This window comes from Ostrea edulis, chromosome 1 (genome assembly GCF_947568905.1).
Source record: "Ostrea edulis chromosome 1, xbOstEdul1.1, whole genome shotgun sequence".
NCBI lineage: Eukaryota > Metazoa > Mollusca > Bivalvia > Ostreida > Ostreidae > Ostrea > Ostrea edulis.
In genome coordinates, this window is record NC_079164.1 from 100353433 (window position 1) to 100472135 (window position 118703).

The following is a 118703-nucleotide window of genomic DNA, read 5'->3' on the forward strand; positions in this document are numbered from 1 at the left end:
GTTTTCTGTCCTTGTCTTTTAAATCATTGTCATGTATTCCTCATATTCGATTTCTTCTTCTTCTATAATTTCCTCAACATGTTTGTTATCTTTGGTGTAGGTCGACACGACTTTATGCAACTTTCGTTTCTTGAGGACTTTCTTTTGTCCCTCAGTAGACTGATTTTAAGTCTGACTACTAGAAGACTTGTATGTCTTCCCAAAACTGAAATTATGTATGGATGATGTGCATGTCCCGCTTTTTTGGGTTGACACCACTGGTGTTGTTCTCTTTGGTGTGAACACTGGAGCTGGTTCAGTGCCCTTCCGTACAACTCTACCCTTTTCCAAAGGACTACTGTTTCCCTGTTTTGTTTGGTGTCTCTCTTTCTCATTATCAGTTTTATCTTCATTTGGTACGATTTGAGACTTCTGCATTTTGATTTCTTCTGGCTTTCCTTCATATGTCTCATCTTCTTCATCTCTGGAACTTTCACCTGAGCTGGATACCTGTCCAATTAAATTCCCTGGATCCTGTTTAACCCACTCTTCGTCGCTCTCCACACCATTTTGATTCGTTGATTCTTTCTCATAGAACTTCTTCTCGTGTCTGACCAGATATTCCTTCTTCTTGAATAAATTTCCACATGTTCCACATGGAAACTTTCCACCCGTGCAACTCATTAAATGTTAAAGGCCGGGAGTAACCTAGAAAATTTTACACCCCTACAGCAATTAAGCATATATGGAAGAGGGCAGGGCTTAGCAGTGTTATCAGAATAAGCAGCAATCTGATGCTTGACTCTACACGTGCTCTGTAGCAGACGATATTTTGAACAGGGAGACTGGCATGATTTATCAAAATAAACTAAAGTTTTCCCGCATTTTTCTACCACTCTGCTCGATCTGTGAGGCACTGAAAGGCTATGTTTTTACTTTAACAAAACTTCACCCTAGGAACTACAAAATGAATTCATCATTGTTTTATCCATGTCTTTTAAAACATGTAGTTTTTTTTATAATATACACAAATATTGGTATATATGATATACTAATACTTATGATTTTCCTCTTGGTACCTTTCAATTATGAGAAGAATTTGGGGGGAAATTGTAGCTGTGCAATGGAGGACATGTGCATTGAAGGGTTATTAAGAAACATTTTGTCCATTATGATATTTGGAGACCTACTATCTGTGATTGTCTCTTTTGACATTGTAATGTTCACATGTAAGAGTCCAGATTGAGAGTAATTTTAGAGTGATGGTTGATCAATTGGACATTTGTCATCATTGGTGAGAGACAATTAATGGGAGTTACACAACTGACCTAGGAGATTGTTGCTTAATCAGACAAACATCATGCTTGACATTATTCGAGAAAAGGTACCAGCAATCCTCCAAAACTCTGAAACAGTGATCAGACTGAACAGTCCTAATGAGTTATTTTCATAAAGTTAACCAATTTTTTTAATGGAATGTGATTATATATAATTAAAAAATAAAATTTGGATTTACCAATGATATATGAGTAAGTACTTTTTTCCACGTTATACAGTGATTTGATTACATGTTGCCTTTGGTGCAATCCCTCTTATCTAGAACTAGACAAGCATGTTCCTGCAATATGTGAGTCAACATCCGGTGTAAACAATAACAAAAGATAATCACACCCACAAACTGCCAATCTCTAGTTTGAAATACAAATTTAGCCCTGCTTCAGATTTTTGAGGCCAAAATTAAAACTTCATGAGAATTTATATCTAAAATAGATATGCACAGTTATGAGGGGAACAAGCATACCTATTTTAAAATTTCAGTACAACAGCTTAATCTTTATTTTTGCAAAATAAGTGCTGCAATCTGAATGTGACCAGAAAATTCATATATTCCACCATTTTCACCGATTGGCTGCTTTTATACCCAATTGCCGGCCTTTAAGGTCTATGATTATTCTGCACTTCTCCATCACACAATGGACATTGATTTCTTAGTTTGGCTTTAGTTACTTTCAGGTTTGGCATTTTCTACAAAATAAGATAAAACAATCTGCTGTTGTTAACTTTTTTTTGGTAAAGTTTCATACATTTCTAATAGGACTCATAGTCCTCTAACCACTTTGGTGGACCACATTTTCGTCTTGGTTTGGTAGACTTAACAAGTTCATCGACACTCTCAACAATTCTATCAGGTTCTTGCTCTATTTCATCTGCTTCAATGTCACTGTCTAACAACTCGGTTATCATACCGGAATCTTCCCCTCGGAGGATTTGGTTCCTCTTTTTTCGCATTCGATCGCAATGTATTATCTGCTTTTCACCTTTTCTTCCACAGTTAACAGCATAGAGCACTTCTGACCCCTTTTCAAAGACTTCGAAAGGCCCATGCCAAAACGAAGTGAGCTTCGGAGAACAACCTATTTTCTTTTATGGAAAGTAAATAAAAACTTGATCACCTGGTTTAAATTTCTCCCAGGACATCTTTATATCATGATAGTTTTTCTGTCTACTCATGGCAGCATCTGTGTAATTGCGAACAAAACTGTGGGCTCTCTCTATCCTTTCTCTAAGAATCCAAGCCCATTCATTTGAACTCCTACCTTTAAGAGGCTCTGGCATCTCATACTGCAAATCTAATAGCAAAGATGTTTCTCTTCCAAGCATTAGCATGTTCGGCGTGAAACCTGTCGACTCATGCTCTGTTGACCTATATGCCATCATAATATAGGGAATATAAGTGTCCAATCTTTTTTATTCTCCTGTACCTATGCACTTAGCATACATGTTAAGGTTCGGTTAAATCTCTCTACCACCCCATCAGACTGGGGATGGTAGACCGTGGTCCTTGTTTTCTGAATGTTCAAAAGTTTACACACTTCACGGAAAAGCTCACATTCAAATTATCTGCTTTGGTCAGAATGTATTATCTTAGGCGTTCTAAGTCATAATAAATTCTTCTTAAATCAACTTAGCCACGGTCTTAGCCTCCATATTTGGCATAGGAAAAGCCTCCGTCCAGTTTGTGAAGTAGCCTGAGACCACTAAAATAAATCTATTGCCATTTTCCGTAATTGGTAGTTTGCTCAGAATATCAGCCGCTTTGCGTTCCAAATGCATCCCTGATGGAACAATCTGCATCAGTGCTATCTTTTTCTTATTTGGGTTCTTTCACTTCGTACAAATGTCACAGCCTGTGACATATTGTCTTACATCTTGATGTAAGCCAGGCCAGTAGAACCTTTGTCTCACTCGCGCCAAAGTTTTATGTACTCCTAGATGTCCTGAGGTTCTGTCATCATGGCATTGTCTTAAGATTGTTCTTCTGTCAGAGAGAGGAATAACTTTCTGAAGTATTTCGTCATTCGTTTCCAACACTGTCCATCGTCTCCATACAATTCCGTTTGTCAATTTCAGTCTCTTCCATTGACTCCATAGTGATCTAAGAAAATATCCTGTACTTCTTATATCTTCAAACGATGGTCTCTCATTTGATTCTAGCCAAGACTTGACCAAAGCTATGTCTTTATCTGCTTCTTGACTTTCTTGCATCGACATGCTGTCTGTATCCTTTTCTTCAAAGACTGATCTAAGTTGCCCTTTGCTTATCGGGCTTTTGCCATTGCAGTTATCATAACCACATTGTCTACATGGGATGCGGCTCAAAGCGTCTGCATTGGTGTGCATTTTCCCTGGTCTATGTTGAATTTGGAATTCATATCTAGAAAGTTTTCTATCCATCTTGCAAGCTGGCCTTCAGAATATCTCTTGTTCAATAACCATCGTAATGAACTGTGATCTGTTCTGATTAAGAATGGCTTCCCATACAAATAATGTCTGAAATATTTCACAAAATGGACGATGACCAGCAGTTCTTTACGTGTGACACAATACTTTCGTTCCGTTTTGCTTAAACAGCGACATGCATAGCAAATTACTTTTTCTTCCCCATCTTGTTTTTGTTACAACCCATGGCCATATCGCTGGCATCAGTGTCTAAAATAAATGGTATTGTGAAATCCGGGTGTGCCAGAATGGGTGCACTGATTAATCTATTTCGCAAAGTATCAAATGACTCCTGACAATCGCCAGACTAGATGAATTTCATTCCCTTTTGTGTTAACACATGTAATGGTTTCACTAAAACTGCAAAGTTTGGTACGAATTTACGGTAATAGCTACAAAATCCAATGAAGGATCTTAGCTCTGTTACATTACAAGGTTGTGGCCATTTCTTGATAACCTCAGTCTTCTTCAGACACAACATGTCCCAAGTAGACAACACTACGTGAAAATAGGATGCTCTTTTTCGCTTTCAATTTTAGTCCACCTTTTGCAAGTTTGTCAAAGACCTTGGACAAATTAGTTTTAATTTCATTAAAGGTTCTGGCATGTACAATGCTATCATCTAAATAGATAGAACAAATGTCCCACTGCAAACCCTGTAGAGTGAACTCCATCAACCTCTCGAACGTAGCTGGGGCATTACATAGCCCAAAGGGTATGACATTGAATTGATATAGCCCATTTCGAGTTACGAATGCTGTTTTGGCTTTGTCTTTTGAGTCCATTTCAATCTGCCAATGTCCAGAGTGTAAATTGAGGGTTGAAAACCATTTGCAGCCAGTCAGTTGGTCCAGGGTCTTATCAATGCGTGGAATTGGATAGACGTCTTTCTCAGTTATTGCATTCAATCGCATATAGTCCACACAAAACCGTACAGACCCATCCTTCTTTTTCACCAATACTACTTTAGAAGACCAAGGGCTATTTGAAGGTTCTATAACCTTGTTCTTAATCATTTCCTTCACGTGCTTTTCTACTTCTGCATTCATGTGTTCTGGGAGTCGTCTTGGAACGTCCTTGATTGGTTTGTGATATCCGGTGTCGATGCTACATGTATGTTTAGCAAGTCATGTTCCTCCCATGCCACTATCAGACTTTGTAAAGAGTTGAGTATATTTCAACAGAAAAGTTTCAACTGCATTTGCTTCTGTCTTACTCATCTTCAGGCAAGTCCTCATATACAGCTCATTTAAGCGCTTAGGCAATTTGTCATCACCAGTTTTAGGTTTGCAATCATCTAGTATACACTCTATGGGTGATAGTTGTCCAACTGTTGTTCCTGTAGAGACCTCACCAGGTTTAGGTGAAGTTCAACCAATTTTGACCTGCACGTGACGCTTACGACCTTATCAATGATGGTTCTAACTACGTCCTTATCAATGAGGGTTCTCTAACTACGACCTTAGCAATGAGGGTTCTAACTACGTCCTTATCAATGAGGGTTCTAACTACGACCTTAGCAATGAGGGTTTTCTAACTAAGTCCTTATCAATGATGGTTCTAACTACGTCCTTATCAATGAGGGTTCTCTGACTACGACCTTAGCAATGAGGGTTCTAACTACGTCCTTATCAATGAGGGTTCTCTGACTACGACTTTAGCAATGAGGGTTTTCTAACTACGTCCTTATCAATGAGGGTTCTCTAACTACGACCTTAACAATGAGGGTTCTAACTACGTCCTTATCAATGAGGGTTCTCTGACTACGACCTTAGCAATGAGGGTTCTAACTACGTCCTTATCAATGAGGGTTCTCTAACTACGACCTTAGCAATGAGGGTTCTAACTACGACCTTAGCAATGAGGGTTCTCTGACTACGACCTTAGCAATGAGGGTTCTAACTACGTCCTTATCAATGAGGGTTCTCTAACTACGACCTTAGCAATGAGGGTTCTAACTACGTCCTTATCAATGAGGGTTTTCTAACTACGTCCTTATCAATGAGGGTTTTCTAACTACGACCTTAGCAATGAGGGTTCTAACTACGTCCTTATCAATGAGGGTTCTCTAACTACGACCTTAGCAATGAGGGTTCTAACTACGTCCTTATCAATGAGGGTTCTCTGACTACGACCTTAGCAATGAGGGTTCTAACTACGTCCTTATCAATGAGGGTTTTCTAACTACGACCTTAGCAATGAGGGTTCTAACTACGTCCTTATCAATGAGGGTTCTCTAACTACGACCTTAGCAATGAGGGTTCTAACTACCACCTTAGCAATGAGGGTTCTAACTACCACCTTAGCAATGAGGGTTCTAACTACCACCTTATCAATGAGGTTTCTAACTATGTCCTTATCAATGAGGGTTCTAACTATGTCCTTAGCAATGAGGGTTCTTATAACTACCACCTTAGTAATGAGGGTTATAACTATCACCTTAGCAATGAGGGTTCTAACTACGACCTTATCAATGAGGGTTCTAACTACCACCTTAGTAATGACTGTTCTCTAACTACGACCTTAGCAATGAGGGCTCTAAATTTAGTCGCTAAAAAATTTGTAGAAGAAAATAGTTTTGAGTCATGATTTTCCAAACAGTCAGTTGAATCAGTAGAAAATGAAAGAGAAGAACGTGCTGAAAGAGAGTAGAGACAGAAAGACAATTTGAGCGAGAAAAAATGCAAGTGGAGACTGGAAGAGCAGAGAGAGAAAGTTTAAGACAGAAATCTGAAGACGTACCTGTCAGAAGTGAATTCGATGCAGCTAAAAATATCAGGTTAGTTCCGAAATTTCGGGAAAAATCAGTTGATAAATATATTCCCCAATTTGAAAAAGTTGCAGAAAATTTGAAATGGATTTGGATTTTTTATTTATACTGGGAACTGTTTGGATTTATTGTTCAACTACCGTAAGTTAGTATTTTGTTATTGTTACAATTTTCTTTCAATTATTAATTGTAAATAAATATTATTAATTGTTGAATTGTCTTTTGTTAGTAAATTCTGCTGTGCTATATTAAGGGTTAGTTGTGACTTAAAACAGATTAGAAAAGAAAAAGTCTTGGTTGTTAAGGGAGTGTGTCCCCACACCAAGTTACATTTATACAATATAAACGAATTTGTTTCAGCGTGCTCAGCTAATCAAATAGCGTGTTACAAGTAATATCAAATTATTAGATCTTTAAAACAGATATTTAAGAATCGTGGTTACAGTAAAGCCGATACATGAATTTCATAAGGATCTCAATCTTATGCTTCATATCAAAACATGTCGAAGTTTTACGTACAAGCATCTGGTATGTATATCTGTATCTCTATCATCAAAGTTTTTTTTTTTTTTTAAAGTGGCACGTTCGCAAAGGGTGGCCATCAGAGCTCTGAGATACTTCGATTCAAATTTCAAATTCAATTATTTATTGCAGTTAGGAAATACATCGATCTAGTACAGCGAACTCATAACCCGAAATATGTGATTTTTTTCGTCTAAAAATATTATGAATGGCGGACCGTAGGAGTAGGGAGTTTACTTGGGCTCGTGAGACATTGCTTCCAGTGCCCCTGTCTTACTTCGGAATCATATTGCCGGTCTCACCCCTAATACGAATGTTTTTAGTATCTTGTCTTCTCAATGATGGAAAGTTGTGTTTGTTCTGGAAATAGGATCAATTATGTCCCATTGGAGAATTTTTCATTCAAAGAGACAGTTTCATCAGCTTTAGGCGATGTGTCACGTGGTGTTCAGGGTGGTAAGGATCCTTGTTGCTCTAACGTCTACCCAATCGGATCACGCGCTCGTCTTTTTCCGTAACCGGTTACGGAAATAACCTAGTAGTTACGATTGACGTCTACCGTGACAAGGAACTTCCGTTTTTGAGATCATACCCAGCAAAAGACCTGTGGCGTTTACTTTTTATACCGGGGGCGCTGGGCGAAGAAATAATATTACGATCGATGGTAAACGTCTTAAGTTTGACGCGGCTGACGGGAACGAACCCAGGCCTCCCACTGAACTACCGGGACCGGTGTCTGGTTGATTCTTGTTTGTTGTACATATTGTAATTTTAATTAAACGAGGCAAGCAGAGGGGAATTTCGATATTGATAGGTATAGATAGTGAGGTTTCGATATGGATCGGTATATATAGTTTAATTGTCGAAGGTAGATATTGCAAGATAGCGATATATGTGTTATTGTGTCAGTTGTATATACATGTATTAGTGGTGTAATTTTCGTTTCATTTGAACTTCAAATCATTTGAAATAAATTTGAAACCAAATGCATTTCATTGGTTATCGATTTACTATATCGACAATAAATCCAATCTTTTTATGCCATCTTTTTACGAGCTTACTAAATTTTCGAAATGATATATGAATAAAAGGAAAGCTGAACTTTGATTATAAAACACAATTATCATGTAAATTTATCGTGAAAATACATAAATAAAGAAAAGCAATATTACAATAGTGGAGTGTGAAAATCTTCCTCATACCTGCTTCATTGTCTCTATAAAGTGGACGAAATAATTCTGCGCGCACTTTGTCCACTCCACAGAGACAATGCAGGAATGCATAACTCATTGATTTCCCCCTAAATTCTCTACATAAGTAGAGAGTACATACTACAACATACTACAACTCCCAACAGTCAATGTATTACCAAGTAATTCAATGAGTTATGCATTCTCCGACACGAGACAATCGCACTTCATTTTTATATAAAATACATGTAGCACATAGTCCGATTTTCTGACCTTGCTTTATATCTTTTGTTTATTTATGTTCATAAAAAACCCTGAGTGTCTTGTTCTAATTACTGAGTTTTTACAGATTTTTATGAAGGGGACGGGGTGGGTCTATGTGTGCATGCATTTGTTTAATACAAATACAATAGCGGAAACTTAGTTATTACAGTATCAATTTGAAATATCAATTAAAAATTTAAGAAAGTGAAACAAAGACACGTGTTTTTGTAATAAAGAATTGTTGATTTTTCATTCGAATTAAAAGGTTACAATTACAAATTAATTGATATTATAATAGGGTTTCCTTTGGAATTCATTCTTACTGCATTCCGCACAAATCTGGATCTTGAATTTAAAACTTGGAACACCTCCCAATAGATTTCCACGAAATCCATAGATTTTGTGAAAACACTGCAATAAAAATCACAGGAGTTACACGAGCAACAATGTTCACCTAAATTACACTGTAATTCACCAGAAGATTTTCACCCTCTATATTCTCTCGAAACATTATTATTTTAGTCCCATATCATGACCCTAGCCCCACGGGGTCATTATGTAATCCACACAAGATAGGAATTGATATGTAGCAATATTGCTAATATGTTCTTGCTATTGTGTTCTTGAGAAGCTTTTCAAAAAGATATTTTTCGTTTATGTTCATGTAAAATTTAATCCATGAATCCAGGGTCCTTACATAAAAAAAAAAAAAAAAGAAGAAAAAGAAAAAGAAATAATCCAAAAAACACTCACACACACAAACCAAGAGGCCCATGGGCCACAACATTCATTTACGTCATCTACAGTAGGGGGACGAAAGTGTTGAGGGGAAAACATGGCGTCACGTATCCAACACAAGAGAGGCAACTCGTACGAAAATCCGTCTTGACAGCTGATTTACTAGAATAAAGAAACAATGACTTACCTCAGTATTTAGTTAGGTGACCCTTCAATCGGATGACTTACTGGATTCTCCGGGGAACCGAATTATAAAGGTTTCTGACAAAATTTAAGTTAATGTCCTGCCATATCCTAGCGTGTGTTGAAAAAGTTCGTCGGCGGAAATCATACTATGCATCTGTGATTGAAGTTTTATTTTAATACATAACCAAACATTTTCAATGATATTTAAGTCCGGAGACTGTGCAGGCCAGCTCATATTTTTTTCTCCAATTTCTGGCAATGAATTCCTGTGTCAAACGAGATCGATGTTCTGGGACATTTTCATTTTTGAAAAGGTAACTTCCGTTTAGAAAATGATGCACAATAACTGGCCAAAGGTTTGCATCTAAGATATCAATGTATTTTGCTGAATTTATATTCCCTTCAACTCGACTCCAACTCCGTTAAAACACAAACATCCCCAAACCATAATGCTGAACATTCGGCCATTTTGTCACGGTATTAAATCGGGCCTCCAACCCTCCCAGGCCTTCTTCCACACATAAACACGGTTGTTTTCATCCACACATATCTGAGATTCGTCACTAAAATCACTTTAGACCACTGATTTTGTACGTCCCATCACTCTACTCTCTACATCATGACAAGCGTTTCTTCCTGTTGACATTTTTCACTACAACTTTCACAGGCTCTAACAGAATGATTAGTGTCCCTTCTTGGGTTATCCTTCATGATGAAAGGTGAAGATAACGAACAGTGATCAATTTCATAACGCCTATAATGTAAAACTTATACGGTACCAATCTTGATGCACCAGATGCGCATTTCGACAAATAATGTCTCTTCAGTGATGCTTAACCGAAATGTTTGAAATCCGAAATAACAATGAAGTTTTAGATCTACAATCTCATAACTCCTATAAGAAATACAAAAAAGAGTTGGGCAAACACGGACCTCTGGACATACCAGAGGTGAGTTTACGGGCCTGGGAGCAGTAAACATCCCTTGTCGACCTGTCAAACTCGCCATGAGCTCTATGACCAATTGATATGCTACATTACATTTACATATCAAACATATGGCATATGTACAGTCGTCAAATAATTAACTTTTCTATAGAAATGAAATTTTTATACCCAGGATAACCATTTTCCATTAAGATATATCTTTTATGATTCCTTTTCAGATCTCATGTGCTCGATCTCAAAATGTTCTGTAAAATCGTAAAGCTTGTGATGTATTGATCAATAGAAATTCATTTTCTAGTAATCTCAGCCGACGTAGTTTCTGTACCAAAACTCTTGAAAATTCTAACGTATGTGCTATTAAGTGCAACCTATCTAGCTAATTTTATGTGGGAGAAACAAAGGTTTCATCTCTGGTATATCCAGGTGTCCGTGTTTGCCCAACTCTCTGTTTTGTATTGCTTATAGGAGTTATGAGATTGATCACACTGACAGCTGGGCAAACACGGATCCTTGGATATATCAGAGGTGGGATCAGGTGCCTAGGAAGAGTAAGCACCCCCTGTCGACCGGTCACACCCGCCGTGAGTCCTATATCTTGATCAGGTAAACGGAGTTATCCGTAGTCAAAATCAGTGTGCAAAGAACGGTCCAACAATCGGTATGAAATACGTCAGACAGCATTTGACCCAATGATAGGTTGTATTGGCAAACTAGATCGTTATAGCGACCATAGAATTTGCGATATGCTGACTTTAAACGAGACTGTTGGAAGCCCTGCACCATCAACTTGTTTGTCAGTAGCTCGCTTCGATTTTAAAACTGACCATTAGCAGAACAAGCTCTTGCTTATCGTATCAGTTGAGAGATATAAACACCACATGCAGGTGATAATGGAATATTGCTACTTAAATATGGGAAGTTGACGATGGAGAAGCTGAAATCATCTCGTTTGTCATAAAGTTGAGTTGCTGGTTTGCCGTTAATATCTACTTTCAATAAAAGATCTAAGTATGAAGCAGAAGCGGACGATTCTGTAGTGTCTTTTATTTCGTGCTCACTGGGATATATCAATCGACATATGAACGAAAAGTATTATAGTTAATAGATGATACGTCGTCGATATATCTAATAGTCGAATTTAAGACCATAGCAAGAGATTATTTCTTTTCACGTAGAAGTTTTTTGAATAAATTCGGCTTCATATGAATATAAAAACAAGACAGCTAGCAAAGGAGCACAATTCGTACTCATGGAAATTCCAACAGACTGTTGTAAGACCTGATCACCAAAGACCACGAATATGTTGTCAATGAGGAACTCCATATATTTTATTTCAACTTCAGAGTACTTGTGCGTGGAATCGGAGTGGTGTTTAACAAAGTAATTTTTGATTGACTGACATAAGATTATTTGCATTTTCCATTTTTGTTGACAAAAAGTCTTGTCTTTAATTTATGGCGAGGAATGGTAGTGTGAAATTATACGTTTTGATGTTGTTGATTTGAGAAACGTTTTACGATTTCAAGTTTACTAAAAGTTCTTTAGAATGTTTTTGAATCCCATTTGATTTACACCACTTCTGGCATATGTAGTCGCACAGTACGTTAGAAGTTTCTCCTTTACAGCTGTTAATAGTTTCATGAGGAGCAAAGATAGGGGATCGGTAGAACATTTACTGGATCCAGCAATGTATCTTTGTTTGTAAGGGTTTTTATGAAGTTTAGGAATCCAGCATAGGTACGGTAACCCATATTCATGCGACCCATAGGATATTAAATGTGTGTAAAACTGAAACATGGTTTTGAAGAAATTCGTCTTTTGAAAAGGGATTGGAGTATCAGTACGATTACGAAATGTGAAATTAATGTCAAGTTGTTAGAACATACAGATGTAACAATGAGCCTTACAAACAAAGACAATGTTGTTACAAGCTTTGTCAGCTGGAACTAAAACATATTCCTCCTGTAACCTATCTAAATTTTTTTTATCACTTCTGGTTTACTATACACAGAAGGATAGATGGTACGTAGATTTTATATGTTTAATGCGGGATTTTGATATTCCTCTTCTACTTTTAATCCGTTTTGACAATGCATTAAGTTCTTGTTTTTCATATTTAGCTCATCGTCCGGGATAATCCTCGAAAGAATTCATAATAGAGATGAAGTTCTGTCGCCAATGAAAGACCGAGGTTCTCTGTATTTAAGACCTTTTAGAATAAGTGATTTGAGGTCTTCATTTTCAACTATATCAATATCACCAGTAATGATAAGTTGAAAGAATATGAAGAACAAGAACACGAAGGTGGATTAACTATAAGATGGTCTAGGCACTGCAAATATTTTTATAAAAAGTTTGGATGCAATAGTAGAAGTATATTTGTAGGAAATACTGGGTGTAGACTTGAACTTGAAATAAGTTGGAACACACGAGTGAACTATTTTATGACGAAGAATGTACATTTGTTTATGTTGACGGCATCTATTCCTTTATTTGTAAATTTGAGCTTAAGGATCTGAAAGTAAATATCATCCATGACCCGTGGTGGTTTAAAGAGCCTGTGATTGGCAATATCCATAATAATAGAGTTTAGGTGTTGAAAAATCCAAGTGGCGTCTTAAAATAACGTATGTAAAGTTCTAAATGAAACAGACTAAAGTTTTATAAATCACACGTGACATCATTTATATTTGGTCTTTTATATGAAAGATGTCCATGACTGACATGACAGAAACCAATTTGAAGATTAAAAATATATATGAGAATATTTTAAGCACATGATGAATGACTCATTTGAAATATGGTATATTCCTTACCGGTACACAATAAATCCTACTAATAATCAGGTAGTTCATTATCTAGACCTGTACTAAGAAAAATAGCATCTTTGTTTCTTCTCATGATCAGTTTAATATTTATTCTTTTTTTTTAATGACACAGCATGCTAGAATTATATAGCTTTTCAATATGGATAGGTCACAGACTTTAATGAAAAGGTGAAGACAATGATCTTTCTCATAATTCCTATAAGGTATACAAATTAAGAGTTGAACAAACACGGACCCCAGGATATCAATATGGGTACGAGTTTCATGTTCCTTTTAATTATATCATGAGAAAACAAATTGCTCATTTACAAAGCATTATCTATATATAATTCAATTTTGGGAACTGCATTTTTAAACTTTCTTTGGGTTTGATAAACTCTCTATGAACTGGTTTATCTTGTTTTACCATTACTGAATTATTATCTCAAAATGAATCACCATTAGGGATTGCTCATTCAGGAAGTTACTGATTTAAGGTCACCTTAGCTAAGCCTTTCTTAATCCACGCCATCGTTTATCAGTACTTTCAGTACTTTGATATGAAAATAATCTTGAAAATGGATTGTTTACAATGAATAATGTAGATAAATAAATAGTGAAACATGGTTTAATACTGTATAAAGGGAATTATTATACCTTCATGTAAAATACATCGAATCTGATTGGTCGAGAAGCATTTGAAAAAACATATTGTTACCCTCTGAGAACAGAAAGCACGCCCTCCAGGGTGATAATATCTAGCAATGGGTAACAGTACTTGACAACGGGTGATATTATAAAAAAATTATCACATGCGTCAAATTTATGCGCGTACGGTTCGCCGTAGATTTTTGGACGACGTCGTTTGAGCGTTTGCAATAAACACGAATACCCGCATCGATATACGAAAAATCGCACGACAGTGATTGATCAAATGTCAACAGACGTAAGTCTTTCTGCTTTGTTGTTTATATAACATTCAGTATAATAAAACAAATATTGCATGAAGTTGAGGGTAACATTGAAAATTTTCACCCCTCGAAAAACCATTGTCAACTTCGGCTACGCCTCGGTTGACAATGGTTTTCTCGGGGTGAAAATTTTCAATGTTACCCTCAACTACATGCAATATTTATATATTATTATACCTCAGTATGAGAATTCTATGCAACACGTAATCTGATTGGTCTAGACGGTCACATGCCAGGGATAACAAAACTTCATATCTCCCTCTCAAACATCATATCTCCCTATCATAGCGAGCGCAGCGAGCCAGCGCGGAGCGCTGGCTCGTACTGCGAGCTCTAATGACTAGAGCGCGGGAAATAATCCGAGCTAAATCTCAACCTCTAACAAGAATTTTTTTTGACACCAATCCCAGAAGTCCCTCGTACAAAATGGCGGATGGTTCGATTCGTAAAATAATAAAAAAAAAAAATCTTTGAAGTATTACAAACCTTTCTTATTTGAAAGGAAAGGATGACAATCATATTCTTCCCCCTTTCTTTTTCTTTTTAAAATATTGTCTAAAGAAATGTAAACAGTCACGTCACAACTACCAGACTACGTCACAACACGCTCGTTGCATTTCCCGCTAAACTGGTTCCTACATTGGCGAGAAGAGCAAGACAGTAATCCTACGTATTGACAGTGAACCAGATCAGTTTTCCTTGTTTTCAATATAAATTTTTTGAAAATGTATTCAGATATGCTGCGCTCGCCCCAACGGTCACACCGTAATCATATTATTTACCGCTTGGGCAGCCTCGTGCGTTTTCCATAAATTTAACGTCAAAGTAGACGAAGTGTATTATGACGTCACAATAAGTCCGAGTCATTCTACTTTCATAGTTCGTAAGGCACAAAATATACGGGTCTCTGATATACAGTTTTAAAATTGACTGATTTTGGTTGATATAAAAACATGCAAGTAAATCAGCATTCAAGGAGAATGGAAATACAAAAACTGGTTATCACATCACTGTGTTTCGCTGTTTGTACCCTCTAATTCGTTGAGGCGCGGTGTTACCGTTAGGGCAATCTCAGCTACATACATGTACAATGTATAGTTGAGCGGACTCCAATTTGAAATGCAATTTTGTGGTCTTGCTTTGTTTCGGTATAATAAACAATTTATTGCATGAATGTTCGGGAGATATGAAGATTTACTCACCCAAGAAAAATCATATTCCCCTCGGGCGTTGCCCTCGGGGAATATGATTTTTCTTGGGTGAATAAATCTTCATATCTCCCTCACTATCATGCAATAAATGTATAATATTCGGTCCAGTTTTATTTTCGTCACTTTTGCCCTCGTTGTCACTGGGCGAAACTGTTTTCTCTCATATTTCTCTGTTAACACAACTATGTCTGGGTGAATTTAAAACGGGTCGAAAATGTCCGAAGGCGAAAATAACACGGGGCGAAAATAACCCTGTATACAGTATAACAATACACAATCATAATATTTATATTTGTGCATTTATTACAGCAGTACTATGTACTATTCATTTGTTTAATGACAGCTGGGTATTACTGCATGTGTACTCACATCAGCGTATTTGTAATTTGGCATTGACGGAGCTGATGATAGGTAAAGACAATGAACAGGGATTAATTTCATAACTCCTATAAGCAATACAAAATAGAGAGTTGGACAAAGACGGACCCCTGGATATACCAGAGGTGGGATCAGATGCCTAGGAGGAATAAGCGACGATAATGATAATGTTGACCGGTCACACCCGCCGTGAGCCCTATATCTTGATCAGGTAAATCGAGTAATCCGTAGTCAAATTCAGTGTGCCAAGAACAGCCTAACAATCGGTATGAAACACTTCAGACAGCATTTGACCCATTAACATAATCACAATGAATCAATATAGAATTTCATATCTAAACACAACCATGAATTAGTCTTCTTGCTTCACTACCAAATTCGCTAAAATTCAAATTCCGCTATAAAAAGTACACGTGCAGTATAATTGGAACAGGTACTTAAATGTTTTCAATAAAGGTTTTTAACATATATTGGTCATATAACATGGAAAGGCAAAATGAATACGGCGAAGTACATATAATTGTAGTATGTTACAATAATTTGTAGGCACATGGGTTCGTGAATGAAAGGTGAAGATAACGAACAGCAATCAATCTCATAACTCCTATAAGCAATACAAAATAGAGTTGGGCAAACATGGACTCTTGGACACACCAGAGGTGGGATCAGGTGACTAGAAGGAGTAGGCATCCCCTGTTGACCGGTCACACCCGCCGTGAGCCCTATATCCTGATCAGGTAAACGGAGTTATCCACAGTCAAAATCAGTGTGCCAAGACCGGCTTAATAATCGGTATGAAACATATACATAATACAATTAAATCCAATTTGAAATTTACTGTTTACATGTACACAAATGTGAAATTGCAGAAAAGAAGCTGCATCTCGGCCTACTAGATACCGCTCTAATAACACGAAAGGCTCTTTCTGTTTCCCCTTTTCTCTGATGGGAAAGCGGAATCTTTTGAGGCTTTCATTCAGATAGGAATATATAAAATGCTTCACAATAAATCTCGAAAGTAAAGGTCTTTGAAGATAACTTAAATACGGGGTACAGTAATTGTAATGAATTAAAGTATAAAGATGTAGATGTATTTGTTTTTATACATATACGACATGCACTTGTCGTTTTCAGGTATTTGGATTGGTGTACCCCATGTCAGTGCTTGTCTATTTCGTAGGTCGTATCATCATCTTAATACTCTTCAGTGAGAAGAATTTCTTTTTCCAGTTCTTCCATACTACGTACTTCGCACCACTTTTCTCCGAGTCTGTATACTGACCATTAGGATTGGTGTGGAAACAAGCTTTAAACCACCAGGCGGATTTCCAGAAGGCGGCACAGTGTCCATTGCTACTGTCGTTATCCCGATCTTTTGTTGAAAATACCATTCCATTGCAGTACGCCATACTATCCCCTGCAAGTATTGTGTAAACAATTAAAGGGACCAAACCGCCATTTAGCGGAAAACACCCTCTGAATCAAACTTGTTATACAGTGACCATTTTAACAAAAAATCTTACGAGAAAAATATTTTTTGTCTGCCTTATACTCAATTGAGTGCAACTGCTCTGAGAAAGAATGTCAGTTTTCATCTATGTATATACTTACAATGTAGGTTTTGTTCATTCACAAATATATGCGTGAAGAATTGTAAAAGATTGTCAGTGTTTTGAAATTTTCATCTTAATCGTAAGATTTTTTGTGCAAAGGGTCACTGGATTTTTGAAAGTATAAGATATGTAGCATTTCATCTCAATCAATTATTTCATTACATCGAGAATGTTTCGATGCAATCAAAATAAACTTAATGTCAAAAGTATGATGCATAAAATGAGATAAATGAGGTAAAAGTTTAAATGTAAAGATATTTAAACATTTTTGATATGATTCGAAAAAGCAGGCTCTTAAATGAAAGAAAGTAAAGCCTATCTAGAGATATCAAGCTAGACACTGTGTTATTAATCTGTAATTGGATATATTTACCCCCCCCCCCCCATTTTTTAGTATTATTTTATGCCTTTTTCTATGTACATGTATTTATTATTCTTTGTTTTAATCTATTTTTAATGTTTTACATGGAAATCTCTTTAGGTTAATTGTCTTAATTATATAAAGCGCTATATAAATGTATAAAAGTAATATAATAATGATATTGGTAATGATAATAATGATTAAATCCTGTGAGCGGAAGTTTGTGTCGGACATGCACCACTTCTTCTCTCTCACCCTCTCTTTCTTCCTCTCTCTTCAACCCTACTTCTTTCTTACTCTCTCATCATTCAATTTCTCTTTAACTTTTCTTCTCTCCCTTATTGTCCCTCTTTCCCCTCTCCTTCCCATCACCCACATTTGTATCTTAGCTTAATTGAATAGAAAATGATTATCGTAAAGGACACATCGCATGTTTTCAAAGTATAGAACATTACTTGCATTTTGTCTTCCTTATGCTTGTAGTAATTAATTCTAATAGTTCGTTTGCCAAAACATTGCAACAATTAACAATAATACGGAAAGGCGAAGATAACGAACAGTGATCAATTTCATAACTCCTATAAGCAATACAAAATAGATTTGGACAAACACGGACCCCTGGATATACTAGAGGTGGGATCAGGTGCCTAGGAGGAGTAAGCTTCCCCTGTCGACCGGTCACACCCGCCGTGAGCCCTATATCTTGATCAGGTAAACGGAGTTATCCATAGTCAAAATCAGTGTGCCAAGAACGGTCTAACAATTGGCATGAAACACGGACTTAAATCTAAGCCCCGATTTCAAAAAGTCTAGTTAATTTGTTGGGTAGTCACGCGGTACAGTGACGTCATATGCGACCTTCGTCGATCAACTCATTGTGAAAGTTGTGTTAGATTTAAAAAAAAAAAAAAAAAAAAATTGGGCTTTAGGGGCCTAATTTATTCACCATGGACATAATTAATTTCGATGTTGACAAATTTCCCCGAGTCTTAAATGTTTTAGCCACCAGTGCATACCAATAGCGACCCAAATACAGCGAGGAAAGTGAGTAATTGAAGAGTAAATAATGTTTACATGGGGTCGTTGTCTAAATACTACTTGGTAATATTTCTTTAAATATCTGTAATTAGCCTGTTTATAAATATATATATATATATATATATATATATATATATATATATATATAAGTACTGAAAAGGCCACGACACTGTTGGTTATTTAAAACTCAAATTTTCGACGCAACCCGCGTCTTTATCAAGAGACATGTATTACATAAACAAATAACACGCAAAAACGACAAGTATCGATAAACTACATTGGTGAGAAGAGTGATACACTATTGTACTGAGTGATAAAAATGGTGGTGGTTACGTTGTAAAGCGTGTTTACTGACTATGGTTTAGAGAGTTTGTACCATGGTCGGGTCGGGATGAAAATAAAATTATTCTTGAAAAATTACAGAAATCAGAAAAATTTAGAGGGAAAACTTACAAAACAATGTGATTATGGAATAAAATGGTGGGAAGATAATGATATGGAGTGATTAAGTTCAAAACAATATTAGGTAGTCCGTACCATTGATGATTCGGATATGGTGAACAGCGAAAAATAATGATTGCCAGAAGAACACGATTAAACAACAAACAAAGTCAATCAAAGGACACTGATCTAGCATTAAAATCAACAATCGAATAGGTGAATGCGAGAGAAGTCTAAGGAAAAAGATTATATATATAAAGGATATAGGGAAGTCGTTGTGGCCGAGTGGACTTACGCACTGGTTTGACAATGTTGCTAGGCGGTGGGTGCCGTACGTCGCTGGTTCGACCCCGGGCTGGGGCGAAAATTTTCAGTGCCTAGTTGTGATTATTTAGTGCTTTATATATATATATATATAAACAGTGCAATTATAATTAGATTTATTTTTCGATTAGATAAATTATGATACGATATATACCACTGACAATTAGGCCTACTGTCACGGAAGCAATTTAAAAAAATAAATAATTTAAAATAAAAATGATCAAAGAACAAGAGCCACGAATACCCAAATACGGCCCTGTAATTTTGAGTAAAATAAAGTATCTTCATTCCAAAATGTCTTCATGGTATGAAATAGCTTAGACCTTCTTCTTTATAAATATAGCGTGTTTTTTCCACGAAAATTCACGCATATAGAAATCATAACATACAGAACCCATAATAGTTGTGTTAATTTCGTAAAAGTTGATGATATCCAACAATATGCACCAAAAATTTGTATAACCCTCAGGCCTCGATCCAATAAATATTAATGAATTATAAATTAGTATATTACATACTGCATAGAAGTTAAGAGGGGTTGTTTTTTTTTTTGGATGGAGGCCTGGGGGATAAGTGAATTTCTACTTTTGATGTTCTGCAAATAACCGGAATTTCACATTCCATGCACGAAATCCGAATACTTTTCCAAACAACTACTGGTTTAATACAAATCGTAATATTTAAATATTATAGTTGGGGATTGTTCCATTGTCTTTTTACGAAACCAGTAATTATTCAAAATTAATAAAATATGAGTATTTCAAACAATATTATTGGAAAAAAAAACCGGATCCGCGCCATCGTCGGAATCGGGCGACGTACATCAATCGATTTTGCCCCCAAAATTTCAAATAGATTATATGCTCAATTTATGAACTTGAATATATATGTAACCATGTTAGAGATAGTTGCAAAAACCTTGCACTAGTTAACAGTTTTAGTTATTTGATCAAACAATTACGAAGATCTAAATCCTCCAATCCACTCCAGATACAATCGAGATCCACCCATCGTCTGCGCCGCGCCTTTACTTCCACACATTTTCTTTATACGTTATCACACTATATATATTTTAATTATCTGAAGGCCGTTAAATTTGATAAATATCTGGCTTCACATGTTTCATCTCCGTGCATTCAGTTTTCTTGGCACTGATGAGCATGTTGATATCGCTGTCACAGTACATAAAAAGACTTGGCGGGCCGAGGGGTGCCTAACTCGATAGGCTACTTAGATACAAAGATATATTGGCCTATCCCGTATTGTTTAATGATTTCTAAAGTTATAGTACAATATATGGGTACCAGACAAAAATTAGGCGTCCACATAACAATACAAAGGATAGACTGTAGGCTACAAGTCTCTGAGCTATCTACAACATTCGTTCGGTTGTTTACGTGTCAACTGATTTGGACATACGTCATCGGGTACCGTTATACTTCGACACACAGCTATTCCGTTCCATTGCATATTTCATCCGTCAGAAATCAATATATAGAAATACCTACAAATATGAATACGAAAAATATATCTAGCAGTATAGATCTGTTTTGCTTTTAAATGAAATTCATTGACAAACAGAATTACATTTGATCTAATTAGCAAAAAATATAAGGCAGTTAATAAAAAGGAATAATAATAATGAATAATTCGAAAATGAAAAAAAAAAATAATGTAAAAAGAATGTTAACGAAAATAGTGTATACACTGTATTTCATTGTTTCAATTATATTTATCAATTAAAATTCAGTCTCAACAGCAAATATTCCAAACCACAAATCTTATATCAAAATAAAAAAAGACAAATGGAAAAAATAAGAAGATATCATTAATACTGATTAAAATAGAGGTGAACATATGAATGACACTCGTTCCTGAAGTAAAAGTTGATGTATTTATTTTTTTAAATATATTATCCTACATAATTTAGTAAAATATTACTAAGCATTATAGAAGGAAGAACTGAACACATTATTAAACCACACTTTCCTACTTAATTTAGTTTGAGTGTTTGTAACATGGAGAAAGTGTCTAATAACGGAAAAAGGTTTCCCTCATGCATTTTATGTAATATAAGAACTAAACCTTATGACAGGAAGAAATGTGAAAGTGTTAAAATAAGCAAATTTTATGGTGGATGCCAAACTACAGATGTGTTAATTCACCATGGAGTTAACCCCTTGATTGATAAAATTCTTGTTTCTATTTATGTGAAAATAACATCCGTATTTAAGTAAAGAGGTACTGGATTAATATTACTTTAAAACTGTTGAATTGTTGCATATAAATAAAGATAAAAAAAAATATAAAGAGAGGGAATGAGAAAAACAGAGAGAGGAGAAAGAGATGTACGAGTATACTATTGTAACCTGTAATGTGGGTTCAAACCACGGATAATAATTTTTCGTAAACGTTTTCTACGTTCTAAATGATTGCATTAAACTATAGTTCTAAACAATGATAAATCAATTTGAATCAAACACTATGAATATTTCCTTATTGATTTATCATATGATTTTCCTCTAACTATTCCTTGCCTAGTTTAATCACTCGTGTTTCAGCCTCTGGTCTGAAACCACTGTTTCAAAGGCTGTTTAAAACTACAAGTCTAAACCCTTTATTTATTTGAGCATTTGCTCCTGGGCTATCTTCTGAAGGAATAATGTCTCAAATGGTCCACCCGCAGTAATTTGAGGTCCCGCATATGAGACAATAAACCTTACCAAATTCTGGATGTGAGATCCGATCTTCTCTCTTCTCCGTCTACCAGCAAACTAACTTAGAAGCGCAGAAGCGCCTTCTATTTATACCTCCGCTCAATTCTGCTGACTCATATACTAGTCTCCAAAACGTTTGAGACAATGTACAACACACAAGGAATAGCTAATCATTGACAATACTTTGAATGACCCTGATTGCCTCATTTACATGATCAAAGAAATTTTCATTACATTACCAACGCCTCCGAAACATATGCGACCCTGCATATGGAGCAAAGAAACAAACATTTTTAAATCATTATTATTATAGTTATCTTTAAGTAAACTACAAAGTTTCAATCGTAAACGGTTTTCTGTCTGTGTCTTTTTTTAAATGATTGTCATTTATTCCTCATATTCTAATTCATTTTCTTCAATAATTTCCTCAACATGTTTGTTATCTTTGGTGTAGGTCGACATGACTTTGTGTAACTTTCGTCTCTTGAGGACTTTCTTTTGTCCTCAGTAGACTGATTCTCAGTCTGAGTACTAGAAGACTTGTATGTCTTCCCAAAGCTGAAATTCTGTATGGATGCTGTGCATGTCTCGCTGTTTTGGGTTGACACCACTGGTGTTGTTCTCTTTGGTGTGAACACTGGAGCTGGTTCAGTGCCCTTCCGCACAACTCTACCCTTTTCCAAAGGACTACTGTTTCCCGGTTTTGTTTGGTGTCTCACTTTCTCATTATCAGTTTTATCTTCATTTGGTACGGATTGAGACTTCTGCATTTTGATTTCTTCTGGCCTTCCTTCACATGTCTCATCTTCTTCATCACTGGAACTTTCACCTGAGCTAGATACCTGTCCAATTAAATTCCCTGGATCCTGTCTAACCCACTCTTCGTCGCTCTCCACACCATTGTGATTCGTTGATTCTTTCTCATGGAACTTCTTCTCGTGTCTGACCAGATATTCCTTCTTCTTGAATAATTTTCCACATGTTCCACATTGAAACTTTCCACCCGTGCAACTCATTAAATGTTCAGGCCAGTGATTATTCTGCACTTCTCCATCACACAATGGACATTGATTTCTTACTTTGGCTTAGGTACTTTCAGCATTTTCTACAAAATAAGATAACACAATCTGCTGTAGTTAACATTTTTTGGGGGTAAAGTTCCATGCATCTCTAATAGGATTCATAGTCCTCTAACCACTTTGGTGGACCACATCTTCGTCTTGGTTTGGTAGACTTAACAAGTTCATCGACAATCTCAACAATTCTATCAGGTTCTTGCTCTATTTCATTTGCCTCGATGTCACTGTCTAACAACTCGGTTATCATACCGGAGGATTTGGTCCTTCTTTTTCGCATTCGATCGCAATGTATTATCTGCCTTTCACCTTTTCTTCCACAGTTAACAGCATAGAGAACTTCTGACCACTTTTCAAGGACTTCGAAAGGCCCACGCCAAAACGAAGAGAGCATCGGAGAACAACCTATCTTCTTTTGTGGAAAGTAAAAAACTTGATCACCTGGTTTAAATTTCTCCCAGGACATCTTCATATCATGATAGTTTTTCTGTCTACTCATGGCAGCATCTGTGTAATTGCGAACAAACTGTGGGCTCTCTCTATCCTTTCTTTAAGAATCCAAGCCCATTCATTTGGACTCCTACCTTTAAGAGGCTCTGGCATCTCATACTGCAAATCTAATGGCAAAGATGTTTCTCTTCCAAGCATCAGCATGTTCGGCGTAAAACCTGTCGACTCATGCTCTGCTGACCTATATGCCATCATGATATAGGGAATATGAGTGTCCCAATCTTTTTGATTCTCCCGTACATATGCGCTTAGCATACTTGTTAAGGTTCGGTTAAATCTCTCTACCATCCCATCAGACTGAGGATGGTAGGCCATGGTCCTTGTTTTCTGAATGTTCAAAAGTTTACATACTTCACGGAAAAGCTCACATTCAAATTGTCTGCCTTGGTCAGAATGTATTATCTTAGGCGTTCCAAGTCTTACAATAAATTCTTCTACAATCAACTTAGCCACGGTCTTAGCCTCCATATTTTGCACAGGAAAAGCCTCAGTCCACTTGGTGAAGTAGTCTGAGACCACTAAAATATATCTCCATTTCCCGTAATTGGTAGTTCGCCCAGAATATCAGCCGTTATGCGTTCCAACGGCATCCCTGCTGGAACAATCTGCATCGGCGCTACCTTTTTCTTATTTGGGTTCTTTCGCTTCGTACAAATGTCACAGCCTGTGACATATTGTCTTACATCTTGATGTAAGCCAGGCCAGTAGAACCTTTGTCTCATTCGCGCCAAAGTGTTATGTACTCCAAGATGTCCTTAGGTTCTGTCATCATGGCATTGTCTTAAGATTGTTCTTCTGTCAGAGAGAGGAACAACTTTCTGAAGTATTTCGTCATTTGGTTCCAACACTGTCTATCGTATGCATACAATTCCGTTTGTCAATTTCAGTCTCTTCCATTGACTCCATAGTGATCTAAGAAAATATCCTGTACTTCTTATATCTTCAAACTATGGTCTCTCATTTGTTTCTAGCCAAGACTTGACCAAAGTTATGTCTTTATCTGCTTCTTGACTTTCTTGCACCGACATGCTGTCTGTATCCTTTTCTTCAAAGACTGATCTAAGTTGACCTTTGCTTATCAGGCTTTTGTCATTGCAGTTATCATAACCACATTGTCTAAATGGGATGCGGCTTAAAGCGTCTGCATTGGTGTGCATTTTCCCTGGTCTATGTTGAATTTGGAATTCATATGTAGAAAGTGTTTCTATCCATCTTGCAAGCTGGCCTTCAGAATCTCTCTTGTTCAATAACCATCGTAATGAACTGTGATCTGTTCTGATTAAGAATGGCTTCCCATACAAATAATGTCTGAAATACTTCACAAAATGGACGATGGCCAGTATTTCTTTACGTGTGACACAATACTTTCGTTCCGTTTTGCTTAAACAGCGACTTGCATAGCAAATTACTTTTTCTTCCCCGTCTTGTATTTGTGACAACACGGCGCCCATGGCCATATCGCTGGCATCAGTGTCTAAAATAAATGGTATTGTGAATTCCGGGTGTGCCAGAATGGGTGCACTGATTAATCTATTTCGCAAAGTATCAAATGACTCCTGACAATCGCCAGACCAGATGAATTTCATTCCCTTTTGTGTTAACACATGTAATGGTTTCGCCCAAACTGCAAAGTTTGGTACGAATAGCTACAAAATCCAATGAAGGATCTTAGATCTGTTACATTACAAGGTTGTGGCCATTTCTTGATAACCTCAGTCTTCTTTGTGTCTGTGGAAATGCCTTCTTCAGACACAAAATATCCCAAGTAGTCAACACTACGTGAAAATAGGGTGCACTTTTTCGCTTTCAATTTTTAATCCAGTTTTTGCAAGTTTGTCAAAGACCTTGGACAAATTAGTTTCCATTTCATTAAAGGTTCTGGCATATACAATGATATCATCTGAATAGATAAGATAAGACAAATGTCCCACTGCAAACCCTGTAGAGTTAACTCCATTAACCTCTCGAACGTAGCTGGGGCATTACATAGCCCAAAGGACATGACATTGAATTGATATAGCCCATTTGAGTTACGAATGCTGTTTTGGCTTTGTCTTTTGAGTCCATTTCAATCTGTCAATAACCAGAGTGTAAATCGAGGGTTGAAAACCATTTGCAGCCAGCCAGTTGGTCCAGGGTCTCATCAATGCGTGGAATTGGATAGGCGTCTTTCTCAGTTATTGCATTCAATCGCATGTAGTCCACACAAAACCGTACAGACCCATCCTTCTTTTCCCCCAATGCTACTCTAGAAGACCAAGGGCTATTTGAAGGTTCTATAACCTTGTTCTTAATCATTTCCTTCACGTGCTTTTCTACTTCTGCATTCATGTGTTCTGGGAGTCGTCTTGGAACGTCCTTGATTGGTTTGTGATCCCCGGTGTCGATGCTATATTTAGCAAGTCCTGTTCTTCCCATGTCACTATCAGACTTTGTAAAGAGTTGAGCATATTTCAACAGAAGAGTTTTAACTGCATTCGCTTCTGTCTTACTCATCTTCAGGCAAGTCCTCATATACAGCTCATTTAAGTGCTCAGGCAATTTGTCATCAGCAGTTCTAGGTTTGTAATCATCTTCTATTATACACTATATGGGTGATAGTTGTCCAACTGTTGTTCCTGTGTGAATTATTACATTGTCGCCAGATGGATTAAAAAGTCTTACTGGGACGGTAGAACTACCTCTCACTACTGTCCTTCCAACCAGTCCTCTGCCAGAATTCAAAAACATTTCTACAGGCTCCACCACTCCAACATCTAAATGTATCTCATTGTTATCTGGAACTACAACTTTTCCCGTTGTGACAATTTCCGTATTTGATGGTATAGACACCGTTTCTAATGCCACAATTCTAAAACACCCTATTCTTTCCTCAAATTCTAGAGAATGAGTTTCATCTCCTAACTGCAGCGTTCTTTCGTGTAAATTAATTATGCCTTTGTTAGCTTTTAAACAATCAAGGGCCAGAACAGCATCAACAGTCATGTCAGCAACCAGTATTGTCTGATACAATATTTTCTTGCCAAACGTACATTTGACGAGTGCCTTTCCGTATATTTGAAGAGGCGTTCCTGACGCTGATAATATACTCTGATTCGTTTCAGTCAATTCCAGGTTGCACTTTTTATTTATCTCTTCCAACTTCTTCCGAGATACCAGTGTAACTGTAGCCCCTGTATCAACCAATGCCAGGACAGGAATATCATTTATGTTTTCTCTAATATACATTCCTGGCTCATTAGCATTTCTTTGAACTCCAATGCTTCCTGATACTCATGTCTAAGTCTTCTCCCACTATGGGTGGTCTTTTTGAAATGTCCAGAACTGTCGGGCTTGCTTTTGCCAGTCTTGTCAATTATGTTTGTGTTCGGTGGTGGAAACTTCTGATCAACTCTTCTGTTTGACTGGGCAAGTCTGCAGTCTATCTTTAAATGACCAGGTTTGCCACAATTGTAACACTTCTTCGGAATCCCTACTTTAGAACCCTTCTCGAACACCTTTGGCACATTATCGGTTTTAGAAGTTCTCCTCTTTTCATATTTTATATCATTTACTCCTTTCTGCAACCTGACCAGTATCTCCTTCTTAGAGCTAACTGTTTCTTCTAAACTTTCACGCTTAGTTTCACGTTTATTATCATCTCCAACTTCTCGAAGAAAACCAGATTCTTCATACTTTTTGCGTTCCGCTCCTACAAAAGCGTCAAACTTAACTGCATGCCGGATAGCTTCGTTGAGGTCCTGTGGTCTAGATTGTTTTATCCTCAGACGCATATATGCGCTTATGAGAGCATCAATAACATACTCTTTAGCAAGAATCTCACAAACATCTGCTGGAGCAGTAGGATAGGCTAGGCGTGTTAATCGTCTGACATCTTGTCCAAGCTGTGGTATGGTTTCGCTAGCCCTTTGTCTTCTCTCTCTTAGCTGAGCTCTATATAATTCCATTTGGTTAGCTGGAGAAAATCTATCTTCTAGGGCCTTTGAGAGTGCCTTGAAATTCGGTTGCAGTGTTTCAATTAGGTTTCCAAGCACTCCCTGAGCCTGGTCTCTGAGGGAAACAGCAAGGTACATTCCCTTTTCAGCCTCAGACCAATGTTTCAAACAGGCACAAGCATTAAAATGTGATTTATAATCTAACCACGATGTTGAACCATCATATGTTGCTGGTTTAAGCTTGTCAGACTTATCTGTATTTTCTTCAGCACCTTCATTATTTAGTGTTTGTAACATGTCCTTTTTTCTACGTGTTGTAACAATTCTTGGCATATTGTCTGGCGTTTCTAAATACATCGGTGTTGTTTCCGACCGAGACCTGTCTTTTCTTTTATAAAGTCCATATGAGTCTTCTGTCTGAGCATTAAGCTTAGTTTTAGGTTTTGCTCCTTTTGCCTCATACTTTTCCTCTGCATCATGTTCTATCTTACGCCCAGACTCTCCAATGCCCGAGTCTCTTACAGTCTCAGGTGTTGACTGCACCCTATGTTCCTTAATTCTCATGCTTTTATTAGAAAGTTCCTTAATTTTTTCTTCTAGAAAACTTATTTCTACGTCATTATTGTCCATGGCTTCCTATAATCTAAATGCAAACGTCTTGTTTCAGACAGTGAAAGTAAATATGAAACAGCAAAATATAATATTTTAAGTAGAACTACAATAGTTCGAATGTTACACTACTATTCAAACAAAAACAGACTATGATTTTAGGAATGGGTTGATTTAGATTATCCCACCGCTGCCACCAAAATTTTGTAACGTGTAATGTGGGTTCAAACCACGGATAATAATTTTTCTTAAACGTTTCCTACGTTCTAAATGATTGCATTAAACTATAGTTCTAAACAATGATAAATCAATTTGAATCAAACACTATGATTATTTCCTTATTGATTTATTATATGATTTTCCTCTAACTATTCCTTGCCTAGTCTAATCACTCGTGTTTCAGCCTCTGGTCTGAAACCAGTTTCAGACGCTGCTTCAAAACTACAAGTCCAAACCCTTTATTTATTTCAGCTTTTGCTCCCGGGCTATCTTCTGAAGGAATAATGTCTCAAATGGTCCACCCGCAGTAATTTGAGGTCCCGCATATGAAACAATAAACCTTACCTAAATTCTGGATGTGAGATTCGATCTTCTCTCTTCTCCGTCTACCAGCAAACTAACAGATACACAGAAGCGCCTTCTATTTATACCTCCACTCAATTCTGCTGAATCATATACTAGTCTCCAAAACGTTTGAGACAATGTACAACACACAAGGAATAGCTAATCATTGACAAGACTTTGAATGACCCTGATTGCCTCATTTACATAATCAAAGGCATATATATAATATATACATGTATATACAATATAATATGATATTTGGCTCCTACCGTTTAGAAGCAACCCTGTCAAGGTCTTACCCTTCGCATCGTCATGGTGAACTGGAAATGAAGTCCATTTATCGGCTATAATCAACCGTCAAATCTCAAATGCGAAAAATCCCCAATACGAGGACTTTAATCGTCTTGATGATGAAATAATAATGTTAAAATTTGTTGTTTCTTTTCGATAAATTGCATAAGACTACTTAACTTAAATTATTTAAATTACACGACATGTACATCAAAATAATAATTGAATTATAAATCTATTCAATTATGAATATGTTTCAACAACTGAAGTATTTTTAAACAAGAGGCCCATGGGCTACATCGCTCACCCGAGTCACCTTGGTCCATATCAGAAGATTTTCCATATCTATTTGCATGTAAAACCGTAGTCCCTATTATGTCCCCAAACCTACCCCTGGAAGCCATGGTTTTTGCAAACTTGAATCTACACTATGTCAGAAAGCTTTCATGTAAATGTGAACTTCTTTGGTCCAATGGTTCTTGAGAAGAAGATTTTTAAAGATTTTCCCTATATATTTGTATGTAAAACTTTGATCCCCTATTGTGGCCCCATCCTACCCCCGGGGGCCATGATTTTAACAAACCTGAATATGCACTATATCAGAAAGCTTTCATATAAATCTCAGCTTTTCTGGCTTAGTGGTTCTGGGAAGAAGATTTTTAAAGATTTTTTCCTATATATTTGTATGTAAATCTTTGACCTCCTATTGTGGCCCCATCCGACCCCAGGGGCCATGATCCTAACAATTTAGAATCTGCACTATATCAGGAAGCTTTCATATAAATCTCAGCTTTTCTGGTTCAGTGGTTCTTGGGAAGATTTTTAAAGATTTTTCCTATATATTTGTATGTAAAACTTTGATCCCCTATTGTGGCCCCATCCATTACGCAATCCGCTATAAATAAAACATCCAATGAAATCACTACATCTTGTTATAGTGTACATGGTTACAAATGACGCGATCTCATACTGCTGTATTGATAAACACGCGCAATTGTCATTTTTACACTACTAATTACGTTTATTGATAGTAGACCGAGTTTGGAAACATTTTTGCTTAAGACAATATTGCTTAAACGATTGGACTAGCCATAACTGTAGGTATCAATCCACGTTCTCTCGCTTCGCGTTATTAAAAATAGAACCGCATTCTCATTGGTTCCCTCTCTTTTGTGGAACCAATCAGAACGAGCCCAATTGTTTGATAGCCATTGATGTCAAGGGTTAGTGCGAGGTAAGGAATGAATATAACCCTTGATTTGAGAAAATGGAAAGAAAGAAGAAAAAAGAGAATCAAATCTAGCACACTTGTTTTAAAATCTAGTACATCTCAACGAGAATGGTTTGTCAAAACAATTTCACAAAGTCCCGAGAACCTTGATAGCTGTTATATAGATTTTTAACATTTATGTTATTAAATATTTTTTATATTCACTAAGCGCACGGTACTGGTGTCACTTTACGTTACACTTATAACGTCATAAATTGTGGCAAAATATAATCACGAAAGCAACGTCACATTTTAAACAAATTCATTATCTCCAAGCTGTAATATCATAACTAAAGCACATGCATAATTTAATGTTTAAAAATTGAAAATAAATCTTTGTACGTGTATAGTGTACATTCATAAAAATTATGAATTCTTACAAATACTCCAAAGTATACGTACTGTATTTATTTCACCGTGCCTACAACAGTAGGCATGTTGTATGAAATAAGGGTACCCGTTTCGGTAGGTTTCGTTTTGCTTCGGTAGATTTCGTTTCCTTTCGATTTCGTTTCGCATTTTACAGGTAACCATCCCATGAAATAAGGCTTGCAATTCTTATGAATATGACCTCTGAGAAATTTGAACACAGTAACAAAAATCAGTTTTGGTTTTTTCTAGGATATATATAGACTTGCTCAAGTCTCTATGTTTAATAATCATTGCTCTCTTTAATACTTTTTATTAATACCAAACACGGAAGGGGGAGGGGGGGGGGGTTTAAAAACTCCCGTACGTTTCTGTCATCGATCTACATCGATCACGCTCTGAAGATAGTGGGGAAAAAAAAACCAACAACCAGCGCATAGAAAGTATATGTAGTTTTGCGCTTTATAAATGAATAATAATAACCACGGTGAGTTGAAGTGAGAGTTAAAAACTTCCAAATAATATTACATTTTAACGTTTTAATGTTCACTTTCATTTGTGAATAAACAGTAGAAAAGGTATACAGAGTGTTATTTATACTCGTATGTTTTACTTGCGAATCGGTTAGTTTCAATATATATCATATTTAGTTTTGAAGGGGTGGTCTCGTGAAAACCGTGTGACTTTAGATTTTTTTGTCAGATGTTGAACTTTTGATCTAATGATATTGTTATTCATATGCGGAAATCTTGATTTGTATTCGATAATCTTGATATCTATATGCGGACGGAAATTTTGATTTATATGTGAGAAATCTTGATATTCATATGCGAATTTTTTTTTATTTTACTCTACGAGAGAGAGAGAGAGAGAGAGAGAGAGAGAGAGAGGGGGGGGCTTCCTCTACTCTTCTGGAGTACCAACGCATGTGGGCGAAATATTCCAGGGGCAATCGCTCACACCCGCCAGAGATCACCTGGGTCCTAAATACAACAGTGAGGTTGTTCAACACGTCACTGATACTCTAACAAGATTTTGACATTCAATTCATTTAATATGTGACTTATGTATATATCTTTCATTCATTGGAAGGGGGGGGGGGGGTACATAAGATCTAACACGCTATATATATCCACCGTTCTGGTGCCTGTGCTCACATCCACCTCCTAGGGAATGCTACAGGCTGGTGCATGTTGGAAACTGTAGGAGGGTCCACAGTTTGCTCTGTACTTGCTCTTTAAACCAGGTAGCACGCAGGAGACAGATGAGATGCGCAGAGATCTCTTCCCCCTTAGAACGTGACCACCCGTTCAGGTCCAGGCACCTATGTCCACATAGGGCCCCCTGTGTTGCCCCTACGTTGGTAGTCAAACTGACCGCCTCCCCAGTTCCCCACAAAAAATTGCACGCGACCCTTTCCGCCATATATGTAAATTTGCACCCTGTTTCTGATTACGATTAATAAATATTCAAATTTGTATCACTCTTGTTAATCCAGCTAGCTAAGCTGCCTATGGGGGTTTACAGGGCAGCCACCCAAGTTTCGACATAGCTACTGGGTTTATTCAGCATATTAGGGCAAGGTCAACTATTCAATTCAGGCCAAATGTCTCACGGCTGGTAGTGCTGTATATTTATTAAAGTTTAATTTTAGCAGAGTAGCTCCTCTAGTTAAATTTAAGACATCCGAGGTCAGGTCATGGTCAATGAAGCTAATTCTTTTATCAATTTTTGAAATTATGCATTTCACCTACAATCAATAATGACTAAATCCATGCGTACATCTAGCATGTGTACATCAACATTATCAAATACGAATCAAATATTATGGAATATAAATCGAGATTTATATAATTATCGAATATAAATAACAAGGTTACCAAATGTAAATAAATAACAAGATTATCGAATATAAATCAAAATTTTCGCATATAAATATTAAGATTATCGAATATAATTAAAATTTTCTCATATATGAATAACAAGATTATCGAATATGATTAAAGAGTTTCGTATATAAATCAAGATTTGTATAATATTGCAACGTTTTACACACCGTAAGTGTATCTGTTCAATGCTGAATTTTTATATGCATACATACAGTACATCGTCGCAAACCACGGGTTATTGTTTCATTCTATTTCACAAACGTTTGTGAAATAGAATGAAACAATAACCCGTGGTTTGCGACGATGACATACAGTAGTACATGCAACAAAATGTAGTCTGTACAATTGTCATTTGATAAAGTCAATTAAAGTATATGTACCAGATCTAGAGCAAAATATATCTATGAGATACACATGCTATAGCTTAAATACCTTGTATACTATTTTTAAAAATCATTTTAATTTAGATCATTTAAAAATAATAAAAGCAACATTTTACGTTTTAGCTAGACGTAGGTTGTGTACATTGACGTTGCGTCATTGCGCGACAAAATCACATGGGACATTTATTTGGACATTAAGTATCTTTTCGTTTTCCTAAATGGACGCGGGATAAAATGAAATGTTGTATATTCTATATAGTAAATTTTATGTACTTTCTGTAAGTTATATTCATTAAAATATTCGCGTTGGAATAATGCTTAGAAATAAGACATAAAATGGTAGAATTGTTTAAAAAGCGCGGTTTTTGTAGAATAAGGACATTTCACTGGACACCGATAAAATCAATCTACTTCATGGATATACTCAGAATTTTATAATACTGGTATACATTGTGCTCTACGATACATGTACATTATAAATGTAACAAGGATAGTCAACTTCCCCCTGTATTAGGCGTGCTACTGGTCATGATGATTTGCATTTGCAGTCTATCTACAAACACGGGACACCACTGACAGGCACTGTCTTTGCCATTTTTAAGGTCGCTATATCAATTCTATGAACTAAATGTTTAAAGTAATTGGTTTATGGTTTTTAGATAAGGACGTCACAATCATCCACCAATTCTTACGTTATTTGGGACAAAATCAATCATTTTATTAATCTGTGGATAAAGTGTATGCGTATTTCATGTAACGCGGGACAACGAAAAATGACGACATCTGCGTGTATTTATTGCTAATGAAATGCGTGTAAATTATATTTTATATAAGCTATTATCATTATTTATATATTTTCCTTGCCATTGATGTATAAGACTTTAATAATCCACAAAATATACAACTGTGTAAACATAGCGGAAACATTTTCTAATGCACGTATGAAAGTAACACCAGTACCGTGCGCAACGTCACTATTATTTTTATGTAAAATAAAGTGTGTTTTTGTTGAAAATGTTGGATTGAAAAGATTTTTTGTACTACATGTATTCAAACATTTTAATTATTAATAAATGAAAGATCATGCAACTAGATAATTTGTGTGGTGTTTTAGATATTTTTATACATCATAGCTACTCTTTCTTCACCCAGAGCGACTCTGCCTGGCCGATTGCGTGTACTACAAATAATATATAGGATGATACAATAAACTGCGCATATAAATGCACCATATATGCAATCGCGATTTATTTAAGTTACCTTAGATATCTAGAACTCATTTTAATTCAATTTTGTCTTTGTAAATAATGCTAAGTCGCATAATCAGTGTTTCATGTTTCGGGCATAAGAGTATTTATAACGGCATTTATAAAACGTACTAGATTTACCGCTTTTTTGTAGCTGAAAACTAAGGTTCAGTACCCCCGTAATACAATTCCATGAAAAAGTTATATGATTTTTGTTTAATGGGCCACAAACAGTTATCAAAAAAGTTTGATGCAATTAGATCTACAATTTTAAAAGAGAGAAAGTCAAAAATCGCTATTCGGGCCTTTGGGTTTCGGCTTTCAGCCGTACTACATTTACCGCTTGCCCTTCCTGGTAACCTGTTTGCATGTAAACATAACATGGCATCATTGCACGATCCCGGCGAGGTATGAAGCTTTATCTATATAGTTAAACGTCATTTTATCATTAAACGGGAAATACTTATGACCCTTCAGCTCAGTCGATCGATACACCAGAAAGACCATGTGACGTATGCAATAAATGCATGCAACCTGAGACGTAAAATACCCTAGTCTGGTCCCCGCCCCCGCCACTCCTTGATCACTCGTTTTGATTGATTTGATTTTCGAGTGATCAAGGAGTGATGGGGGCGGGGACCAGACTACAAATACCCGTGATTTACCGAAACACCCTTACAAAACACCGCCCTAACTTACCGAAATACCCGATTTTTTTATTTCATAGTATTGTAATTTAATTACTTGTATAAGAAGTTTTTATAAAACCAAATATTTTGGGTGTTATCATCGATATCAGGGCCGTAAATTACATGGAGGCGGAGGAGGCAGCTGCCTCCTCGATCCTCCAACTTTTGAGCCAAAAAAAATTAAAATTTAAAGTTCATTAGAATTTATGTTGTTTCCAATAACTAAGAACATGATACCTCCCTTAAAAAGCATTCCAAATCTTTCTTTTAGAATGAGTTAGTCAAGTAACATCATGCCAAGAAATTCTTAGCAAAATCTCCGGTATAGAAAAACCGTTATAAATCAGTGACCGCAATTAAGAGATAAGCGACGGCTACTATTAATCAGCATGTAATATGACCCTATTGAAGCCAACGAATTCAGACCGGACGGGGTTTCTTGGCATGGTCATGATTTTTGTGTATTCAACTAAAAACACTCAAATAACCCCATACAAGCTTATTTGGTCAGTTTTGAAAATTATTTTTGCACATTAATGACAAAAATTACAAATTGTGACCCCCCCCCCCCCTTGCACTTCATCACATATTTTGAATGAATCGTTAGAGAACGTTGTAATTTATCACTTGTTTAAATTGATGCCAATAACGCGCTAATGCCGAATAACGCTGTTGGAAATGCTCATTGTTACCCGTCTCGTCTGCCGACACCGCAAAAACAACATCCTACGCAGAATTTTCGAAAGCTTTTACCCGCAAACAAGACTACACTCAAATTCACATGTTTTTCACATGTGTGTAAACAGCCTGAGTGCACCTCAGGAAGTAGCCTCAGCTACCAACATCAAATACATGTAGTTCCTTTGTATACAACTGATTATTTCCGAAAATTACACAAAATTTTCTAATCAGGGGTACAAAAATTAAGAGAAAAGAAGAAGAGGAAATGAGAAGAATCGCGCAGGGGAAAAAAATCATTCTTTTAAATATATGGAACTACCATTGAATAAGTTCATTTTGATTGTACAATTACCGGTGTGATACCTTTACACATTAGACGAACGATCCCGATGCCGGCATATTTTGTAGAATATTGAATATACCTTTCTGTCTGCAGAATGTGTATTGATACAGTAGTTCATATTTTTTAAATTATTTTTACTACTCCCCCCCCCCACCCTTTCAAATTTTCCGTTCCAAACTCGGCTATACCGTACTCGTTTACCATGCCAAGAAATTCTTAGCAAAATCTCCGGTATAGAAAAACCGTTATAAATCAGTGACCGCAATTAAGAGATAAGCGACGGCTACTATTAATCAGCATGTAATATGGCCCTATTGAAGCCAACGAATTCAGACCGGACGGGATTTCTTGGCATGTCTTAGAAGGCCCTAGAATCAAGGATTTTGCACGAAACGTGTTCAGTGTGCACAAAATGTGCTCAGCGTCTGGGGGCCTGGGCGGCCCCCAGACCTCCGCCTAATTTCCTGCCTCCTCCAAATTGAAGGTTAATTTACGGCCCTGGATATTATGTGAAAAATGTCATGTCTTTCCATGGTATGCCATAGCGTCGCTTCCAAAACCTCGGAAGTCGAAATATGCGTAAAATGCGTCTCTTCCCACTTTAGAATTAACAATGCAATGACCGTATACCCTGAAGGTATCGTACGTCTACGCCATATTAGAATTCTAAAAATTCCACATGTGACGAAACCTCGTAAATGAATTCGTGACGCGATTTATTGCGTATTTCAAAAACAATTATTGAAGGCAGTTTTTTATTGATTAGAAGATTTTTCAAAGATTTAAAAATTGAGACACGATGATTCAAATATAGATTCTGAATGAAATGTATCAGACTTAAGACAATTTGAAATCAGTTACTTTTTTTTTCGTTTAATGAAATAATAATAATAATAATAAAAAATAATGTCATAAAAAGCATACAATATTAATGGTTCCAATATAATCATTGAAATTAGATCCTTTAATCCGCTCATCTACTATCGCTTTGTGTAGCGATAGCAAATGAGCGGATCAAAGGTTCTAATTTCAATTAGATTGTAATGGTTCATAATTATATTTGACATTTTGTCAGTAGATTTATGTTTGGTTTGGAGTCCTATATGCACTTTTCTTAAATACGTTAGCTATAACTAATTAGAATTTTTAATGGTGAACTTTTTTGTCAAATTTTGTATTGCAAATATATCAGATTCAGAGGAATAGCCCCAGTTGAATGTTATAAATATCATTGTTTTCTTGTTAACTCGCAATGTATTTATACTCATACGATCAATAGAGTCTCCTGTTACATTTTATACTTTAAATGTTGAATTTTAAAAAACCAAACTAAATACAATATTTGAGGTAAAAAATGTGTACAAAGAAAAAATGTAGTGCACAAATGTAATTCAGATCTTACCGTACGCGTACTCAATCTGGCCAGAAAAATAATCAAACACACTGATGCAAGTAGGTCAATGTTTATGATCAGCTGTTTTTTAATCACCGGTGTCCGCCATCTCTATTCGAATTCCTCCTTGACACAGTTCACTGATCCTGCCTGGTATCAGGAGAACTCGTACCCGGGTACGACTTCTGCAGGAGAACAAGTCGTACCCATCAATATCTGGGTACGAGTTTTCCTGGAGAAAAACTTTGTCATTTCAACAAATAGAAATGTGGGTACGAGTTGTCCTAGAGAAAAACTTGTCAACTGTATTATAAAAATCTAAAAATCTGGGTACGAGTTCTCCCAGAGAAAAAACTTTGTCATTTTATCGGATAAATCTGGGTACGAGTTCTCCTGGAGAAAAACTTTGTAATTTCTGTCATAAAAATCTGGGTACGAGTTCTCCCGGAGAAAAAAAAACTTGATCATTTTATTAAATAGATTCTCATGGAGGAAAACTATGTCTTTATTGTCATATAAATTCTGGTAAGAATTCTCCTGGAGAAAAAGTTTGTCATTATATTATAGTAATCAAAATTTTGATGCGAGTTTATCTCATTAAGAATTGTACCATTTTAGGTATTGGAATCTGGGTACAATTTCTTCTTGAAAAAATCGAGGATTTCATACATTATGTATACATAATTTACTCAATCTAATTAAAATTAAATGATACACGTTACATGTATGCGAGTACGCGAGCGGATCTAACATCTAATTTTAATTACGCGAGCGGATCTAACATCTAATTTTAATTACGCGAGCGGATCTAACATCTAATTTTAATTACGCGAACGGATCTAACATCTAATTTTAATTAGATTGTAATTTACTCTGAACATGCCTTTCAATTGAATAAAAAAAGTACATACAATGATCATACTTGTGTGTAGTTTTTTCATTTGAATTGCTGTTTGGCTTGAGACGATAATTAGTATAATTACTGCAAGTAAACACCAATTTTAAACCTGCAACATTGCCTTTTTATAGCGTACCTCTATTCTCCGGCACATGGAGAACTCGTACCCTGATTTTTATGATAAAATGACAATTATTTTCTCCAGGAGAACTCGTACCCAGATATTGATGGGTACGACTTCTCCAGGAGAACTCGTACCCAAATTTCTGGGTACGAGTTCTCCTGGGTACGGGTTCTCCTGAGTACGAGTTCTCCAGAAGTCTTGACTGAGGTATCAGGAGAACTCGTACCCAGGAGAACTCGTACCCAGAACTGAGTGATGTTACGCCAGTTCCATGCGTTGTTGATAATTGCAGAGTCCCAACGTGGGCGCCAAAATGTAACAGGAGACAGAAGTAAATGAACTCCAACTCCAAGTCCTGTTTCTCGAGTCCGAGTCTTGTATTTAAAATGATGTAATACTGTACATAATATGAACCTTGAAATATTCAATAAGTGATGGCAATATTTCATAATAAATCAATGACAGTCATATAGACAATCAATAGTGTAAAATATACTCACAGATCCTCTTCTGACTAGGTCCCCAGTGAGATCCTCTTCTGTCAGCTCCTTGTTCATTCTTTGTTTTACTTGGTTTTGTCCGGTCAGGTTTATCTCTTGTTTATAGTCAAATTATGTCTAATCTCAGGGCCGTAAATTAACCTTCAATTTGGAGGAGGCAGGAAATTAGGCGGGGGTCTGGGGGCCGCCCAGGCCCCCAGACGCTGAGCACATTTTGTGCACACTGAACACGTTTCGTGCAAAATCCTTGATTCTAGGGCCTTCTAAGATGTTACTTGACTAACTCATTCTAAAAGAAAAATTTGGAATGCTTTTTAAGGGAGGTATCATGTTCTTAGTTATTGGAAACAACATAAATTCTAATGAACTTTAAATTTTAATTTTTTTTGGCTCAAAAGTTGGAGGAGGCAGCTGCCTCCTCCGCCTCCATGTAATTTACGGCCCTGAATCTTGATCTATCCTTGTATAACTTTAGATTGTGCCCTCGTGTGCTGGAGTCTTCACGGAAAGGTATAAAATTGGCAACTTCTTCATCATATTTTCCAGTCAAGATTTTGTACATTTCGATCATATCGCCTCTAGATCGTCTGTAGGCAAGTGATGGTAATTTTAGTTTCTTTAAACGGTGCTCATATGATAGGGTTGATAGTCCCGGCACTTGTTTGGTGGCTCTTCGCTGTACGTTTTCGATGGATTCAATATGTTTCTTGAGATGTGGACACCATTATTATACACATTACATCTATAAGAGTTATCTCCCTTATATCAATGAACTGGTACATATTGTAGCATTATTTGATATCGTATAGAATTTACAGTATAATATGTAATAGCAAGTAACAATACGATAAACATACTTTATAACACACAACACAATGTACCCGATTCAGTCTGATCAAAATGGTCGGTGTTATACTCGTACAAATGTAGTAGGGGTAAATGCCTGTTAATTAATAATACATTTATATACCACAGGTACTACAGAATTCTTTTCTACAAAATATACTATATACAACTTTGATTTATAATATACTCTCTCACTTATCACTTTTACTATTGTTAGGGTTTCCATTGAAATGCAGACAATTATAGAAATTACGTTAATGAAATAGGAATGTTAAAATGAATAGGTAATGGTAAAAGAAACTTACGGTAGTATGTGGTGCAGTCTCAAGTCTTTGAATATCAAGAAAATACCAAATGTCTATAAGAGGTGGCTGACGCACGTAGTACATGTACCTTCTATGTCTTTCTTTAAAATTCTCCTTTCACACCTCATTACCCGCAATTTAACACGGACACCCGGGACAATTCTTGACCAATCAACGGGCGAAATTAAATACAGAACTGACCAAAACTATTTCTAATTTTTGAACAGATAAAAACAAGTTCAAATGTATTCAAATTGGTTCATTTTAAGTTCCCAAATTTTCCGGCTGAAATAAAAGCATAATAAAAATCCAACTCAACCACAGTCATATTAGTGTTGAGGCATTTGTATGTTATGTGAATCCATTTTTAGTTATGCTGTGATCCCATAGGGCTAGGTTAGGGCCGTAATGTGGGTTCAACATTTTTCATGCCAGTCCAAGATGACTCAGGTGAGCGATGAAGCCCATGGGCCTCTTGTCTTACTTGTGATAGTTGAGAAAAGTACAAAACTTTGGCTTAATATTTGATCTTCATTCACTGATTCCATTTTCATTACAGCTTTTGAGACAGAATAGCAGATCCCATGATGAATGATGATCTGCAATGCAATGGATTTTGGTTCTTTTTGGGTGGATTTCGGTTCTTTTTGGGTGGATTTCGGTTCTTTTTGGGCGGATTTTGGTTCTTTTTGGGTGGATTTTAGTTCTTTTGGGGTGAATTTTGGTTCTTTTTGGGTGGATTTTGAGTATATGTTGCCAGTCAGCTGTAGTTACCTCTCCTACAAACATAAACATTTTAAAAATCTTTTATGATTTGAGTTATATGGGGTTTTTTTCCATTGAAATCTAACCCAATTCGATAATGGTTAAAAAAAGGCCACTTATTTGATTGGACAAGTGTTGGTCCGAATACAAAATGAACTGGAAACGGACAAAAGCAAATGTTGAGCACAGCAGGTCTCCTAAAAATTTTGTTACCATGATTTTGCTAAAAGGTAGAACCTAGCATACATACAAGTTCATGTAGGATTTGTTTTTAATTTAACAGGCCAACAGTGTGACAGTCACTATATCTCACCTTTTATTAAATGAACAAGCAGCTGTGCTGAACAATGACAATGTCAAAGAGTTGTTTGTGGCCTACAACTTTTTGGGCATTGAGCCAGCAGAACTGGAAACTCCATTCTCCCTGCCAAAACCTAAGGCTAATAACCCAGTCACTTACAACTACACAAAAAGTATGTTCAATATATTTCATTTTGTTCAGGTATGAAAAAATGGCTTAATTATAGCAATAAAAAAATTGCAACATGCCACATTATTTAAGCATGGATACATTCATGTACAGGGTATACGTATATATACATACTGATGTACATAAAGACAGACAATATACCGTAAATAGCGGGGGTTTTCCGTGGATGTAAAGTTTAGTAATTTTCTAGCAGGTACTGCAAAGGACGAAACATTCGCTTGGGTTTTATTTTTGCTACAGTGTATATTCGTGATTATATTAACGATTCTGAAAATAAAATTATTGCAAAGTGCTGTTCTAAGTATTTGGGGGTATGAATTCATACACGAGAAGGGGGATTATCCGAAAATTAAACCATCATGAAATGCCGAACGATAAAAATCGAGAAATTTTAGCTCCGCGAAATTAAAGCCTTTACAGTATACAGATATTTTCTTCAGAATATATTTTAGCGTTTATGGAGTCCAAACTTAAGAATTGATAAGCAGTGTAGGGTTGATTACTTGTCTGTAAAACGTTCTACTATCGTCAGAAACAACCGCCATAGGAAAACTACCCACTGCCATACCCAAGCTATCTTTCTGTGAAAATACATATGATGATTGCAGACGCATTTGGGTGTAATACCAAAATCGCTAAAATTAGCCAAACATATCACCTGCAGAAAAAAATCCCGCTATACGGTATGATATTAGCTACCAAATTGATAGCTCATTAAAACTATACATAAGATTTGACGGTAGATAAATTCCTCTTTAAAACTCCTATTGTAAAACTAAGTTCATTTTTAACCGCTGATTTCACTTGCAGCTTTCCAGGTGGACATGCAAGAAAACTATGAGAGGAGGCAGTACCTGGCTAGTATGTTGTTACCTGATGACCCAGAGCAGGGCAGGTATGGGGAGGACCTTTGATTCAAATAACCTTGAAACTGTGTTACATTTTTTGTAATTATATATCATAACAAAAATCTATGGATAGTAAAAACTTTGTTTTATCTGTCGGTGAAAACATGACATCCAAGAAGATTTGATATTTTTTTTATATCACTGCGTACTTCGTGGTATTGCAATCTCATGGATTTACGTGTAAACATGTTCACAAATAAATTTTAACAGGTACTGTAATTCACTAGATAGGTTGCATAGTACTGTATCATTTTTCTTACGTTGGGGCTTGCTTGAGTGATATTGATGTTCTGGTAGTGTAGTGGTTAACAAACTCGTTTCTCACAGCTGCGACCCGAGTTCGATCCCTATGATCGACAGTGGTTGTATGTGAGAGGGTTTGGTGATCACCCACTTGGACACGTGGGTTTTCTCCCACAGAATTATACCCCCAGCACCAACATCCATGCAGGGCAGGAAATAGCTAGGCTATAACTAATGTTCATCGTCCGACTTTAGAAATAAAGATTCTTATTACTATTACAGAATCCGTTTTACAGTCGTGAGTGATCCCACCGATGATGATGAATTAGGTGTTGAGTGTGAAGACATTGGTGTAGCCTTCGTCAGTGTCAAAGAGATCCTCATGACCAAGAAAGATGTTGAGGATCAAAATGTCGAAAGTAAGTATTCAAAATTATCAGGAAGTTATGTCGGTAAAGGGACCAAAAGGGTGTCCGGGCAGCATAGGGGGTAATGAACTTGCTTTTAATACTGCCACCCAAGTTTAATCATTGTGATTGGCTGTGATCGTATGGGAGAGGGTATGATGGTCATCCATTCTGACATGTGGTATCCTCTGGGTATTCCGGTTTCCTCTCACGCCAATATCTGAAAACAAACATTAATACAAGATGTAGATCTTGTCTGTTAATCTTGTAACATGGATAAAATGTAAGCTTTGAAAAGGTGGATTGAAGAAAAAAATTTATTTAGCTCTTAGTTAGGATATGATGCAAATTTAGTATGGACAATTGAATTGTGTAATAATTTTAGCTCATCTGAGCTGAAAGCTCAAGTGAGCTTTTCTGATCACCTGTTGTCGGTCTCTCTGTCTGTAATTTTTCAGATTTTCGACCTCTTCTCCAGAAGCAAACCAAACTTGGCACAAAGCATTCTTGGAGCAAGGGGATTCAATTTTGATCAAATGAAGGGCCATGCTCTTCTCCAAGGGGAGATAATTACAAAATAGTGAAAATACTTTTACAACTTTTAAAAATCTTTTTCTCCAGAACCACTGGGAAAATTTCAACCAAACTTAGCACAAAAAATCCAAGGGGATTGAAGTTTGTTAAAATGAAGGGTCACACGTACACCCTTCTCCGAGGGGATATAATAGCAAAATAGTGAAAATAGAATTATAACCACTTTTAAAAATCTTCTTCTCCAAAACCACTGGGCCAATTTCAACCAAACATGCCACAAAACATTATTGGGTGAAGATGATTCAAGTTTGTTCAGATGAAAAGCCACGCCCCTTTCCAAAGGGAGATAATAGTGAAATAGTGAATACATATTGACAACTTTTAAAAATCTTCTTCTCAAGAGCCATTGGGCCAAAGAATTTTACATTTACTTGAAAGCTTCCTGACATAGTGCAGATTCAAGTTTGTAAAAATCATTGCCCCCGGAAGTAGGTTTGGGCCACAATAGGGATCAAAGTTGCACATGCGAATATATAAGGAAAATCTTGAAATATGGACCAAGATAACTCAGGTGAGCGATGTGGTCTTTGGGCCTCTTGTTTAAGGTATCTGTTTCATTAACACATGTATATGAAAGTGCCAAAGTAATTATACATATACCAGGGTCATTAAAAAAATAAGTAGACTTTTGCCATAACTTTTTTTTCTGAACGTCATATTACATCCAAAATTGGTAGACATGATCAGACAATAAATGATTAATTATACTGAAGAAAATGAAGATATGTTACGATATATCAGAAAATAAAAATGAGTTCACGGCGCATTGTAAAATTTTGTTACTTACAATAATTTATCATATAATGTTAATTGTCAAATCTCTCAAAAATTGCACTAAAACAGAATAAAATTTATACCATCTAGTATTATGTCATTTCCTAAGCGAAGTTTTTACGTAATATGTCGAGGCGTTTTTAGAATGGAAATCTTAATTCAGTGGAGATGCAGAATTGTTTCAATCATGGCCTCTGCAGTAGGTAGGAGTACGATGGGAAATATCTTTGAAAATATTCTTCTTCTCAAGAACAGGGCCATGATCAGTCATATATGAAATTGGAAGCATTCTCGCGTAATGTAGATTCAAGTTCAAATCATGATCACTGGAGCTAGGGGTACACAATAGGGGGTTTAAGATTTATATTGGAATAAATATGGAAAAATCTTTATTCTCTGGAGTGACATGATTAGTCTTATTGATATGCAAACTTCATTCCAACTTATTTTAATCATGGCCCTGGAGAATAGGATGGGGCCACAATAGGGTATCAAATTTCACATAGGAAAGTATGGGGAACTTTTTATTATAAATCTTCTCATAACCAGCAGATCTGTGATTAGTCAGGCACTTTATATTGAAGTTTTTTTCTTCAAATCCTGGTCCGGGGTGGATTGGAATACAATTATCTAATCTTTGAAAATTTTACTATCAAAAGTCATTGGCTATGATTAGTCATAGAGCATATTAATATCTGACTAGGGTTGGGTTTCATGGGGATACATGCATTTAATAGAAAATTTGAAGGAGAAGAAATCTTTTCAAAAGCAGCAGAGTCACACTAAATCATGTCAGCAAATGTTTAAAAGAGTCTTCTCCTCCAGAACAGGCCGTGTTAGTCATATCAATGTTGAAAAATCTCCATGTTGTGTGGATTCAATGTTGGTAAAATCATAACCCCATGAGGCTAGGTTCGGGTCACAATATACATGTAGGGTCGAAATTTATCCTGCGGTTAAAGAGGGTAAAATCATTTGATTAAGAACGACAGGGCCATGGTGAATCTACTGAGTGATTTCTCCCATGGACTTATTGTTTTTATGAGTTATCTTCTTTTGTAGAAATGTAGAAAAAATAGAATATCTTCATATTTTGCATGCTGAATTATACTCTTTTTTGCAGTTTTCAAAATGCATGTACTATGGTAATCTAAATCTTTTCACCATAAAATTAAATTTGATTGATTTAAAAAAAAAGCGTCAAAAATATGTTTATCTGATAGGGGCTTATGTAAATCTACATGACATGTATTTCTTTGAAATTTCATTTGATAAATTATTTTGTACATTGATAGCAAGTTTTAAACTACCTAACGTATGATTCTTGAAAGTTGATTTTCGGGTATTGTGGACTGGATATCTTACGATCTGAAAATAGATATCTGTACATGCACTGAAGAGGAGCACTGTCACCATTCAAACGAATTAAGAAGTTTACAGAAATAACAAACACAACTTCCAGACTGTTGAGAAATTAAATAATTTACATACACACAACTGTATTATCTCACAGTACAAAATTACTTCCTTCTGTACTGATGGGCCATTGTTACCTGTTTGTGTGTTCAGGTACATTGTACTTTTATCTGAGTCTTTTGCAGTCTACGATGTAAAGAATGAACAAGATGTGATAGGAACTCTGAATGTGACAGTGAAATGCCTGCCTGCCCTAGAGGCTGTGGAGAAGGAGATGAAGATTGAGGGAACTTACTAAACACCCCTTCCATCCCCCCCAAAACCCCATCTGTGAGCATGGAGGGCAAGAGAGAAACCTGGGGAAAATACTATAAAAATCAGCTGAAATATTGTAAACAAAGAATGCATACTGATTGCAAGAGAAAACTGCAGAAATTTGGAACCACAGTTTAAGGAGGATTATTGTCTTCATAGGAAAAGTTCATTCACACCCAAGTTTTAGATTCAACATACTCATAAACACTGCGACTGATGTACATGGATAGTGTGTTCAGGTGCTACTAAAGTGTGCTGAACATTAACTCACACAAAGTGTGCTGAACATTAACTCGCACAATGGGTGCTGAACATTAACTCGCACAAAGTGTGCTGAACATTAACTCGCACAAAGTGTGCTGAACATTAAGCTACATGATACATTTATGTGCATCATGTGAGATCGTTAACATTATAACACTTTATTTTATGCTACACATGATGCGTCTTAGATAGAGAATTTAATGTTTACAAATACGTTTCATCCACTTAGAGGTGATTTATTTAGTAAACAGTGGAAGTTTATTTCACTGAAATGTTGTTTTTTTTCCTATTAAAGAAAAACGATATCAAATTACACTATTTGTGTATGATATTTATATTGTATGAAAATTGTAATGCAAGGTGAAGATAACGAACAGTGATCAATCTCATAACTCCTACAAGCAATACAAAATAGATAGTTGGGCAAACACGGACCCCTGGACACACCAGAGGTGGGATCAGGTGCCTAGGAGGAGTAAGCATCCCCTGTTGACCGGTCACACCCGCCGTGAGCCCCATATCCTGATCAGATAAACGGAGTTAACCGCAGTCAAAATCAGTGTGCCAAGAACGGCTTAACAATCGGTATGAAACACGTCAGACAGCATTTGACCCAATGCGAGGTTGTATTGACGAACTAGATCGTTATAACGACCATAGAATTTGCGAAATGCTGACTTCAATCGAGACTGTTGAAATCCCTGTACCATCAACTTGTTTGTCAGTATCTTACCTCGATTTAAAAACTGACTATACCTAGAACAAGCTCTTGCATATCGAATCAGTTGAGATATATAAACACCATATGCAGGTGATAATGGAATATTGCTACATAAATGTGGGAAGTTGACGATGGAGAAGCTGAAATCATCCCGTTTGTCATACAGTTGAGTTGTCAGTTTGCCGTTAATGTCTACTTTCAATAAAATATCTAAGTATGAGGCAGAAGTGGACGACTCTGTGGTGTCCTTTATTTCGAGCTCACATGGATATATCTAATCGACATATGAATGAAAGCTATTATTGTTGATAGACAAAACGTCATCGATATATCTAAAAGTCGAATTGAAGGTCACAGCGAGAGATTCGTTATATTTAAATGAATATCACGTTCATATATGATAACGACTTTATCTTAACTGAGTTAAATGTAATGATAGCCATCAAATAGAAAGACTGCGATAAAAATACACATGTATTTTAGAATTTTATGGATAGAAATAAAGTGTGGAAAATTGAAATTGTGTGCATGTGAATTTTTTACTTGGAGATGACTATATGTAAATCAGGGAGCGATAATGTGATAAGGTTAAATTACTACAGCTGGTCAAGTCCAAAGGGTTTTGGTCCTCTACACTATTGTGTCTACATAGGCCTATGGCGTTGCAGACTAAAAACTATTGGCTATAGAAGATTTCATTGTTAGTCTGTTAGAGTGTGCTATTCCTCTGTTGTGCTTGGATACATGTACACCAGTATTGAAGGTGTGGCGGTCAGACGGGTTCGATTGCCGGTAGTCAGCAATGCAAAATTGATATTGACAGAGTTAGTTTAACAATAAAACCACTTATTTGAAGCCAACAGTAGTGCAATCTGATTAAAACCAGATCCTGAGATCCGCTCACTTAGATCCCTAGTGTAGCGATCTAAGTGAGCGGATCTCGGGATCTGGTTTTAATCAGATTGACAGTAGTGTCACCTTAGTACACATTAACTGCTAGAACTGGCCCAAGCTAGAAGTAAATTTCCAGACATGAATTGTGAAGGACTGCTCCGAGACTCGAAAAAGACGTCAGTCCAAATGTTCAGCCGAGCCGAATCTAAGCCGAGATTACAGTGTCCGATGCTGATTTAAATTTTAATGTCCAGCCGAGAGTACAGTGTCCGATGCTGATTTAATGTCCAGCCGAGATTACAGTGTCCGATGCTGATTTAATGTCCAGACGAGATTACAGTGTCCGATGCTGATTTAATGTCCAGACGAGATTACAGTGTCCGATGCTGATTTCCAGCTGGATTCCCACACGAGAATGTAAAGTGTGACAAATCGGCTGATTAATCCTAACTCAGTCCAAAATCAAAATAAGCCCCAGCGCTTAATACGTACCACAGAACGTACGGTGTATTGATATGTATGTCTAACCGGGTATCCGGCATGAAGAAAAGAGTCCGGTTTGGAGTTTGGATAGGATTTTATTTCTGAAAACTTCCAATTGTATAAGAAAACCCTGTTGAATAAAATCGTCAAATTAGCAACAAAATATTGAAATATCTGAATATGGTGAAATTCGTGAAAAAATACTTTACACTTAACTTGCTGACTTTATAATTATCACTGAAATCAGTAAGCCAATTAATTCTTAACCGTGAAAATTATTACAGTTAACTCTGGTAAAATCATAATATAATATGTTTCATAACGAACGTGAATACCTTGAAATGAAACGAAATGAAACAAAATGAAATTAAAACACATATAATAAAATTACATGTCCACAACATATAACATGCAGAGCAAACACATAATGCACAAAAAACAAAATATACACAATCTTACTTCACATGAGGTGTAAAGGCGTTAATACGATGGAGTCAACCATTAATTATATTCTTATATCCCAGGAGACTTAAACGCATGTATAAAATTTAGATAAAGGTACTTGTCAGCAAATACATGGAGCATGAAGTAGTGCTACCGAGAAAGTGAACATCCGCCAAATCAGGTAAGCTAATCGAACTACCTGCGGTGCAATGAACCATGAAATAGTTAAATTGAATACAGTCAAAGGTCATCCGTAAATATAAATAGTATCACTGAATGAATGTCATTACTATGAAATTTATTAATGACAGAATAAGTCATTTTATCGCAATAACTTTTATTTATAATCGCTGTATTCAACCTGAAAAGAAATATGATAAATATCAAATTTTATTTACAAAGACATATTTACATGAAAATACTGTCTACAACATATGTATTAAAAATGAAGTTTCCAGAGCTTTCGTGAACGCGACTAAAATAAAGACGGTTATATAATCTGTGCAGCAAAACAAGTGTTACCCCATCTTTATATTCAGACGTATTGAAACTCATCTAGGTCACAGGTGTCAATCCAGTACAAAATGTATTACGCCCCCACCCCGCCCCAGCTCAAAATTTTGTATGTCAATGAAAACTTTTTAAAATTCTCCAAAATTCAAAACCGAAATACATACACTTGTACATCAAATGAAAACAACATAGCAAAACACAGAACAAAGGAGGAGGGGGAGGGGGGGGGGGCAAACAAAACACACTAAAAGGTGGTGATTGCTCCTTCGCTAAATGCTCGGCATTTAAAAGTGAGAATCACAGGTCTTTCAGATATAACCTTAAAAAAGGAGGCCCCGTTGTTGGCACGATAAAGAGCCCTCACTGCTACGATCCTGAGCGCTAAGCATAGGTTTAAATTTGTGGTACTTCACCTACAGCTGGTAACGTCTCAATATGAGTGAAAAATTCTCGACGGGACGTAAATAGCCAAACAACCAATCTACCATTATATTCCAGGGGGAAAGGACTGTATACTTACTGGAGATGCATCAGTGTTTTATATTTACCAAGAAGTATAATAGATAAATAATTTTTTCTTTGAAAAGAGTGATGGTAGAATGGGGTTACATCTATAATGGGGAGGTACTTTAGACCTATTCTAACTATGTTCTTAGGTTTGTATGACATCAGAGTTCAGGCCCAAAACGGGCTTTAATAGCCCCTGTGATTCACAACATAGGAAGGGATACCGCAAACTGAAAGTGCTGTCGCTCAGGCACAATTGCTTTCCAGAGTAACACCCGGAGAGCAGAGTAACACCCAGAGAGCAGAGTAACACCCGGAGAGCAGAGTAACACACGGAGAGCAGAACAACACCCGGAGAGCAGAGTAACACCCGGAGAGCAGAGCAACACCCGGAGAGCAGAGTAACACCCGGAGAGCAGAGCAACACCCGGAGAGCAGAGTAACACCCGGAGAGCAGAGTAGGTGTATTCTGATTGCATGTACTTATTTAATTTTGATTCATATTTTCTAAAATTCTTAATGTAAATGTTGTGGCTTCTAACATTGTTTTATTTTCCTTAAACTCGTCTGGTAAATGAAAGGTGAAGATAACGAACAGTGATCAATCTCAGAACTCTGAAAAGGAACGCAGCTCGGTTAAGGCTATCCGATAATATATAAATGTATCTCTATGCACTTCGCACCACATGAAACTGAAATTTTTTGACTGAAAACAAAAAACGGTTTTAATGTTCTCTGCTTCTATCGCACGTAAAACTACCGTTTTAGTATAAATTTGTTCCTGAGAAAATCCCTCAACTGCTGATATAAGTTATGTGACAATTCGTTATTGATAAAGGTGTTACTTATTCGTTTGAATTTTCCTTTGTATTGACTTTCATCATCAATTTTTCGGGTAATAGGTCATGCAAAAGTCACGTGATTCGCCACCATGAATAAGGGATCAAAGTTTTACATGCTCATGTAATAAGGGAACCAAACTTGGCTCAAAGCATCCTTAGATAAAAGTTGTTAATATGAAAGGCAATACCCGTCTACAAGGGCATATGATAATTAATGAATTTGTAGTCAAGTCTGATAATTAAGTTTGATAATTAATGAATTTTTAGTCGTTACCTTTGAACATTTTATTTCCTGAAACAAGCTGCTTGTATAATGATAGATTTGCTCAAGTTTTTTTTATTGCTAGAAACGCTCAGGTGAGTGATGTGGCCCATGGGCCTCTTGTTTGATCTACTCTATGATCTTTTAAAAGGAAACAAATCTTAATGTATTGAAATCATCGGTTCATATAAATTATTTTTGGGGATGATTTTCGAGGCATTTTGGGTCATTTCCTATCCGCAAAAATGGGTCCTATTTTTGGTTGTTGTTTTTTTTATATACAAGCGGGAAATGGTAACAATGGGAGTTATCTTTCTTTACCAAGCACGGCACAGGTTCCCAAAACAAGCAAAGTGTATCCATGTTTTTAAACGCCCTAGTATATATTCAAGCCATATTATTTGCAAGTCTTTTATGAATATTTCTGATATTATTGTGTCTTTAGGATTGTCAGGGTGGCCCGAATATTTTACATACCATTTTAATTTTTTTCCCCATCAATGTAGTCGTAAGACAGACACATAGTAATGGGGAAGTACATAAAGTAAATACGATAGTATGCCAATGCAGGTACATAACAGCAACCTTATCGACACTTTCTATGAAGTAGATTACGGACAGGTGATGTAGTCTGGGCAATATATCAGTGTACAGTTTATATATCAGTGTACAGTTTATATATCAGTGTACAGTTAATATATCAGTGTGTGACAGTTTTGACGGGTGTTGTATTGGGTACGGCTAATGGGCGCATATTCGCGGGATTACAGATATAATGGAAGATTTGGTGCACTCTTTGTGTTAATACTTGATGCATCCAAGTGAGCTCGAAATAAAGACACCACAGAGTCTTCCATATCTGTTACATATTTGGATATCTTATTGAACATAGATGTTAACAGCAAACTAACAACTCAAATAACCACCATATATGCAAGCATCATCATGTAATGTAGGTTAAATTTTGTTCAAATCACGACCTCTGTGTTTCAGAGTGGACTTGGGTCAAAATAGGGACCAAAATAGGGGCTGAAAGTTTTGTGCTTCATCTCTGTAAGGATAAGGTGAGCGTTGTGGCTAATGGGCCTTTTGCCTCCCCTTTGATAATAACATAAGAACTGTATAAGAGTATCATGACATTTAATGCATACATGAATATAACACAATAACAATAACCTGTAAATAAATAAACAACATCCAGTTTGTTCATTGTATTGCACCTAGTACCACTTTGTTCATTTATTGATCACCACTGAACAGAATGGCAATTCTGTGAAAATTTCCTATGCAATTTTTATTCATTCGTGCAAAACGTACGTGAAACACTGTTCCTCGTTCAGTCTACACCACAATAAAGCATTGTACATGCATTTCAGAATTATTAGAAATATACCACATGTACAATTCAAATCTACATGCAGCATAATTTACATGTAACATTTACATTTGAAAACATTCTCCCAATTTTTTTTTTTACTTTTAATAAATCATAGATGTACCCTCTGAACACAAGTGGTAAACTCGTTAATTAAGCATGTACTAACCCTGTACAGTGGTAAACTCGTTAATTAAGCATGTACTAACCCTGTACAGTTTTAAAAGTGATCAATTTCACTAGGTCAATTAAATTCACAAATATTTGTATAATACCTATACTCTAGTAGTCCTTTCTAGTGCAATTATTCATTATGTAAATTATTCATTATGTAAATTATTCATTATGTAAAATATATATCTACAGTGGTTCTCTAATATTGAACAGTAAATAAAAAGATTAATCATTGCATGGCACATCCTATGTGATAAGACACTACAAACAATAAATTGTGTGGTACCCCCCCCCCCCCCCCCCCCCCCCAATCTCTATCACTGGAATTTCATAACTCTAACTTTTACGTTTGTTCAGCAGGACATATTGGAAGCTAGCAATTAAATCAAGTACATTGTACTTCTATAGTACAAATCTTGCACATATTCATGAGTATACTCATCAGACATAAATTTATGATTATTCATGCTAAACTCATCTCACATAAGTTCAAGAGTTTACTCATCTCAAATAACTTCGAGTATACTCATCTTACATATAGTCATAAGTAAACTCATCTCACATAGATTTAAGAGTATACTCATATGACAAATTCAAAAGTATAAACTCATCTCACATAAAGTAATGAGTATACTTATCTCACATAAATTCATCTAACCCCAATTATTACAGTCCAACTTCTCTAATTATTACAGTGAAACTTGTCTAATCTGGACATGCTTGAAATTATAAAAATCTTTGGATTAGACAACATCCAGCATACAGAGTATTTTCTATTAAAGATTAAATTCACAGTTTGGAACTAATGTGTACGGTTTACACAACACTTCAGTCTGCACTACACCCAGATTAGCCAGTTGCTACTGTAACCACTTCTATTGATAGGAGGGTAAGTAGTGTAAAGATTTATCTGGCCGTCACAGTTTGTGCAGGTCCGGCCAAGTCCTGTTGTTAGTTTAGCAGTATATGGTAGAAATACGACATGGCGCTAGATCAATACTATTGTATAGTACGACAACAATATTTGTCATTTCAAACAACTAACCGGTTTTAAAGTAGAGCGTGACATCATTTCCCCACGGTACATTTAAACAGTACCCAATATCAAAGTCATTGTACCTTATAAGGAAGGGTGGGGAAATTTCTTTATTCTGTGAACTTTAATTTCAATAAATGACACAATTTATAAAATGTAATAATTCATATAATATTTCAATGAACATACATGTATATCATATCCTTGAAATAATTTCCCCATAAACCAGTAAAATTCGGAACATCCACAAATACTGTCCCCCGTACATTTTAATTACCCCTTTGTAACTGGTGTTGAAATAGACGGAAGACAGAAAAAAAATCACAATGTCTTGTGTCAAAAGAAAGACAAAATGTGGAACAAGCGTTGGACCTATCAAACAACAATCTTACTGATCAATGCCAAATAATGTCGCAACGTACAATAACGTTCTCAAAAGCAGGAGGGGTTTATTTCATCAGGCGACTGTCAAAAGCTACAGTACAATGTCTATCAGTAAGCTGAAATATATACCAATTAGAAAATCTAATTAAAGCGGTGATTAAAACGTTCCTCCAAGGCTGAGCACGTCAAAGCACATTTCACACACCCGCACTGGCTTGGGTAGGTTGTACTTAATGATAGGCATGTCTTTAGAAGAACATTTAGAACACAGCAATCGCCCACAGTGCCGGCTGAAAGGACAGAAAACATTAAATTCTACGGCATGTCAGAAAACATCATTAAACTCTGTCAAAAAAACTGCATTAAACTCTACGGCATGTCAGAAAACATCATTAAACTCCGTCAAAAAACATCATTAAACTCTGTCATGTCAGAAAACACAATTAAACTCTATGTCATGTCAGAAAGCATCATTAGATTGGAAACACTAACCTGATATAAATAAGGACAAGCTCGGGATTCCTATATAATTGCGGAAAAACTGCGATGTACATTTGATACTTACCAATGATGCTTCCTAGTTTTGATTCCAAATTTGACCCCACATTCCAGACAGATTTCTCCTTCCGACCAAGGAGGCTCAGAAGATAACATATCTAAAGAAATGGAAAACTCAGTTGATATAAAAATCCATTTCTGTTTGCCAATACTACTTCTGCTTCTCAAATAAAGGAACCACACCATTCCATTACTTAGTAATTTGAAACACACCATTCCATTACCTAGTAATTTGAAACACACCATTCCATTACCTAGTAATTTGAACAAGAGTTGTTTGGTAGCTACTGGAGCATTGAAGATGCTGAGGCCCTGTTTGTTCATCGTTCCTAGTCTGGCCCCGGCCCTCACCAGGCTACGACAGAGGTTCCCATTCCCGTTCATGTACGCCAGTAGCAGGACTGAAATCACAAAGACCAACACAGTATAGGCATGTTTATCATGTACGCCAGTAGCAGGACTGAAATCACAAAGACCAACACAGTATAGGCATATTTATCATGTACGCCAGTAGCAGGACTGAAATCACAAAGACCAACACAGTATAGCAAGGACAAGTTCATTATGTAGATAGAAATCAAATATGGAGTGTTGTGCACTGAACTACCAACATGATATCAAAGGTGCTTTATTTTCATCTGTATGACACACGATCGTAACTATTATGCACCAATGTTTGGACCAATCAAAACAAAGCTCTTGTTTACCAGAATTTCCCTCTGAGTCTGGAATGTCTAGTGGGTAATCAGGCATGGTTTCCCGAAAAAGTTCAAACATAGCTGCTGCATTTTCTTTCCCATAATGCCCTAGGTTATGGAGTGGTGTCTGCCCCCTGAAATCCAATCAGAATTCCTCTAGTTATTTATAGAAATGTTGATAGGAAGATTTACTTGGAATGACGTGCAGTTAGTCACATGTACCTCTGGAAAAAAATATCATTGTAAAGGTTGACTTCCTTCCCAAACACAGATGCATAAATGAGTATTAATTATATATTCTTTGTCCTTTTCAAAATTAAGTTCCCTATCTGAATAGATAAGTGAATGAGATAAGTGATCTCTAGATCACAAGTTCAAATCCCACAAAGGTCGACCCCCCCCCCCCCTCCCCTTCCCCCTTTTGACTTATGGATACCCTAAATATTTTGTCATAGAATTTGTAAAACTATTTTTACATGTTTAGATGTTGCTATAAACCCATATTTATCACAATTTTCTTTTAAAAGAAACCACCATTAGTTAGTTTTGCATTATTCCCAAATCTTTATTTGAAAATTATATGGAAAAACATCACCCAACAAGATGTGTTTGTGAAACACAAATACCCCCGATAATGGCCAATTCCGAAGATGGCCAAGGTCACAAAGACAAATATCTTGGTGCCATTAGAAAAATCTTGTCACAAGAAATGCTCATGTGCAATATGAAAGCTCTGATATTTACCATTTAGAAGTTATGACCAATGTAAAAAATTTCAAAAGTAGGTCAAATGTCAAGGTCAAAAGGTTTAGTACCAACGGAAAGGTTTTGTCAAAAGGAATACTCATGTGAAATATCAAAGCTCTAGCACTTACTGTTTAAAAGTTATTAGCAAGGTTAAAGTTTCAGACAGAATGACAGAATTACAGAATGACAGACAGGACAAAAACAATATTCCTCCCGATCTCCGGGCCATAAAAATTAAAAACCTTGAAAATGTCTTTTTATAAGTGTATTTTATGTATTAATGATTGATTTACATTGTTGTTTGATAAATAATAGAAAATTCCATGTAAACACAGCAAAATCCTACTTCAGTTGATGCATCTGAAATCTGGGGTATCCTATGACCTTAAAACTAGTTCCTTACTTTGCATTCACGGCCTCCGCGTTGATCCGAGATTCTGTCAGTAACACTCTCACTGTGTTGATGTTGCTGTACTGTGTTGCCACATGCAGAGCTATAAAATAACACCAACATAACATACACTATCCCCGATCAATTTATTTATGGCCATGATGAAACTGTGGTGTGAGAGACACATTTAATAGTAAACTTACCATTTCTATGATTTTCTTCCACGGCATCATAATCAACTTTATTACCAAGTAGGATTGAGCAGATCGTGGCCTGGTCTTTCTCTGCGGCTAAATGTAGCGACGTCTCTTCTTGTCTAGTTCTGGCATTTACATCTGCACCAGCCAGCAGCTACAAGTCAAAATTCCATTGTAAACAAGAATATTGCAAATCAAACGTAACATCAGCCAGCAGCTACAAGTCAAAATTCCATTGTACACAAGAGTACTGCAAATCATACATAACACCAGCCAGCAGCTACAAGTCAAAATTCCATAGAAAACAAGAGTACTGCAAATCATACACAACACCAGCCAGCAGCTACAAGTCAAAATTCCATAGAAAACAAAAGTACTGCAAATCATACACAACACGTCTGTCATTACGTATCAGTAGTTCAGGTTTATCTGATTTCTAGGTTCGACTGCCATTTCCTACTGTAAACTTACGTCAAATGTTGAGAATGACTGTTTGTATAAAGTATAATATAAAAGAGGGCTAATCTTAAGGCATCTTGGCACCATCAAAAGTTCAATGTATCAAATATTGCAATCATGCAATTCCATAAAAACAACCATAATTTAAGAATAGAAACACTTTTGCTGATGCCGATAGTGACCTTGACCTTGGAAGTATTGTATGACCTCGGTTCAAGATTATGATCATACATCCCTTTTTCATAACAAATGTTACTATCATGCAAAACTGAAGCTATTTATGCAGGTAGAATTACATTCTGGATACATATTAAAGGATGCTTTTGATTAGGTAAGTTTTGACCTTGAACATGCACACATGACATTGAGTCGTAGTCATGATACATCAACTTCTCATACACTTATTGCAGCAAAGCATGTAAAGATGGTGAGCTGGACAAAAACAGTTCGTCACAGTACACTGCGACCTTGGAGGTGTGATCTTGGATTAAGGTCATCACACATCAACTTACCCACAAGGCACATTTCCACAGAGTCTGACTTTATTTCTCTAAAGCAAACATAAGTTATGGTCCAGAAATGGATGTACAGACAGACAGACAGACAATGCCATAACATAATATGTCCTGTTGAAAGATAGGTGTATAAAAAAATAGGCAAATCTATATAAAAGAGCTGATTGTTAAACCATCTTTACTAGCCAAGGGTTTTTGGTCCACTCCGCTCCCTGGGCGTTGTGGACCGAAAACCTTTAGCTAACGAAGATGTTGTTAAACATACTTTCATATTAATGCTCAGGTATAAAATCTACAGTTGGAAAGTTAAATGAACCTGGTAAATGCCGACAATTTGTTACAAAACTTACCAAGTTCCTGACGATCATTTCCGAGCCAGCCATGACTGCTAGGTGGAGGGGCATCAGTTTCTTTGAGTCCTGAGTCGGCGAGTTGACATTGGCCTGGACACTCATTAGGAACAACACACTCTCAATGTCACTTTTCTGTATGGCCGTGTGAAGGAAGTTGTAACCTTTGTTATCCACCTGTAAGTAATGTAGGCCATGTCCTAAAATGACTAATACCTTGCGTTATTTAAGCTCTAATAATGGCAATAACAAATAACATTCAAAATAAAAGGAACTCATATAATGTGTTGCGCATATTTCTAACATGAGAATTAAAGCTGGTTCACAGGACCTAATGAGAGATACAAACTTTCTCTATGAAAATCATGCAGAGATTAATTCATTGATAAAAAGGCTACATGTCTTTATTTTTGACATTTATCCCTAAATGTTGAAAAGTCACTATGGTTTATAATCTAGCCCTTGTGAGATAATGCGTATTTATGTGCTTACATGAAACTGTTCTACGAGACATTGCATTCATAAGGAATCCCCAATGTGATCTATTTATAGACATTGCATTCAAAAGGAATTCCCAATCTGTGATCTATTTATAAACATTGCATTCATAAAGAATTCCCAATCTGAATAATATATTTAGAGACATTGCATTCATAAGGAATTTTGTCTGTGTGATCTATTTATAGTCATTGCCTTTGTCTGTGTGATCTATTTATAGTCATTGCCTTTGTCTGTGTGATTACCTGCTCTGCAGCATTAGGTTCTCGGTTCAGGATAGCCTGGGCAGCTTTATTATTTTTGGTTGTCATAGCAGCAGCAAATGGAGTTAACCCTGGTCTATCCCTGATGGTCAGGTCTAGGCCCGGATGGGCCAGGAGAAGGGAGATAATCACAGCATGCTGGTTCTCAATTGCTATGTGAATTGGAGTCTTCCCTTCAGCATCCTACAAAATTACCAAAAGAGATCAGGGAAAATGTACTCAACAAGACGTATGCCAGAAATACATTATCTGCCCTTTGGGACTCTGTGATTGCCCTGGTATACAGTCACTATACCTTGGTATTGACATTGGCATTATGTTCCATCAGGCATTGGACCACAAGTTCCAAACCCCAGGTACACGCCAGGTGGAGCGGGGAGCATCCGTCCCTGTGGACAATATCATAAGTAAACACTACATTAGGCCAAGAAATATTAATCTTCAGTTTCTCAGGCACTCTGCATTACAATTCGTTAAAAAAATTATGGACAAACTGAAGAGGGGAATAACTAAAATTCTTTTTCAACCATTTTATACAAAATCAAAAGTTCATTTCTAGTCAAATAATTATTTTATGGATAACATTTTATAAAAACTAGTGTTCAAAGACAATGCAGTGATTTAAACTAAGTGTACAAAAATAATATTCATTTGGTGATTCTATATGAAATTTTGGCCTGAGAAACTAAAGATTAATTTTTTTGGCCTTCGTCAGATTTTACATTATGTAATTACAGGAAACTTAATCAGTGATTACAGGGAATTTAATCAGTGATTACGGGAAATTTAATCAGTGATTACTGGAAACTTATTCAGTGATTACTGGAAACTTACTCAGTGATTACTGGAAACTTATTAAGTGTTTGCAGGAATGTTATTCAGTGATTACAAGAAACTTAACCAGCAACTACGGGGAATTTATTCAGAGACTATGGGGAACTTATTAAGTGATTACAGTATATCTATGTTTTCAAAAACATGTGGATTTTCTATTTCTTTCCTCTGATGGTTAACAATACCCATTGATATCAAGTAAGTATCCAAATGCTCATGATATATCCAATGTTCCTTGCATTTAAAGGTCAATCAAAACATCACTAAAAACAAAGGTTAGAAATCTCCACCTTGCTTCATCCTCTCCCTCTCCATTTAACCCTGGTCTGCGAGGACTGTTCTTGTCACAGCCACTGGAATGAAAAACTAGATCATTTCAATGTCTTCTTTTTTAAACAAAAACATTCTGAGGTATTAATTTTTTAATCACCATGTCAGAATACAGCCAAAATAAAGAAAAAACATCTTATTAACAACATAATTATTAACTAGTTTGCAAGAAATTCATTCCAATCATTCTGTTAACATACATCCATGCATAAAGCATTCAATAAAATAGTTACACAGGTTTTGCATATTCAATTCAGAATTAACATTTCATATTGTCTAAAACTGTAACAACAAATTTTCAATGACAGGTTATGATCTATAAAATTGTTGAAACATCTCTTACTTTTTGATGAGAAAGCAGGCAATGGACTCATTGTTCTCATCAATAGATCTGTGAAGTAGAGTCTGCTGACATTTCCCTGGACCCTCGGACCAAAGATCTACATCACAGCCATGCTTAACCTGTCCCATGAATATCAGGAATAAGTCAAGAACACTAAGTAAAGAGATCTACATCACAGCCATGCTTAACCTGTCCCATGAATATCAGGAATAAGTCAAGAATACTAGAGACAGAAATCTACATCATAGTAATGCTTAACCTGTCTCATGAATATCAGAATGTAAGTCAAAAACTCAAAAGAGAAAGATTTACATCACAGCCATGCTTAACCTGTAAAACCTTGCCAAAGCAAAACGTTGACAACTAGGAAATCTACCAGTAGAACTTTACTCTCTTATTTTAAGAGGAAACGAGATGAAGCAAACTGTCATGTAAATAAACTATGTTTCAGTGTTTGAAATTAACCATAGACCGATACTATGTCAAATGACACAGGTCTATGCGAATTGTAATTGAGATAGACCAAATTGTCTATGCCGATTTTTCAGATTTAAAGCATTAAAGTTATCCCAAAGGACCTTACAAGTTACATGGTCAGTCGATGTCTGATAAATGTTATGAGGAAAGGAGGATATTGTTATGGAAATGGAAAGAAAATATGCTTTCTAAGTACATTAGAAGTAAATGAAAATGTTTTTTGTGATATTTCTTTTCAATGTTGCAGTCTATGCCAATTCGATGATGTCTATGTCATCTTGTTTTGGCATAGACTCGTGGTCTATACCAAGTTTAAAACCAATTTCAAACACTGATGTTTGTCAACAAATATGCCTAAATCGCAATTTCTAAAAGCACTGAAAAGACCATTTCAGTTAAAGATCAGTTCGCGTAAAGATCACTTTAAAATACATATAAAATAGCAGCAAGTTGTAAGGAAATCATTCTCAAGACACAGAAATAATTAAAATTCTGATGAGATGAAACACTAGCACAGTAAAGTTAATGGCTGCCTTGATTTAGTTACCAAACGTTTACAATCACTCACCAGAACTTGAGCAACATCCTCTTGCCCCGAGTCTAAGGCCTGCCACAGAGGGCAGTCCCCTTCCTTGTTTTTGATATTTAAGTTAGCTCCCTTTTTGCTGAGAATGTCTACCACTACCGGCAGGTGGCGCCTGATGGCGTGTTGTAGCGGGGTCTCGAATTCATTAGTTCTGTTAACAGACAAGCTCTCATCACTGATTCTTGTAATTAATGTTACCAATAATCTAGCTTTCTCCTGTCAAAAGGTACTTAGCCCCTAAAGTACATTTAATCAATACTCTCTGTATTTGTATGGTGTCACATATTCAGACAAATTTTCATTGAAGACACTTTCTCAAATACATGTATAAACACATTAAGGTAGCTCATTACATCAAGATTTCTACTTTTTCTGACACTAAATCACAAGATGGCAATTTCAATGTTCTGTGAAATATTTTGTATTGGTTAATTTGTTTGTCTATCATCGTAGGTCAGTGGATGAAGTACCAGGTTAATGACCCACAGATCCCAACTTCAAATTCAGCCGAGTCTTTTGTTCATATTCATTGAAAGAAATATTTGAAAATCATGTGGGTTTTTTTTTTCTCAAAAAAAAAAAAAAAAAAAAAAAAAAAAAAAATGCATATTTTCTGCCTTTTTGATTTATGCACTTTATACAAAATGTATTGCTAATTATCATATCTTTCTTAATTGATTAATTTTTGTGCTGATTTCATTAATTCTTTCAAGGTGTAGTGAGTCACCTTAAATAACACATGTAAATGCTACAAGTTCTCAGAGTAAATAATGCTTTTGGTATATATATATATATATACATACTTGATTGTAAGGTCAGCTTGGTGTTCTATCAAAAACAATGCACTTTTGGTGTCCTGTTTTTCTATGGCTTGATGTAGAAGTGTCATGCCCTCTGCATTTTTCTCATTGATGTTGGCACCTGCTCCCAGCAGACGATCAGCCTCATTATGGAGTCCTGACCAGAGAGCCAAACCCAGCACAGTCTGACCCTCGGAATCTTTGATGTTGAAGTTTGGTAAAATCTTAAGGGAATCCTCACAATGAGCAGCCTTGACTGTTAAAAATTCATTAAAAGGGAAATATGATTAAATCTTAAGGAGGTATAATAATGGCTGACCTTCCTTTCGAAATTTATTGAAAGTGAAATACAATTATTAATGAATCTTAAGGAGGAATAATACATCGTCATAATGGCTGACCTTCCTTTTGAAACTTGAATGAAAATATAAATATTAGCAATATATGTAAAATTCCTTTTAAATCTAATTACCTACTGTAAAGGGCTTTAATTTTAAGGGGCAAAAATTTTGGGAGTATTATCATTCAGTATTTCACAATAATTTAAATTTCACGGAGAAAACCTTTCGAATAGTTCATGTTTACTTACAAATACTTTAAAAAGCACTTTGCGATGGTTTTATATTTGTGATCGTTAATATAATTGCGAGTATAAAACCCAAGTGAATATTTCCCCCTTTACAGTAGCAGGGTAACTTGGTGGGTTAATGTGTTGAATGCTTATCTGTAGTTCATGTATTCGAGTCTAGCAGGGTGGTTTTATCGCCCCCCCCCCCCCCCCCCCCCCTAAAGATTACTTTCTACTCAAACAGCATTTTTTCACTAAATGAGGTAAAGAAAAAGGTACGATTGTGTACATAAAAAGGCCCAAAATTTCTGTTTTAAATGTGTCTTGAATAAAGCTTAATCTGTGTTTTAAGTAAGTTAAATATATGTCAAGTATACTATCTCAAATTAAATCAAAGTTGTTGCTTATTTGGTAGCCTTATCAAAAAGAGCTTGATTACTGTTAAATTTCATCCAGATTATTGCATAGGAAAAGGTGTGCCCATCTGTCGAGCAAAATGAAATTAATATATTATGCGTCAACAGAAGATGAATAATGTATTTGAATACAAATTTGCTTGACGCATGGGCTGTATGAAAGGAAAACCCCCTGAATTTATGAATTTTTTCATTGATTTTGGCATTTTTGCAATTTTATGCCAACGTCACACTCCTGTCGTATAACACAAAGCAATTTTGGGTTCAAATTAAACGTATTTTGGGTTAGCTTATACATTCCTTATTTGAATGCCAGATTTTGGGACTGTTACTGTAATCATCCATTTTCTGGGCCAGATGACCGTAGAAACTGTACCTGCTTCTTTGAAAGTTTTCAATTTCAGAATATTATTGCACATATCCTCCACTTTCTATCTATATCAGATTTATCTGATGTGTGTTATTCCTCCTAAATGTTCAAATAAAATTAATCTCCCTCTCAAAAGCAATCCACTTTAAAAAAAGCTAATAAACGTTGTGTTATACTTTTGTGTTGAAGAAAGAGCTCCACAATACTGGAGTGACTGTTCACGAGAGCAAGGTGAAGCGGTGTTTGTTGTGACACAGGAGTTGTCTCCTCTTCCAAACCAAGATGACCAATAGAGGGAGAGTGAGTTTGTGAGTTAGGGTTAGCTCCCCTGTCTAGTAATACGTCAACAAGTTCAGTAAGTCCCTTCAAACAGGCTAAATGTAACGGAATTTCTCCCTGAAATGAATATCACATGAAAATACATTATACAATCATGCACATTTTATTCCAATTACAGTACATAAGAAGTCTGAAATATTGATTGCAATTTGCAGTGAATGTATATCTGGAAATTTTGAAATCATAATGATAAATACACTTTGATTTTCCTTCAGAATAATAAAAATAAACCCAGCATTCCCTCGGGTCCTACGTACCTCTAAACAGTGAGACCTTTCATCAGTTCCTATGATTCAGGCCATGTTTAAAAATATGTGTGTTTCCCCTTTCCCGACTCTAAATTTTAGAGGAGGTTTTTTTTTTGTATGAAATTCCCACAACCATTATCAGCCTGATACCAAATGCCATGAAGCACATCATTCCATGTTTCCTTGTCAAACTTGTGAAGTTGGTTCTTCCATAAAGTTCTGCTTTGACTTGGCAATTAGAGGAAGGTGTTAATATTTTGGACAGTACCCCATGCATTTCGGAAATGCTCATTATGTACTGAACATAGACATAGTACATGTATAATGTTTGATTCGATGAACACTCGGGTTTCATAAGATTTTTTCCTGCTATTTATGCCACATATTACCACTTAGATAAAGTCAGGTCGAATGTTGTAACTATGGACAATGGTGTTGCTATTTCGGACACATGGGTGTTATAACTTCTGACAGTTTGTAAATCTGGTTGCTGTCTTTTATTTTGTGGTTCACAGGCAGTTTATGCTTTCATTTTTGCACGTTATGTTAATGTATATTTTGTAGTGATTTTGATTTTTATATAATTTTTTAAATCATATTGGTAACTTTTACCAGAAAACTAGGTTTCAACAGGACTTGATTTTGCCAATCAAACAAAATGGATGCTGGCATCTTTTACAGCAATGTTAGTGAAGGTCATGTATTTAAATAAACCAATCAGAGCTGAGTTAAACATATGCATAAAATTAGGTGTTTTCCCATTTGTAAATATATAAAGTTCAGAAATAGGGTTGAATTGAGAATAAATAACGATAGAAACATAGATGTAATGCTTTCTTATTGACTGTCTGAATTATCACATCTGTCTGAATTATCCACACTTTCCCCTACTGAGGAACATGTGCACACCCTGATGCCCCAAAGTCTCGAGACATGTCTCCTCACTCCTCGTGTAGACGACATTTCTCCATGTTGATCTAGCAGACCAGTAGGACCACCTCTATTCACATTTTTTTAATTCTAAATTGAAACCAACGAAGACACAGAAACTTTCGGTCATTATGAAATACTAATCTGTACCTTGAAATTTTCGAGAAATAAAAAAAACCTTCATCAGAATGACAGAATAAAAACTTTAGTGTCGGTAGGACTTTCTCAAACTCGGTCGGGCGAGGGGAAACAAACAATATTTTTATTTTGGCCAAACTGCTAATCAAGCATTTACACATTACCTTACTATTTGTGAGATTCACTTTTGCTGCATGTTTTGCTAAAAATATTCCTGCTCTCGAGTTCCCACATTGGGCACATAAATGTAACAGACTGTCACCTGCAAAAAAACAAATCATATACAGTAATTTCATACATCACACATTACTTCCAAAAGTATATAGCCCCATGGGGATCCGGGTTAAAGTAGGTCCTCAGTACCCCTTTTTATCATGAGAGGTGACTACAAGGGGTGGTCCTTTGGAGGGGGACAGCAGAAACTTGACGCCCCGTATCACAGCAGGTGTGGCACGATAAAGATCCCTCCTTGCTCAAAGGCTGTATGCACCGATAATAGACCTAACTATGGCAGCCCTTCACCAGCAATGGTGATTTCTCCATATGAGTGATAGATTCTCAAGCGAAATGTTAAACAATATACAACCAACCAACCAAAAGTATGTGATTGTTTAAAAGAAGAAAATCTTCAACTAACACTGAAGCAAAGACAGTACATATATTTCTAAGTGTTTATAGACATTTCTGGGTGTATATAGACATTTCTGTGTGTATAGACATTTCTGTGTGTATATAGACATTTCTAGGTGTATATAGACATTTTTGGGTGTGTATAGACATTTCTGGGTGTGTATAGACATTTCTGAGTGTAGACATTTCTGTGTGTGTGTAGACATTTCTGGGTGTGTATAGACATTTCTGAGTGTAGACATTTCTGTGTGTGTATAGACATTTCTGGGTGTATATAGACATTTCTGGGTGTGTATAGACATTTCTGGGTGTGTATAGCCATTTCTGGATGTGTATACACATTTCTGGGTGTATATAGACATTTCTGTGTGTGTATAGACATTTCTGGGTGTATATAGACATTTCTGAGTGTAGACATTTCTGTGTGTGTATAGACATTTCTGGGTGTATATAGACATTTCTGGGTGTGTATAGCCATTTCTGGATGTGTATACACATTTCTGGGTGTATATAGACATTTCTGTGTGTGTATAGACATTTCTGGGTGTATATAGACATTTCTGGGTGTGTATAGTCATTTCTGGGTGTATATAGACATTTCTGTGTGTGTATAGACATTTCTGTGTGTGTATAGACATTTCTGGGTGTATATAGACATTTCTGTGTGTATATAGACATTTCTGTGTGTGTATACACATTTCTGGGTGTATATAGATGGTTCTGGGTGTGTATAGACATTTCTGGGTGTGTATAGTCATTTCTGGGTGCGTATAGACATTTCTGTGTGTATATAGACATTTCTGTGTGTATATAGACATTTCTGGGTGTATAGACTTTTCTGGGTGTGCATAGACATTTCTGGGTGTATAGACTTTTCTGGGTGTGTATAGACATTTCTGGGTGTGTATAGACATTTCTGGGTGTGTATAGACATTTCTGGGTGTGTATAGACATTTCTGGTTGTGTATAGACATTTCTGGGTGTGTATAGACATTTCTGGGTGTACCTGACTCCGGTTCCACTGCGTCTGGGGAAGCCCCTTTTGCGATCAGCTGAGCTGCAAAACTAGAAGGACCATAAACTTTCTCCACTGATCCTCCTAGCTCTTCTCCCTGGAAACAGAAATTGTAACAAATAAAATGAAGTGCACGAGTAACAAAGTCAACAGAAGGACAAATCGGACATTCTTCATCCCTGTAACAAAGTCAACAGAAGGACAAATCGGACAATCTTCATCCCTGTAACAAAGTCAACAGAAGGACAAATCGGACATTCTTCATCCCTGTAACAAAGTCAGCAGAAGGACAAATCGGACATTCTTCATCCCTGTAACAAAGTCAGAAGAAGGACAAATCGGACACTCTTCATCCCTGTAACAAAGTCAGCAGAAGGACAAATCAGACACTCTTCATCCCTGTAACAAAGTCAACAGAAGGACAAATCGGACATTCTTCATCCCTGTAACAACTCAATTGAATTAAGGCGTCCCATACAAAAATGAAGTAAAACAGATGCATAAAATGGCCTTTCGTGTTTTGTATGGAAAATATTTAATGGAAAATATCCGAGAACGAAACGACGTTTAAACCGATACCCAGTAGGTTTCCATATATTTTCATCGAGGCATGTGTTTAACATCGCGATACTATCACGTGACATTATATATTTAGAACCAACAAAAATTATTGTGATAATTACAAAAGTGCAACGATATCGGTTACATGCAGGCCGACCCTTTTAATATTGAAAAACAGAGCCTCCTTTACATTAACTGAAAAGTTTTGGGAGCAAGTTCTCCGATAGAAGGAAGGAAGTTTAAAATGCATCTAATGCTGCATATTTCTTCATTTTCAAGAGTATGCAAGAGATTATTCTTTTTGTGTCAGAAGTTGCTCTCAAAACTTTTTTGATATCAATGTAATAAGAATATGAATATATAAATATCAAGCACCACCATACACTGTACATCGCTGCACTTTTACATTTACTGCAGCTGCTCGCAATAATTATGTAAATTAAATGCAGTGCTAACCCGAATCAGGAGAATATGTAGGGGCGATTTCAAGGTAACAATATAAAATGAACATCACCTTCGTGCGAACTAAATATGATAAATGCAGAGTGATTTGATATGAAAAAGAAATAATATATGATTATATGATAAGCATTTGACAAGAAAATTTTTCATGTATACTGCTTATTGCTTGATAACGGTAATAAATAACGAAATACTGTTATGACATTTTCCCCGCGATACAACTGTAAGAACTTGTACGTCGTGACATCGTTTTTATTGTGATGTCATATGGTGCGAAGTGCACTGAGGTACATTTATATACAGGACTACAATTGTTCTCGGGAAGCCTTAACTGAACTGAGAAAGTCAGCAAAAGGACAAATCAGACATTCTTCATCCCTGTAAGACCCGTTAAACCGGTGTCTGCGAGATCATGCATGTGTGCTTTGTTTGATGCCTGTGTGTAGTCTCAATGCATACATGTACTTACAAGACGATTGTGAAAATATAAGTGTCATCTACACTACTCAGCATAAAGTGTGAAAATATACTTTGCACGTTAGTCAACCGCCCAATATATGCCAGATTAAAGGTTCCCAGAATATGCTAGTCAAACTTGCCCTATGTGTGACATGAAAATATATTTTGCATGTCAGCCAACCTATACACCATGTATGCCAGATTAGAATGTGCCAGCAAAAAATGATCGCTACAATAAAACTGTATGTGGTGTTTCTAAATGCCCTCACTTCATTTTCAGTTGAACTGAGTCAAATGGGCTGCAGTTTTTAGTAATTTGTCAAATGGCACCTTCTGTGAAATGTAAATCACTTTTATTTCATATCTTATTTATGATGAGAGGATACAATGTATATATTCACGAGACATAACTTTCGTGAATCAGTATTTGTTGTTTAAGTCTTCTACATGTAAGAGTATATTCACAAAGACTAAATTTTCATGAATGACTAGTCTCACAAAATGATGTCCTTACAATTAAAACATTATTTACAGGGTAACTGATTCCATAAAGAACCATCCACAAGGCAGCATTAAAAGAAAATTTGTTTCACCTGAAATACATGCCATGCAATAGACACACATAAATAAATATAACATTGTTTTGTGGACTTGAGAAAAATAAATATTTCAGAAACTAGGCAATTGAATTTCACCACTTATGGGTGGGAAACAAGTTACATGTAACTTAAATTATTGTAAAACTACTCTTAAACATCAAAATGATCAAAACTAACAAATGAGACTAAAGTATTGGCATACCTGCTGCAGAGCCAGCCAGATTGGAGTATGGCCATCAGAATTCTTCAGTTCAAAGTTTACCCTTCCACAATCCAGTAGGATCCTTAAAACTGGCTCATTCTTACAGGACACAGCACAGTGAAGAGGGGAACTGAAAGATAGAGCAGTCTGGAGGATATAAAAGACAGAGCATTCAGGAGAGCATTAAATGTGCAGTATTCAGACATCAGGTTTTAGTTTTCATACAACACAAGATGTTTGTATGCATCATATGAAAAATATACCACACTAACCTTCCTGCAGCATCTTGTAAGTTTGGGTCAGCATCGTGGTCAATCATTTTCTGAGCCAGTCGAGCCATCCCTGACATGACCTCTGACCCTGTGACCTCAGGGTTAAAATTAGCTACCATGTGGAAAGAGCTTTCCTTGTCTAGATAGGTTGTGAGATTTACATCTGCATGGTGCTCGATCAGGAAAGCAGCTGAAAACTCGTCACCTGTATATACAACAAAACTCATCTGTAGATACAAAAAACTCATCTGTAGATACAACAAAACTCATCTGTATATACAACAAAACTCATCTATAGATACAACAAAACTCATCTGTACATACAACAAAACTCATCTGTATATACAACAACACTCATCTGTATATACAACAAAACTCATCTATAGATACAACAAAACTCATCTGTAGATACAACAAAACTCATCTGTAGATACAACAAAACTCAACTGTACATACAACAAAACTCATCTATAGATACAACAAAACTCATCTGTAGATACAACAAAACTCATCTGTACATACAACAAAACTCATCTGTAGATACAACAAAACTCATCTATAGATACAACAAAACTCATCTGTAGATACAACAAAACTCATCTGTATATACAACAAAACTCAACTGTAGATACAACAAAACTCAACTGTACATACAACACTCATCTGTATATACAACAAAACTCATCACCTGTTTACAAAACTACACTGTGAATACATTTCACATTTCAACAAGCTTTTTAAAATTTGCATTTCATTTAGGCAAAACAAACTTACTGACAGCACACTGCTACATCAGAACTTAATGACAGCACATCGCTATATCAGAACTTAATGACTGCACACTGCTATATCAGAACTTAATGACAGCACACTGTTATATCAGAACTTAATGACAGCACACTGTTATATCAGAACTTAATGACAGCACACTGCTACATCAGAACTTAATGACAGCACATCGCTATATCTGAACTTAATGACTGCACACTGCTATATCAGAACTTAATGACTGCACACTGCTATATCAGAACTTAATGACAGCACACTGTTATATCAGAACTTAATGACAGCACACTGCTATATCATAGCACTTCTGAGAAAATTCTGTTTTCAACTGCTTAAGTTGCTTAATGGCCGCTGATGAATTATATTATTATCAAACCTCTTTTAATGGCTTTGTGGAGTAGACATTTTCCTGCATTATCTCGACGATTGACATCTACTTTATGGTTCACAAGTGTCATGGCAATACTCTCCTGTCGACTGCTCAAGGCCAGGTCCAAGGGCAGATCACCCCTGTTATCCACCTCATTTAATTTGTCCACCAACTACAAAGAAAAGGCCTGGATTATCACAGTATCCCCGAGGGTAGACCAGTGTATCAAAATACATAAAAATTTAAAAACAAAAACAAAAATTCAACATAATTTCATGCTTATGATAGATAAGTCCAAAAAATTCAACATAATTCCATGCTTATGACAGATAAGTCCAATGAAATAAAGAACAATGCAGAAAATCAACTTAAAATCAACTGAATTTAAGCATATCATGATGAAAAAAGCAACTGAATGTTGAATATAGTGTACTACATTGGTTTCTATTAGTGGTCAATAAATGAGCATATCACGGTTTAACATTGACTATGTGTTTATTGTTACAGTAAAACACGCTTATAACAAATTCAAGCATATAACAAATTCATGCTTACAATGAATTCACACTTGTTGCAAAGTGATATTCCCCTATGTGAGGAAAATAATAAAAAAATTATTGGATATAATGAAGTTAGGTTATAATGAACTGTTTTTCGCTGGCCCTGAAGGTTCGCTATAACCGAGCTTTACTGTATTTGTAATACATCATACATGTAACCTGGACACACATTGAGGTTTCCATAACAACAAGCGTACATGTGATAAACCAATCAACAGCCCATATACTGATTCAGTAAATTGATAAGTAAAGAAAGCTGTGTTTCATATACATGTAAAAACAAGATGTCCTTGTGAAATACTATGTCCCTAGACATGACCAAGTTTAATTGTGGCAAATTTGATTTTAATAATGTAACAAAGATAGTACTTCACTGGGGATTGAACTCAGGACCTGTGGCACAATGGTGCAGTGCTCTAATAATCGAGCTAAAAGGTTGCAACACAAGCTAGAATCCATTAGAAAACCATGTACTTTATACTAGCACATCAATAAATGATGATGTTGACCTACAGTAGAACATTAATAAATGATGTTGACCGTCACTAGCTCATAATGTTGACCTTCATCAGTACGTTTTGACCTTGATCTTTCAGTTCATTAACTTCAATCTTGTATAGTTTGAAAAGTTATGACCAGGATTAGAATTGTGAACAGAAAGTCATAAAGACGTACTATTGAAAACTATTTCCCCCACCCCCAATTCCGGCCATCTTTGATCTTGAATGGCATGACAAAGAGTTTCTACAGAAATAACAGAATATCATGAAAGTGAAACTTTTAGATTAGGTGAAACCTGTGTGGAAACATGACATTGATACACACTGTGTGGTTATATCTGAGTCAATATACAACAGAACATGTTAACATGTGATAATTTCCAAAAAATACTTCCATGCAGCTATGCATGCATGTCTCCTGTTAATAGAATGGTCAGTAATAGTTGGAGAAAATGGTCCAGTAACCATGGAATTCTATAAATAGAAGGGCATTCCTTACCTTCCCTCGGAGCTGAGATTGTATAATCATGAAAGTGTTAATCAAAGGATTTCTACACTGTACAGTATTTACATTATGTGCTTTGTAAAACACATGCAGCAACAACAAATCATAATATGCAGAGATTGCAGAATGCACCAACAGGATCCTCTCTGCATTAGATCAACAACAAATCATATTACTAGGTAGAGGCTGCAGAACGCATTAACAGAACACTCTCTGCATCAGATTCAGTTTTTAGTGCACATGACTATTTGTTTTAAATTTGTTATTTGAAAACTTTTAGCATTAGTATTTAATATCATTAAATGTTAAATTTCTGAAAAGATGTAAACAAAGTATAGATCAGCCACAACAATTTCAGAGAAAGAAGCAGAAGAAAAAAACTTTTCAAAATTAAACAAGAGGCCCATGGGCCTAGAATCACTCTTCTGATACATTGTAGAAGAGGCAAAAATTCTCACTAACCAAGATTCATCAATTAACAAGGTTTTAAAGACCTATCACATGATAGTGTATGAAGGGGATATCATAAAGTACACTATTAGATTAGGCATTCAAAATCCAAAGACTCAAGATGCATCAATTGACAAAGTTTGATAACTGAAGTCAAATAGTATCTGAAATATTCAGATATAAACGTCAAATTCGAAAAGTAGGTCACAGTGACCTACTTTTTGGTCGACACACTCTGAAGACTCAAGACCCATCAACTGACAAAGTTTGATGATTGTAAGTCAAATAGCATTTGAAATATTAAAATATAGCCGTCAAATTCCAAAAGTAGGTCACGGTGACCTATTTTTTGGTCAACAAATAAGAAGACTCAACATGCATCAACTGACAAAGTTTGATGATCCTAGCTTTCATAGTGTCCAAAATATGCATCTAAAATTGAAAATGTGAAATTTGAATGTCTGCAAAATTCAAAATGTAGGTCACTGTGACCTACTTTTTTAAAATAAATATGTTTCGAGGCCTTTAGACGCATCAACTTTCAAGGTTTGATGATTTTAAACCTCTCGGTATCTGAAATAACAACCTAAAATGTATTCATAAATGATTAGCCATAAAATTCAGAAAGTAGGTCATGGTGACATACTTTTTGCATGACGCACTTCAAGGTCCCATGATCCATCAACTGACAACTTTTGATGATCATAGGCTCAAAAGTGTCCAAGATATGCATCAAAATCCATTTAATAATAATTACCTGCGAAATTCAAAAAGTAGGTCACCATGACCTACTTTTGAGACAACATGATATTAGGTCCTAAGATGCATCAACTGACAAAATTTGATGATCCTAGTCCTTATACTAAGCAAAATATCAAAGTTTTAACAAAATTTAAGGTCAACTTTGAAATGACCTTGAGACCATACCCTTTGCCCCAGGATGATGCCTTGAACAATTTTTTATCTACAACCTATCCTCATCCTTATGCATAAGTTTGGTAATAATTTGCCCATTGGTTCTTGAGAAGAAGATTTTTTAGCAACCACTACTTTTGTTTGCATTTTCCTAATTATCTCCCCTTGTTAAAGGGTCACAACCCTAGTTTTAGTACAAATGAAAGCCCTTGGGCCAAGGATACCCTGTGACAAATTTGACAAAAATTGGCTAAGGGGTTCTTGAGATATAGCCCTTTTCCCAAAAAGTTGACGCACACCGCACGCCAGACATACATGTATGGCCATATGATTAGCTCTTTGAGCCTTCGGCTCAGAAGAGCTAAAAAACAGCTTTGAGTGGTGAGGCTGATTCTATGTGCTGCCCTAGTACAATAAGATGTAATGATGAGATACCTGGGCATCAAACTCGATCAAGTACAGAAAGACGACATCCTCTCGCCTGGTCCTGATGGCGGTGTGGAGGGGGTACTCTGACTTTGTCTTGAACATCTGGTACAGTAGGGGGGCTGGCATGTGTTCAAAGTCCTCACTGGTGAAATCATTCTGTAAAGACATCGGGTAGTAAGTGTGTACCCGGCGACGTCCAACTCTCTTTTTATAGAATCACGTCTTGCTTTATTCATCTATTATTGAATTATTGTCATTTACTAATGCATAAAATATTAATAATGCAATTAACTCCATAGAATCTTTCATGACAATATTTTATCAATCATTAAGAGACCATAGTCACCTATCTTAATTTGTTGACCAGTGAACAATATTCATGGACTTTCCCTAAAATTTCAGGCATTCATGATTATCATGATAAATATAGCTAATTAGCATCTGAGTGTCTACTGGTTGATTTTGTAAATACTCTACACTGATTGGTTCAATGAGAGAAACCCTTCATGACTGTCTCACTCAGTGTACCCACCCAGTGATTTGAAATAAGCTCTGAGCAGTGATTCTTTAAAAGTTCAGCCTGAATTTCCTCAGCTGTTTGGTAAAACCTAATGCAGTTCTTCATGTTCACAAAAGACATCAATCCATTTTCACACCTGTTTAAACACACAAAGCATTAAGAATATTAATCAAACATTAACCAAATACAAATCAAGCATTAATAAAATATTTATCAATCATTGATCAATTATATGTTAATTGAATGTAAACTATACATTAACAAACAAGAGTATACCGCAAAAGGTACAACATACGCCCGTCGGAGAGTGAAATTCAACCTGGAAGCATATTATGCACTCTGAATTGATACCACACACATTCTGAATAGAAAAGCCTTAAAGTAGGTCATGGTGCAACAATTAATCCATCTGACATGTGAACTGATTATGTATTTCTCTTGGAGGGAGATTGTAACAAAATGTCAATGCAATATCTGTATCTATGATGAAAAAAGGTCCAGGAAACCATTTGATCTACTTTTAGCCCTAAAGTAGGTCATGGTGCACCAATTAAGTTGAAATGTTTGAAATTTGAACTGATTATGTATTTCTCTGAGAGGGAGGTTGTGACAAAATTTCAGAGCAATACCTGTGACCATACTGAAAAAAAATCTGGAAAACTATATGACCTACTTCTACCCCTAAAGAAGGTCATAGTGCACCAATCCAGCTGAAATGCTAACTGCACTTGTCTTCCTCCAAGAGGAAGCTTGTGACTAAATTTTATGTATACAACTTTAGTTGTGCTCCTATTTTAAAAATCTGACATGCTTTTTTAAACCCTGGATTCTGATATGTATTCAAGACACCAATACTTCTATTCAACATTTAATTTTATTCTTATATATTTTAAGGGCCATATTTTGGGGTTTGTGAATCAAGTTCTTTGAAAAGAATTGGAAAGGTAGTTATGGAGAAGTAAAAAATGTCCAATTGTTAACGCAGGATGGCGGATGACAACCAATTGCTAAAAAAGTCCAGAAAACATGACCTTGGACGAATGGACGGTAAGATGGACAGAGAGCCAGCCAGCCAGATAGATGCATGGACAGCGCCATAACATAATACGTCCCGTCTAATGATGGGCATATAAAAATTAATCAATCAATATAAACCAAATCTTTCATGGTCAAAAAAAAAGTTGAATCCTAGTTTCCTTTAGTACAGGATCCCATTGGAAATAGAGAAATCATGGGAATAAATTACATTTCAAGTGGAAATTGTAATAATTCTAATTAAAAAAACATACTTTATTTTTCATAATTTTTTTCAAAAAGTTTGTATCAAGTGTCGTTAACTCAAATACAATTGACTCTCGATAACTCAAAGTTCAAGGGACCTTGATAAGAATTCGAGAAATCGAGAGTTTGAGAGATCGAAATTCGGAAATTGAAGGTCCGTCAGTTTGGTTCAGTTTTTAAAGTAACCGGAAATGTTTACCAACAAGATCATATGATATCGTTTTGACATGTTTTACTTCATATTCGTCAGGTAGTTAAGTTTATATCAAAATAAAAAGCCTTATTTTGCATTAATAAAAACATTTCAAAGTTTATGTATTTATTTGTTCTTTAATTATGCTAAACCAAGTTCCAGTGAAGATTTACCATCGCAAACTAAACACAGCACAACGTTATATCGCTTTACCCAAAGCAAAAATTCTAACGAATGAGTAAAACGATGTTTTAGAGTAACTTTACACAGAAAACAAACTCGAGAAATTTAACAGTCTGTAGATCTCTAAATCATGTATAAAACTTACTCTTTCATTGTCAGGTCAAAACAAATTATATATTTTATTCATAGTCGGATTATATATAATTTTAATCATCACTACACAAAACCCCAGTGAAAGGTGTAAACTGACCAATTAGCCAATTATATACTGAAGTGGGTCACCTCCACAAAGAAGCACCAGTGATGTTTCAACTATGTAAACACTTAATTACCTCTCCAGCACTCAACAAAATCCAGGTAAGACCCAAGCGGAAATTATTAAACGCTTGGGTAATGGTGGGTATACGCTACCACCACTTCGAGACATCGACAGTGAAAAACAATGAAATGTGTTTTACGGGACCCAACTTCACTTCGAGAGATCGAACGTTGGAGATAGATAGATAGTAAATTTGCTTTGTTATATAGAGAAAAAAATCAGGACCATGATTTCACTTCGAGAGACCGAGAACTTCGAGAGATCAAAGTTTGAACCATCGAGAGTCACCAGGTGTATGCTTATTTTCATGTATCAGCTTAATGCTATATCATAGTTTTAAAATGTGATCATTGTAATTGATACCTTTATATAATCACATATATTTATAATGTGCTATTACCTGAATAAACAAACAAAGTAAATATCTTATAAAGCTACACGACTGTACCTTTCCTGTAAAACTTTTAACTTGAAGCGAGTGGCTGTCCGCAGGAGTTCTAACAGGAAAATCTCGTCCGTTTTTATGTCTATGCTGTCTGTGTACGCCCATCTCATCAAGGCATACGAAACCTCATACTTTATGTCTGTTTAGAATCAAGAAAACAATAGTAATTAACTGCTTCTGCAGGAAATTTTATCCTTCTTTTACATTAAACTTAAAGTTGGTCTTTCATAAGCAAATTGATATCTGTTCAGTTCATACGCTTTACATCTAATGTGATTGTAGAGTTTATACTTGATGTCTCTGGTGCTAAACTAAGTAAACCCTCTACTCAACGAGAACCCAGTTATATCTCAGGGACTAAAACAAAATGTCCATTATCCAACCACAATAGAAAATACTGTATCAAGTGACCAGTCGGGACATTGAACTGATGACCTCTCCATTGTCTCTCTATTTCTACAGACCACTGAGCCACACACACAAGAATTTATTGAAATCATCCAACCAGTCGTACAATTCAAAAGTATGTTTTAGAATGGTTGATTGGATTTAGGATGTGTAAATTCAAACCAAGCACTAGTCCTGTAGATCATGTTATATGGGCACACTAATATCAGTTAAACAACCCTTATCAATATTCACAGGATGACAAACAAAGGTTAATATCATACCCTCCTATGATTTTACATGCTGATAAAACACAGACAATGCCTAATTTCACTTCAAATAAAGTAAAATTAAGAAAAAATTTCATGTTCGACCACAATTGATTTTTCCAGCAATAAGATTTTGCCAGCTCCTGATATTATTAATTATCAGATACACTGTACTTACCCGAGAGGTCAAGGGTCGTAACCTGTGAAAGGTCATCCACACCCCAGCAATCACTTCTAGCTGCCAAAACAAAACGGTGGCCTCTCAAATTCCTGGATCCCTCCAGCCTAATGATCAAATCACTGAAAATCAACAAAAACTCATTACTGTTCAGTCAATTCTGCCATAATAATGATTAAGGTAGTACTCTACATCGTCATAACGGTTGACTTCCTGTAAAAACATGGATGAAAAAATCGATATCAGAAATATTTGACTTTTCCTTTTCAATTTCAATACTTAGCCGAGTAGCTCAGTAGGTTGGAATACCGTCTGCTGAACTGTAGGTCGCAGGTTCGAGTCCAGCAGGGGTTTTAATTTTTTTCCAGATTACTTTCTACTAAAATTGTATTTTTTGACAAAATAAAGTAAATTTGAAAATTTTCAACTTCAAAATATTGTTGTACATATCCTCCACTTTTCATCCACATCAAATTTCTCTGGTGTAGCATACCTCCTTAAGCATTTTTTTTAAAAGTATGATCATATTGGATTGATAGAGAAAAAGTTAGATTGCAGTGATGTGAAAATGAAGGTGGTCAGTTTGTGGTCAGTAGGTCGATCATGTAGCATTTTTTTTTTTTTTTAAAAAAGTATGAAATTGGATTAAAAAAAGTTATTAAAACTGTAAATCATAAAAGGAGATTGCAGTGATGTGAAAATGAAGGTGGTCAGTTTGTGGTCAGTGGGTCGATCATCTAGCATTTTTTTTAAAAGTATGATATTGGATTAATAGATAAAAAGTTATTACAACTGTAAATCATAAAAGGAGATTGCAGTGATGTTGTGAAAATGAAGGTGGTCAGTTTGTGGTCAGTGGGGTGGTCATCTTTTCAGATGAGAGTAAAATTACGCTTGGCCATATTCATCATGACTGTGTACCTGTGGTCCAAGTGTGATGGAGGCTTAAGACCAGAGAGTGGTTAGAACACTGACTAGTAATGCAGGGATCCTGGGAGAGGACCATCTTCGCTAACCAAGGCTGATGCTCTATGGTGTTTCTCTTTTCTATTGAAAAGAGAAAACCGTGGAGCATCACTTTTGGTTAGTGAAGATGGGAGAGGGCTTACATAGGCAATGCCTGTTGTCCAATCCATTTATGTTTTATACATAATAAAATATTGTTTAAAATCAAATTTCATTTACACATTATCATATAATAACAAATAAAGACTTGGTCTCAAGACAGAGCATACTGGAGGTCTCTAGTGGAAGCCTTATGTGCAAACCAGCACGAAGAGGACTAAGTAAGTAAGTACACAGTATCATATAATTTGTTAAAGTATGAGAGAAGCAAAGTGCCACAATGTTGTACATATGATTTTGTAATATAGGAAAGGAGAAAATTATGGCTGGACTAGGAATCGAACTCGGGACTCCTGCATTACTAGTCAGTTGCTTTAACCACTGAGCTACCCAGGTCGAAATCCATGACAGTCCATATACCCCTAACTACTACATTTTCCTACCCTTTAAATTGTCTTCATCCTTGAAGACACACAATCCAGATTCTTTTCACCTGAAGTCCAATCGTGGTCAATAGCACAAAATGTAATATTGGAAAGTAAAAAATTTAAGCTTGACTGGGAATCGAACCCAAGACCCCTGCATCACTAGTCAGGTGCTCCAACCACTAAGCTACCCAGGTCCGTACAGACTTTACAACTACATATTCATTTCAACCTTTAATTCTTTCAACATTAGTGTCATTTTCAACCTGTTCAATGTTAGTAATTCTAAACATCTACAAATCGTTTACTCTCATTATGTCCAGTCTTACTGTGTGTACAAATCATCTTCAATGAAAAAAAAGAAAAAAGAAAAAACAACAGTGTGCATCTGTAGATTCCTTACACATACACGTCACAATTTCTCAGTTAACCTGCACTTGATCTATCAACATCTGCATGCTCTGCCTCCAACAGAGGCCCTGTGTACTGAGGTAGGAAGAAGAATTACCTGTAAAGTTCTTTATCAAACAGGTCTGACACAGTTTTCAGTAGCCTCGCTACAAAGTTATCATCCCCTTCCTGGCCTGAGGCGGCTACAGCTATCTGGTATTTTTTCTCAACCTCCGCCAGGCGGTTTTGGAGCTTGACATACTCCTCTCTCAGCAGGCTGAGGTGATTCTGTAGCTTTGCCACCTCCCCTAAATAAACAGAAAATTTTAAACACATCATGATTGATCAATGATATCAATAATATTCATTTGATACTTTACATCTATCGACAATCTGTATTTTCCCCATAGGAAATTCGAACTACAAACACTACAAGCAAATCTCGACTTCCACGCTGTCGTTGCAAATAAATATGAACTTTTATAACTTCCATAGCTAAAATTATTTTGTTGTTTATGTTTTATGTCGGTAAATTATCCCAATCCTTAACTCTCCCCTCCCATTCCATCTCAACCAACAAATACCTTCCGCCATTTTGTTTGGGATGTGATCATGTGACTTCACCGAAATATTTTAATCGGAATCATGCCTTTTCTCTTCATGATGCCGCATTTTTCATTCATTGTACAAACTTATAAGTGGCATAATTAGGATATGCAATTTTTAGATATTTACAAAAACTTAAAATATAATCTTACAAACGAATTCGTCTTTAGATGTTGTGCTCTCATCCGGTTTACTATTTTATGACTCCAGTGCTGTTTCCAGTGTTGCGTACTATGCACAAGACTTGGTTTTTCTCAATGTTCTCATCATGAACACGCGTCCCGCTGTGTAGGAGACATTTCTGTATTTTTACAGATATCCTGAAATTCTCGTTAAGTACTGCTTTGTAACTTCTGGACTTTCCAATTAAAAAATCAAACTCCTGCTTAGTTTTTTTTCGGTGAAATAAGCCTGCCTAATGACAACCGGCGCCGTTTTGAACCGGTGTTTTGCTAGTCTGCACTACGTGATTGTTTACTGAGCTACAGCTTTCAAATCTTCAGTTCTCTGTTAACAGTTTAAGAATGTCATTTCCAACTCGTCTGATTCCGGCTCGGCGGGTTGTGGTGACTGGCATTGGACTTGTCACATGCTTAGGAGTAGGAAAGGACAAAGTATGGAACAATCTCATAAAAGGACAATGTGGAATCCGTAAAATTGATAATGAAGGTTTGACATTTTTCTATTTAACAAAAATATTCTGAAATACGAACTGAAAGATTTATTTGCTCAGTAAATCTTTTCTAGCTCAGTATCTACTTCATACCAAATTCTGTGTGCACGCATACTCTCTTTGCATTTCATTTCACATTTTTGGTGAGGGCTACATATCGTACAGACTAAAGGATCAAGACTTGTTATCACACCAAGATTTTTATTAAGGAAGTTAATGAATGACATGTTGCTCTTCTTTTCAAGATTTCCCACCAAATATCCCTTGTAAAATAGCAGGTTTTGTTCCTGAGGATGTGCTGAAACCATTCACTTCCACAGAGAAGAGACAACTGTCCGAGGGGATGATGTATACACTGGTTGCTGCAGAAGAGGCATTGACAGATGCCAACTGGAAACCTGAAACTCCACAGGAGCAAGAGAGAACAGGTAAATTAATTTGTACATAATGAAAACCTTATATTTATCAGACATAATATGTTTTACAGCGTTACCGTATTTGAGGGCGAAGCAAAAAAGTTTTGGCATTATTATCTATATCCAAAACAGGACAAAAACAACCCGAAGTTAGCACACGGACGGAGCTGTATCAAAGCATCCTAATTTTGGACATTTGATCCGCCTATATATTGAACGCGGGAAATATAACGCAATCGATGTAAACAGTACATTGTGACGTCATATTCAGCGTCGTTATTTAGCAAATTTACAAACATAGCGTTTGAACCACAACAAAAAACATGGCGTTAATCGTGGAGTGATTATATATGATAAGGAAAATAAGATTTACATGCTTTTACGGATTTTATGTAACATCTCAGAATGACGTGATCTAGGGTAGACGAGACTAATATTCGAATCGACGCCATTGGTACCAAACTTTTCAAGTTCCATAGGTATGGTTTAATTTTTCATTATTTTCCTTTTAAACATGTATATACGTGTTACCTATAGGGAGAGTTCCGCTCTCACGGCCCTTCGGCCCGTGAGAGGGCTTCGCCCTCTATTAGTAGTATATGTGTCATAAACATCAAAGAATACAGCACCTATAGTTATTCTACTATCAGCATCGACAGTTTCAAGGAAGAAAATTAATTGATTTATTTCTATCTTAATGTTGACAGACTTTAATGGAATGTAAATGTAAGTTTATGAATACCCAAGGCAATACCTAGGCAAGTCAGGCCAAAAATAAAAATTGATTTGTTTGATGTACTCCGACCGACCCGTGAAAATCGCCCCTACCCAATCATTTTTTTCAGTACTTTTAATTTTTATATTTTTTTTTTATTTGGTTTCCAGGGAAATAGACATTGTTTCATTTTAAAGGTTTATATTTTCTAAGAAACTTTTTTGATGAATGTTTTATAGCAATAATTATTAAATCTGTCTTGTCCAATGTTTAATGAAAACATCAATAAATTTCTAAGTCTGCGTTTTTATGACAATAATCAATTTTTTCGATAATGCAAAAAAAAAAAAAAAAAAAAAAATACCTACCTACCTACCCACCTTGAAAAATGTGGGTCGGAGTACATCAAACAAAAATATTTTTAATGATGGCCTCATCTCAGGCAATCAGCAGGATGAAGGCCTGAAAGGTACAATATTATTTGCTGACAGTTGCTGTATGTTCACGTATGTAGAGATGTCATCAGCTTTATGTAAAACGCTACAAATTTACGTTTGATATGTACATATCTGAAAGGTTTGTGACTTTTACTTGTTATGCTGTGCTCTGAAGGAACAGTCACTACCTTTGTAAAATAGTTTAAAGCGGAACCAAGATCTCAACAGAGGCAAGGAAATATATTTAGTATGTGAATTTTTGTAATATTTGCCCAGTCAGAAATAAAATAATAGCCTAGTCTATGCAATTGACTGAATATATGTAACCTCCTAAATTTCAAAATATTGTTTTTCCAGTCACTTATAATATTAAAACAAAAATTTTAAACCTCTGAAGTCCTTGCATTAGTTCAAGTTGAAAGACAAAGACTGAAATTTGAAAATTACTTTTAGAGCTGGGCAATCTAGTTGTTGATATATGAAAGCTTAGTCATATTACACTGTTGTTGGTCAGAATAAACCTAAATAAACTCAGCAGATTGTTTTGATGATTTCCGCCACACTCAACAATTTTTAGCTCACCTGACTGAGCCGAAGGCTCAAGTGAGCTTTTCTGATCACATTTTGTCCAGCGTCCGTCTGTCTGTCCGTCTGTCTGTAAACTTTCACATTTTCATCTTCTTCTCATGAACCACTGTGCCAATTTCAACCAAACATGGCCAAAAGCATCCTTGGGTGAAGGGCTTTCAAGTTTGTTCAAATGAAGGGCCATGTCCCTTTCAAAGGGGAGATAATCACAAAAATGCAAAAATAGGTTGGGGTCATTTAAAAATCTTCTTCTCAAGAACCACTGGGTCAGAAGAGCTGAAATTTACCTGAAAGCTTCCTGACATATTGCAGATTCAAGTTTGTTCAAATCATGGCCCCCGGTGGTAGGATGGGGCCACAAGGGGGATCAAAGTTTTCAGTGTTTGACATTTACTTTTTTTAGCACTAGACCAGTCGGGCTACTTCAAATGATTTTTTCTAGACCTGACCGTACATCCACTTGCCCCGACCAACTTTCCAGAAACTGATAGCTTCTCCATATTAAAATGTACTTAATTCAAATGACAAACATTAAGTTTGTATGAACTAAAACGTACTTAATTGTCTCACAATAGAGCTTTAGTCTCGTCATTCAATTTAACGCTTTCATTTTCAAACACATTTTCTGTTTCTTTAAATTCTACCCGACATGGAAATTCTCTAGTCAATTTAAAATAAAATGGCCTCAACCGTTTTTTTAAATCTCTATTTCATAAGTCTTGCTTGGTTTCTTCCCAACCTTTTACTTTTTTTTAGCTCTTCTGAGCCAAAGGCTCAAAGAGCTAATGCTATGGCCATTTGTGTGGTGTGCGTAAACTTTTTAGAAAAAGGGCTATAACTCAAGAACCCCTTGGCCAATTTTTTTCAAATTTGTTACAGGGTATCATTGGCCCAAGGGCTTTCATACATACTAAATAGAGGGATGTGACCCTTTAACAAGGGGAGATAATCAGGAAAATACAAAAAAAACCAGTGGTTGCTAAAAAATCTTCTTCTCAAGAACCACAGGGCAGATTATCACCAAACTTACACATAAGGATGAGGATATGTTGTAGATTAAAAATTGTTCAAGGCATTACCCTGGGGCAAAGGGCGTGGTCTCAAGGTCACTTCAAAGTTGACCTAAATTTTAAATTTTTTTAAATTCCTTAAATCTTAGATATTTTAGTCATTATAAGGACTAGGATCATCAAATTTTGACAGTTGATGCATCTTAGGACCTTGTGTCAAGTTGTCTCAAAAGTAGGTCACGGTGACCTATTTTTTGAATTTTGCAGGTATTTATTTTAAAATTAATTTTGATGCATATCGTGGACACTTTGAAGCCTATGATCATCAAAACTTGTCAGTTGGTGGATCATGGGACCTTGAAATGCGTCAACTGAAAAATAGGTCACCGTGACCTACTTTCTGAATTTTATGGCTTATCATTTATAGATATATTTTAAGTTGTTATTTCAAATACCGAGAGGTTTAGAATCATCAAATCTTGTAAGTTGATGCATCTTGAGGCCTTGAAACATATTTATAAAAAAGTAGGTCACAGTGACCTACTTTTTGAATTTTGCAGATATTCAAATTTCACATTTTCAATTTTAGATGCATATTTTGGGCACTGTAAAACCTAGGATCATCAAACTTTGTCAGTTGATGCGTCTTCAGTCTTCGGTTTGTGTCGACCAAAAAGTAGGTCACCGTGACCTACTTTTGGTATTTGACAGCTAAATTACTATATTTCAGACACTATTTGACCTACAATCATCAAACTTTGTCAGTTGATGCATCTTGAGTCTTCGGAGTGTATTGACCAAAAAGTAGGTCACCTTGACCTACTTTTGGAATTTGACGGCTATATTTATATATTTCAAATACGATTTGACCTACAGTCATCAAACTTTGTCAGTTGATGGGTCTTGCATGTTCGAAGGGTTTCAACCAAAAAGTAGGTCAACTTGACCTACTTTTGGAATTGGACACCTATATTTATATATTTCAGATACTATTTGACCTACAGTCATCAAACTCTGTCAGTTGATGCGTCTTGCATGTTCAAAGGGTGTTGACAAAAAGTAGGTCACCTTGACCTACTTTTGGAATTGGACGGCTATATTTATATAATTCAGATTCTATTTGACCTACAGTTATCAAACTTGGTCAGTTGTTGGGTCTTGCATGTTTGAAGGGTGTTGACGAAAAAAATAGGTCACCTTGACCTACTTTTGGAATTTGACGGCTATATTTATATATTTCAGATACTATTTGACCTACAGTCATCAAACTTTGTCAGTTGATGGGTCTTGCATGTTCGGAGTTCGCTGACCAAAAAGTAGGTCACCATGACCTACGATTGGAATTTGACAGCTATATTTCAATATTCAGATACTAATTGGCTTAAAATCATCAAACTTTGTCAGTTGATATTTCTTGGGTTCTCAAAATGTGTAGACCAAAAAGTAGGTCACATTGACCTACTTTTTTTGAATTCTTAGGATTTAACTAAAGATTTAGAATACTAAGAGGCTAAGAATAGAAATGGTGGGGTTGTACAATTTATCAGAAGAGCGATTCTAGGCCCTTGGGCCTCTTGTTTCTCTTGGGACATCTTTCCTTGAGGACGAGAAGTCGTATTTGAATATACAGACATTCCCGCACATATGTCAATGCCGATAAATGGCTGTTTACGATTAATTTGATAAACACTTTCTTATATTTGATTCAAATCAACTGGGCGTTTAAAAAAATGAAAATAAATTCATCTAAAACATAACTTTACACACATTAACATCGAGTAGATGTTGTAAAACATCACTTCCAACCGCGACTTATTTATTAGAACTAAAAATAGAGATTGTGTCATCATGCGGTTTAAAATTGCTCGCAAAGTCTACAGTTATTCTTTTTTAGTTAAGAATAAAATATCTTATGGTTTAAAGTAAAGTTTCTTGTTTATTTTTTCAACATGACCAGTCGGACTAGTAAATCGACATTTTATCCGACCGGACCTATCATTTAGTAGACTCAGTCGGTCGGACTTGCCTTAGTGTCAAACCCTGGTTTTACATACAAATATATAGAAAAAAACTTTAAAAATCTTCTTCTCAAGAACCACTGAGCCAGAAAAGCTGATTGTTACATGAAAACTTTCTGACATAGTGCAGATTCAAATTTGTTCAAATCATGGCCCCCGGTGGTAGGATGGGGCCCCAAGGGGGGATCAAAGTTTTACACACAAATATATAGGGAAAAACTTTAAAAATCTTCTTCTCAAGAACCACTAAGCCAGAAAAGCTGAGATTTACATGAAAGCTTCCTGACATAATGCAGATTCTAGTTTGTTCAAATCATGGGCCCCTGGAGTTGGATGGGGCCACAATAGGGGATCAAAGTTTTACATACAAATATATAGAAAAAATCTTTAAAAATCTTCTTCTCAAGAACCACTGAGTCAGAAAAGCTGATTTTTACATGAAAACTTTCTGACATAGTGCAGATTCAACTTTGTTCAAATCATGGCCCCCAGGGGGTAGGATGGGGCCACAAGTGGGGGGGGGGGGTCAAAGTTTTACATACAAATATAGGAAAAATCTTTAAAAATCTTCTTCTCAAGAACCATTGGGCCAAAGAAGTTGACATTTACATGAAAGCTTTCTGACATAGTGTAGATTCAAGTTTGCAAAGGGTAATTTGGGCCATAATAGGGACTATTAGGTTTTACATGCAAATATATATGGAAAGTCTTCAGATATGGGCCAAGGTGACTCAGGTGAGCGATGTGGCCCATGGGCCTCTTGTTTAGTTATATGGTGGCACCCTGTTTTTGTTGGTGGAAGAGAGAACCCAGATACAATGTATCTGGGAAGAGACCACCGACCTTCTGAAAGTAAATTGGGAAACTTTCTCACTTACCGGCGTGAGCGGGATTCGAACCTGTGCCAACAGAGGTGAGAGGCCATGTAATTTTGAGCGTGATGCTCTAACCACTCAAACACGGAGGAATCACAAAGATTTTAAACAATTTGTTCGCAATTATCGAAAGAAAAATCTATCAATAACAAATTACTAACACACAATAAGTATACAAAATCAGTGTCTGATGCTGGTTTAATGCCAAGCTGAATTCCCACACAAGAATCTAAACTGTCTCAAATTGGTTGTTAAATCCATCTTCCAAAATCCCCAATAAAGTCCACAGTCTTATAGAATGCTTAACCAAGTGCCTAATACCACAAAATTTACAGTGTATTTATACTAAGATGAAATTTCCAGAGTGTTTGTTTCTAAAATGTACAGTGTTCTGGCAAAACAAGTGTTACATAATCTCTATATTGAACTGACAAACATCGTTCCATCTAGAATCCTGTGAACTGACAAACATCGTTCCATCTAGAATCCTGTGAACTGACAAACATCATTCCATCTAGAATCCTGTGAACTGACAAACATCGTTCCATCTAGAATCCTGTGAACTGACAAACATTGTTCCATCTAGAATCCTGTGAACTGACAAACATCGTTCCATCTAGAATCCTGTGAACTGACAAACATCGTTCCATTTAGAATCCTGTGAACTGACAAACATTGTTCCATCTAGAATCCTGTGAACTGACAAACATTGTTCCATCTAGAATCCTGTGAACTGACAAACATCGTTCCATTTAGAATCCTGTGAACTGACAAACATTGTTCCATCTAGAATCCTGTGAACTGATAAACATCGTTCCATCTAGAATCCTGTGAACTGACAAACATCGTTCCATCTAGAATCCTGTGAACTGACAAACATCGTTCCATTTAGAATCCTGTGAACTGACAAACATCGTTCCATTTAGAATCCTGTGAACTGACAAACATTGTTCTATCTAGAATCCTGTGAACTGACAAACATCGTTCCATTTAGAATCCTGTGAACTGACAAACATCGTTCCATCTAGAATCCTGTGAACTGACAAACATCGTTCCATCTAGAATCCTGTGAACTGACAAACATCGTTCCATTTAGAATCCTGCGAACTGATCGACAAACATCGTTCCATCTAGAATCGTGTTTAGGTCACAGGTGTCAATCAAGTACAAATGTATTAAGCAAGAATTGTGGTAGTGTCTTACTTTCATGCTTGAAAGCTTTACATTCATGTATTGTTTTGATTTTGTTATTGTGTTGTTTTATAATTTTTCATGGACTACAAATTTAATTGTTTTCATGGTGTACAAAACCATGAAATTAAATGATAAGCAAAGTAATTTAAATGATAAATGTGGAGTACTCAGTGGTTTCCACAAATCAAAGGAACTGCTTTTTTCACAAATATTGGTACCCATGGAAATTTATGAAACCACAGGAACTACAAAGTCTATTTGCATCGTGAGCAAATTTTAAAGCACGTTTGTTTTGTGTGGTTAAAGGTGTAACAGTCGGAATGGGAATGAATGGCATGGAAGAAATATACAGGACAGCTGATCGCTTATTTCAGAAAGGCTACAGAGAGATCAACCCATTCTTCATGCCAAAGATTCTGATTAATATGGCAGCTGGACACGTCAGTCTAAAATATGGATTTCAGGTGACTAAAGGGACATTTGCATTGTTGAAAATGTTCAGGATTTAGTTACTAACAGTTAACTTGTCATTAACTTTTGTGATAGTGTTACCTAGATGTTAATTGTCAGTTAAAGTTAACAACCTTTGTGCAACTGGGTTCTGGTCTTCAAAATAACTGCATCTTTTTTTACCAGTATAAGGTATTGGTTACTGTATGTATACAGGTACTCAAATGTAAACACCATACAAGGTACATACAATGTATTTTAGAAATATGCTTCAAACAATTATAGAAGGCAATTATCCTCTCTAATACTTAAAAATCCCGATTTTAATTTACTGACATACCTATGAATTCAAATCTTTGGAAAACAGGAAAATGTTTGTCTTCCAAAGAGACTGGGAACTTTTTTGTCATGAAATCAAGACCCACACAATCATTCTGCTGATCTCAAACCAGAAATTAAAGGCCTGAAAGGTTTCAGAGTCAAAATTCTGCTGATCTCAAACCAGAAAGCAAAGGCCTGAAAGGTCTCGGAGTCAAAATTCTGCTGATCTCAAACCAGAAATCAGAGGCCTGAAAGGTCTTGGAGTCAAAATTCTGCTGATCTCAAACCAGAAATCAGAGGCATTGAAGGTCTCAGAGTCAAAATTCTACTAACCTCAAACCACAAAGAATGGACCTTGTGGTTCTCAAACCACAAAAAACCAAGACCCACAAAATCATTTTATTGTTCTCAATCTCTAAAATACCCCAGACCTGCTAAATCATTGTACTGATCTCAAACCACAAAACACCAAGACCCACACAATCAATCATGACGAATATTTCAGGGTCCAAACCATTCTGTGTCTACAGCATGCACTACTGGCCTTCATGCTGTTGGTGATGCCTTCAGATTTATACAGAGAGGAGATGCGGATGTCATGGTGGCTGGAGGTGCAGAGGAAAGCCCTAATCCACTATCTGTCGCAGGGTTCTCGAGGTAATCCCTTCAATGCATAGCAGCACACTGTTCATTGCAGGGTTCTTGATGCAATCCCATTAAAGGCCGGGTTTTTCAACCAGTCGGTTTTCCTCAGGTAAGTTAAGGTATTCAATGTATAATGACCATATTTCATATCTAATAAATGGATGGTGGAATATTTGTAATCATGGTATCATTTTGAAGGGTTCATCAAATAAAAATAATCCACCATAGGAATTTTCAAAATTTTGTTTACTGCTTGATTTATTTCACCTAGAATTTAACATTGAAGTATATGGGAAAAGCATGTTTTATTACAATATTTTAAAAACAAATTATATTTTCATACTAATCTTTTGGTAGAAAGTTACATACACTTTCTTTTTATGAATATATGAAATAAAATTAATCATTGACCGCACACATTTTTAGAAAATTAGATTTTTTACTTATTTTTACAAAGGGCAAACAACTCTTCCAAAAAGTCTTAAGTGCAAAAAGGTCAGCTTCTAATCGTTTACCAGTCATGTGAATTTCATCTGCTTCACTTTCATCATTATTTAACAATAAACTTTTATGTTGATCTAAATCCTTCAAAATTGTTCATTATCCTTTCATTATACATGGAATACCTTAAGTGCGGGGCGGAGCTAATTTAAGGCAGGTGTGAAGCCCCGAGCCCGAGGGAACCCTGCTAGCTTGTATATACCGTCCCAAATACACAGGATGTTATCTATGTTACCTGCATTACCTGTGCGTTTTTGTAAGATTGAAAAATTCATGATAGTCATTTTTCTTGTGCGGGTAAATCGAAACATTGATGATTAAATCTAATGAATCAACCGTAAGAATTAAAGCTCGATAAATTTATTTTATATAAATGAGAACATTAGCCATTGAAAACTTAGGCAGAATATTCTTTATTCAACGTTTTCTTGTATCCATTTGACTGCCTTCGTTCATCGGATACCCAGTATCCGACGATGTTTGACTGCCAAACATAGAGTTTCCGACGGGAGTTCCTATGTACTGCAGTAGATTTTCTGGCTATGCACAGCTGATGTACCGATCATCGTCCCACGCCCCATGATGACTATATATTTAAATTAGTTTTTCTTGACCGCACACCATTATTCTCTGCCTACCAAAGTTGTCTGGGTGACTCGTCCATAACGCATGGCATACAAAAACAGGGCATTCGTATTTTCAGACAGTTCGATCCTTCCATAACTGGTCTAGATGAAGAATTTGTTCTTCCTCCGGATCCCAATTCCAACCATTATACGCAAGAAAGAGCCCTTATAGCGGCTAATTTCTCTTCCGATTAGTTGAACTTTGTGCCATGTTTCGATGGAAAAATTATGCTTATCAATTTTCAGCTGAGTGTAAACAAGATTTCATTAATGTACAATGTATTTACTCATTATTAATCTGTTTAGCATAAAATCATTGTCCGTGTAAAATGTATTCAACAATCCATGATAATCATTATCAATCGTACCCATTCCTAAGCATAACCTACTATATTCTATTGTAATTTATGTAACTGTATGCAAAATTTACTATTATTGTGTGACTATCTCTACATGAAAAAACCAAAACCGTTTCCCTTTCGAGCAGGTTTACGCGGTAAGCATCAAAAGATTGCACGGAGTATGCCTCGATTGCCAAATTAGATAGATAAGGTATACACAAAGACTAGTAACCAAATGTCCATCAATTTCTAGCATCCAATCTGAAGCTTAATTTCTCCTGATTGACATGGGTTCACAGACCAGGTAAATTCGAAGGCGGTGCTTATTTTCTCGTTCTTTAAGGGACAATAGCTTACTGTCTGTTGTAGGATTCTCAAGGTAATCCCTTCAAGGCACAATTTAATAGCTCATTTTGTTCAAAGTAAATGTATTATGCTCCTTGATACAAGACAAACTATGCAATATAAAATAAATTAAAAAAAGATAGATGGACAACATTGCCTCTTCTGACAAGCACTGTATATGAAGTATAAAAGAACACTGTTCGTCTGTTTTTCATGAGAAAAGGTCATAAAAAAGAATTCATATGTAAATGTTCTGACGAGATTTTCCTTGTGTACAATCATTAGATAACACTTAGATTCCTTAGATATGCAAATTTGTAATTCAATTAATTTTCTAATTTGATATCATTTTAGGATGAGGGCTTTATGTACAAAGTTCAATAACCATCCAACAGAAGCTTCACGACCTTTTGACAAAGATAGAAATGGATTTGTGATGTCAGAAGGGGCAGGTGTTCTGATTCTGGAGGAGATGTCACATGCAATTGACAGAGGGGCCAGTATATATGCTGAAGTGTTAGGCTATGGCTTATCAGGAGATGCCTTCCACATGACTGCTCCACGAACAGATGGGAGAGGTGCTTACAGGTGTATGTTGGCAGCCATTAAGGATGCTGGTATCAGCCCCACATGCATTGGGTATATTAATGCTCATGCCACATCCACTCCTCTGGGGGACAAGGCAGAGAGCCAAGCAATATGGAGGATATTTGAGCAATGTCACCAGAAACCTTTAGTTTCTTCGACCAAAGGAGCTCTGGGACATTTGTTAGGAGCAGCAGGAAGTGTAGAGGCAGCCATCACAGTTTTGACCTGCCAATCAGGAATTGTCCCACCCACTCTCAATCTCCACCAATCAGACACTGGAGTAGATCTGGATTATGTTCCATTGTTGACACGTGACTGGAAAGCTGAAATCAGGACAGCTTTAACAAATTCCTTTGGCTTTGGTGGGACTAATGGGACACTCTGTATTAGATCTTTTGATAAAGGTTGATGTGATATTGGTCAGCATTGTTTTTTCATGCATTGTCAAGTTACTTAGGAATAAGTTTAATAGCAATATATGTTACAGAACTGCTAGACAACTCGGTTCAATAATTTATATGATACATATATGTACATGTAACCCAATCAGGGCCAATAACATATTTTGATGTTGAAATTCTTTCCTTATGATTTACGACTTGTGAAATACATTTTTAGGACAAATATTAACGAAAACATCAACCATTATTGATATCACAAAGCTTTATGCAGCATTTCTGATCCAATGTTAGTCAACTGTCTTACTTGTAAATTTTTCTCATTTTCAACTTCAGAACCACTGGACCAATATATGGATGTTTTTGTATTTACTATTAACTTTTGCACCCTAGTTGTTCAACATTTGAATAAACCTGCTAAACATCCACCTGTAGGAACAAATGATTTTTGAACTGTTGGTCGATTGTTTTACGTCCCTTCGAGAATTTTTCACTGATATTGAGATGTCACCAGTTGTAGGTGAAGTACCACAAATTTAGATCTATGCTCAGGGCTGTAGCAGTGAGGGTTCTTTATCCTGCCAACGCCTTCCGCGACATGGGACCTCCGTTTTTAAGGTCATATCCAAAAGATCAGCGATTCTCGTTTCTAAATGCCGAGCGTTTGGTTAAGAATCACTACCTATGCTTACATCTTAAGTTTGACATGAGCAGGGCTCAAACTTGTGACTTTCCGGTGAATTGTTGGTAGTCATGGGGCTACACTAAAACAGTAATACCCCTACAACTCTTTCTCAGAGTTCCAGAAAATATGTCAATACTATATCCATTGCCATAGTGACCATTTCAGATCATTTTTTAGCCATTGTGATGTCAGTTGTCAATGTGTTATAATTGCATTTTTGGAAAATACATTAGGACAATTAAGGACAGCAATGCTTCATGCCAGCATACGGCTAAAGCATTTCATAAAACGTCACAGTTCACACCCTCATTTTACTGAAATTCTTTAAAAAAAACATATATAGGAGAATTATCTAATTATTCAGGATAAATGTATAATTTGTAAATTTATATTTTACTTTTTATAATTTGTGAAGTGATATATTTTCCCCCAAGAGAAAAGTACCAAAAACTTTTTTGGATATAACAATGTTTGGTTAAAATGAACTTTTTTTTCACTGGTCCTGGAGGTTTGCTATACCCGTGTTTTACTGCATAATGAAGTTTGGTTATAACGAATTTGAAAATTGAACTTAATTTTCAAACAAAAGCAAAATATCAAATTTTAGTGGTCAAATAGATATCAGATACACTGTATAGACCGATTACAAAATGGCTGACTATTGTAATGCTTTAAAGTATTGCTGCCTGCACAAAGTAGGCATAATTTTCACCATGAACAGCTTTTCATTTTTAATTGTTTCTCTTATCATTAAATGCAATTCCTCAATGTTTGCAGCCCTAAAAATCATTAAGACTATAGAAAGAAACACCACATTAGAACCTTCATTGTTTAATAACAAAACAATTCAATAATGAGCATTATATCACTATTGTACGATTATTAAATAAGAACGCATGTAGATGAGATTCTGGTACACTGTCCCCTGGAACACATCAGTGAGAACGTGATGCTAAAAATAATGAATGTAAAATAAAATTTGAACAATAAAAACCAATATAAACAAACCTAAAAAAAATATATATAAACAAAAATAATAAACAGTTCACAGACCATGTACACAGCAAATTAATGAATGAACAAATCAACTGAACAACTACAAAGTTAATTTGGATTAACCAAGGTCAATGTAGATTAAGTAAGATAAGGTTGTTCTGGATTCTGTCATTAAAGGCTGGTAATTATACTTCATTAATATGTAGTGCTGGTTTTCATATTATCTAGAGCACAGTACTTAAAAAGTATAATTTTGTCTGAATTTTTTCCCCCCACTTTTCATGAACAATATGCAAATCATTCTACAATTCACTTTGATCAACATTGAGTCTGGTGAAGCACCCTAGATCAAAATGCTATCTAGAACAATTACCTGTTTTCCGTTCAATTAACTGATCTAAATCGTGCAAGGCGCCCAGAGCCACAGGCATTTATATCCCTTGGGTTCGAATTTACTATGAAAGCGTATAGTAGACTTGAACCCAAGCGATATAATTTCCTGTGTCTATAGCAGAAGAAAATCTCATCCTCATAAAAATGACAGAACTGAATGTAATATAAATTAAAACAAGATGTGATTGTGAAACGCTGATGCCTCTATGGCTATAAACTCCAAGGTTAAGGACATGAGGTCAAAATTTTAGTACCAAAAGAAAGGTCTTGTCACAAGGAATACATATGCAAAATATGAAAGCACTATCACCAATCATTCAAAAGTTACAGCCCAAGTTAAAGGTTTTGCAAACAGACAGACAGACAGGCCAAACACTATATGTTCCCGAATCTCAGATTACAGGGGCATAAAGATATTCAAAGGTCCACTTTAATTAAAAACCAACCGGTATTCCTATCGTGTGCAGAACAAGAAAAAAAGCAGCATTTAAAAAAATAAAATCGAACACAAAAACAGTTCTAACCATTTCCATATTCCTAATGCAGTCAATTCCAGGTATACTGAAATTCAGGGGACCAACCTGAATTGTACATTACAGTCTACTCCGGATATATTGAAATTCAGGGGACTGACCGGCATTGTTCATTATATCCAATTCAATATAACAAATGTTGAACTATATCAGTAATTTTACTGGGGATTTATTTTCACTTCAATACAACAGATAGTTCAACTTAACAGATATATTCAATATAAGTGGAGTAGACTGTATTGTGAAAAAAGACTATCTATCAATAGATTGTCTAACAGCTTGCTAAGAATAAACAGATGCATGGAATGGGTGTCTGCTAAGCAGACCAAACAACACAGAATCTATCTGTTTTATAACAATGTCAACAAAAAGATATAATAATTAACAAAATTATACAAAAGCCTGTCACAAAAATAATTCTTTGACAGGATAGTGTAGCAAATGTAACTTGAATTCAGTCCACGATGACTGACTATACCAGTTTGACACTCGCAATTATACATTAGAATGACCCACAAACTCGCTGAAAATCAGAAAGTATTACCAGTAAAATTTCATAAGACAGTAGATTATACCGGAAAGATTTCAAGTCATTCTCCTGTGTAATAACAAATGTACGGGGAAGATTTCAAGTCATTCTCCTGACTAATAACAAATGTACGGGGAAGATTTCAAGTCATTCTCCTGACTAATAACAAATGTACGGGGAAGATTTCAAGTCATTCTCCTCTAACACAATGTAATAACAAATGTCACAATTTTTGCCTTTAAATAAGGTTAGTTTGAAGGTTTTTGGATGTGATGTCTTTACATTTCCATCACACATTTCCTACACTTGTGAAACATAACAATCTTCACTACACTGCCAATACACAATTACCGGTATGAAGACGTATTTGTCAATTAATGTCAGCCTTGAACATGCCTATAAAATTCATTGTCCTCGGTCGATATGTATATAACAATCTCAAACTCTGAGAGACATACCGAGCTTCACCCTCGGCCCCTAGTGTTGACACCTGTTGTGTTGAGTTGTATGTTGACCTTGACCCATGACATATACAGTATCAACGATTCTCAGCTCGTAGAATGGAAGGAATGAGGATGGAAGAAATAAATAAATAGGTACAGCCATTACAGATCTAAATCTCGATGCTTTCTATGCCATTAAAGATTCATGTAATGTTTCTCTTAATCTAGCACAACTGTTGGTGAATTTTTAGATGTAAACTGACAGTGATGGACTCTAGGTTGTGTTCCCTTTGACTGATAACTTCAGGCGGAAGCTTTGGTCGGGTTATAACGCAGTTCTCCATTCTTCACTCGCCGTAGTAACTCCTTCCAGAGCAGTCTTTTCTCTTTTTTGACCTTCTTCAGGACTCCACGGTTTTCCATGGCCCTCCTGGAGAGATACGGAAGGACCTCCTCCACCGGGCCGTATGGAACGTATTTATACACTGAGTACTCTGCCTGACCTTTATTCAAAAATAATATTGACACTGAAGACAAGACTTTATCATAAACAAAAGAGATAATTCTGATTTGTACAGGGAAATTCCTTGCTAAATTTTGATGCCATGTGTTTCTAATTTCAATCAATTAACAACTGTGCTACAAAAAGATGCTGAAGATTTACTTTCCCTCAGTGACTTACTTCAACAGTTTACAGTGTGTTTCTGAAGAAAGTGACAAGCTTTACACTGAGAAGAAATTAACTGTTGTCATCACACAGTCTACAGTGCATCTCTAAAGACAGTGATATATTGTATACCTAGAGGAAAGCTGATGTGGTCACACATGCCCAGGAGTTGACCAAAACAAATCAGTCTGTCATGTGGTCCTATATTATTTTCCTTCATCCTGTAAAATACAAACAATTTCATGAAAATTAGCTTCATTTAGAAATTCTGAGAACATTCTAATTAAAATAAGATTTAGAAATTCGTTTTCCACTTACGGTGACCCCAGTGGGTTTCTCTCTACCGGGTGTTTAAAACATTAAATGAAACGGAATCTTCTGTGACCTTGATTAATGACCTTTTGACCAGAAATCTGTAGGGTTTGTTTTTTCCCTATCTGTTACATGAAGTAGGAGACTAAAAGTACTCTTCCCATGGTGTTCTCCATAACCTTGTTACAATTCATCACTGTGAATTTGATCTTTTGACCCAGATATCAATCAGGAGCTTTCTCTCCCTAAATTTGCTATCCCTGTGGCAAATAGGAGACAAAAAACTGGAATAGTATTCTATACATGTAAAATGGTGTCCACTACTACATTTTATTATTGACTGTGACCTTCACCTATGACCTTCTGACCCAGAAATGTTTAAGGATCTTTCTCTCCCTATTCTTTATCAATGTTGTGATTGGTACTATACATTGTGTCCACAACATTTCATTGAACACGCATACACATTATGAACAAGCTATATCCCCTATAAATTTGTTGTGAGATTCTAGTAATATAAAATAATGTTTGTAAAATATGGATGCTCTCCTTGCTCCTAAATAAAGTCCATGAGTAGTGACATTCAGTGGTTTTTCCTCTTCCATAACTTGTACTAATAAACGGTACCATTGCCAGTGCCAAATACTATGATCGATTTTTCCTAATTTTAAAGCTAACTAGAAAACTGACAAGGTCAGCAAAGGCCCTGCTGAGGGCTTTTCTGTTAACAAGCATACCATTTCGAAATTTTCTCAAACAAAAAGTTCTATAACATTAACAAAAAGGGCACACTCATTTGAAAACTATCTTGCATCTTTGTTTATTAGACAGAACAATTTACTACTTAAGGTGTAATGCGCAAGGAATACATAATTCTATGCATAAGTTACATTTGAACCTACCTCCATTTTACAACAGGATGTCACAAATTTAACCTTGTATACCAAACATGATCAAGCATTTGTTGACTATGAATGACGTGCATCATTTTTATTGAATGAATTCAATATCTGTCAAACGAAACATTTTCGTATATAACATACAAAGAGAAAATATTATACTCTTTGAGTTACTGTGTCATGATAAAAACATTGACAGACAGATGGACGGACGATGTGATTACTATAGGGCTCTCTTATTTCATGCGGGGCTCTAAAAATGGCCAGCAACAAACCACTATGACAATCATACTTTGACGCTTGTAATTCACTTTGTATGAAAGATTTGCCAAGTTTAAGTTGGCATTTTGACTGACATAAAGAAAGTAGACTTAAACAAGAGGCTCATGGGCCACATCGCTCACCTGAGCCACCTTGGCCCATATTTAAAGATTTTTCCTACATATTCACATGTAAATTTTGTATCCCTATTGTGGCCACAACCTACCCCCGGGAGCCATGATTTTTACAAACTTGAACCTGCACTATGTCAGGAAGCTTTCATGTGAATGTAAACTTCTCTGGCCCAATGGTTCTTGAGATGAAGATTTTTAATGATTTTCTCTATATTAATATATTTGTATGTAAAACTTTGATCCACTATTGTGGCCCCACCTTTCCCCCAGGGGCCATGATTTTAACCAACTTGATTCTGCACTGTCAGGAAGCTTTCATGTAAATCTAAGCTTTTCTGGCCCAATGATTCTTCTTCACAAGATTTTTAATGATTTTCTCTATATATTTATATGTAAAACTTTGATCCCATATTGTGGTCCCACACTATCCTTGGGGGCCATGATTTTAACAAACTTGAATCTGCACTATCAGTATGTCAAGAAGCTTTCATGTAAACTTTTCTGGCCCAGTGGTTCTTAAGAAGAAGATTTTTAAATTGTATGTAAAAATTTGATCCTTTATTGTGGCCGCATCCTATCCCCAGGGGCATGACTTTAACAAATTTGATCTGCACTGTGTCAGGAAGCTTTCATGTAAATTTGTACTCTCCTGGCCCAGTGGTTCTCGCGAAGAAGATTTTTAAATGACCCTGCCCTATTTTTGCATTTTTGTGATCATTTCCCCATAGAAGGAGACATGGCCTTTTATTTGTACAAACTTGAAAGCCCTTCACCCAAGGATGCTTTTTGACAAGTATGGTTGAAATTGGTCCAGTGGTTCTGGAGAAGTCAAAAATGTAAAAAAGTTTACAGACTGATGGACAGACGACAGACAGCAGGCGATCAGAAAAGATCATTTTAGCTTTCAGCTCAGGTGAGCTAAAAACAGGTGTATGTTCATAAAATATAAACAATGAAAACTTGTTTATTTGTTGATCCTTTAAAATATGGCATATTCAGAGTTAATCCTTTTGTTTATACATGTATTATAAAAAATTCCCAAATTGTTGTATTTTCATGCTATTTTCCCCCAATTGAATGGATATTGTTACAATTCCCAAATAGTAGGGAAAAAATGCTGGACTATTGACTTTTCACCTGAAAATCAATAGCTAGTCTATGGAATTTGATGACTACCAGGTCAAAGGTTAAGTAGTTGGAAGGACAATAGTTATTGTATTCATAGTGGGTATCCTGCCAGTCATCTGTTAGTCGTGACTAACCTAGCTGCCTGTGAAGTTTGATGACTAAAATCTCTAGGGTGAATGAGTGTTTGGTTAGACAACATTGTATGCATAGCAGGAAACCTGGTGACCTTTGACCTATTGATTAATAGGGTCTACATTCATCTACTAGTGACAAATCTCAGATAAAGGGCTATCAAGTTAATCAGGACAACATACTGCCCACTAATTGACCTAGTGACGCACAATGTACTGACCACAAAGCAACATGTCCAGTTTCTTTGGAGAGGGTCACGACAATGAATATTGTTTTTTGTCTTTCTGTTCTATTCCTGCCACAATAACAACATAGAGATGTAACATAAATTCCTACTTTTCCACCGTAAATTTGACTGTGTCCTCGTTGTGACTTGCCACCATCACGGCTATTTTCCCTCTCGATCTCTGGTTAATTTGATTCATGATTTCCTCCATTACACTGTGGTAGCTGAGTGATGTGGCGCCGAACGTGGGCTGGATCGGATCCTCGTAGCCAATAGTCACTGCCCGCTCCCTTTCCTACAATTTCACTCATACTGTGTACACGTGTATATCAGGGCAGCTTTCATCACAGGGATCAAATTAAAAAATTGTTGGGTTTTTTGGAGGACATCTTGAAGAATGCTTTTGTATGTCTGTGTACCACTAAACATCTATGTACATTGTATTATCAAAACACTTCTACATCCAGTACTGTATATAGCTTTTTTCCTCAGCAAGACTCTAATACACATCAATATTTTACTCTCATCTCTTTTTTTCTCAAAGATTATTGTATACTGTACATGGTTTTATTATTACATTCATGTTCCATTTTATGAATGTTTACTCATTGTTTATAGTTTGTATAACTTCTGGTTGGGAATCGTAACTCTGGTTAGAACATTGTAAACTCTGGTTAAAATATCATAAACTCTGATTAGAATATTGTAAACTCTAGTTAGAACATTGTAAACTCTGATAAAATATTGTAAACTCTGATTAGAATATTGTAAACTCTAGTTAGAACATTGTAAACTCTGATAAAATATTGTAAACTCTGATTAGAATATTGTAAACTCTAGTTAGAACATTGTAAACTCTGGTTAAAATATTGTAAACTCTGATTAGAAGATTTCTAGTCAACTCGTACCCTGACCGACTCGTACCCAGGTCAACTCGTACCCAAAAAGCAAAAGTCAACTCGTACCCAAGAATCTGGCCATAATGCAATATATCTATGCGCATATAAGTGACATATCGCTTAGGTACGAGTTATCATCATATTGAAGAGGAGGAGTCAACTCGTAACCAGATTCTTGGGTACGAGTTGACTTTTGCCTTTTGGGTACGAGTTGACCTATTGGGTACGAGTTGACCTGGGTACGAGTCGGTCAGGGTACGAGTTGACTTGACTCCGATTAGAACAATGTAAACTCTGCAATATTGTAAATTCTAGTTTGAACGTTGTAAACTCTAGTTAAAATATTATAAACTCTGATGAAATATTTTAAACTCTAGTTAGAATATTGTTAACTCTAATAAAATATTGTAAACTTGGGTTACAACACCGTAAACTCTGGTTAGAACATTGCAAAATCTTGAACTTACTTGTTCCATATAGGCCCCCCTTACAATTTTTGCACCAAAATAGAAATCTTCACGTTTTGACAGATCCAAATCCAGCTTCACAGAGGCATAAGCTTTCTAAAATAACAATCCACTCCGAAATAAAGAAATATCACATTACACAGTATTTATATAAAGGTTAAACTTTCTAAACTAACAATCCACTCAGAAATAAACAAATTTCATCACAGATTATAACAGTTGATAATTATGTCTTCTTGTGAAGAAACATGTATGAAACAGATGAGAAACATGTACATGAACTAGCATAATTTGATTCTCAATTATTGGTTTAATCATTTAGTTTTTGTTTAAGATGCTAGATCATAGATACGCTGTGCCTAGAATTTTTAAAAGGAACATGCAAATTTAATGGCTACATATATACACTTAGGAGTACTTGAAATCTACAAATGACATTTGACAAGGTAGTTGCCGTTAAGTTTTCTCATGAGATGACGCAATCCCTTGCCTTTAGATAACACTGGTATGTATTAAATATGACAGCCTTCTCTTTGTTGAATTTTCTCATCATCTCAATCGTTAATCGACTAATGGCTGGCTGAAAATATGTCTGCTCAGCATCTACCATTACGCGAACATCCTTTTTAATGGCATACTGCAAAGAAAACAAGACTCATCTTTCATTGTTGTAGGGGCTACCTATATAGAAATTTAAATTCTTAATACCTGTATAAAGCTGAACATAGAAACAAGGATTATACATGAACTCTCTGTGGAAGTTGCTTTAGCATTGCACACATACAGTCTAACCTCTTTATCTCAAACTTGATGGTGCCGAGAAAAGACTTTGATATATCCAATAATTCGAGATATTGAGTTTAAGATACATAAAGAAACAAGAAATGTTTATAAAACATATGTGCCCCCATGGTGAAAACTTGGAAAGGGTTATACACATGTACATTTAATTAATAGTAGTGCCAAACCAATTAAAGACATTGAGCAGACATTATCTTACTATGTCAAGAGTGGATTGACCATGTGACTTAAAAATCAATAGGCTTCACCTACTCCTTATGGTGTACCAGTGTACCAAGTTTGGTGTCAACCAAGCAAATAATTCTTAAAATATAGGAGATAATATATTACTATGTCTAGTTTGACCTTTGAACATGTGACCTCAAAATCAATAAGGGTCATCTTCTCCGGAAGATGTACCAGTGTATCAAGTTTGATGTCTGTCAAGCAACGGGTTCTCAAAACATTGAGTGGTCAGTATATTCCCATATACAGTTTGACACTTGAACTTTGACCATGTGACCTCAAAATCAACAGGGGTCGTCTACTCCTAAAGATGTACCAGTGTACCAAGTTTGATGTCTGTCAACGAAAGGGTTCTCAAGATATTGAGCGGACAGTATATTCCTATGTCCAGCTTGACCTTTGACCATGTGACCTCGAATCTTCTTCTGGAGATGTAACAGTGTAATATGTTTGATGTCTGTCGAGCAAAGGGTTCTCTAGACACTGAGGGGTCAGTTATAATATTCCTATGTCCAGTTTGATCCTTGACCACGTACCCTCAAAACCATTAGGGGTCATCTACTCCTCACAATGTATCAGTATACCAAGTTTACTGTCTGTCAAGGAAAGGTTTCTTAAGATATTGAGTGGACAGCATCTTTCTATGTCCAGAGTAGATTGACCCTTGACCTGAAAATCAAAAGGGGTCCTCTTCTACTCGTAACCAACCCACATTTAAAATATCATTATATGTGTAATGAAGTGAATGGTTCTCAAGATATTAAGCGGACATGTGGTCTACCAACCAACCAACAGGTGCAAAGCAATATGCCCCTATTCTTTGAATGGGGGCATAAATATTGTTGGGACTTTCAACTGACTTTGACATATCCATGGTATTTGAGATATCCATGTTCGAGATATCAACGTTGAACTCATTATTCTCTGCAACCTGCACGATATAACTGAGAACAACATTTATAAACTGGTTGCTGTCATTCGCTCTGTTACCTGTGCTATTTGACAACATTCATAAAATGGTTGTCGGCCCTTTTACCTGTGCTATTTCGTTTAATCTCAGCAACATCTGATTAAGCTGCTCTTCCTCTTCCTTCTGAAGGGAGACAACTAATGGCTGGATTTCCCCAGTCTACAATCACATTTAAAATCTGTCAGGCGTAAATCTACATTTATACAGCTATAATGTGTAAATAAATTTTTATTTATATAGCTGTTATGTGTAAATAAATCTTCATTTATACAGCTGTTATGTGTAAATAAATCTTCATTTATATAGCTGTTATGTGTAAATAAATCTTCATTTATATAGCTGTTATGTGTAAATAAATCTTCATTTATATAGCTGTTATGTGTAAATTAATCTTCATTTATACAGCTGTTATGTGGAAGTAAATCTTCATTTATATAGCTGTTATGTGTAAATAAATATTCCTTTATATAGCTGTTATGTGTAAATAAATCTTCATTTATATAGCTGTTATGTGTAAATTAAATCTTCATTTATATAGCTGTTATGTGTATAAATAAATATTCATTTATACTGTTGTTATGTGGAAATAAATTTTCATTTATATAGCTGTTATGTGTAAATAAATATTCATTTATATAGCTGTTATGTGTATAAATAAATCTTCATTTATACAGCTGTTATGTGGAAGTAAATTTTCATTTATACAGCTATTATGTGGAAGTAAATTTTTATTTATACAGCTGTTATGTGTAGATAAATTTATATTTATACAGCTGTTATGTGGAAGTAAATTTTTATTTATACAGCTGTTATGTGGAAGTAAATTTTTATTTATACAGCTGTTACGTGAAAAAGAAGAGAAGCAGTCTTCATGCTATGCAAACAGAAAAACTGGATTTTCTGGCACTCAATGATTTGATAAAATGTATTACATTTTGGAAATTCTACTTAACTGTGACAGAAACTTGAAATGTAATTATAAATCAACATCCAAAACTTCCTGGTTTAATTGTTTCTTTAAATTTTGAAAGTGTCAATTTTACACCAAACTATCTATACTTATAAATTAAAAAATTTTGCTCCAGAGTTACTGCTTGCACCTTTAATATTGTTTCATATGTGAGGTGAAGTCCATAAGCTATAACAGAATCTTATTTGATTAGTAAATATCATAATATCAATTAAAAACCTACGTTCGTTTTCGATAAACTACCCTGAAATAGCAAAAATGAAAGTAAAGTGACGGACATGCTTCAAAGCCAAAAGGCGGATCTAAACCAGTTTTCCGGTTCTTTTAATATGACAATTGTTGAATAGATAAAATATGCCTGTTAGTTTCATCATTTTGTGATTTTAGTCTTGAATCAGCCTTATGGAAATTTCCAGAACAAAGTGCCCAGAATGAGGCAACATCATAGACGCTAAAGTCTACAACCAATCGCACATTCTTGGGCCTTTCGATTGCGATTAGTTTACATGATCAGCATAAAATTGTGCAGTTGTTCAGTGTAAGTTATACTTAATAGTTTTTCACTACGCTCATATTTATCATTTTATGAAGATTTAGAATTATGTTACTTATGTACATCTCATTCAACGAAGGACCTCCAGCCGAGACCAACGATCTGACACATTGATAAATTTTGAAATACGATATTCATCTGATATTTTTGATGTTCTTAATTTTTTCCAAGATTATAGAAGTCAGTTACGACTTTTTGCAATAATTTATTAACAGTTACTGATATATATGATATGAACAACACATGGATAAACACAAAAAAGTTTTTATTTTGGTTGAATATGAAATGTTAATGTCCAATATGTCAGATATTGAATGGTCTGGGACTGTTTTAGGCAGTTTGACCTTATAACTTTAAAGTTAAAACATTTTACCGAAATTAGGTTGTACACTACCTGACAATGTCCAAGAAATCAGGCCACTGTTTACAATATAGCAGTTTTTCAGTTTGTCATTCATATAGTGCATTAAGTTTTTGATTACTGCATTTGACGAGAAGAAACGACATGTATTCATAATTTTGCCCTTAATTGTCGCACTGGACAAAAACTGCCATTATAAACATAAATTTTGAAATTATGAACAACCATTCATTTTAACTTTGGTCAAATATTCTGCAAGACAGATTACAATTGCATTTGTAAATCCATTATCTAATTTTCAATATGGAGAGAGATCATTAAATTTTATGTTACAAAAGGAACATTTAATTTGGAGCTCCAAGTGACTTCCTAGTACTGTATATGATATCAATAAATATAACATAACTAATGCACACAATTATTCAAAAATTGTTCTTTTAAAAATTCATTTGAATTAAAGATATTGTTCCACAGGGGCTAAGCCCGTTTTGGGCCCGAACTCTGTGATACCATTATAAGTCCCTGTGTATTGTTCATTCAATTCATGTGCGCAACAATTCAAACATGTATTTAAGAAGTCCTTCTTCAAAGCAATATTTTTTAATTGTGATTTCCTGCACTTGTGTGGGGTTTCATCTAGTAGCCTTATATGTATAGTATAAAAAGACTGACATTGGAGATGTTTGATGTACAGTAACTGACCTTGACCTTGGAGACACTTGATGTACAATGACTGATCTTGACCTTGGAGATGTTTGATGTACTGTACAATGATTGACTTTGACATTGGAGATGTTTGATGTACAGTAACTGACCTTGCTATTAGAGATGTTTGATGTGCAATGACTGACCTTGACATTGAAGATGTTTGATGTATAATGACTGACCTTGGAGATATTTAATGTACAATAACTGACCTTGACATTGGAGATGTTTGATGTACAATGACTAACCTTGACATTCAAGATGTTTGATGTACAATGACTGACCTTGACATTGGGAATCACCAAGTGCTTCCCCATCTGTGTATTTATGTCCAGTAAATTGTCCCAATCCAAGAGGTCAATCTCTCTGTAAAGAAATACATAACTGTTAGTTACAAGAAATCAACAAGAGCAACACCAACGTGACATTATACGCCCGTAGATTTTCCTCAAGGAAAACATATTTTAATGGGATTCATATTTTAGTGAAGTTAGCACTGTCCTCTGTGAGCTAATTCATTATTATGCTTGTAGAAATGGATATCAAGATATAAAGTGGGATAGCCTTAGAATGCGCTACTTCATAAATATGCTAATATACCACATACCTTTGCTTGAAACAGTTAGTGCTTAAGTATAAGTACAGGTACAGTATACACCTACAAGGTTTTCCTACTGAGTAAACCTATGACCTTGACCTTGAAAAAAATAGGCATCTTCCTCTCATCATGGTGATCAAATATACCAAGTTATAATATCCAGGAGCTTACGGTTCGGTTTGTATCCTGCCCACAAGGTTTTCCTAATAAGTGATACTACGACCTTGACCTTTGACCTTGAAAAACAATAGGCATCTTCCTCTCATCATGGTGATCAAATATACCAAGTTATAATATCCAGGAGCTTACGGTTTGGTTTGTATCTTGCCCACAAGGTTTTCCTAATAAGTGATATCACAACCTTGACCTTTAACCTCTGACCTTGAAAAACAATAGGCACCTTGCTCTCATCATGATGATCAAATATACCAAGTTATAATATCCTGGAGCTTACGGTTCGATTTGTATCTTGCCCACAAGGTTTTGCTAAAGTGATACTACGACCTTGACCTTTGACCTTGAAAAACAATAGACATCTTCCTCTCATCATGGTGATCAAATATACCAAGTAATAATATCTTGGAGCTTACGGTTCGGTTTGTATCCTGCCCACAAGGTTTTCCTAATAAGTGATACTACGACCTTGACCTTTGACCTTGAAAAACAATAGGCATCTTCCTCTCATTATGGTGATCAAATGTATTAAGTTGTAAAGTCCTAGGGCTTATGGTTCAGTCTTTATCCTGCCCACAAGGTCCGGACAGACGGACAGACAGATGGACGACGCCATACCATAATACGTCCCGTCTTTGACGGGCGTATAAAAACAGACAACAACACATTACATATGTCAAATTAGAGTACACATGATTTTGAATAGGATTTTTTCAATGTTCCTTTAAAATCAGTACATCGAAAAAGCATTTTTGGAAACTATGGATTGATTGTTGTAACTAGAATGCAAATTTTTTTTCTGGAGAGTTTCAATTTAACTTTGATATCTGTCCTTCTGTGGGTTCTCAGCTCCATAAAGTCACCCATCTTCTTAGAGTACAAACATGTGAAATCTACTGAATCAACTGAGAGACATCCGGAATCAAGCATCAAAGTGTCCTATCGGAAATCAAAAAATTTCCCAACTCTAATCATTCAAAATGGATTCTTGCCATCATTCAGACAAATAAGAAGACATCCACCATATATGTATATACCGTCTATGTTATAAACATGTGGATCATGAAGCTACACTACTCTTTCTGCTGACATTTGTAAGATTTAATGATCTTGAATGATCTGGGATTACATTTTTCGTGAATCAACAGCGTAGTAAAATGTCACTTTATTCCCTCATTTAAAAAATTTCAAAGTACTAGAAAAATTAACAGCAAGGAAATATTTTCAAAACTATGGGAATAAGTTGTATTTGACAAAAGAAACAAAGTATACCACAATATTTTGAACTTGCTACCCATTTTCAGGCCATTTCAGATGCCCTACCATTCAGGAAAAAATTAAGAAAATCATTCAATAACGTGTAACTACAGTACATATAGAAAATATGTGAAGTTTTATAAAAAGACCACATCAGAGGTCAATCACTAGAAGTATTTGACCTTGACAAAAGTTTGTTGTGTAAATCAGTTTGTTGTGTTAACCAGGTTGTAGGACTAATCATTTAATCATCACTGTTGAAGATCCCATGTCTCTATCACTCCATGTTCTGAACATATACTAGTGTTTCCGACCAAGGTCATAGGTAGAGGTCACTGGACTAACTTGACCTTGATACTAGTTTGCAGGCTTTATCAACCAATCTTCATTGTTGAAGATCCCATGCCTCTACCATTTAACCACTTTCTGTGCCCAACTTGTGATAAAACAAGCAGCTAACATTTAACCACTTTCTGTGCCTGACTTGTGATAAAACAAGCAGCTACCATTTAACCACTTTCTGTCTCTGACTTACCCATCACATGTAACGTCCAGCAGAGCAAACCACCGCTTCCTGTCGTCACGGGTTACCTGGACGCCGATATCCTTCAAGGTCGTCTTAAAGTCCTCCTCAGAAAACTTAGTCTTGTCACCGGCAAATTTCTCAAAAAAGTTCCTCCACGATGTAATCACGTCTGAGAGTTGTAACTACAAAGCATGTAGAACATAATAAGAACTTTGTCTTTTATATGACGAGATGTAATGATCACAGAATGCATCAACTTATATCAAGCTTAAAGAGTCATCTTATCCAACCGGATGGTATCCATGTCTATTAATTTCACCACATGTTTTCGCTAATTACATTACTTCATGTTTATGAGAAAATATCTAAATTTGTGGATTACTAGAATCTTTAAATAACCTGGTTATGATTAATAAATGCAGAAGTGTTAAGTTTTGCATTTGTTGTTCAGAGTGTTTGTCTGTTAATGATAAGCAACATCCACAAAATTAAGAATTACATGTAATGAATGGAATGATTTCTAATACTAACTAGAAATTGTGGTCTGCCTAGAGCTGTCATCTTTATAGCTATAAATCCTGTGCCATCGGTTACTGCACCTACAAAGTATAAATAATATAAAACTCAGCACTTACAGTGTACAAATAATACAGAACTCAGCACCTATATTGTACAAATAATACAAAACTCAGCACCTATAATATACAAATAATATAACACTCAGCACCTACATTGTACAAATAATACAACACTCAGCACCTACAGTGTACAAATAATACAACACTCAGCACCTACAGTGTACAAATAATACAAAACTCAGCACCTACACTATACAAATAATACAAAACTCAGCACCTACACTATACAACTAATAAAACACTCAGCACCTACAGTGTACAAATACAACACTCAGCACCTACAGTGTACAAATACAACACTCAGCACCTACAGTGTACAAATAATACAACACTCAGCACCTACAGTGTACAAATAATACAACACTCAGCACCTACACTATACAAATAATACAACACTCAGCACCTACACTATACAAATAATACAACACTCAGCACCTACAGTGTACAAATAATACAACACTCAGCACCTACAGTGCAACAGACAGTACACACCAGATATAGCACACCTACTGTACACCTGATACAGCACACAGTTAATACACACCTACTGTACACCTGATATAGCACAGAGCTAATACACACCTACTGTACACCTGATATAACACAGAACTAATACACACCTACTGTACACCAGATATAACACAGAGCTAATACACACCTACTGTACACCTGATATAACACAGAACTAATACACACCTACTGTACACCAGATATAACACAGAGCTAATACACACCTACTGTACACCTGATATAGCACAGAGCTAATACACACCTACTGTACACCTGATACAGCACACAGTTAATACACACCTACTGTACACCTGATATAACACAGAGCTAATACACACCTACTGTACACCTGATATAACACAGAACTAATACACACCTACTGTACACCTGATACAGCACACAGTTAATACACACCTACTGTACACCTGATATAGCACAGAGCTAATACACACCTACTGTACACCTGATATAACACAGAGCTAATACACACCTACTGTACACCAGATATAACACAGAGCTAATACACACCTACTATACACCTGATACAACACACAGCTAATACACACCTACTGTACACCTGATATAGCACAGAGCTAATACACACCTACTGTACACCTGATATAACACAGAACTAATACACACCTACTGTACACCTGATACAGCACACAGTTAATACACACCTACTGTACACCTGATATAGCACAGAGCTAATACACACCTACTGTACACCTGATATAACACAGAGCTAATACACACCTACTGTACACCAGATATAACACAGAGCTAATACACACCTACTATACACCTGATACAACACACAGCTAATACACACCTACTGTACACCTGATATAACACAGAACTAATACACACCTACTGTACACCAGATATAACACAGAGCTAATACACACCTACTGTACACCTGATATAGCACAGAGCTAATACACACCTACTGTACACCTGATATAACACAGAACTAATACACACCTACTGTACACCAGATATAGCACAGAGCTAATACACACCTACTGTACACCTGATATAGCACAGAACTAATACACACCTACTGTACACCAGATATAACACAGAGCTAATACACACCTACTATACACCTGATACAACACACAGCTAATACACACCTACTGTACACCTGATATAGCACAGAGCTAATACACACCTACTGTACACCTGATACAGCACACAGTTAATACACACCTACTGTACACCTGATATAGCACAGAGCTAATACACACCTACTGTACACCTGATATAGCACAGAACTAATACACACCTACTGTACACCAGATATAACACAGAGCTAATACACACCTACTATACACCTGATACAACACACAGCTAATACACACCTACTGTACACCTGATATAACACAGAACTAATACACACCTACTGTACACCAGATATAACACAGAGCTAATACACACCTACTGTACACCTGATATAGCACAGAGCTAATACACACCTACTGTACACCTGATATAACACAGAACTAATACACACCTACTGTACACCTGATATAGCACAGACCTAATACACACCTACTGTACACCTAATACAGCACAGAGCTAATACATACCTACTGTACACCTGATATAGCACAGAGCTAATACACACCTACTGTACACCTGATATAACACAGAGCCAATACACACCTACTGTACACCTGATATAACACAGAACTAATACACACCTACTGTACACCTGATATAGCACAGAGCTAATACACACCTACTGTACACCTGATATAACACAGAGCTAATACACACCTACTGTACACCTGATATAACACAGAACTAATACACACCTACTGTACACCTGATATAGCACAGAACTAATACACACCTACTGTACACCTGATATAACACAGAGCTAATACACACCTACTGTACACCTGATATAACACAGAACTAATACACACCTACTGTACACCTGATATAGCACAGAACTAATACACACCTACTGTACACCTGATATAACACAGAGCTAATACACACCTACTGTACACCTGATATAACACAGAACTAATACACACCTACTGTACACCTGATATAACACAGAACTAATACACACCTACTGTACACCAGATATAACACAGAGCTAATACACACCTACTGTACACCTGATATAGCACAGAGCTAATACACACCTACTGTACACCTGATATAACACAGAACTAATACACACCTACTGTACACCTGATATAACACAGAGCTAATACACACGTACTGTACACCTGATACAACACAGAGCTAATACACACCTGCCACAGCATCAATGCACTCCTTGAAAGTCTTTAAGTTTTCATCGCATTTGGTCTCATCTTCATAGAAGTAGGTCCTAGCACTGAAAACCCCCTCACGTCTGTCACCAAACTCCTCGTGGGGCACAAACCGCTGAACATCTGGGGCTGTAATGGGGAGATACTGATGTGAAATAGAGTCCATACCGGGAGACAATAACAGTTATATAGGACTACCTCTACAGTCACCTGTTTACGTTCACTGCATAAATTCCTCCATTTATAAGTTCATTTTACTGGTATGTTAATTGTAAAATTGATACATGGTTGTGAATAATTTTATTCTGATCATCTATTTATTGATTTCACCCAACATACTGGCATACAATCAACAGAAATATTAAATTACTGCAATAATTCAATGTGCATAAAACTGTTATTCACCTTGATATCACTATAGTCCTATTAGAGGGAAATATCAATGTGTATATTATACTTTGATGGTAATAAACAAACTGATGATATTTCAATGTTTATTGCTGAAAAGTGCTACTATCAATACTTACCTTCATGCATTCATCATTACTATACCAGGGGATTGGGTGTATCTATCAATACTACAAATGGGGTAGGGGTGTTAGTAGATATAGGGGTCCACACTTCCTAGTACTATTTCCCTCGTAAAGCCATTATCTCCCTCCTTCCTCTCACTATCTCCCTCCCTCCTCCCACTATCTCTCTCTCCTCCCACTATCTCCTTCCCTCCTCCCACTATCTCCTTCCCTCCTCCCACTATCTCCCTCCCTCCTCCCACTATCTCCTTCCCTCCTCCCACTATCTCCCTCCCTCCTCCCACTATCTCCCTCTCTCCTCCCACTATCTCCCTCCTCCCACTATCTCCCTCCCTCCTCCCACTATCTCTCTCCCTCCTCTCACTATCTCTCTCCCTCCTCCCACTATCTCCCTCCCTCCTCCCACTATCTCCCTCCCTCCTCCCACTATCTCCCTCCCTCCTCTCACTATCTCTCTCCCTCCTCTCACTATCTCTCTCTCCTCCCACTATCTCCCTCCCTCCTCCCACTATCTCTCTCTCCTCCCACTATATCTCCCTCCTCTCACTATCTCCTTCCCTCCTCTCACTATCTCCCTCCCTCCTCCCACTATCTCTCTCCCTCCTCCCACTATCTCCCTCCCTCCTCCCACTATCTCCCTCCCTCCTCCCACTATCTCTCTCCCTCCTCCCACTATCTCCCTCCCTCCTCCCACTATCTCCCTCCCTCCTCCCACTATGTCCCTCCTCCCACTATCTCCCTCCCTCCTCTCACTATCTCTCTCCCTCCTCCCACTATCTCTCTTCCTCCTCCCACCATCTCTCTTCCTCCTCCCACTATATCTCTTCCTCCTCCCACTTTCTCTCTCTCCTCCCACTATCTCCCTCCCTCCTCCCACTATCTCCCTATCTTTAACCTTCCCTTCATTCTAGCTGTCCCCATCATGATGTACACAAGAATATGGCAAATGAAATAGTTTTAATTGAAAATGGTGAGCAGTATTCAAAACACAAACACACTGTTGTATAACAAGTCTGAAAGACCACAGTTGATTTAGAGATACCTTAGGATTTCACTTACAAGTCCCTCTTTTTCCACTTTTAAAGGCTGTAAAATACATCAAATTTGTGACATGCAGAAAACTGTTTTAACATGTCTTAAGCATTCATAGCTTTGGCAGAACTTTCTTGACAATGAAATTCAACTTTGAACATATTCAAACAATAATAAATTAAGAGCTATGTGTATGCTGAAATGCTTTCTGAATACAAAACATGCACTTACTGTCATGATAAACAGCATGAAAGCATTGTATTTAATGGATTTTGTGTGTTGTGTCATACAGATTTTGGAATTTTTTTCCAGAAAACAATTTGTGTGATAGACATTTTCCAGTGATTCCCTGGCTTATGGAAGGATGGGTGGGTGGGTGTGAAAATGCAAGACTTGCAGGGGTACCCAAAAGGTGGTGACTTCACTAAAATTTATTTGAACTTTGACAGCTGTTTCAGGAAACGAAAATGGAAATTTTGCATCAAGACAGGAGAAAACAAACTTGGCAACATTTTCCATTGCCTATAAACAGCCCTGAAAGACGTTAAGATATCGCTGTAGTTCAGTGTGTTTATCACAAAGCTTGAAACTTACATGTGTCACTGGCTTCCTCTGCACGAAGCGGCTCAAAATCAGGGGGAACACAGCTCCTACAGATATCCCAAAAATAAATCATTAAGAGATTTTTTAAAAATTCATTATCTGAAGAAGACACATAATTTTAACAATAAGCTGTACAACATTACAATAAGCTGTACTACTGTACAATAAGCTGTACTACTGTATGGTAACTTGTACCATTGTATTTTAACCTGTACTACTGTACAGTGAGCTGTTCTAAATGTACCAACAGAAAGTAGCACAACTGCTTGATAAGCACTCACTTCATTTCTGCTTCCTTGGCATCTTTGGATGAAATATCCTCCTCCACACTGTAGTCCAGGATTGACTTGACACCATACTTGCGATTATTATTAACCAATGGACGGATGGCTACCTGGTCCTCTCCGGCCACAAACTGACCATAAAACGAAGCTTTCATAATCTGACAAAATAACCGCTTTCCAAGCAATCGTCTGCTCCATTTTAAAACCTGTGTATGAAAGGAGGTCATAATAATTGTGTACTCTATAAAAATTAAGTCTTCATCATGGACCATGACTGTCACACAATTCAGTTTGGTCCTACATTTAAAACTAAAAGAAGAAAGTTTTTAAATGACCCAACCATATTTTTGTGATTATCTCCCCTTTGAAGGGGGCATGGCCCTTCATTTGAAAAAACTTGAAAGCTCCTCACCCAAGATGCTCTTTGCCAAGTTTGGTTGAAATTGGCCTAGTGGTTCTGGAGAAGAAGTCAAAAATGTAAAAAGTTTACAGACAGATGAACAGAAAGACAGACAGTCAGACAGACCATAGACAGGTGAGCTGAAAAATTCAAACCCCAGCTAGATTTCAATGCACGAACTACACATAGCAGTCACCATATATTTGTTAACCGGTTTGGCTATTCCCAGCTAGACAATCAGATTTAAAAGGAACATACAATTACAAATATTCCTGTCAGCTGATACATGCATTTATAATTTTCAAAAGGAAATCGGCCATTATGAAGATGTTATTCCACCAAAGGGAATCTTTTTTTTCTGAGGTCACAGTAGACTGGGACAGGAGAGCACAATATGGAACTCTTAATATTTTGACAAACAGAGCATGTCCTTAATTTTTTACAAACTTTTACTTTATCTACCTGAACCTGTGGCTTAAGTATACAAATGTGCCTATACATCTCTGAAACTAATACAACACAAGTGGAATTAATGCCTACAGGCTTATTTCAGTGAAATTGAAAATAACGACCAATTATCAAATATTTGTAGATACATATAAAACACAAATACACCTCCCCAAAAAATCCAAATTCCTGTAAAAACTCTGATCTCATGCATAAAGATCTTCACAAGTCATCGTACTATTTATTTTTTATATCCCTTGTGGGATTTATAGACTGATCACAGTTAGTTATCTTCATCTTTCACTTACGAATCAGAGCAGGATTTCTAACACATGTAACAATACAATATCTGCACACAAAACTTTCCTCCAATAGTCAACTTTCCACTCAAAAAATGAAAGAAATCAAAAATGCTCTATATATGCATTGCATGTGATCTTTTTATCCACCCAATATTTCTTTATTAAACTCCAGATAAAGTTTTCCAACATTTTATCTTAAACACTTTCAAACTACACCATGCATTACTACTAAATGAGCAATCAAAATAACATTATAACAAAGTTATAGAATTTTAAAAAAGCATACCTTTAACTCTTTTTTTATAGCAATAAAACCATTTCTTCATGTTCCTTGCTTTGAATGCTTCTTTTCCGCATTAGTAAATATTTTATCATAACTAAAAATTATGTATACCCAAATATGAAAACTGTTCAACCATTTCAAAGCTTTCATTTTGAACAAACCATTTTTCATTTGACTTAGTCTTACCAAGTGCATTAATTTGAATTACCAAAAACATGAGGAATAATTTTCAAAAGACAAGAAAAATACTTACTGAAAACAATGGTCAAACAGACACACACACAGTACACACACAAAAGGTTGTCTTGTGAATCATGCACACATGCAGACTTATTCCCCAAAATTCATCGTTCCTCTTGTTTATTGATGCACTGAGCCTTATCAATTTTCCTTAAAAACCATTAAGATCATCCATTTTTCAACATTGATAGATCTAGATAATTTCCATATTTTACAGTAGTTTGAACAAACTATCAAAAAGTGTAAACGTAAGGCCCTGCCAGTAACAGATCCGGTAAATAAAAACCACCTCTTTTCAGATTCCTGAATGTCTTGGGGGGGGGGGGGTCATCGCAATTAACTTCCTTACAAAATTCCTCAAATGCACAATCATTGTGGTCAATCAAAGTAACCGACGAACCCTATTCATCATCAACAGAAAAGATCAATTTTAAAAAAGAAATTTTACACCTTAATTATGTCTAATGTTTATATTTGTGTCCAATAATGAACCATATCTTGTCTTGTCAAAGCTTAATTTTAGCTCGAGTTGCAGAAATGTGCTTTTTCAAGAATTTCTAATAAGGAGTTGAACTATGTTGTTGTGACTTTTTGATCCGCGGGTGTGTCCATACAAAATAAACAGGATCCTCAATCTCGTATACAGTGTTATGACAGAGAGGACGTTAATGTAAACAAATCAATGACAATTAGTATCAAATTCAGATAAGTACACTGTATATTAAAACATCTACCGTTATATACACTTTTAGAAATATACAGTATTTGACCTTGGATATAAAGACGTGAGCTTTTAACATGCCAAACTTGGAAATGTGCCTAATTAATTTTCCTCGACAATAAACAACATTATATGTAAAGGTGTCAGTCAAATAATCAACAATGAACTCTAATCACATCTCTAATAAAATAAATCTAACGATGAGGCAAAACATCCCTCTAGCTGCTTCTGAATAAATTGCGTAATGTGCAGTGATCCGAAGTCGAGCGCGAAAGCCAATGGGGGACTCACCGTTTTGTTATGGTTGACAAGAAAGGGTATCGAACACATGTTGAATACAAACAGTGCCCTTGCTATTTCAGCCGTTGATTTGCTCCTGTATGCTTCTTTGGAGCTGTTGAATGACAAATCGAGAGCGGGCAGCTGCGAGTCCGCGGGGACATGTTTCACTGCACTGTCATCATCGACCGTCACAGATTCATCATTCAGACTCTGGGCTGAGGTGAATTTGGTTCTTCCGAACTGGCTGAAGTGTCCGTGGACATACTTTGTCTCTGGAATCCGTACAGTTAAAACATTTCGATACAGTGCTGTTCGTAGAAGTGCCGCCATACTCCGTTAAATAATGTAAACAACAAGGGTCGTAACTCGGACGAAACCTAACAGATATCACAACCAATCAAAATCCTGCATTTCCACACACCTCCTTCTGCGGGGTTCTTCACTACTTATATATTTCCGAAAGGTTTTTTGAAAACGAGAACCTGAACCAGTATATTGTAAATTACTTTCTTGTTAGATTAGTATGGTGTCCGGATAGGGCCAATTGCAAAAGCGTGAAGTGCCGCGCGTTAGTCACAACACGCCGTCACGCCAACAAGCAACGCGCCTTCGCGCCAACAAGCAACGCGCCTTCGCGCCGACAAGCAACGCGCCTAAGTTGCGCTCTCACGACAACAATCAACGCGCCTTCGCGCTCTCACGCCAACAAGCAACACACCTTCGCGAAGGCGCGTTGATTGTTGTCGTGAGAGCGCGAAGGCGCGTTGCTTCTTGGCGTGACGGCGCGTTGTGACTAACGCGCAGTCACGTTTTTGCAAATGGCCCTATCCGGACACCATAGATATGCCTAACTTGAACACGATATATCGGACAGAGAATGGATCCGTTTACTCTTCCGCTAAATAAATTGCATAATGCACATTGCGCAGTCATAGCTTAAATGCATGTCATTTGAAACATGGACGACTTATGACAATTAAGGTGATTGAACGGGGGAAATCACACATTTTGGAGAAATTTTCGGTTTTATATATATTTTTTTATTGGATCACGCTTTCCACACTACAACACATTTATAAATCAGATGATACTCTGCTTGAGAAATAAGATATTGCCGAATAGTAACAAAAGGAATTGTTGGTTGAGCAGTGTGTATTTTTTGCTAAAACAACAAGGAATAGACCTACCCAGTGATAACATCTATAGATTTACAATCAAGTGTTTAATTAACTGAGGAAAAGATTTATCAATATATGGCAAAATAATCTGTCAGAATGTGTTAGAAATTAAAAGGGCAAATTACGAACATTATGTGGATTATTCAAAGAAGCTTTTCAAAGGTAAATACTTCTCCATAGTAAAACCCTATATTTTGAGATGTATCACAAACTTCCGCATCAGTTCACATACTTAAAACTAGAAATTGAAATTGACAGGTACAGCAATGTCCCTGTAGTAGACCGAAAATGTAAGTGTTGTAAATCAGACTCTGTAGAAGATGAAATTCATTTTATGTTTGAATGCCCTATACTTATGAATTCTTAGACAATAATTTGTAATTTAGGCCTATATATGATAGAAGAAAATACCAACTTCTCCTTGCTTTCAAATACAGATAGATTGATATGGTTTACGTCAAATGAAAATAGTAATATGATAACTTTTTTTGCTGACTACGTGTACAAATGTCATGAGAAAATATACAATGTTATCGCAGGATATATCTGAATAACGAATAAACATAAATGTGGACAAAACTTACAATATTTTTTATAGCATTTTGTGCCATCTACTATGATAACATTTTGTACATTAATTTATGTACTTATCTATGATACATGGTGTACTTACGTTTCACCTGAGCGCTATCATTTGGATCTCTTTCCCTGTGTGTGTGTTTTTTTTGTTTTGTTTTGTTTTTTACTTTATTTCATTTTTTCACCACTCAATGTTATATTTGTTGTGAATACCCTTAATGGGTCCAAATTTGGAAATAAACGATATTCTTTTCTATTCTTCAGGTGCTTGGTTGATTTAACGCCCCTATATAGATCCTAATATAGGCCTACCTCAATAAAAAAATAATTTAATCATGAAATAAGATGGAAAAAGAATACAATGAGAATAAAAACAAAAACAAAAAATACA

At 36.1% G+C, this 118703-nt stretch overlaps 4 protein-coding genes across 14 annotated transcripts; 2 read left to right on the forward strand and 2 right to left on the reverse strand.

The window, feature by feature from the left end:
- The first annotated feature begins 34718 nt into the window (after nt 1-34718).
- Nucleotides 34719-46648, forward strand: LOC125670199 (X-linked retinitis pigmentosa GTPase regulator-interacting protein 1-like). The gene is made up of 5 exons (XM_048905242.2): nt 34719-34788; nt 41208-41397; nt 42225-42309; nt 42848-42984; nt 45942-46648. The coding sequence occupies exons 1-5, from the start codon at nt 34762-34764 to the stop codon at nt 46052-46054; spliced, it is 552 nt and encodes a 183-aa protein (XP_048761199.1). The 5' UTR covers nt 34719-34761; the 3' UTR covers nt 46055-46648.
- A 5476-nt stretch (nt 46649-52124) lies between these two features.
- Nucleotides 52125-80005, reverse strand: LOC125670163 (rabankyrin-5-like). Of its 8 annotated transcripts, none has more exons than XM_056140850.1 (26): nt 79980-80005; nt 79514-79703; nt 77516-77637; nt 76685-76820; nt 74273-74396; nt 73747-73896; nt 71941-71952; nt 70388-70553; nt 69226-69430; nt 68954-69083; nt 66662-66767; nt 65190-65287; nt 63547-63766; nt 62020-62272; nt 61199-61367; nt 60154-60272; nt 59771-59833; nt 58942-59035; nt 58629-58829; nt 57886-58062; nt 56568-56715; nt 56377-56467; nt 55236-55360; nt 54783-54929; nt 54536-54626; nt 52125-54260 (listed from the first exon to the last, which is right to left on the reverse strand). In XM_056140850.1, the coding sequence occupies exons 1-26, from the start codon at nt 79987-79989 to the stop codon at nt 54128-54130; spliced, it is 3480 nt and encodes a 1159-aa protein (XP_055996825.1). In that variant the 5' UTR covers nt 79990-80005; the 3' UTR covers nt 52125-54127. The 8 variants fall into 8 exon arrangements, 7 of the variants coding, with proteins under 7 accessions (XP_055996825.1, XP_055996821.1, XP_055996827.1 ...); XM_056140846.1 differs by having other exon boundaries at nt 55140-55360; XM_056140852.1 differs by lacking the exon at nt 71941-71952.
- A 136-nt stretch (nt 80006-80141) lies between these two features.
- Nucleotides 80142-92570, forward strand: LOC125670141 (3-oxoacyl-[acyl-carrier-protein] synthase, mitochondrial-like). 3 transcript variants are annotated; one of them, XM_048905148.2, is made up of 6 exons: nt 80142-80289; nt 80519-80670; nt 80950-81102; nt 88234-88391; nt 89204-89355; nt 91511-92570. In XM_048905148.2, the coding sequence occupies exons 1-6, from the start codon at nt 80270-80272 to the stop codon at nt 92151-92153; spliced, it is 1278 nt and encodes a 425-aa protein (XP_048761105.1). In that variant the 5' UTR covers nt 80142-80269; the 3' UTR covers nt 92154-92570. The 3 variants fall into 3 exon arrangements, with proteins under 3 accessions (XP_048761105.1, XP_048761089.1, XP_048761096.1); XM_048905132.2 differs by having other exon boundaries at nt 80143-80289; nt 80920-81102; XM_048905139.2 differs by having other exon boundaries at nt 80223-80332; nt 80920-81102.
- A 1072-nt stretch (nt 92571-93642) lies between these two features.
- LOC125670127 (proline dehydrogenase 1, mitochondrial-like) lies at nt 93643-117118 on the reverse strand. 2 transcript variants are annotated; one of them, XM_056140879.1, is made up of 14 exons: nt 116565-117118; nt 113878-114086; nt 113588-113643; nt 111411-111557; nt 108518-108585; nt 107996-108168; nt 105716-105797; nt 104036-104056; nt 102909-103001; nt 101337-101483; nt 100847-100942; nt 99591-99775; nt 96521-96609; nt 93643-96224 (listed from the first exon to the last, which is right to left on the reverse strand). In XM_056140879.1, exons 1-14 carry the CDS (start codon nt 116883-116885, stop codon nt 96025-96027), a joined length of 1887 nt encoding a protein of 628 aa, XP_055996854.1. In that variant the 5' UTR covers nt 116886-117118; the 3' UTR covers nt 93643-96024. The 2 variants fall into 2 exon arrangements, with proteins under 2 accessions (XP_055996854.1, XP_055996858.1); XM_056140883.1 differs by lacking the exon at nt 104036-104056 and having other exon boundaries at nt 116565-117117.
- Nucleotides 117119-118703: the final 1585 nt, after the last annotated feature.

Bases quoted from the DNA above. Each gene is read 5' to 3' on its own strand.
- LOC125670199 (XM_048905242.2), top strand. From the start codon at position 34,762: ATGGCATCATTGCACGATCCCGGCGAG. The intron at 41,398-42,224 runs GTATGTTCAATA...TTTCACTTGCAG, and splicing joins CACTTACAACTACACAAAAA to CTTTCCAGGTGGACATGCAA. The intron at 42,985-45,941 runs GTAAGTATTCAA...AGTCTTTTGCAG, and splicing joins TGAGGATCAAAATGTCGAAA to TCTACGATGTAAAGAATGAA.
- LOC125670163 (XM_056140846.1), bottom strand. The intron at 65,288-66,661 runs GTACACCCAGAA...GTTTTTTTGCAG, and splicing joins CGCAGTGGAACCGGAGTCAG to GTGACAGTCTGTTACATTTA. The intron at 54,930-55,139 runs GTTGGTAGTTCA...TTGTGATTTCAG, and splicing joins TAAAGCACCTTTGATATCAT to TCCTGCTACTGGCGTACATG.
- LOC125670141 (XM_048905132.2), top strand. From the start codon at position 80,270: ATGAACACGCGTCCCGCTGT. The intron at 80,671-80,919 runs GTTTGACATTTT...CTTCTTTTCAAG, and splicing joins CCGTAAAATTGATAATGAAG to ATTTCCCACCAAATATCCCT. The intron at 81,103-88,233 runs GTAAATTAATTT...GTGTGGTTAAAG, and splicing joins ACAGGAGCAAGAGAGAACAG to GTGTAACAGTCGGAATGGGA.
- LOC125670127 (XM_056140879.1), bottom strand. From the start codon at position 116,885: ATGGCGGCACTTCTACGAACAGCACTGTATCGAAATGTTTTAACTGTA. The intron at 99,776-100,846 runs GTAAGTTCAAGA...GTGAAATTGTAG, and splicing joins GGGGGGCCTATATGGAACAA to GAAAGGGAGCGGGCAGTGAC. The intron at 96,610-99,590 runs GTAGGAATTTAT...TGTATTTTACAG, and splicing joins GTCAAATTTACGGTGGAAAA to GATGAAGGAAAATAATATAG.